At 34.7% G+C, this 144,179-nt stretch overlaps 1 protein-coding gene, 1 non-coding gene and 2 pseudogenes across 2 annotated transcripts; 2 read left to right on the forward strand and 2 right to left on the reverse strand.

The window, feature by feature from the left end:
* Positions 1 to 10,331: 10,331 nt before the first annotated feature.
* On the forward strand, positions 10,332 to 89,563 carry LOC145284462 (diphosphomevalonate decarboxylase-like). The gene is made up of 11 exons (XM_080133289.1): positions 10,332 to 10,532; positions 42,110 to 42,180; positions 50,751 to 50,818; positions 52,900 to 52,946; positions 53,720 to 53,869; positions 66,139 to 66,193; positions 68,114 to 68,429; positions 74,354 to 74,476; positions 77,405 to 77,566; positions 83,967 to 84,032; positions 88,759 to 89,563. Exons 1-11 carry the CDS (start codon positions 10,475 to 10,477, stop codon positions 88,837 to 88,839), a joined length of 1,197 nt encoding a protein of 398 aa, XP_079989415.1. The 5' UTR covers positions 10,332 to 10,474; the 3' UTR covers positions 88,840 to 89,563.
* On the reverse strand, positions 44,485 to 44,640 carry LOC145285420 (U2 spliceosomal RNA; annotated as a pseudogene).
* On the reverse strand, positions 65,165 to 65,364 carry LOC145285289 (U2 spliceosomal RNA). Its single transcript, XR_013869049.1, has one exon. It is a non-coding gene; the product is annotated as a U2 spliceosomal RNA (small nuclear RNA).
* Positions 79,205 to 79,330, forward strand: LOC145285365 (U2 spliceosomal RNA; annotated as a pseudogene).
* Positions 89,564 to 144,179: the final 54,616 nt, after the last annotated feature.

Below are 144,179 nucleotides of genomic sequence, written 5' to 3' on the forward strand. Positions count from 1 at the left end.
TTTTAAAAAGATTTTTGACTATCTGAACAGCACGTTCTGCTTCGCCATTGCCTTGAGGATGGTGTGGGCTGCTGGTAAGGTGAATAAAACCATAGATTTTTGCAAACTCCAGGAAATCTTTAGATATAAATTGAGGGCCATTGTCACTTATCACCATTTCAGGTATACCATACTTAGCAAATATTTATTTGCAGTGGTTTACGATACAACTTGCATTGGTATTTTCAAGATGTGATATTTCTATCCATCTTGAATAATAGTCTATAACTATGAGGTATTTGTGGCCATTCAATTTAAATAAATCCATCGCAACTTTTTGCCAAGGGTAGTCTGGCAACTTGGTTGGTTGTAGGGGTTCTGGTGGATATCTTTTTTCTCTTTCACAAATACTACATTTTTCTATTTTCTCCCTTATTTACTTTGAAAGTCCTGGCCACCAAACGTTACTCCGTGCCAATGCTCTACATTTCACTATACCTTGGTGTCCCTCATGAAGACGATCCAAGATGGCTTTTTGAAGATCTGCAGGGATGATTAGTCGGTTCTGATACAGTAAAAGTCCTTGGCAGACTGTAAGGTCCTGCCTTATAAACCAGTAGGGCCTTAGCTGAGGGTCTTGTGTAGCGGTTTCAGGCCAATGGTCCATTTTATAATAGTTCATGACTTGACTGCAGATTTTGTCAGAGTGTTGTTTCACCCTCATTTCTTCCAATCTCCTGTCGGTAACAGAGATGTTTTGTATAATTGAATGGATGAACATGTCTGTCTATGTCTCCTGCTCAAATTCATGTTTGGTTGGTAGGCTGTTTGGAGCTCTAGATAGAGTGTCTGCTGTAATGAAATTTTTCCCAGCGGTATGCATAATTTCATCGGTGAATCTCATTAAGTTAATACGGAAACGCTGTATTCTTGGGGTTATTTCATCAAGCCGTTTTGTTTTTAATAATGCCAATAATGGCTTGTGATCCATTTCAATTATGAACTTATGCAGCCCAATCAAAAAGTCGGCAAATTTTTGCGCAACACCAAGTGACTGCAAGGGCTTCTTTCTCAACCTGAGCATATCTCTGTTCCGTTTCAGTAAGTGCTCTCAATGCGTAAAATACAGGTCTCCAGTCATTCCCTTGTTTCTGGAGCAGTACTCCTCCCAAGCCATAGGAAGATGCATCAGCTGAAATTTTTGTTGGCTTATCAGCACTATAATGGAGCAGTACCGGTGCAGAACTCAGATTTTTCTTTAGTGTTTTAAATGCAGTTTCCTGAGGCTCATCCCAAATCCATGCATTGTCTTTCCTCAGGAGATCTCTGAGTGGTTTTGTGGTCTCTGCTAAATTTTCAGCAAATTTACCAACATGATTTACAATCCCTAGCAGTTATCGCAGTTCAGACACGTTTTGTGGTCTAGTCATGTTCATGATTGCGTTAATCTTCTCTGGGTCTATTTGGATACCTTCTTCGGAAATGAGTTGCCCAATAAATTTAATTTTGCTAACAGAGAATACACATTTATCATTTTATTCCTCCTCCATTCTCGGCCCTGTCGGTGGGGCATTAGAATAAGCCGACTGCCCTCCTACAGAGGATAAAAGTCCCTCAATGGGGGTCCTGGATATGACCTTAAACTATATCCAGTGGTGAGGCCCCAGCTTGTGGGCTTTGAGGAGTGTGGAGCCACCCTTTAATTACCATTGCTCCCAGGTCCACTCTGACCCGGAGTGGTAGTACCTGTTAGGGTCCCAACTATGGGTTAAATAGAAACAGATGTGAAAACAACAAATATATTCTATTAAAAAATTTTTTTTTCAAAATCTTTGGATTCGGCATTAAATAACCCGAAAAGGGTTGATATGCCGTAAAACAAAAACAACCAACCAACCAACCAGCCTCCATTCTCTCTAGCACTATTTTTAAACGCTGGTCATGTTCCTGTTGGCTTCTCCCATTGACAAGAACATCATCTATGTCCCAGATACAAAATGTGTGTCATTTTACGGTGAAAAATTTCAGGGCCTGAACTTATTCCAAATGGTAGGCGCTTATAGCAATATCTTCCAAATGGCGTAATAAAAGTGGTAAGCTTCTGAGAATCTTCATGCAACATAATTTGATGGAATCCGCTGTTGCAATCCAGTTTACTAAATATCTTGGCTCCATCAAGTTGAGCTAATAACTGGTCTGAAGAAGGTAGTGGGAAATGTTCACGCTTCACACTTTCATTAAGTTTAGTGAAGTCAACACAAAGCCTGATTTTACCATCCTTCTTTGGAACTGCTACAATAGGAGCACACCAATCAATAGGCATTTCGATTGGGCGGATGATATCTTCACTTTCTAATCTTTTAAGCTCATCCTGGACTTTTTGTTTCATAGGAAGTGCTAGTCGTCTGGGAGTTGTAATTGAAAAAGGTTGAGCATTCTTATCCAAATGTATTTTATAAACATGCTTCAGTTTTTCTAGTCCTGTAAATACTTTTGAAAATTTTTTTTTGTATTGGTGATCTCTGCCTTCTATAGAGTTGATTTTGCTCAACAAGTTTAAAGCTTTAATTGCTGGTCCACCCAACAATGGTTCCATCAAGTCCTTAATGATGTACAACTCGTGCAGTGAATTTTTTTCTCTATACCAAAGTGTAGCATCTACTTTTCCAATCACCTTTATCTTGTTCTGACCTGGTCCATATAGTCTTTTATCCGTCTGCTTTATTATAGGAGAATTTTTCCTAAAGAACCGGTCTGGCACTACAGTAACATCAGCGCCTGTGTCCAACCTGAAGTTGACTAATCTGCTGCTCTTTCCGGTGGTGACCTTTGTATTGGCTCGCCAGTCAATTTTTCCTTCCTCTTCACCGTTTTTAATGTTTCCCAATGAGATCGACCCTAGGAAGTCATTTTCTTCTTTTGCAACTCCCCTTACCGATTTTGTTCTACATTCCGATGCATAATGTCCTAGATTTTTTTACATTTATTGCACGTTGCATGCATCGCTGGGCAGTCATCTCTGCCGTGTGAGGTAAAATATCCACATCGTATGCACTCTTGTTTAGTCATTTTATTATTGTACTGAAAATTCTTTTTTCTAAATACACGGTTTATTTGTGTATTTGGTTCTGCTGAGGATATAGCTTGTGACTGTTGCTTTGAGGTTTCATGTGCTCTACCCATTTGCAGGCATTTATCTAGAGTTAAGGTTTTATCGGCTAAAAATTTTTCCCTTAAAATGTCACCCTTCACCCCAACAACACCTTGATCCCTAATTAATCTATTTGTTAATTGTCCAAAATTGCAACTTTTTGCAAGCTGGCGTAGAACCGCTATATAGGTTTCTATATTTTCTTCCGGTTTCTGCTTTCGAAGGTGAAATTTGTATTACTCGTACGCTTCATGTGTTTCTCCAACAAAGAAGTCCTCAATTTTTTGCAAGACTTTTTGAAGATTATTTCGATCCTCCTCTGAATTAAAATGTAACGCTTCAAAAATATCGAAACATTCTTCACCGATTATAGAAAGAAAAACAGAAGTCTGATATATTGAATCAACCTCGTTTGACAATCGACTGGCCACAGAATAATTCAAAAAATTTTGTTTAAATTTCCTCCAATTGTTTGCAACATTTCCTAACACAGACATTTTTGCTGGGGGCGGTATATTGGCGTTGAAATTTCTTTGAGCCATAATTTTATTTATTTATTTATTTTTTTTATTATTTTTTTTTTTTGTAAAAATAAAACAAACTTACTATTTTTCTGACGAAACTCTTATTTTTTTTTTTTAGTAACTTACTTCGGTTGTCCGGGTTTGTTTGCTGTTTTGATGTCTTTATTTTTTTTCTTTTATATATGAAATTCTTTTTTTTTCCCGATCTCACTTCTGACTCCATGTAAGGTTTTGAAGGGTTTAGTATAAGAACAGAACAAAAAGAGAAATATGAAATCCGACAGGATTTATTGACTCACTCTTACAGCCCGTGTGGGGGCTCGGTTACATTACATTTTTTTTGTCTCTCGTTCCAAAAGAGTTCAATAAGAGGAAAGAGGGTTAACAGTCCAAGGGAGGTAATTCCGATTATTCCACACTTATCTTGGTTGTTTTTTTCCACAACGTTTCGGCCGATGTAACCTCCGACCGTCTTCAGGTGCATTCACATTGGATGTTATTGGTGAATGGTGAAAAATAGCGCCAAGTCTATTTCTTTTTTAAGACGAGAACAATAGTTCAAATAATACAAAAAACAATTATCAAGCTTTATTTAAAAAATATACAAACATCATATAAAAAAATAATAATAAATAAATACAAAAAAAGGAATGGATCCGAGTTTATCAAAAAAAAAAAAGTAAAAAAGAAAAAAGAATAAAAAGAGCAGGGGAGGGTTACTGCCTTATTTAGTACATGGTATATATGCTCAGAGATTACAGTTAGGATATCTGTAGTAAAACGGGCTTGCCTAAACCCATACTGTTGAGCGGACAGAAGTTAGGCAGCTGTGAGGTGGTACACTAGAGCTTGATTAATTATGGACTCAAATATTTTGGTGAAGAGAGGAAAAAGGCTAATGGGGCGATAGTTTAATGGGTCAGTTCTTTAGCCAGAATTCTCGTAAACTAGTACCACAGAAGTAGTTTTCCAGCAGTCTCCTGGTAAGATTCATTAAGGCATTTGTTGAAAAGTTTGGAAAGTACTGGAGCAACCTCAGCAGAGCATGTTTTTAATAGTACAGCTGGGATAAAATCAGGTTCACATGCTTTTGAGATGTCTAGGTTTTTTATGATATCATACACTTGAGAAGGGGTGATTTTCAGATCATCTAGTGTGGCTTCTGTTCACAGAGGAAAATCTTTGCTGGGTTCAAAGTTGAGTTGGAGGCAAACTGATGGGCAAGCAGGTTAGCCTTCTCGGTTGCCATGCAAACAAGTTCATTGTTGGATAGTGGGGGAATTGTTGATTGCCCATTATTTACTACACTGTTATAGATTTTCCAGAAATCACAACTTCCTAATTTTTGTGCTTCAATGCATTTTCTTGTGGTTTCAGTATATTCTCTCTTGGCTGTTGCTATTTCCTTCTTACAATTACTTCTAGCTTCTTTAAACACTTGATCGTCGTTTGTTAACAAATAATAATAGTTATAAATTGGTACAAACCTTTGATTTTGTGCAACATATAGGACCCAATCACAGACAAAAAATAAAAGAGAAAGGAAAAAAGAAACAATGGCTGCTGCACTTAATTATCGTGAAGAACCGAGATTTCTCATTATCCCAGATGCAAATGAAATGCTGCCAACCTGAATAAAAAGCCTAATTTTCAGAGATGGCTGCAAGTTTTAAGTCATGAGCTTGAACAGCAGTGTGATGACTTTAAGCACAAAAATTGTTAGGTGAAAGTACAGAATAGTTAACAATTTATTATTTAACCACAGGAAAGAGTAAGCTAAATGAATGGAGAAAGAAAGAGAGTAGCTAACACTATTTAGTAAGATTTTAGATTCATTTGCATCACTGACAAACAGGATATTCATCCTACTCTGCATACATGAACTTTTCCCCTTCTCCCTACGAATGAGGCATTTATTTAATATGATGTGAACCTTCTAACCTCTTGTTTTTGTCAATATTTTTGTACTAAAATATTTGTAGCAGCAGCAGTAACACTTTGCAGTTTGCTATGTGAAAAAAAAGGGGGGTATTTCAGTTTACTACACTTTCTCCCATAAAATAATTCTCCTCTTTCCCACCCCTACTATTCTAAAGAAAGGCCTGTCTGATTGGTCAAGGCGATTCTCCTTAACCAATCAGCAGACACCCTATTTGTCAGGCTGAATGCAAAAGCCCCTTACTTTCTCTCTTTTTCTGAATGCGAAATCATCAAGTCAACAAGTAAGAAACCTTTACTCCTTAATTTGAATACAACTATCTTACTTTGAACATTCTGAGGGCCGTCTGTTTCTTGGACGTAAAAGAACTGCATAGTCAGATTTCTAAAGTCGCAAACATAATCAGTTTTGCAAGGACTTTTCTTTATTATTAATTTAATAGTTCGATACATATATTATCCTTATTTCAGCTTTGTGTTGTCTTCTGTACTTCTTTCGTTCAGTATTTAACAACTTCGGCAAATGAGAATTGAAATACTCCCTTGCCAAAACATTTTAGCTTGTTTTAATTTTTGGTTTATAAGCTTAGTGCTGATTAGTCCAAGCATTCAACTTCCCTTCTGACTCGACCAATCAGAGGCCATCTTTCAGGCGAGCTGAACACATGACAGAGTTTTTAAAAAGGTTAAACGCATGGCAACTCTCCCTTTTCTTTTCCAGATTTTGGTATTGATAAAACATTTCACTGGGTTTGAACAAATCCTGAATCTTCTTTCTTGCAACACGACAGCATACACCTGGGCCTCTGACTCTGGGTTCAACTTTGTCAAGGAGAATCTATCATGGCTACCGCCGGACTCTAACTTAAACACACGTACATGAAATCTTTCTCTTTCGACAGGACTGCTTAACCCAACGGTCTCCATCCATACACACGTACTCATGCTACTATTCTGCATTCTTACTAATGAAGACCTCTACTTATATATAAAAGGCACTGTGTGTGTGTGTGTGTGTGTGTGTTTGTGTGTGTGTATGTTTGTGTGTGTGTGTGTGTGTGTGTTTGTGCTTGTGTGTGTGTGTGTATCTTTGTGTGTGTGTGTGTGTGTTTGTGCGTGTGTGTGTTTGTTTGTGCTTGTGTGTGTGTGTATCTTTGTGTGTGTGTGTGTGTGTGTTTGTGTGTGTGTATGTTTGTGTTTGTTTGTGTGTGTGTGTGTGTTTGTGCTTGTGTTTGTTTGTATCTTTGTGTGTGTGTGTGTGTGTGTTTGTGTGTGTGTTTGTGTGTGTGTGCTTGTGTGTGTGTATGTTTGTGTGTGTGTGTGTGTGTTTGTGCTTGTGTGTGTGTATCTTTGTGTGTATGTGTGTGTGTGTTTGTGTGTGTGTGTTTGTTTGTGCTTGTGTGTGTGTATGTTTGTGTGTGTGTGTGTGTGTTTGTGCTTGTGTGTGTGTATCTTTGTGTGTGTGTGTGTGTTTGTGCTTGTGTGTGTGTATCTTTGTGTGTGTGTGTGTGTGTGTGTGTGTGTGTGTGTGTGTGTGTGTGTGTGTGTGTGTGTGAGTTCGTTCCCTATGGACTTCAAAAACGACTGGGCCGATTGTCTTTGAAAATTTCACACGCATATATCTTATGCGCCTTAGATAGGTCTTGTGTCGGAATACCTCTGATAAGTATCAAAAATCGATAATTGAAGAAATCCCATTAAAGAAGGAAGAGTCCAATTTTAACCAAAGTTGACACACTAATACAGCCTAAAATCATAAGTACATTTGAGAAGGTTTTATCACCACACAAGTAGAATGGCCTGGTGTATAAAAATCAACATTAAGGCGCTTTCAAATGTTTCTGTTTAGAGCACAATTGAGCTATTGTACTTGACATTTGCATTTTGAATTTTGATAAAAAAAATAATTTCATAACAGTGAATTTTGATAAAAAATAATTTCATAACAGTGAATTTTGATAAAAAAATAATTTCATAACAGTGAATTTTGATAAAAAAATAATTTCATAACAGTGAATTTTGATAAAAAAATAATTTCATAACAGTAGTTTCTCTAAAGTGCAATGTAGACTGCAATGAATTGGGAACTAAGTCACTGTGTGGAGACATGTTAAGCTTCCTCCCAGTGCATCGCAATGGGTTCCTGACTAGAACGGACAATTCATTGATTTGATTGATTAATAGGCGATTTCAATGACAATAAAAGTATTGGAAGTGTAGGACGTTCGTTTATCCTCATTCAATCCCGAGCAACGGTGGTTCACCCTGTGAGTAATCATTAAAATTGTTTTTAAATATTAGAATGAAAGTTTGTCTTACTATTCTATAAACGTATCAATCATTTCACATCTAAGGATAAACTTGCTCCAAAAATAATAGTTTGCAAACATATCACTGTCACAAGCAGGATGAATAAAAGTGGAGAAAAATAAAATAAAAATTGGTGCAAGTACACTATAATAGCGAAATTCGAAAGTTTTAATTTTGAATTTCACGGCAAACTAATGGTCTCTACTTAATTGTCATGTTACAATAATGAACATATCCAAAAATTATGAAAAACGATAGGATAAAAAAAAAATTATTAAAGAGAACATTTTTGACGAAAACTAGCAAAAATACAATGTTTGGCTTAAAAACACTGGAGAGTTTAAAGGGGAGATCATTAGCGTGTAACTCTTGCCAATTTTTTAATAAATTGTGCGTTAACAAATCATAAATATGAACCACTTGCCTAGTTTTTAGCATAACTGAGTTATTTCCCTTGTTATGATGTCACATGTTCCCAAAGAAATATGGCGAGGGTTTTTTACAATAAAGATTGAAAAGTTGTATTTTTAAATGCAGTAATATTTAAATATTTCTGACATGCCAATTAAGTAGATATCATTGTTTTTAGTTAAAATTGACACAAAAAGTTAGCAGACACCATTGTTGTTTTTTAAATCGATTTTTTTGCTTTCTGAATTTTGCTATTATAGTTAAGTTGCACCGTGGGTTTTTAATAAATTAATCAAATTGAAAATTATTCTCAGATTCTCTTTCTTTTTACTTGTATGTGTGTGGGTGTGTGTGGGTGTGTGTGGGGGGTAGTCACCGTTTATGAAGGCCTGGAGGCCTCTCGAGGATAAGGGTTAAGTTTTTAATATGACTCATTTACTTTTTACCATTATTGTCAGATATCGCTTTCGGCAGGTTATCCAGATGGCATTCAGAATCTTATTGGGCATAATCACGTTGACACATCGATTCTCGTTTGATCATCATAGTTAAGCAATGTTGAGTCAGTATCAGATGGGTGACTATTTAGGAATACCAGGTGCTGGTATCGTTATTTTCATTGCAGGTACTCGACTGAACTCCAATCGATGGTTCCCCTTAGTCAAACTTTCACAAAAACACTCGACTATGACTTCCCCTACTCTTTGTTTGTGCCTAAATTTAAACAGATTCCATGAACAAAGATTCTTTCCCAGAACTGCCCGGCTGCGGAACACTGTTCCGTTGTCTTACTTCCCGGTTGAATACAACATGATAGCCTTCAAATCCAATGTAAACAAGTTCTTGTTCGGCCATTCACATAAATAATCAAATTCTACGCAATTTACAATTACTTTACTACCACCTTACACTTATTAACACTTATCCTTGAGTGGGCTTCGGGCCTTGATAAGTGGTGACACCCAAGTAAAACAAGTGAAGCATGCATGGTCCCCCGTGAGTGCAATTCAATTCGTTTCATTATTTTTTCTTGTAGCGAGTTAGGGTATTTATATCCTGGTCCGCAACATAACCTATCATACTTTCATAAATCAGAGTCTCTTTCTACAGGCCGGCTTGCCACTTCGCGTTTCTCTATTGCATTCCCCTTTCCTTCCACGTGTGTAGCCGTCAACGGCCGAATGAACATGTGTACACTCAAGACTTTCATTTCTCAACAGAAAATAAACGACATGTTTGTTTCATTCCAGCATTTGAGTTCTTTGTTTCCTTCATTCAATTCGTTTCATTATTTTTGCTTGTAGCGAGTTAGGGTATTTATATCCTGGTCCGCAACATAACCTATCATACTTTCATAAATCAGAGTCCATTTTCTGTAGGCTGTTTTTGAACCCAGTCAACGACGGGTACTTTTGCTAGTATATATATATATATATATATATATATATATATATATATATATGAAATACTGACTTATTTATATAATATAAATTCTAGTGTAAAATGTACTATATTCAATTTATATTGTATATTGGCAAGACTGCTTCTTTTGTTTATGTCAACTAACTAGTTTAAGCTTTAGGATGTTTTATGATGATAGTGTTGGATATGTTGTTGTAAGTTGAATGGTATTACTGTTGTTATTTATTGATATAGTTTTTTCTAATGTGATGTAATTGAGTATTTATTGGTGATTTGGCAATGTATCTAACATTTCTTTATTGTTTCTATTCCATAGATGGGTGTGGAGGTAATTTAGCTCATTAAAGTTTAACCATAGATTATAGTTGCTTTCTTAACACATAAATTAACAATAAGAAATACTGATTTATTTATAAAGTTAAAAACTAAAAAAAATGAATGTATTTATGCAATTTAAAAAGTAAAAATAAAACGATGAATGTATGCAGGTTGTAAATGAAATAAATAATTTTCTCTGTGTGTTCTTATTGTAGAGATTCGTTTGAGATACTTGACCAAGATGAAAATGAGGTCTCGGGTGAAATCTTATTTTAAATACGAATCTGATTGGTTAAACGTTTAGAGCGCACATTGTTGCGAAAACCGGCGAAAATTGTGAGAAAATATTTTTTTTAGAACACATCTACCGCCAATTTGCCCCCAAATTTCTTTTTAATTTCTTCCTTTTTTGACCCCCAAAATGAAGATGCATATAGTGACATGTGCTGCACCGGTGAATATTGCCCTAGTAAAATACTGTAAGCATTTCTTTTTGTCATTTTTTTTTTTTTTAAATGAAATCATTTCTTATGTTGAATCCCTTTTCAATGTGTGTGTCTTTTCGTTGCTAAAACTGAAAGTGTACCTCCTTCTTCGCATTAAAAACTGTTTCATCTTTTATAGTCTAATTTCCCGAAACTTTATCTCTGATTGTATAAATAGTTGAGTTAATATAAGTCAATATACATGTATCTATATAAATATACTTACTATCATATACTATCATCGTGTTAATCTCTCTCTCCACTAATAAAATTGTGACCACTTCTCGCATGTGCCAGTTTTTCGCTCTTATCTTTTTTATTTCCTATTATTGAAATTAAAAAAATGCGACAGTGTAAGATAAAATAAACCCTATTAAAAAATTACGAGATTAAATCTACCGGAATGCATTTCCGTTTTTATTTTTTATTTTTTGCTATGAAACAAGTCAGCTATTTTAATCATTTCAGTATTTATGTAGAATACAGACCATGCTAGTTTTTTTTTTTTTTTTTTTTTTTTTTAAATAGGATTCTTAAGTTAAATTTAATTGTTACGGCATCTTTTGTTTATTGAATTATTAGGTGAAATACAGAATAATTATGGTATTAGTGCACTTATTGATCCGTGCTGAAATAATAACGTTATTTAAAAAAAGCCGTTCTTAACATGGGGAGGGGAGGGTTTTTTGTAACTATTCTATACTTTAACCTTACAATTGAATAATAAAAAAAACATATAAAACTTTAGTTAAACTTGTAAATATGTTTTAAAATATAGCGAGGATCAGTAAGTGCACTAGCACCATAATTATAAAACGCCCTTCTCTCCACATGTTAAGAATGGATTTCTAAATAACGTCATTTTTGCACGGTCCATATACTGCATCATCAGCACCATATATATATATATATATTTTTTTTTTAAATAGTTGAACAAAAGAATGAATTTAAAAAGAATTTGGAAACCTTTAAACTGTCGAATTCAGAAAAGAAAGTCATTTAAAAGGCTTTAAAATTTTTAGCAAACCTCTTCATGTATAAAGTTAATTTGTAGAAGTTTTTTACACCTAATATTTTTATAAGTAGCGATCAGAAACAGATTTAGTTATAAGTTTATAAATTTAGTTGGATTACTAATTTAATGACCAAATAGTACAGTCATCATTTTGCAATCCTATTTAAAGCAAAAGACTAATATCCCTGCCTTTGTCTTCTTATAGTAAGTAATAAAAAAAAAAAAAACGAAATTGATCACGATTTTCAGTTTTTTAATGTTTATTTCGCCTTTCTTTGCTATTAAATACCATCTACTGTATGTATTTAAATGCATACAGTACAGAACTCCGCCGGGATACGGTGGCCCTAGGTTTTTTCAGGTTATGATGTGGAATAACGATGTTTTTCCGGCCCCTGGGTACAATATTTGCCCCGCCTTACGGTGTTATTTATAATGTTATTTGATTATATACATGTGCATTCACTGCATTATATACTGTATTGTATTTTATTACTAATTTTTGGTACTCCTGCACTTACTGATCTGTGCTGAAATACCGTTATTTAAAAAGCCATTCTTAACATGGGGAGGGTGTTTTGTACCTATTCTGTACTTTAACCTTACAATTGAATAAAAAAACAAAACTTTAATTAAACTTGGAAACACGATTTAAAAAATCGCGCGGATCAGTAAGTGCATTAGCACCCTAATTTTTAATGCTGTATCCCGGGGTTCTATTGCACTTATGTTACCGTGCTGGAATAATAACGTTATTTTGAAAGCTATTCTTAACATGGAGTGGAAGGTGTTTTTATAAACTTGAAAAACTGAAACAAATAGCACGCAAGCGGCAAGCGCCACTTCACTCACCTATATATTTTTTGAAAAACATTTTAAAGAAAGGTTAATTTTATTTGGTCCATAAGATTTTTGTTTCATGTACAATACATAACACAACTTTTTATATCTTGATAACTACTTATTTCTGCAAATTTTCAATGCGATTTCCATATTCAGCATAGTTGAAAACCTATAAAAGTCGTCATTTGAAAGAAAATTGTGGAGGTGGGGTGGACCTAATCTAAAAAAAATACCATAATATAATTTCACGTGGATATATAATACAGAACTTGAAGTTTAAATATTTTCTTAAAAAATAAAACAAAAATAAATGACTTTATAAAATATATTGGTACTTTTACAGTATTTGAACCAAACTATTTTTTTTTTAATTAAATTTAGTTCGGTTCAAATTCTGTAGAAGCAGTAATATAACTTATTTTCATTAAGTTTACGTCGTTCCTGCTTGACCTTTGTACGTTTTCGGCATCCTAAGTATTATATTTAAATTAAAGAGATATAAATTAATAAAAATATTCGTAAAGATTTAATTTACTGTCGATTTTTAATTAAAAAAAATCTCATTAAGAGAGAGAAGAAATCTAAAATTCGGGAAGAAATTCGAAATTTAAACCGTAAAAAAAAAAAAAAAAATAAATAAATAAATAATCTTTATAAATATTTTATTTTGCAAATTAACTATCTGATTTAAAAACACGTCAAGTCTAAAAAAGAATGACGTCTTGAAAAGAATTTTAGACTCTAAAAACGTACACAAAACGATAAAATCACTTACGTCTAAAATGTTTAAATATAAATGAATTATTCCCATAAATTCTCTTTATTTTAATTCATACTGTTTACTTTTTAATTGGTTTTTATTTTAAAATTTTCATGGGCGGCGGATCTGTGCGAGAGTGTCCCCCCCCCCAAACATGTGTTTTACACCTTTTATTTAATTTCGACAATTATCATAAATTACATACCCTAGTATCATAATAGCAGAAAAGATTTTTTTTGGGGAAAAAAAGACTTAAGAAGGGGGTTCACTATGTTGTTATAACTTTTTCGTTTTTACTTCACTGACTTTCCATTTCTTTACCAATGTGTCACGTAATTAGAACCCCCTTAACTCATTAATTTTTTTTTTCTAAATTATTTCTCCTAATATGCTTAAGTTTGTAATCTATGATAATCGTTGAAAAAAAAAAAAAAAAAAAAAAAAAAAACTTAAATAAAAAAAAAAGGTAAAAAAAAACACGCATTTTTAGGGGGTGAGCACTCTGGTACACTACACTGGTACAACGATTTGACCTTTGAGAACTCTACTAAACTCCTCTGCCAATTTTGGGTCTAAACACTTGAAATTTTAGATATAGGTTCCTTGGACATGGATCTAACTTAATAACTTTATTTGAGCCCAAAACAAATGTTATAAGGGGTCATAATAGAGGTCATAGTTAAAAAAAATTTTGACCGCCGCGCGCATAGGTTTTAATTAAGGCTAGACAATCGAAAGGAGAGGATGACTTTCGAAAATATCGGCGAAAAATGTGACCCCCCCCCCCACCTGTAGAAAAGTGCCCAGTTAAAAGTGAAGATATTAATGTTTTTAACCAATTTTTTTATATTTGTCGTCTGAAAGGTCAAGCTTAAAATCTGCGCTGCGGTCTCTACCAAATTACTCAATTTCTGGTCTAAACATTTGAAATTTTACATAAAGGTTTGGGTCGAAAATTTGAGCTACCAATATATAAAGATACGCGTGTATGTTTGCATGTCTGCCTAAAACTTTCAACAGAGGCGACGGATTTTCACAAGATCAGTATCGTTTTTAAGCTTGACCTTTCAGACGACAAATATAAAAAAATTGATTAAAAACATTAATATCTTCACTTTTAACTGGGCACTTTTCTACAGGTGGGGGGGGTCACATTTTTCGCCGATATTTTCGAAAGTCATCCTCTCCTTTCGATTGTCTAGCCTTAATTAGAACCTATGTCACTTCCGGTTTGGCGGTGATCGTAACAGCAAAGACGTCAGATTTTTCTCCCATTCTTTTCCTCCTTTGCAGTACGGGTTCAAGCCTGCTTTCCTACTACCACTTTTTTTTTTTTTCCTCAACATACACCTCCAAACACCCGGGCAACGCCGGGCACCCATGCTAGTTTTAAATATAATATAATTAAATGATGTTTTAAGCACTTCTGCATATTCGAGCGAGCTCCATTGTTAGGAAGCGATAACTCCAATTTCTTCTTGGTCAAATAAATAACAAACAAGATTTTTTTTTCTGAACAGAAAAATATTTGAAAACCAAAATATCTATTGTATAAAAATGTATCAAAATATAATTGTAAAGACAATTATTGAAAAATTTGCTCAAGAAAATAAAATTTTGATAAAATAATTTTGTAATTAAAGCAACATTTGATTTTTATAAAGTTTTTTTCTTTTTCTCAAACAAATAATTTTAATGAAACATTTTTTTTTTAATTAAAGCAACATTGAAGGGTCAACAGCAAATTAATAATTTAAATGAAACCGAAAAGCACCACCTGGTGACAGTGCAGTGAAACACATGAAAAAAAACATGGCGCTTGCCTGAATACTGCAGAAGTTTTATTTTACATTTATATTAAAACTAGTAGTTCAGCCCAGCTTTGCTCGATCCCTATCTACTGTTCATAACTTTATGTGCATATATATATATATATATATATATATATATATATATATATATATATATATATATATATATATATTAAAAAGTTTGACTCGTGTCCAGGTAACCTACATTTAAAATTCAAGTATTTAGACTCAAAATTGGCTGAATAGTTTGTTAGAGACCGCAAAGGCCAAATCTTTTGAACTTTAACCCGTTAGTAGCCAAATTTTCAGCCAAAACCCAATTTAAAAGATTGCCCTATGTCTGAATACACTTTATGTAAAATTTACAATGTTTAGACCAAAAATTGGCTGAGATATCAAATTTTTTAAACTTTGACCCCAATTTTGACCCCTTAACATTTGTTTTGGGCTCAAATCAAGTTACAAAGTTTGATCTATGTCCAATGAACCTACATCTAAAATTTTAAAGTATTTAGACCCCAAATTGGCAGAGTTTGGTAGAGTTTTCAAAGATCAAATCATTGAACTTTGACCCCTTGCCAGCCAAATCTCTGGCCAAAAACGATTAAAAAGATTTTCCCAAATCTCAATACCCCTAATGTCAAATCACGAGTCTGTAGACTAAAAATTGACAGAGTAATTTAGTAGGGAAATGTACACACACAGACAATTTGACTTTTATAGATATATTAGCATTTGAGCCCAGCGTTGCCTGGGTGTTTGGAGGTGTGTGTTGAGCAAAAAAAAAAAAAAAGTGGTAATAGGAAGGCAGGCTTGAACCCGTACCGCGAAGGAGGAAAAGAACAGGAAAAAAACGTGACATCTTTGCTGTTATGACCACCGGTGACATAGGTTTAAACTAAGGCTAGATAACCAAAAAGAGGGGATGACTTTCGAAAATATCGGCGAAAAAAGTGACCTCTCCCTGTTGAAAAGTGCCCAGTTGAGGGTGAAGAAATTAATGTTTTTAGCCAATTTTTCGGTATTCGTCATCTAAAGGGTCGAGCTTCAAAACGATACTGATCTTGTGAAAATCCGTCGCCTGTTGAAAGTTTTAGGCAGACATGCAAACATACATACATACATTTATATATTGATAGCTCAAATTTTTGACCCAAACTGATTAAAAAGCTTGCCCTATCTCTGAATATCCTTTATGTAAAATTTCAAATGTTTAGACCAGAAATTGTCTGAGATCACAGGGGTCAAAATTTTTTTAACTATGACCCCATAACATTTGTTTTAGGCTCGAATCAAGTTATTAAGTTAGATCCATGTCCAAGGAACCTATATCTAAAATTTCAATTCTTTATACCCAAAATTGGCAGAGGAATTTGGTAGAGTTCTCAAAGGTCAAATCATTGAATTTTGACCTTTTAACAGCCAAATTTCTGGCCGAAAAAAGATTATAAAGATTTTCCCAAATCTCAGTACCCTGTATATCAAATTTGGAGTCTGTAGACTGAAAATTGACAGAGTTATTGCATAGGGAAATGTACACAGACAGACACTTTCACTTTTAAAGATATATACATAGATTGTTTTTAACTAGCAGTTTAGCCCAGCTTTGCTTGGGCCCTATGTACTGTTCATAACTTTGTGCATATGTGCGGTAATGCCTTTCTTTATAATAGACTTCCTTAAGTACGATAGAGAAAAGTCAGTAGACACTGCAGAGGTAAAAAGTTTTAAACTTTGACCCCTTAACATTATTTTGGGCTCAAATCAAATTAAAATGTTTGACCTATGTTCACGTAACCTACATCTAAAATTTCAAATGTTTAGACCCAAAATTGGCATAGGAGTTTGGTAGAGTTTGCGAAGGTCAACTATTTCAACCTTGACCTCTTGGCAGCAAAACTTTCAGTCAAAAAATTATTAAAAAGCTTGCTGCATGTCTGAATACCCTTCATGTAAAATTAAAAATGTTTAGACCCAAAATTGGCTTAATAGTTTGCTAGAGACTGCAAAGGTCAAATCTTTTGAACTTTGACCCCTTAGTAGCCAAATTTTTGGCCAAAAATCGATTAAAAAGCTTGCCCTATGTCTGAATACACTTTATGTATAAATTTCAAACTGAAAATTGATAGAGTAATTTGGTAGGAAAATGTACGCACACACAGACAATTTCACTTTTATAGATAGACTAGGTTAAATGTTGGATTTGGACCAAAAATATTACCATACACTGAAAAATGCTCAAGCCTGGAATTAGCGACCATCTCTAATAAAAATAATAATAAATAAAATTTAGCAATTTTTACACTATTGATGTCAACCAATGAGTTTTGAGTCATTCACTAAAACATCTGATGATTGCAGATTTCTCTGGACTGCAATGAATAGTTGGATTTCATAAATAAAACTACTCAATCATTGTCCATAATTTTTGGTGTATAATATTTTTTCGTATTAGGTGAATTTTGATTTACTATATTTCACGGGTGTCTTTTATGCATCATGTTTTTTAAAATGTCATTTCATCATAGACGCAAAATGCTGGAATAAAGTTGCCATCTTACAAACCAGTCAAAGAGTGATAACTTGAGTTCATAGTTTCTTAAGACAGCAATAAGAAGATTTTTTTTTTTAATCATTTCCTTGTCTAAAGAAATCAAGACATGAAAAACATTAGGCTTTACTGCATATTAACTTTTCCGATCCATTATAAGAAGTCGAAAGTGTGAATTAATTTGTTCATCCTGTTCAATTACGTTCCACACTTTGCTGGTTTCATTTCATTTTCTGAACATTTTTTTGAAAAAAAAAATTGAATTTTTTTCACACTATTCCAAAAATTTAGGACAAAAGTAAGATAGTTTTTAAATATTTGCAAACTGAGTCTTTTCAAATGTATGTTTAAAGAAACATTTTCAGAGAGATAATGAATTTTGAATTTAATGTGCATTTCTTGCATTTAATAACTAAAATATGAAAAATAAGACGCATATTAACTTGGCGGGTTTCAGATTGATTAACGGAACATAATTTGGTGGATGTTACCAAAGTAACACCATCGACTTCCTAGGATGTTCAAAACAAGAAATTTGTTGAGAAAATTAATATAGAGTAAAAGCAAATATTTTGATATGGAGTGAAAGCAAATATTTTGATATGGAGTGAAAGCAGATATTTTGATATGGAGTGAAAGCAGATATTTTATCATTTTTGTTGAAAACTTTCAAGCAAACCAGAAGGTAAAATATTGATTTCTTTAAAAAACAAAAAATGTTTGCTGCCGTTTAACTAGAAATTGATGAATTTGTGTTATCATCCTTGGACAAGTTTGTTTTGTCATTTTTATGTGTGTGATGGCAATTGCAATAATTACATTTTATTTTCTTTTCTTTTACTAAAACATGATGTAAGTAAAAACAAGTTGTTTGGTAGTCAGACCAAAATCTATTTCATTCTAAATTGCATAAGTGAAATACAAATTAAACTGATCTTTTTCTAGGGAATAAAATTAAAAAGAAAAAGTGTTAAATTTATTTATTTATTTTTTGATTACAATAATTAAAATGCAACAAGTTCAACTAATGGTAAATTCGATTGCAGAAATAAAGCAACACTTTTTATCACAACATGATGGAAATTTTTTATTTCCTCTCCTCCAATCATGATTAAACTTGTTCTAACACAGATTTATTAATTTAATGTTTTGTTTTATTCTTATATTTCATTTAAATATTGTTATAAAATCCATTTAATAGATTTGAAGTGCTTTTCCTTTCAGGCGGGTACAAATTCAATGTTTGACAGTATAGTCAGCAACTGGGAAAACAAAATATGCAACAAATAACGTTTACCAAATGCATTAAAGAATTTTTCTATGGACCTAGATAGTTTTAATGTGTGGAAAATGTTAGATTTATTATCTTTGAATTTATCTTTACTTTGATTCACTCAGATTCAAAGACGCCAAAGATGATGGTTGATTTTGTTTAAAGATGGCCACTAAATCCAGGATTAACTGATTGATTAGCAGTGAAACACTAACATCAGCCACCAGATTGGATTCTCAATATCTTAAATACATTGACAAAATCTTAAATTGAAATTTAAAAAAACAAGCTTAAAAACAATTTCAGAAATTTAAAACTATACAGATCAATCGGAAATTAAATTTTAATGCATCATTATTAATTTTCATTTTATTTATTTTTTTTTTGTGAACACTTTTTTATAGTTTTCTTTTGCCTGTGCATGAATTTGGATGAAATATTAAAAAAAACAAGCTTTATTGGAATACTTATTTCTGGAAATAATAAAACTATAGCACAATATCCTTTGTGTTCCTTGCCCGTACGTAACTTTGATAAATACACATCGAGCTATTTTTATCAATTTGCTATTAATCAAACGTTTCTTGAAATCTATATCAATAAAATGTGTGTGCATGTGAATATTTAACCAATAAACCCTTTAGCTACTCGTCACATAACACTGAAATTAACTGGAAATAGTAATCATACACCAAGGATTGTTTATAATGAGTAAAATCTTTGTTTGGACGGATGAATAATGCATATAGAAATGTCAAGTTGAAATGCGAAATGCTCATTTCAACTTGTCTATATATTTCTACTAGCGGGGGGTACCCGGCGTTGCCCGGGTGTTTGAAGGTGTGTGGGGTTTTGGGTAAATCCAAACATCCGAGTGTTTGTGCTGGGGAGGGGGGATAAAATAAAAAAAAAAGTTTTGGTAGGTAAGTATGAGGATCGAACCTGAATCCTTGAGGCGGAGTTGGAAATTAAAGTGTGAAAAAAAAAAAAGTGCGACGTTAACCATTGGGCCACCGCGAAATACTAACGGAAACATGTTTGAATTTATTTAACTATTTAGAATTGGCAGGTGCACGTTTTAATGACTTAATGAGGTCAACTTTGACTGCGGGACAGTATTTTATTTACTGCGGGAACGCTTTTTTATTTTTATTTTCCAAGATATTCGGGCGAAACCAGCTCCCCATAACAAGGGATTGTCCAAATTGAATAGCAATTGTCTGATATAAGGAAAATTTCCACATTGATCAAAGCTGATTGCTTTCGAACATTTCCGGCGATCGCGACCGGATAAAAATACTGTCAGAATTAGTGTTGCTTTTATTATATGAAAAAGCCTAATCCACATGTGACGAGCGAAAAATCTTGAATATTTATCTTTTCAAAGTTGAGCAAATTAGATAGACAGGTGATCTCCGTTAACTCGTAGATATTATGATTTACATGTGATATAAAAACTTTTAAGAAAGTTGTTAGCCGACCGACCGCTTCTCAGAAAAAAGCCTTTCTTGGACATACACAAAAAGCGAACATACACACACACATTTTCCCTTTTATATATATAGATTACTTTTGTGTATGCACAAATTCATTCATAACTTGAAGTGGATTAACTTTAAATCTTATCTGTCGATAACTTAAATGGTATGGAACGTGGCTGGAATACTAAATGTTTTGGTATTGATTTTTAGCTGATGAACCCAAGACATTTTATTTTTTTCAATCTTTTGAAATCAGTACTACATAAAATATGCACGAATTGAAATGTATTTAAGCATATTTTACGACTGGATGAGGCTTGGCATATCTCCCCACTGCTAGTCAAAAATAAAGCTAAACAAAAAAAAATGTAATCATGACTAGGGCAGTGACAACAGCATATTCGTTTGACTCTTGAGTATATATCTGTTAAGATCTTATATTTTTATATAGATTGATGTGGTTTTCTGTTGATTGACTGTGTCGGATATATACTTGAGTCAAAAGAATGAAAAGAATATTCTGTTGTTACAGCTCTAATCATGACTAGCTTATGTAATATTGACCACGATTTGTATTCCTTGTATGACATTGGATTCTGCTTTACAATAAATCGTTCATCTGTATAATTTACAGGGTATTCAGGATAAATTTGATAATTTTTCATATTGTTTCAAACATTTAAAATATTTAATTGCGAATATGTAAAACGGATATCTGTTCCTGTATGTTATTGGCTAGTGTGAGGTGAGTGGAAAACCCTGGAATATTAATGATTTGCATTATGATTCATGATGGATTAAAAAATTGGGAAATCTTGACTGCAGTATCAAAACCTTGAAGCATGTGAGCTGGAGAATTACTGTGAAATAGGGAAGCAGTGATTAGCAGGAATAGGATGACAGCAGGCATTCTGTCTCTGCACAATGCAATTTGTCAAAGTTTCCAAACAAGGTATGGCATTGATTGAGATTGTCGGACTGACTTCCTCATCTTGGTTGTAATCGTCACAATGTTTCGGCCGTTTTGCCCTCTGGTCTTCATCAGGTGTTTTGTATCGAACTGGGGAACCGTTTGTTAGGAGTCTCGAACCCAACCCTTTATTATTATTACGGGGTACCGTGTTCGGACTCCAGCTAGGCTCTGGGACATAGTTGCTGATTCTCTGTTTTGAATGTTACTAATACTGAATAGTGACATATGGCCGAGTGGTCTTAGACGTTGTATCAAAGTTTACAGTTACCCAAAGGTGCTGAGTTCAATCCTGAACGAAGGCAGTGAAAAGTAACGTTCAAAACAGAGAATCAGCAACTATGTCCCAGAGCCTAGCTGGAGTCCGAACATGGTACCCCCCGTAATAATAATAAAGGGTTGGGTTCGAGACTCCTAACAAACGGTTCCCCAGTTCGATACAAAACACCTGATGAAGGCCGGAGAGCAAAACGGCCAAAACGTTGACGATTACAACCAAGATGAGGAAGTCAGTCCGACAATCTCAATCAATGAAAACACCTCATCTCAAAAATACAATTACTAAGGTATGGCATGTTTCTGGTTTTTTGAGATGAGGATTGATAATTTGTATTATTTGGACTACTGTTCTCATCTTGAGTGTTATTTGCACAAAGTTGTCATGTTTGAAATGCCATGCAAATTTTGGAATTCGACAGGATATACTTGAAGAAGGTCAGAGGTTACATTGGAACATTGTGTGAATAACACTCAAGATGAGAACAATAATTGAAATAATCTGAAGATGTGGCAGAATCCAAACAAGGTGATGTAGACTTTGACAAACGATATGGACATTTGAGTAACGATCATGAAAAGAGTGCCAAATGATGATCTTTGTTATCCTTCGTAGAAGAGTTGCCAAGGTCCAAAAAAAAAAAAACCCTCAAAGATCAAACATCCAGTCAAACTGGAGATACTCTTATTCTTTTTGAGATGAGTTGCACAACATACAAACCAACATGTGGCAAGCGTATAGTCAGTACTGCGTGTCATAAAGCTCAAGCTTTCTAAAACTTTAATGGTCTTTGAGTGTATTTTCAGTGTCAGCAATGTTATACCGCACCTCATCGTTGAAGAGGGATTCTGGCTCAATTCAGGCGATTATATTAAGTTTCTGTCCATTGTTGTCAAGTGCTAGGTGGAGAAAGTGGCTGCAAGGAAAGCTGTATGCATGTTAACGGAATTCTGTTCAGTGTCTCACAACAAGGAAAATCCAAACGTAGTTGTATGAGAATTTCCACACTTTCACCAGTAGCAACATGTTTGACCCCAATTTACATGATCGTAACCCTATAGACTGTTATGTGTGGGATGCAGTTGAGACAATGACCAACCGTACGTGCCCCAACATCAAGGATGAGCTGATAGGACAAAACTGGTGATCAGGTATCTTTCGAAGGATGCCGTGAAGGCTGTATGATAGCTTCTTTAAACTGTATTTTGTAAAAGATCTTTTAACTTGAATTTTGAAAAAACATCAATTATTGGCAAAAAATAACTTTTTTTTCCTTTCTAAAAAGTGTCAAATTTATCCTGACCCCCTTCTACACAAGTGTCTACTTTGTATATACTCTCATCAATAACAGACGATTTCCAGACTTGGTATCTTAATTCTCCAATTTTATTTGTGGAAATATTTCCATTTGATTTTTCTCAAATAGAATCGTTTCCCAACTCTGAATTATTTTACAATCGTGACACTTTTCAATAATGACAAACAAACCAATAAAAGCAGCAGCATTTTTATATTTATTAATGATAAGATGCAGCAGAAATCCGTTATTTTTGGAGATTCTATCTGTCTGTCATAATTTTTGAGAATGTAATAAATGTTTGCTGAAATTTTCATTTTGAAATATAAATCTTTTCTTTTAGAAATGAAAAATATTGCATTAATAATAAATTTCCAACAAATAAAGCAGATACCATAAATCTAAATTAAAATCTTTAGATTGTCAGGTTTGGTTTCTGCCAACTTATGTAACTATTCTTTTAAATAAAGCTTAAAAGATTACCTTTACTAAATATCTTTAACATGACATCATGGATTTGATTTGCGTCATGTAATAAAACCTGAATTAAAACAAAGTATCATTTTTATAAAGAGAATAATTTAAAACATTTTTAGGGATTAATGGGATTTCATAAGCATTACAACATATTTATTCAGTATGAATTATCTTTTTTTTTTTTTTTTTTTTTTTTCTCCAAAAAAGGTGAGTGAAATAGTTGCTCTATAAATACTCCATAAAATTTTATTTTTAACGAGCATGGGTACCCGGTGTTGCCCAAATGTTGAGAGGTGGTAAGGTGGTATAGTAAGGATATTGAGCAATCAATTTCCAGCCTTTATTTTTTAATTTTTAAATCAAAATAGCGAGTATCCGTGTGAGTGCAAAAAAAAAAAAAAAAATTAGCCGTAGTAAGCAGGTGAGGCTCAAACCTGTAACACAAAATGAAAAAAAGCTAATGTATTAGTCGTCTCGCCCACAACGACTTTGACTTTCTTTGACTGATGGGCTTTCGAAATAACATCTTTTAAATGTACGTTGGGATCGCTAGGCATATGATGACTAGGCAAAAATGTAGATGCAAAAACTGACCCCTCCTTGCAAAAAACAGCCCAGTTGACCAACACAGAATTAATCATTTGGGCCAATTTTTAGATTTTTGTTATCCGAGAGATCAATCTTTCTAATGATGCCAATTTTGTCAGTGTTCGTTGCATGTGTCGAAAGTTTTTGGGAGGCATACCAACACACACACACACACACACACACACTAACACATTTTGCCTTTTCTATAATAGAAGACTAGCGAGGGTAGAGAGGTGGTTATAGTAAGCTATTGAGCAACCAAGCCCTACTTCAATTGAATGAGTACCCGTGTGAGTGCAAAACAAATAAACAAAAAAAATAACCAACCCCCTAAAACATGAAAATAGCAGCGAGTGGACACGATTGCTAACTCGAAAATGAAAGAACAGATAAAAACAGTAAAATGTAATCAGGCAGAAAAAAAGCACATTTGTTTTAAGCAAAATAACTGTTATTAAAAAAAAAGAAAAAAAGCACATCTGTTTTAAGCAAAATAACTGTTATTAAAAAAAAGAAAAAAAGCACATTTGTTTTAAGCAAAATAACTGTTATTAAAAAAAAGAAAAAAAGCACATTTGTTTTAAGCAAAATAACTTAAAAAAAAAAAGAAAAAAAGCACATTTGTTTTAAGCAAAATAACTGTTATTAAAAAAAAGGAAAAAAAGCACATTTGTTTTAAGCAAAATAACTGTTATTAAAAAAAAGAAAAAAAGCACATTACATAACCCAAATGTTTAAACTTTTATTGTTTTTAAAATCACAAACAACCTTGTTTTAAGAAAAGAATGTTACGAAAACTAAATGAAAATAAATCAGTTATAAAAAAAAATAAGCAAAATAACTTTTATAAAAATGATTAGATAAAAGAAAAAAAATCACATTACGTAAGCCATGTGGGCTTGAACGTAAAAACTAGAAGCTTAGGACCCAACCTCGTTAACCACTGCCCCACGACATTGTCGGTGAAATAACGTCGCTTTTGTTTTTATTTAAACCAATTCAAGAAAGAGTGCCTGTCCTACATGCATACTTGTTGAAGTTGTTTAAAAATGAATGATTTTCGACCAGGGTTGTGAAATCGGATGGTAAAAGTCCGACTCCTAGGATGTCGACTCCGACTCCTTTGATATCTCTGACTGCAACTCCTTGACCCCTATGTGGAAATCTATTCTGCAGATCCATATACGAACCTCCCACACCTATTCAGCATTTTATAATTACTTTTCGTGTATATTATTTTTGATGTTTAACATTCACTTGTATGATAAGTATACTCACATATACACTCTACCAGCTCTATTTATTTATTTAATGTTAACCCCTAACAAGGCATATCACGACTTGGACGAAAAAGGCTCCTATTTGGGACCATATCTAGGAAAGATTAACAAGATGTTGGTTTATGTAATATTTTAACTTCTGCATATCAGTACGATCAGGGAAACAGGTAGCATGAAGAGAATTACAAAGTCTAGCTGTTCAAGGGAAGAAACTATTAGAATAGAAAGTTTTCTAGTATCTCGGGACCTTTGAGATGGAACACATACATTAAATCTGTTGCCAAGATTGCTGGAAAAATGGTAGATATCTCACTACTGATGCAATTCTCTACCCATATAAGAGCCAGGTACATCCAAAGATGGAGTACTGTTGCCACATCTGGGCAGGAGCTGCTAGAAAAGACTTGTCTTGCCTTGACAGAATTCAAAATAGACTTCATAGCCTAGTGGGGATGCCCTTTTCTCTTCCCTGCAACCTCTTTCCTACAGAAGACACTGTGAGCCTGTCTCTGCTTCATCGCTATTTTCATGGCAGATGCCCGTCTGGGCTCTAATCTATGGCCCCCTCTCGCTAAACTTTCACAAAAAACACTCGTCTAGCTGAAAACACTATCAATAATTCCCCCCACTCTGTGCCTAAACCTAAATGTAGATTCCATGAACAAAGCTTCTTTCTTAGAACTGCACGCTTGTGGAACTCTCTTCCATTTGCTTGCTTTCCAGCTGACTACAATTTGGTCATATTCAAGTCCAATAAACAAATTCTTGATGAGTCTTTCCCCTTAATAATACAATTTACCAAATTTCCACTACTAACGATTACTACAATATTGTCTCATTGACTTCTGTTCACTCATTAACCTTTATCCTCGAGTGGCCTCTGGGCTTTGATGTGGTGACTTCTATGTAAAAAAAAAAAAAAAAAAAAAAAGGAAGGAAAAGCTATAAAGGGCTATAGTTCTATGGGTTGCTTTTTATTGATTTATTGCCCGTTTTTTTAAGATTCTAATTCCAGATTGATCTCGGACTAATCCAATTGCCAAATTCTAGTAGATTCAGGAACTGGATAACTATCAGATTACAATTCGATTGTTTCTCAATGTAATCCAGTGATCCTACCTAAAGACAGAATTTTCATTGATCCTGTGTAACAACACAAGCAAAACGAAAACAACTGTCCAGAGAAGATTTGCAGTGATCCAATAGACCGAAATATCTTGAAGTAGAAGCATTACAGTAAAGTACAAAATATATCTCGTAAAATAAAAGCAAAAACTGCTGAATTGTGCAAACCACTGCTTAGGAAGCAATTAAGTTATTGCTTATTCACCAAACCTGTTTTCCTGCTCTTATTTACTTATACTGCTTCCCTCTTTTTGGAAATCATAATTTATCATTGTATGACTAAGTGTAATGTTTAAATATAAGGCCTATACTGGCCACATGTATATTGTTACTGATGTATGTTACTAAAATAACTGGCACAACTGTTATTTCTAAATGTCTGCTTTGAAGGGATAATACTTTGCCTCCAAGACACCTGCCTGTCTGTTTTGCATGATAAACATTTAAAATCCTTATACTTTTAAATCCTCCCCAAATCACTGTATATCTATATTGTATATTAATGCTGTATTTTTGTAAGTATATCATCTCTCCTGTTTCAACTGGACAAAAAACCAATTGATCTTCTCCCCAAGCTGATATAAAATCACATACTTTGCACATACCTTGGGAGGGGGGTTTAGCTTCCTAAACTTTAGTAGGCTGACCCTTTAAAAATTGATAAATACTAAACATCTATAGATTTTTATTGCTAAAACCTGCATTAGCTGAACCTATATCTATACTCTAAAGAATATCCATAAAATATATACTTATTAGCCACATTTTGTGCCCAGATTGTAAGTGATCTATATTAACTAGCAACTATATCTTTAGATGGGATAAAGTACTGGTGATTATCTTTACATGAAAACTAACACTAAGCACATTTCGAAACGCACCCTTACCTATATACTATAATTTCCAATTAGTCACTAATCCACAAACCAAATTTGATCTTTTTTTAACCCTAGTAGATATTAACCTTAAATCTATACCCCATACTCATAGATACCTCCTTTCAAAACGTAACCACATCTTCCAATTTTAATCCTATTCTAAGGAGTGTAATATCAAAGCAGATACTAACTCTATCAATCCAAGCTATCACTTCGGGGACATAGAAATACCTGGCTTGAAACCAGGCGTGGGGAAAATCCTTTTGGTATTGATGGACCTGTAGATCTGGTCAGGGCATCCATCTAAAAGGAAAACTCCGATTTGTAAACCTGTGCCACTGACCTCATACGTCTTGGCATCAATCGGGAGAGGGAGGCCTCCGCAGTCCTTGACGACAACCTCCCTAGAGCTGGTGACTTGATCAAATCACTGCTTTGCAAACCTAAACTGCTTATCGCTCTGCCTATCCCCCAGCTTCCATACTCCTTCTTCGTCTATTTGCCAGGCGCAAAGGTGTGGTCGCAGAGGCTCATTAGAGACGCCCAGTGCTTAGTCTTGTTTCCTGATTAGGGCAATGAATGCCGTCCCCCACATTTGCTTCATTCCCTTCCAGTATAGCTGGGCATCTTGGGACTGCTTGTTTACCATATATGCTAACATGATTGAACTGCTGTTTGACAGGTTTGAGGGTACGAGTTTGACAGTTGCTGGTGACTGTTTCCAACTGACAGTACAGGAGCCCTAACACTTTGGTAGTACTTAGAGCGGCTGCTCTATCATCAGTTGTATAATATCGGGATGTTTGTAGTGCAATGTTACGCATGAAAAGGGGCTCTGCACTCATCTCTGGTGGGTATTCCTGAGGCCACATTCTTGTAGATGAGGAGCTGGCTGATGGTCTAGTTGTGTTGCATGGTGGTGGCTATGCACATCCGTTTTGCCTACAACTTCACCCTAGATCTGAAACTATGAAATAAAATGAAATGACAGCTCAATCAAAAAAAAAACAAAACGTTCAAACCAGACAGACACTCAAAGAATTCGCCTCCTCCCTTGAGGCTTGCATTTACAAATATCTTACTGGACTTAGAGCTAACTTAGATGATGTCGAATCATTTCTCCTAGCAAACTTCCTGGATATCTTAGAACTAAGTGAAACTCACTTGCACTCCTCCATCCCATCTAACCACTTTAACATGTTTGCTTATCTTCCACTTTGTAGTAAGGACTCTGACAGACACATGTACGGACATGGAGTCTATATTCGTAACACCCTCCTCATGCCTAGGGAATGTAAACTAGAATCAGGTAACCAGGCCTTCATGTGCTTTAAACAAACTTTACACCATGGCGTTAGCTACCTGTATTTTCTTTATCGCTCTCCATCAACCCAGGATTGTACTGTAAGTGTAATCAATCCTGTCTCTGACAGCATAGTTGTAGCACTCTTCCTTGACACTAGAGCCTAAATACATGTATTTGGTGAGTTTACCGCCCACCTTCTTTTGGCTTCACTAACTACATTGACACAGCTGGTTGCATCATCCATAACTTTGCTATATCCCATTCCTTGAGACAGACAGTAACATTCCCCGATCTGTCTCCCAGATCGTCAGAACCAGCAAGCCTCACTTCTGGATCTATTTCTGACAACAGTTCCTAAGGATTGTGTAGCAAATGCTCATTGCCCACTCAGAAATGCTGATCACTCTAAACTCTCGACCCCAAAGTTGAAGAGTCATTGCTCCAAATGACAAAGTACTACAATAAGGCTGACCGGGATGCTATTAGAGATTACATCAGAGACGCCCCATAGGGAAATATCTTTCCTCTTCCTGCAAATCAGTAAATGAGACTATGTAATAGTTCAAAGCAACAATTGAAGCACATGTTCCTACATGGAATTTCTATAGTAAACCCCACCCTCCCCAATGGTTTACTTCTACTTGCACAGCTGTCATTGCTCAGAGGCAACATGCATACCGTAGATTTATCCGGAATAAATCCTGTACAAACAGACAAAAGTTTATAGAAGCTAGAAGTAATTGTAAGAAAGCAGTAGTGACAGTTAAGAGTGAATATACTGAAACCACCAAGAAACGCATTGAAGTACAGAAATTAGGAACTCGTGATTTCTGGAAAATCTATAATAGTGGAGTAAATAATGGGCAATCAACAATACCCCCCCCCCACTATCCAACAATCACGAGGTTGTTTGCACAGCAACTGAGAAATCTAACATGCTTGCCCGTCAGTTTGCCTCAAGCCTCTACCTTGGATCCAGCAAACCATTTCTTCCCTGATTTTCCTCGGTGGATAGAAACCACACAAGATGATCTGAAAATAACCCCTTCTCAAGTACATGATATCATAAAAAACCTAGACACCTCAAAAACATGTGGACCTGATCTCCTCCCAGCTGTGCTATTAAGAAAATGCTCTGCTGCGGTTGGTCCAGTTCTCTCTAAACTACAACAAATGCCTTAATGAATCCTGTTTTCCTGACTGCTAGAAACCTGCTTCTGTGGTACCAGTTTACAAAAACTCTGGCGAAAGAACTGACCCATTAAATTCTTGCCCAATTAGCCTTCTCTCTTCTTTCGCCAAAATATTTGAATCGTTAATTAATCAAGTTCTAGTCCACCACCTTACAGCTGCTAAACTTCTGTCTGACAGTCAATATGGATTTAGACACGCCAATTCTACTGCAGGTACTCTAACTGTAATCTCTGGACGTATATACCAACCACTGGATAAGACAGAGGGAGGGAGGGCAGTAGCCCTAGATATAGCTAAGGCTTTTGACAGAGTATGGCATGATAGTCTTCTCATGAAAATAGAATTCTATGGTATTACTGGACGAATACTTAACATAATTAAATCCTTCTTAAATGAGAAGAATCCAGGTTTTCCTCGATGGGCATACGTCCAAACAATATGATATAAATGCAGGTGTACCTCAGGGATTGATCCTTGGTCCTTTATTTCTGATATTCATAAATGACTTACCTGATAAAATTGTTTCTATGAGTATATTTGCCGCGGACACCACACTCTATAGCAGGCACGTGGAGGAAAACTAATGAGCACATGCCTAAGATAATGGCAGAAACCCTAGAAGAAAACCTTCAGTCTGTAGTGGACTGGGGTGAAAAATGGATGGTAACGTTCAATGCTGCCAAGACAAAGCTTGTTTCCTTTAATAATTACATAAAACCTTACCAACCGTCAATAGCTATGGCTAAAGATACATTACTTGAAAGTACTTCATGCAAACTCCTCGGCTTAACGTTTAAAGGGAACATGAGTCGGAATAGATATATTGAGATTATTGCCAAGGCTGCTGCCAAGAAGGTGATCTCTCTCTACTGTGCTAGAAAGTTACTTATACCTGAAAATATCCTGTACCTCTACAAAGCCATCATTCGCCCATGTATGGAGTACTGCTGTCACATTTGGGCTGGTGTATCTGTAACTATCTCTCGCTTCTGGACAGGGTTCAAAAGAGAGTCGTCAACCTGATAGGTTCTGAACTTTCATCCAAGTTTCAGCCCCTGTCCCATCAATGAAATGTTGCATTCCTCTGCCTGTTGTACAATTTTAGTGGTGGATGCTCTGACGAACTCCAGGCCCTTGTACCCCCTCCAAACCCAACAAGCAGCGAAGTCCCATCTTTACACAGTAGAATTCCCTAGATGTAAAAAAACCTACTTTAATAGTTTCTTCTCCAGAACTGCTAGACTTTAGAATTCTCTTCCGGGTTCCTGCTGCCTCAACTGTACTGACATGCAGAAGTTCAAGTGTAATTGTGAACAGACAGCTTGCTGCTAAACTCTCTACATAGTACCCCTGCAACTTGGGTCCTTGATAGTAGCTCAGTACATCAAAGTGGCACTGTGCCTTATTTGGGGTGAAAATGTAATAAAACAAAAAGAAAGACTGGTAAAACCAAACAGAAAAACTATGTGGAAAAAAAAAATTATTGTACTTAAGGAGTCGGATAAAAAATTCCGACTCCGACTCCGACTACTTTTAGAAATCTGACTCCGACTAAAACCTCCGACTCCGCAACCCTGTTTTCGACCTCTCCCTTGTTTCAAGCATCTATTTCTATAGGAAATAATTGACCGTTTTTTTTTTTCTATTTTTCACATATTATTTGACTGAGACATCTCTCTTTCAGATGGTACCTGTCTGTGTGTCAAGTTTTTAGTGGACATACACACAAACGTTTGCTCTTTATATAATAGACTTGCCTGGGTGTTTGCGGGTGTGTATTGAGCAAAAAAAGAAAAGGTTGCAGGTAGACTTGTGGACAAAAAAGTGACGTCTTTGCCGTTGAGTCCATCACCAAACTGGAAGTGGTGAAGGTTTAAATTAGTCTATTGAAAAGAGGGGGATGTTACATAAGGGCTGTCCCCTTTTCATGTAAGTATAAAAATAGAGAGATTTAGTTAAAATGAAAATGAAATAGCATAGACGAAATTCGAACCTCGTAATTTAGGTTTAGAAATAGATTACGTGTGAGAATTAGAGAATGGAATGTGAAACTAACGATTTGTTTAGAATAGAGATAAAATAGTTTCAAGAAAAGAATGTGCACTGTCAATTTTGTTATGAAAATTCAATTGAAAGAATGCAGCTACAAGATAATTTAATAAACAAGTTTTTAACATATTGGAAATATAGGTTACTGAGTATAGGTTAAAATTCCTTTTGTAAAAAAAGGAAAAGTTTTGGACACGCATGTCCAGAACACGTGAAAAGAAGACACATGTTTTAACATGTGTATGACATCATGGAAAATGGGAAGTTCTAGATATAGATAGAAAAACTTTAGAGTTAAGCAGACAGGAGCAGGGGGAGAGACGGAGAGAGAGTTTGAGAACGACAGACGATAGTCTGCAGTTTGGAATTCAAACGTGTAGAAGCGAGACGGTCACTTTGAAACTTAAAATGTGAAGCTTTGAATTCTTGATGATGAAAACCATGGCCGGTCGTGAGAAGAAATAAACCCATCATGTGTTTTTGTAAACGTCGTCGTTGTGTTGTGATTCTACCAGAAGGTAAAGTGAAAATTGTATTATAAGTCTATATATCTGTGTTATAAAATGTCTTAACATACCCATCTTACATACACGTCTCGACATCTCATATCGACAATGTGAACTCTACATCTCATATCTACACTGAAGACAGTCTTCAGTCATTGTGTAGACAGTCTCCTCACTAAGAGCTTCCTTCTATCTACACATCTAAGTATGAACATTATTTAATATATATGAATCGTCATAAAACGAACAATCTCTCTCACATCATCCCTCTTAATAAAAGACTCTCTCTCCAAGATACGACAAACTTTCTCTAAGACTCTCTATTAATGAAACCCCTATATAACATGGATGACTTTTGAAAATATCGGCAAAAAAAGCGACCCCCCCTCCCTGTAGAAAAGTGCCTAATTGAAGGTGAAGGAATTAATGTTTTTAGCCAATTTTTTCGATATCTGAAAGAGTAGCGCTTCAAAACGATACCGATCTTGTGAAAATCCGTGTCCATTGTCAAAAGTTTTAGGGAGACATGCATGCATACATACATTTAAACAGACAGGTGAGATTTATATAATAGACCAGCGGAGGTGTTTGTAGGTGTGTCTTGAGCAAAAAAAAAAGTGGTAGTAGGCAAGCAGGCTTGAACCCGTGACACGAAGGTGGAAAAGAAAGTGAAAGAAAACCTGACTTCTTACCACTATGCCATGATGCGACTGGAAGAGTAAAGCATTCAAATTTAGCAATGTCAATCAAAAAGATGATTTGCAGAAATGGCGTTGCTTTTAAGCCTAACCCGACAAAGAAAGCTTTCGCGAACATACATAAACGCGTGCGCCCATTTTGTCTTTATATAATAGACTAGTCTGGGTGTTCGGAGGTGTGTGTTGAGCAACAAAAAGGTTGTAGTAGGCAGGCAGGCTCGAACCCATGACGCAAAGGCAGACAAGAAAATGGTGTGTGTAAGGGTGTTGGTTGAGCAAAAAACAAAAATGTGATAGTAGGCAGGCAGGCTCGAACACGTGCCACGAAGGAGGAAAAGAAAGTGAAAAAAAAAAAAAAGTGACACGTTAGCTGTTGCACCCATCGCCAAACTGGAAGTGACATAGGTTTAAATTAAGGCTAGACAATCGAAAAGAGATAATGACTTTCGAAAATATCGGCGAAAAGTGCCCAGTTGAGTTGAAGGAATTAATGTTTTCGGACAATTTTTAATATCTGTCGTCCGAAGGGTCGAGCTTCAAAATGATACCGATCTTGTGAAAATCTGTCGCCTGTCGAAAGTTTTGCAAGACATACAAATATACATTTAAACAAGCAGGTGAGATTTATATTATAGAAGACTAGCATGGATACCTGACGTTGCCTGGATGTGGAGAGGTGGTGTATTGAGGAATCCCAGGGAGTGGGGAATTAAAACAACACTAGGTAGCCCGAGCGGAGAGAGATGTTTTAAAAAGAAAATAAGTGGTAGTAAGCAGGCAGGGTCAAACCCGTAACGCACAGGAGGAAAAATGGTGAAAAAAAAACTAACGTCTTAGCTGATGCGTCCATCGTGAAACCGCAAGTCACAAACGTTTGAAATAAGGGTAGTCCGTCCAACAGAGATGATGACTTGTGAAAATGTCGAAGCAAAAGCCGATCCCTGAGGGTAAAGGAATTAATGTTTTTGGCCAATGTTTTTATATTTGTCGTCCGTGAGACAGAGCTTTAAAATAATACTGATTTTCATGTTCCGACGCATTTGTTGGAAGTTTTTGCAAGACATACAAACGCACACACACGTGCGCACATTTTGCCTTTTATATATTAGACTAGCCTGTGTTGAGGTGTGGGTAGGGGGGTTGATTGAGCAACCAAAGCCCTTAAAAACAAAACACAATGAATTAAAACTCAAAATAGCATCGAGTGCACGTACAATAATAAAAAAGAAAAAAAATAGGAGTAGGCAGGCTCGAAAAAAAAAAGCAAGCGATCATATCGATGTGCCCATCACGTATTCAAAATAGTCTGTTTCATGCGACGTCATTCACTTGTAAAAATGTTGACAGTAAAAATTGACCCCCTCCTTGCAGATAACGGTCCAGTTGACGGTGAAAGAATTAATCTTTTAGGTCAATTTTTCGATATTGTTGTCTGAGACCTCAATCTTTGAAACGGTACCAATTTTGTCACGTTCTGACGCATCCGTCGGACGTTTTTGCGAGACATACAAACACACACACATTTTGCCTTTTATTTATATACTAGCGGGGGGGGGGGTACCCGACGTTGTCCGGGTATTTGTAGGTGTGTGTATGGGGGGGGTAATTAATAATCCTGCTTAAATATTATAAAAAAGACGATGTAAAAAAAACAAAACCAAAACGAAAAAAAAAATGGCATAAATAAACCTGCGTATGGGGGGGGGTAAACTAAAGAATAAGCGAAGTAATAAAAAAAAACGTTTGGTCGGGAGGAGGGATTGAACCCGGAAGTGGAAAACAATACCAACGACTTAACGATTTTTAACACTTTACTATTTTCCAACTGCGCGTCGTGAAGGCTTTGTTTTTTTTTTTTCACATTTTCAGGTTTTTTTCACATACCCCGAAAAACACCCGGGCAACGCCGGGTACCCCTCACTAGTATATATATAAAAGCGAAAATGTGTGTGTTTTTTTGTATGTCCGGCAAAGGCTTTTCCTGGGGGCGGGGTGGGGTGGGTCACTAATTCTTACAACTTTTTATATACTCCCTAGATTATAATATCTACAATTTACAAAAAGAGGTCATCTCTATCTTTTATTTGAGCAATTTTTACTCGCTATTTTCGCGCTATTTCTTACTCTCCGCACATTTGTTTTGTTACGTTGTATCATAAAGGGGATCGTGTGTGATCGTCTAATCAGAATTAATGTCGTGTGATCATCTAGTGGTCCAGTCTATTAAATGATATGTTCATATGCCGTTGTGTGTGTGTGTGTGTGTGTGGTACATGTATTTTTCAACATACCTTCTGCATCTTGGATGTTGGTCCATCTGGAACATCTCGTGTCTTTGAGGGGAGACGGTACCTGTTTTGGATAAAGGTTCATTGACTCCAACACGATGAATTTGTTTTGTAGTTTTTATTTCACTTTCCAGATGTCTCGCAGAAGATGGAAAGTGAATCTCTGGGTGGCGTGGTACTCTTGGTCTTGTTTCTACACACGTCAGCGTCCCCCAGTGAAGGGGAGGAGACGTCTGAAGCCGTCCGTCGCCTTCTAAGCCCAAACCAAATCTCTACGATTCTGCTAACCTGATCACGTGACTCACATGCAATCCGATCAGCTGTTCTTGACTGCCGGTCAACGTGTTCTCGATATAATTTACACCCCCCCCTCTCTCTCGATCCATTCTCTAACAGTTTGGCTTTTCCGTATAAATAAAATCTGTTAGCTGGCCTTCGTGGCCAGCAGGTGTTGAAGGCAGTCAGTTTTGATCACTATGGGGGATACCCTTCATATCAGACAATTGCTATTCATTAAGTCACTGCCAGAACTTCCCCCTCTTGAACGCTTTTCAATCCCTTCCTTTCCTGGCCGAGCGGTAAGATGTCATTTTTTTCCAATTTCACCTTTGCGTCAAGGCTTCGGGTTCGAGCCTACCTTCCTACTAAAACTTTTTTTTTTTTTTTCAACGTACACCTACAAACACTGGGACAATGCCAAGCACCCCCACTAGTATTATAGAAGAAGATTTAAAAATAAAAGTACTTGATCAATTTATATGATTTTTGGAATATGATATTTTTGTTTCATCACGGTTATGTACATAATACAGATTTTTTTTTATTTTTGTTTTATTTAGATGTAATTCTGGGTAAGAACAAAAAATATAATTATCAAAGTTATATTGACATGAGAAAACCCAAAAGTCTATTAATTTTGTTGATATAGCGAAGTGGATAGGTTTTCAGTCACACCCATCCTAAACAAGAATTCTTATTGTGCATTGCTCCGACAAATCCCTCGTTATTTTCATACTCTATATTGTCTGGCTTTATAAATTGTCATCAAACCATTAACAAAATTAGTCACTCCCAAAATATTTTTACTAAAATTAAAGTACAAAAAAAGGTGTTTTATATAAGAACTGCAATTTATAAATAAACAACCAATCACAATAGACGAGGGATTCAAATAAAATGATTTTTATTAAAATAAAGTTGTTTAACAGGTTGATTTTAAAAATTTCCTTTTCTTTGCGCAGGTATTTATTGTTATTAAGTCACGTCTTCCCCTATAAATGGAATTAATACAAAATCTCCAGCTATGCGTAATATTATCTTACATAATGTCTTCTGAAATTGATAAAAACAATCTTTATTCATTCATACACACACACACACACACACACACACACACACATATATATATATATATATATATATATATATATATATATAAACGATTTTTTATACTTACTGACACAAGTGTTTCATGCTAATGCAATCATCTGTGTAGGAAGTGGTAATTATTGGTTGGGAGATTCAAATCCAATCAACAAAGGCAATTTTAGCTAGCGCCCTTTCTCCAGGCCACCAGCAATTAACTTAAATACACACAAACATATATCAGTTAATTTTGTTTTTTATTAATGATAGTAGCAGCATTGTAATACTACTGCTGTATTCAAATTTACTGATTTTGCTCCCTTGCATATAAATGCATGCATTAAGTTCCCTTTTTAATAACATATTTTTTTTATTTATACATATTTTAATTTTTTTTTTTTTTATGTAAAAAAAAAATTATTAAAAATATGTACACATATATTTATCTACTATTATATAAAAGAAACTTTGTGTATGTAAGTTTGTTTCCTATAGACTCTGAAACGACTGGGTCGATTATGTGTTTGGGAGTGTTCTTAAGGTTTTGTATCGGAATGCATCTGTATCAAAAATCGATAATCGAAAAAGTCTGATTACTGAAGGAAGTCTGATTTTGACCAAAGTTAACACTTTTATACAACCTAACGTCACAAATGTATTTGAAAAGTTTTATCACTGTACAAGCAGAAAGGCTCAGTCTATAAAATCAAATGTAGATTTTTTTATAAGATGGGGCACATTCAAAATGAATGTTTCCATTGAACCATGATACTCGACTTTCATACGTTTAACTTTAATGCAAGTGATTATGTAAAAATAATTCCATAAAATCAACAGGTTTTTGATAAGACAAGGGACATCAATCCTGGTGAAAATGAACAAACGGTGCAGTATTAGGCCTTAACATATGTAAATTTGAGTTGTGCACCATGCAAAAAAAGAAATGATTAAGTCCATCATTTACCCCTCCCCCCCTACACACACATACACACACACCACATCTCCCATTTGTCCCCAAGGCCTTAACATATTTAAATTTGAGTTCAGCACCATCCAATAGAGAAGTAGTCAACCACCTCAGCACAAATAACCTTCTTAGTGACATGTAATATGGTTTCCGTTCTGTCAGATCTACAGCAGATGTGCTGTTATATCTCATAGGATTAGCGAATCTCTTGACAAAGGCTTCCTCTCTAGGGCAATTGCTCTTGACATTTCAAAGGCCTTCGATAAGGTATGGCATAAGGGCCTACTTCACAAGATTTCCAGCTACAGTATAACTGGAAATATTTTCTCGATCATTAAATCATTTCTCTCCGATAAGCTCATAAGAGTAGTGGTTGATGGGCAGAAATCAGAGGCCCTCAATATTAATGCTGGAGTCCCTAAGGAGTCCATCCTGGTACCATGAGGGAGGAGGTGGCTGGTTACTTTTAATGCATCTAAAACGAAGCTCCTATCTTTGCATCGTCAACGCTCTGATCTCCATCTGGCATCAATTGAAATGGGTGGCTCTCGTCTAGGGGAAGCTCCATGTTTTGATAAGCTACTGAGCTTGACCTTTACTCCTGACCTGAAATGGAACACGTACATCAAGTCAGTTGCCAAGGTCGCTGGAGAAATGGTAGGATCTTTTCCCGGAAAATCTGTTACTTTTTTACTCGTATCATTTTTAATATTTGTGCAGCATTTCAAAAAATTCCAAAGCGTAGTTATTGAGAAAAGTGCGGACAGACAAATGGACAATGAATTTACAGGTTCACCTTCTTTTTTGTCGGGGGACCAAAAATTAGATTGCGTCCTCAAATGAGAATTGAACTCTGAATCGCATCTTAACAGGTTAGTGTCTTACCTGTATAAGTTTATCACATATTGGTTGTATGAGACGACTACTAAATCGCGAAACCATGTTTGTTTAGCCTAGGCTAGGGATTTCAACACCCGGTATCTTATGAAATATTGGTTTTTAAAGATGATTTTTTTAACGTTAAAAGTCTTCTTATACGCTGAAATATACGGTATTCCCAAAATTGTTCTTACTCTATGGTACATACCATTATGTGGAGTATGTATATCTGTCCTTAAGTGTTTTCAGTAGCACTTACATACATTTGTTCTTTCTTGTGATGATTTTATATACATCATTGGTGTTCAGATTAATTTACCAGTGATGTTATACAAGTTTTTCCCCAGGATATTGAAACCAGTAATTTCAATTACAAGTAATCAATAGTAAACAAGAACACGCTTGACCGGTGGTCAGTAGTAGTTTTAATCTTTGACCGTTTACTGCCGTCCTCCTCATCTTGTAGGTTTATAGAGACAAGACTGCACTTATATTATTAAAGAATGCCTAACAGTTTCTAATGTTACCAGATGAGGCTGTCAGAAGATATTGGATTCCTGAACTCTAAAATGCACCAAACATTGATGTTACTTTTTTCCTTTCCCTTTGCGAAACTCAATCATGTTTTGTGAAGCAAAAAAAAAAAAAAAAAAAAATCTGTGCAAAACAAATAAACAAAGCACCATGAATAAATATTTGAAAATATAAAGAACTTGAAGTATAAAGGTTTTTCCAAAATTACCAGATTTGTCGTTAAATAACCCGAAAAGAGTTGATATGCAATAAAACCAAGCAAGGTAACAGTTTATTGTTGTTACTTTTGTAAATGTCTGAAGTTTATCAGATTCTTTAATAGTGAGCCCCCCCCCCCCTTCCCCGCCCGATTTTTAAGTGATGTCACAAATTCATGCGTGGAATTAAAGGTTTATTATAAAAGTGACATGGAAATTTGGATGCTGTTTAACACTTAATGTGTGTTAAAAGATTTGCTGCAAGTTCACCTCCTGATTAAAATAAAACTACTAAAAATAGAATAAAAAAAAACTTTATGGTGTATGTGCCTGTAATGGAAACAAAATATTGTACACCAAAAATTATGTAAATTGATCAAGTAGTTTTTTTACAAAAATAAAATAAAATTTTATCGCTAAACAAACCTCTCAATGCTATTTTATAAGACAAGGGAGATAATTTTAAGAAATCCAAATTGTTGCAATATTTTGAAGAAGTGGGGACATTGGAAAAACTCAAATTCCCTTAATGATTTTCTTTATAAAAATAAAAATGCTTGATTAATTTATACAAGTTTTGGTATACAATGTTTTCTTTCAGTCATGGAGAGGTACACCACACCATAAAGATTTTGGAGAAGGGGGGGTCATTGGAAAAAATTGGTCTAAAATGCTACCAAAGGCAAAATAAGTTGCTCTTTTGTAATCAAGCACTTAAAAAAAAAAAAAGATAGTACAAACTTGTTTGTGTGCAGTCTGTAGGGTTCTGTGTGGACAAAAAGAATGAAGAAAAAATTAAAAAAAAAACAAATGGCCGCTTTTTCTCTTTATATGCTTGTGATGTTGTCACCTAATATGCAAATGAGATGCTTCCAGTTAGATATAAAAAGCCTGATATTTCAGAGATAGGATGGATTTTGAATTTGGATGTCAGAGTAGCAAGTGTTATCAGCAGTGCTTCATGTTATAAAGTTGAGATTTGACAGCAGAGCGTCAAGATTTGGAGTAGCAGAGTTTTTAGCAGCAGTGTCGAATTTGACTATTTTAAACACAAATTAATGATAGTTTTATTTTTATAAAAAAAAAATTACTTGATCAATTTGCATAAGTTTTAGTGTACAATATTTTCTTTCAGTCACGGATATGTACACCACACAAAATTTATTTTTTATGGCGGATGGTGTAATAAACAAGTTTTTTTTTTTTTTTGTCTCTCGGTGTTAATCAGAAAAGACTTGTTTTTAGTTAGATTTTCTGATTTTCTCAAAATTCGTTCATTACTTTTTGTAAACAGCTAACTTAGAATCTTAGAAGCGGGTGGGGATGTGGTTGTCACTAAATGCCCCTAAAATAACAATTATTTACAAATAGTGGAGATTTCTCTTTATTTTTTTGCTCTAAATCTACTGAAATTTAGAATTAATGGTTTATCATCAGTTTGATGTCCTTTTTACATGCTGGCATGTGTTGGATGAAATGGCTACTCATATTAGTCAAGTACAGGTGACCTTAAGAAAATTATAGTTGACCTTGTAGATGGCCTGAAATTGGCAAAAATTACTACCACATCAAATCTGTCAAAAGATAACACCAAAAAAGTGTATATATCTATAAAAGTGTGTGTGTGTGTGTGTGTGTCTACATATCCCTACACAATAACTGTCAATTTTCAGTCTACAGACTCCAAATTTTATATACAGGGTATTGAGATTTGAGAAAATCTTTGTAATCCGTTTTCGGCCAGAAATTTCAATGATTTGACCTTTCAGAACTCTACCAAACTCCTCTGCCAATTTTGGGTCTAAACACTTGAAATTTTAGATATAAGTTCCTTGGACATGAATGGATCTAACTTAATAACTTGATTTGAGCCCAAAACAATAAATGTTAAGGGGTCATAATAGGGGTCAAAGTTAAAAAAAAATTTGAACGCTTCGGTCTCTACCAAATTACTCAGACAATTTCTGGTCTAAACATTCGAAATTTGACATAAAGGGTATTCAGAGATAGGGCAAGCTTTTGAATCAGTTTGTGTCGAAAACTTGAGTTACCAATGTATGTATGTATGTATGTATGTATGTTTGCATGTCTACCCAAAACTTTCAACAGAGGCGACGGATTTTTACAAGATCAGTATCGTTTTGAAGTTCGACATTTCAGACGACAAATATTGGAAAATTGGCTAAAACATTAATCTTCACCTTCAACTAGGCCCTTTTTTACAGGGAGGGGGTTGCTTTTTTTGCCAATATTTTCAAAAGTCATCCCCTCTTTTCAATTGTTAGACTTAATTTAAACCTATGTCACTTCTGGTTTTACAGTGGTTGTAACAGCAAAGATGTCACGTTTTTTTCACGTTCTTTTCCTCCTTTGCGGTACGGGTTCGAGCCTGCTGTTTTTTTTTTTTATTTTTTTTTTTTTTTTATTTTTGCTCAACATACACCTCCAAACACCCGGGTACCCAAGCTAGTTATATATATTATATATATAAAAGATTATTTTTATATAAGGTCACTTTTATAAAGATATTTTCATGCGCTAGAAATTTTTCATTCTAACTGTTATGCCATTATGCACAAGAAAAATATGTATAAATAGAACGGAGCACAATAGTTAAATGAAACCATTCATCTAATAAGAAACCATAAAAAACTTAATTTATGAAAGTTCGTTTTTCAAAGGAATATGCAAATTAGTTAACCTTTATGAAATTGCTTTTTCTATCCATGATTGTGTAAGAGACTACTTTTTAAATAGAAAAAGTAGGTTTTTAATATCCATCTCAGTGCGACAAAAGTTCAAATATTTATAGATATAAATTACTTTGCTGAAAACTGGATTACTGTTGCTTTATGAATTCAGGCTGGTACAAAAAGAACCTGGTTTATTTATTTTCTTTTTTTTATATAAAGATTGTTTTCTATTGTTTACTGAATATATTGTATTTTACTTTCTTTTCCAGGGGGCAAAAGGGATGAGACATTAATGCTTCCACTGAATTCCTCTCTCAGTGTAACACTTAATCCAGTTCAGGTAAATATTGGCATTATAATACTATCTTTAGAAATATTTTTGTTTTATATAAAGTTGGTAATATATTTTTTTTTTTTTTAATCTTTTATCTTTTTTTTTTAAATATCCTGTTTTTTTTATATATACCTTTTTATTCATATATATATATGTATGTATATATATGTACACACACGCATACCTTCTTTATGCCAACACTTCAAAGGCAGGCAATGACAAAGTTCTTTCTGATTCTCTCTTCTGACCTTGAGCATGTGGTGCAATGGGGAAAAAGGTGCCTGGTTAATTTTAATGCATCTAAAACCAAGCTTCTCTTTTTCCATCAACTCTCTGGCCCAATTGAAATGAATGGCTATCATCTTGGGGAAAGCATGTTTTGGCAATCTTCTAGGACTGACCTTCACTCCTGATTTGAAATGGAACACATACATCGCATCCGTTGCCAAGGTCACTGGAAAAATAGTTGGATCATTCTACCGCTCCAGTAGATATCTCACAGCTGATGCAATCCTCTACCTGTATAAGAGCAAAGTACGCCTTAGGATGGAGCACTGTTGCCACATCTGGGAAGGAGCTGCTCAGAGCATCCTTTCCTGCCTCAGCAGTAGTAGTGGCAGTGTAGAATGGCTATAGCTGTCAATAATAGACAGCTATAGGTCTACCTATCCCCATAGTCTGGTTGACTGTAGGGGGCACCTCTACAGAAACTTTCACCAGTTTTTTCCACTCTGGTATGTCCTGTACTATTTGTGATGGTGCTGCTGAGCCCCAGGCCTGTCCATTCCTGATGTTATCCTTGCATCTCTTCTTCTTCCTCCTCTTACTGTGCCTGCATTATTGTTTTAGCAACTCCTATTGATCTTGTTACATGGCGATACTGTCGATCACGGAAGAATGGAAAGTAAGTATCTTTGCTTGCTGTTAATTCTAATATCCGATTTGGAGACACGTCATCTCCCTCCCAAGGGGGGGGGGCAACCGTTAACCTGCCTGCTCTTCTTTAAGTCCAAATTCCAACTCGACTCTATGTCCAACCAACCTGAACACGTAACAAACACGTCTTTCCGGTCAGCTATTTTTAGAACTTCCAGTGCCATTTGTCCATTTTGCACCACAATATGTTTTGACAACTTTTATCAAAACAGCTTTACATCTCATCCCTTGTTTACCTCGCCAGTTAGATAGCTAGATCGATATCTACACATAGATATATAAAGACAGATAAATAAGATAATTTCTAGTGTTCCACAACTATATAACAATACCACTGTAATTTATGCCGTTTTACAGTGGCTAAAAGATTTCCATAGGGCCCACTAGCTTGCTTTGTGCAGTTGCTTACTTCCTCATTTGTAATATGGTCTTTGTAGGAAATATCAAGTATTTCTGCTTGTATCCTCTGTTCAGTCTCTGTTATTTGAGTTCATGAGTCACAAGCATCCAGCAATATTGATGTTTTGATGTTACTAATGAGCGCACGAGTCTGATCTTTGATTTGAATGATATATTAGTTTTGCAAGGGCTATGGTGGTTTGGCCAATTCTGAATAATATCCATACTATATCCATATATCATCCAGTTATAGTTATAACAATTAAAAACGATTGCGCCATTATTTTGCTCTGTGCCTTTCATGTTCTCTGTACAGAGTAGATTTCTAGTCTGGTTTTCCGCTTTTACTTAAGTTACTTTCACATGGAAAATTTTAACACTATCAAATGTTGCTACTGATCTGCATAGTGAGTGATGAAAACAATATTTTAAAACTCTTAAACTTTTAAAATGATTAACAATCTCTTATGAAAATGTGTGTGTGTATTTAAAAAAAAAAAAAAAAATTTTAATCAAAGTTCTAGAAATAACACTCATGTTACATGATAGAGGTGGGTTTCAGTTTTTCTGAATTATCAATCTCATTTAGGATGTAAAGGCGATATTCATACTTTTGTTCTTGTCACTTGTAAAGTTCTTTCCCTGGCGCATTTATTTTTCCTTATTTCACGCAAGAATAATAAGCAGTAACTAAATCCTTTATGGAATCTTTGACTTGTGTATATTTGCATCTGTCAGACTTCCTCTATCCTTGACCTTAACAAGGGAGTCGCCACTTATCAAGGTCTCGAGGATAAGGGTTAATGAGTGTAAGTTGGTCACTGAGACAACAGCTCAGTGATCGTTTTTGATGGGAATTGGGTAAAGTTGGACTACTTAAGGGGACGGAAAAAACAAGAACTTGTTCACATTAGACTTGAATATGACCATGTTGTATTCAGCTGGGAAGCAGGCCAATGGAACAATACCACAGACGGGCAGTTCTAGGCAAGAAGCTTTACAGAATTTGTATTTAGATTAAGGTACTGATAGAGAGTACCTATTTACTATGAAAATTTACAAGAAAATGAAGTGCAGCATCTGAAGAACAGATACTACACTTTGATCTTGACCAAAAGGCCAAAAAGGTACTGATAGAGAGTAGGGCAACTTGTTGGTCGTAATTGTAACTTGACTGGGGCTTTTTGTGAAAGTTTTTTTTTGGGGGGGCAACCATTGTATGAAGCTCAGACGAGCACTTGTCATGAAAATAACGACAGAGCAGAGACAGGCTCTCAACGTATTTTCTGTGGGGAAAGTGGTTGCAGGGAAGAGAAAAGAGCATCTCCTAGATTTTGAAGACCATTTGGAATTCTGTCAAGGCATGTATACTCTAGGCAGCTCCTCACCAAATGTGGCAACAGTACCCCTTTTCAGGGCGCATTTGGCTCTTATACAGATAGACGATTTCTTTGGGAGTGTGAGATGTTCTGAAGCGGTGGAATGATGTGACCATTTTTCCAACGACGTTGGCAACAAATTTTGATTTGTCTGCAGTTGTTTAACCCTCTCCTTCATATAATACTTGTTCTACGTCATATCTTGTGAGGTCTTCTGGTTCACTCTTCCCCATATATTAGTGGTCCTATCGTCGGTCCAGTTTTGTCAAAATTTTAAATTACATTTTTTATTAAATATTTAAATCCCTTTATCCTTTGTCTATTGTTAGTCTCATTGATGTTAAACGTTAAAGCTTCTCAAGACTGGAAGAAATATTGTGATGGTCAACTCAGAATCTGGTTCAAGATGATGAAGCAGGATGCTGAACAGATTCTGGGCCCTCACTTTTATACGATCTGCCGCTGGGACCGCAAATAGCTTACACTTATAAGAGTAGCAGCCTTAAATTGCTGTGGCCGGTTAGCCAGTGTTTGGGATGTTGTGAATTTGTTGGGAAGAGTGGCCCAACCAACCCAGGTGAATGCAGCAACCATGACATGTTTCTCTGTATGTTACCGTCATGTAGTGTAGAAGGAGAAACCTCAAACATCTGTTGGTAGCTGTGTAGTCATGTCAAACCCCAGTGACTTTTTTTCTAGACCCGATCTACTCCAATCTTTTTTTGGGGACCTCAGAACTGCCAACTGTCGCAAAATCCAGATTGGTCATAATTGTGAATAACTAAAAAAAATTCTATTACCAACCTTGAACAATCCGTTGCAAACACAAACCCTACAATGTTAAAAACAAATCACCAGAAATTTCTGTTATTGCTTGTCAATGTTAGTAATAGTAGTTAAAGAATTAAAAAAAAAAAAAAAAAAGCAGATAGTTTGATTTGTTTTAGTAAGGAAACTTTTGCTGACAAAGGTTTTATGTGGATGTTGTGGTTTATTAAATAAGTTCTTAGTTAACTATTCTATACTATAAATCTATATATCTGTAAAAGTGAATGCGTGTGTCTGTACATTTCCCTACCCAATAACTTTGTCAATTTTAAGTCTACAGACTCGAAATTTGATAGGGTACTGAGATTTGGGAAAATCTTTGATCGGTTTTCGGACAGAAATTTAGCTGTTAGGGGGGGGGTCAAAGTTCAACGATTTGACCTTTGAGGACTCTACCAAACTCCTCCGACAATTTTGGGTCTAAACACTTGAAATTTTAGATATAGGTTCCTTGGACATGGATCTAACTTAATAACTTGATTTGAGCCCAAAACAAATGTTAAGGGGTCAAAGTTAAAAAAAAATTGATAGTTTTTTTTTCCTTTTTCTCAACATACACCTCCAAACACCCGGGCAATGCCGGTCTGAAATGCTAGTAGAAAATACACTCAAAATTTAATTTAACTTTAAAATCCTAAAAAGTAGCACAGTCTGTGATAGTTTGTGTTAGTGAAAAAAAAATCTTAATACTTTGTTATTTTTAAAAATCAATCTATTCTTTTGTTCATATAATTTGGATTTTTTGGACTACTGTTCTTATGATTGTCATTTTCACATTTTGGTCGATGTAACCTCCGACCTTGGGTGTGTATTGATGAACTTGGGAATCTTTTTGTCAAACTCGGGAATCTGCACAGAATTTTAAATAGAACCCTTTATTTACTCGTGCGGATAGCATGCTCTTGTTCAATCAGCCATAATCTGATAGAAGTCGAAAGTATTGTATTTTTCGGTTGTCCACAATGACGACTGAACCTTCAACTTTCAGGAGAATATCATTTTACAATCAAATTTTTACTTTTCTTTAGAACTTTTTATATACTCCCTAGATCATAATATTTATGATTTGCGAATGCACGTCGTATCTACATTTATTTACATTAACTTTTATAAAATTTGCGCTATTCTTTCCTCTCGCCTGTTTGTTTGGCTTTTTCGTATAAAAGCGAAACTAAATCGAAAACGAAGGCAGCTACCCGGCCTTTTGTGCCGGGACGTCCAGAAAGCAATTAGCTTCGACCAATGTCAGGGAAAACCCTCATATCAGACAATTGCTATTCATTTGGACACTCCCTTTTTGTGGTGAGCTGGTTTTCCCCCAACATCGTGGGAAAATAAAATGGCGGAAATCTTAACTGGCCTCCAGCCAACGTTTGTTTCTGCAAGTCAACTTTTTGATTGACATAGATAAATTTCAACACTTTTCACTTCCTATATCTCCCTAGCGTAGCGGTAAAATGTCATGTGTCTTTCACTTTCTTTTTCGCCTTTGGGGTTTTTTGTTTTTTTTTACAAACACTCGGGCTACGCCAGGTACCCTCGCTAGTTATAATATAAAAGATAAAATTTGAAATAATAAAATCTGAAACAATAGGTTAAGAATATAAGGGGAAATGTTACCTATGTAGTGATGTACTTTTCTTTGGTTGCATACATGCACATAATCTCCATTATAATAAGATGTTTTATGTTTTTTAATTTTTTTTATACTATTAAACATTCATTCCTTTTGACAAATTTATTAATCAAATTTTATTTCTTCCATTCATTATTTTCAATCCTATCATATTCTTCGTAATTCAGATTACAATCTATTCATCATAAAGCTTTATCCTTGAGTAGCTTCTGGCCTTGATAAATGTACCCCCGCTAGTCTATAATATAAATCTTACCTGCCTGTTTAAATGTATGTATGTATGTATATATATATGTATGTATGTATGTATGTTTGTATGTCTGCCTAAAACTTTCAACAGAGGCGACAGATTTTCATGAGATTGGTATCCTTTGGAAAACGACATCTCGTACAACAAATATCGACAAATTAGCCAAAAACATTAATTCCTTCATCTTCAACTGGACAGTTTTCGACAGGGAGGGGTTGATTTTTTATTTTTTTTATTTTTTTGTGAGCCATCGTATCAATTGGATTGACTTTGCCTAATTTTAACGTTCCGAATTTCCGGTCGCGTCATGGAGTAGGGGTAAGACATATTTTCTTTCACTTTCTTTTCCGCCTTCGCGTCATAGGTTCGAGCCTGCCTGCCTAACACACACCTTCAAACACCCGGGCAACGCTGGGCACCCAGGCTAGTCTTTCATATAAAGGGCAAACGTCTGTGTTCGTATGTTCGCTAAGAACTTTTGTCATTCGCATCGTACAGGCACGAATGTGGTATTGTAAAAAACTTAAAAACACTTGTGGAGGAGTGATCTATAGATTTTAGCTTTACTGGTAGTTTAAAATTATGAAATATTTTTTTTTTTTTTTTTTCTTATTACTACGAGCAGTGGAAGGCTTCTTTTTTTTTTTTTTTTTTTTTTTTTTTTTTAATAAAAGATAGTTAAAGGAATCGTTTTTGGCATCGGAAAATATGCACAAATTTTCCCAAGTCCAATATCAATTCTGATACCCACAAAAGTTCCGATTTTCCTGATTCCGATTAATCGTCTCAACACTACTGTCCATCCATCCATCTTATTAACCATTATCTCAAAGCTCTGAGCTTTGAGATGTCATGACTTATTAGAGAGAAAAAGATATATGCACTTTAAAAGCATATATATATATATATATATTAATAATATATATATATATATATTAATATATATATATATATATATATATATATTAATAATATGTACCAGTTCTAATTGTTTTTGTTTATGGGAATACATTTATTAAGAGTACCTATTTACTATGCCTCCCCACGGGACAGAGTTAGACACCAGGGTCGTTTTTTTAATGTGGAGAAAAGGTACAAAAATAAAAATTGTCTCAGTCGTGAAGGATTTCTCCTCCACCGAAAGAGAACAAGAAATAGAAGTGCAGCATCTGAAGAACAGATACTACACTTTGATCTTGACCAAAAACTGTTAGTTGGAGTACTTGTCTATTTTTAAGATGAGGATATCCTATTCTCCAAAAGAGACCACTCTGAATGGGACAAAAATAAAGAGTTTCAGTTGAGAAGAATTTTTCATTCTGACCAAGGACGGAACAAATGCTACATTTGGAAATATCTATTTTATTAAAAAAAACAAAAAACTCTCAAAAAATAAAATACAAATTTTAGAAATTAGGCATAAGGCTCTCAAAAATGTGCGATGTGAAGGAGGCGGCGGCAGTTGTTGGGCATCCTGTGTCAATGCATTTTGACCCAGCAAGTAATCTACCATTCGTTCTTTTAGCATACATCTATCACTCACTTTTAGTAACCACCATAATACCACATTTACTCTAGAGTACCCTACTTAAAATATTTTCAATTGTCTAAAATTAATTTTATAAATCAAATATATTTGCAACTAGCATTTCAGCCCGGCGTTGCCCGGGTGTTTGTATGTTTGTTAAGTAAAAAAAAAAAAAAAGTGGCAGTAGGAAGGCAGGATCGAACCTGTACTGCGAAAGAGGAAAAGAATGAGGAGGGGGGGGGGAAACCTGACCACCGCCAAACCGGAAGTGACTTATGTTTAAATTAAGGCTAGACAATCGAAAGGAGAGGATGACTTTAAAAAATATCGGTGAAAAAAAGCGCCCCCCCCCCTCCTGTAGAAAAGGTGAAGGTATTGTTTTTAGCCAATTTTTTAATATTTGTCGCCTGAAAAGTTGAACTTCAAAATGATACTGATCTTGGTAAAATCCGTCACCTCTGTCGAAAGTTTTAGGCAGACATGCATACATTTATATATTGGTAACTAAAAATTTTCAACCCAAACCGATTAAAAAGCTTGCCCTATCTCTGAATACCCTTTATGTAAAATTTCAAATGTTTAGACCAGAAATTGTCGGAGGACTTTGGTAGAGTTCTCAAAGGTCAAATCGTTGAACTTTGACCCCTTAACAGCCAAATTTCTGGCCGAAAATCGCTCAAAAAGATTTTCCCAAATCTAAGTACCCTGCACATCAAATTTTGAGTCAGTAAACTAAAAATTAACAGAGATATTGCATAGGGAAATGTACACACACAGACATGTTCACTTTTATAGATATATAGATTTCATTGGAAAAAGATAGGGAGCAGGACGACTGAAAACACTAAAATAAAAAAAAAAAAGACTGCTCATTGTTTCCAAGTTTGATTAGAATCAAAAATAAGTAGGCTAATCTCTAAGTGGGAGTGACATTTAAGTAGAAGTAAAATAGGAATGTAGTTAGGGAGTGGGTGGTATCTTTCAAAGATAAAACAACAAAGACCTTAAATCTCAATCAGAAGAGTTATTGAATTTGAAACGACTAAGTCGAATATAATATTTAAAAATCTTCACTGGACAATGATAGTACCTATTTACTATGCCTCCCCACGGGACAGAGTTAGACACCAGGGTCGTTTTTTTAACGTGGAGAAAAGGTACAAAAATAAAAAATTGTCTCAGTCGTGAAGGACTGATCCTCCACCAAAAGAGAACAAGAAATGGAAGTGCAGCATCTGAAGAACAGATACTGCACTTTGATCTTGACCAAAAGGCCAAATGAATGGACAATGATAGTAATTGATGACATTACATGGCTAAGTAAACTGAAAAATAGTTTTTTCATTTTTTTTTTTTCAGGTTTTATCTTTCTAGAAAAACTTTTTCAGCAAAAAAAAAATGTTGGTGGTGTAAATTATTTAACTATTGTTATTTTTATATAATTCAAGTTATTTAAAATCGACTTGAATGACCTTATAGTTGAAAGGTCATTAAACACCAACAAATGACTTATTTCAAAATGTTTATATTTATTTTAAAATTGAATGCAATGCTCTTGAATATGAAATTTGTTCAAAGCAAGTATTTGAAATAGGTTTAACTTTTTTTAATTCTTTTCAGTTGCGTGCGAAGACCACAGTTGCCATCAGCAGAGAATTTGAAAAAACTCGCATGTGGTTGAATTCAGCGTATGTATTTCAATTTATTCATTTTTTTTTTTCACTTTTTTCTTTTTTTTACACAGTGATCACCACTTATCAAGGCCCGGAAGCCACTCAGGGATAAGGGTTATTGCAAGTACATTACGTTAGTGAGGAGATATGCTGAAGTGTTTACTTAAGGGGGCGGTTCATTAGGACTTTGTTAACATTAGACTTGAAGACATCCAAGTTGTAGTCTGGAGGGAAGCAGGCAGACGGAACAGAGTTCCACAGGCGTGCAGTTCTCAGAAAGAAGCTTTGTTCATGGAATCCGCGTTTTGATTTAGACACAGATATAGAGTGGGGGAAATTTTTCACAGTGGATTACATTAAAAAAAATTAGTTTTATTTTTTTTTGATTTATAATTTACATCTTATTCTTATTTTTTTATATTTACATCTTATTCTTATTTTTTTATATTTACATCTTATTCGTGTAAATATTAAATTGTTTTAACAGCGATATTTAATAATATTAAATTGCGATATTTAGCAAAATAAATTGTTGGACTATTAAAATTTCCAATGCTATTGATATTTACCTATTCATTTATTTTTTATTAACGCTTACGCTTGAATTTGTTTTGAAATATGGCATAAATCGTAAATGTTACGCTACAGCTATAATTATTTTTAAGGTAATGTTTTAAGCTCTATATAAGAAAGTGCAAATATCTTGTTTGATATCAAACTGGAGATATCAAGATTATGACTTTGATTTCCGGTCATGGCGTCCACTTTATTTGTTGTGAATTTAATATTAATGTAATATTTTTCATTTCTAATAATAGTTAACATTTCTGATATTTCGAAATTAGATAAATTCTCCAATGTATTTATGTTTTAAAAAAATTTTGACTGTCTGATCAGATTTTTATTTATGAAATAAAAAAGAATATATACTTTAAACAATTTTTAGTGTCTTGAATTTTTGTTAGAGCACTTTTTCTTGATTTTTTTTTTTTGTAACCTCAACATCATCTAAGAAAATCTAAACATGTTACATTAAATAAAAACATGCTTTGCATAACATTTGTTTGTTATAATTTTATTTTTTTTATTTTTTGGACAACATTTTTAAATGGTCCTATGTTTAGATTCAAGTTTTCTGTACATAAAATGCATTACAATTCAACTTTGAGTTTTCCAACTTCTTTTCTGTTTATGGATACATGGCATTTTTAAGGAATTGCAGCATATTTATGCACATTTACTGCAGATTATTTAGAAACCATGAACTTTTGGGTATTTTCAGTCACATATTCTGATTCCTTGAACACTTATATGGTAAATTTCATTGTTTAATCTTGCGTTTTAACAAAGATATGACATTTTTATTGAAAAAGTAGTGTAAAAAATGTGACGAAACGCATATGGTCTAAAAGAGGGGAAAATATCCAAGCGTGTGAGGCACAAAAATAGTCATAACTTCCTTAATTTTAATCAGATTTTTAAAAATTTAAAAAGATTCTTTCTTAGCTCATCCAGCTCTTTCTATGTGTACCAATATTGAAATATTTTAAGCTATTTCAATTTTTTCATGTGTATTGCTAGTTTAAGTTCTTGCATTAATTAAAAATTAATAAAAAAAAACTAAGATGGCTACCTAAATTAACACGTGATGTGAATTATTATTTTTTTTTTTTCGACATATGGTCATACCTATTTCTTTCTGAGAAATCTGAAATTCTTTTTCTTTGCGTAATGAAAATTTAATATTGATACATAAATATTGTGTCTACGTAATGAAACCTATCTGTAAAATGTACCAAAGTTTTGATATGTTGGAAGAACTAATTGATAAGATAAATAAAACTTTATAACTTAGAATGTGGCTATATTGTTTTGATATATATTCTTTTCTACTTTTGAGTTTGGCATTTTTTTTTATTGATTCCAACTTCCGAAAACTAGTTTGATTTGTTTGTGCCCTCCTCCTTTTTGTCTCTAGTTTGAAAAAACTAAACTTTTTCTTTCCTGATTTTTTTTTTTTTTTTTTTTCTTGCAAATTGAATTTTATTATGAAAATTATTTTTACATGATAAACATTTTTTTTTTTTCTATTTCAGTGAACTAAATATTGATAATCCAAGACTTCAAAATGTTCTTCGAGAGAGTAAGTACTATTCATTTATATGTCATGTTTTTATTACAATCTTTCTGGTTGGATGAGAAATAAGGGTTTACCTTTTTATTTTTAAATTAAAACAAATATTTTGTACTTGACTAAAAGTATTTCTAGATGAGCAAAATGTGATCATCACCAGTTTGGTCACATGACTCTCCCCCCTCTCTATGGGATCTGTTGGACTCTCTTTAACCTTTTTTGTTATATGGCATCAATTTTATTGTCTTCTGAACCAATTTCTAATCTCACCTTTCTCTGAAGATTCCATTTATTTGTCAATCGTGCTTTGGCCTATTGATATCATGGACAAATTTATGTTTGGCCTATTGACATCATGGACAAATTTGTTTGGCCTATTGACATCATGGACAAATTTATGTTTGGCCTATGGACATCATGGACAAATTTATGTTTGGCCTATGGACATCATGGACAAATTTATGTTTGGCCTATTGACATCATGGACAAATTTATGTTTGGCCTATTGACATCATGGACAAAGCAATGTTTTGCTTCATTTTTTTTCAAAAATAATTAAAAAAAAGTCTTTTTTTTAATTATGTATAATATAATTTTAACCTCAAATCTGTCTGTAGATGTTCCGAGTTTCAACCTGCATTTTACTTATTACAATATCCGACTGTTATTTGTGAGAACTTTGGGAGAAAAATGTAGATTATTTAGACAATCCATAAGTAAAACTTTTTCATAAATGGTTGCATGGTTTGATGATGACATGACTTTTATTTTCCGTTTTTCAGTTAAACAGCGAGCTTATCGATGTCATACTGAAAAGAACAATTGCGGTAATCGAGAGGATATGTTGAATTGGAACGTTCACATTTGTTCAGAAAACAACTTTCCTACCTCAGCAGGACTTGCGTCGTCGGCAGCAGGTTTTTCGTGTTTGGGTAAGTTAAAAGCTTCTAGCAGAATCCAACTTTCTGTAACCCTGAAAAAAAGCGGATTTATTTAATATTTGTATTTTTTAAGCAAATACTGATTTCTGATTTTTTTTTTTTTTTTGTTATTTGATTAGATTTCTATTTCACTTTCAGTTTTTTTAGCTTTTTTTCTCTATTTTTCTCTCTCCTTGTTTTTCTGCTTTCTCTTCACCCCCCCCCCCCCCCCCAAAAAAAAAGATTAAAAAAAAAACCCAGGCCCACAGGGTTTATGTTTCATAGCAAAAATTGGTTTTGGTTAATTGCTCTAAAAAAAAAAAACATGGTTCAGCAATGGGAATTATGTTATGTTATAGAAATTTTGTGTGGTAGTTAGCATTATTAAAGAGCAAAAAGTTGAAATTCATTCAGAAATTCAGCCATGACAGAATCAAAGTTATCAACAAATTTATGAATTTCATTTTTTTCTGTGACCTTAACATCTCTAAATTAAAATCAGTTCTAAGCTAAATCATAATCAATATTTGACTGAGTTTTGGTCAAGCAATGTAGATGCGTAAGCTGTACTTAAAAAAATAGTTAAAAACTGAATAAGCCGAATAAATGACCCCCTTCCTGGATTAAAAACTAAAAAAAAAAAAAAAAAAAAAAGGAAAAAGTTGGTTTTATTTTTTCTTGCACATAAAAATGTTTTGTGTGTATCACAATCCTGCTAACATAATGAAAAAAAATTTCATGCAGACTTTCTGTTGTGTTGACAATTTTAAGTTTTAGTGAAAATAATTTGTTTTAAGATTTAACAATCTTATGAATTTAGTTATTTGGTTTAATGTCCATTTTTTTATGCTAACATGTGTTGGACGTTTTTAATAAATTAACTTCCACACTAACCTATCTCTGGCCAGGTCTTTATTTATCCCTCTCTTCTCTTATCCATTTTATCACTTCCTCCTATGTTTTCTTTGACTTTCTGGTGTAGGCTGACCTGGCTAACTCAGTTGTTGTACATTAACTAGCCAAAGAACTCTCATCCATTCTTTCAACATAGCCGTACCGTCAAAGTCTACTGATCTGCATGCATCATCGTATATGATCTAAATGTACTTTTCTTTAAAAGTCATCAGATCTAATCCTATTTTTAACTCAACATGACACATTCGTCATATTCTTGTATCATTTCTCTTGTGTATGTTCTAGTTGGGTTACACTATGAGTTGTGATTTTTTTTTTTAATGACTACTATGACGGTTTGAGCACCCAATAAAATTTACATCTTAAATGTAAAAAAAAAAAAACAAGGAATTTTTAAAAGAATTTTTTAATTGAAGTTGATATCTTTTGCACAATCTAAATGTGCTGGAAAAGAAAGTAGACAGTGTTTACAAAGTTGACCGACTGTAGTTCAGGCTGACTCAAAGGCTCCCTTTTCACGTAGGTAGGGGAGAAGGCCATTCCTTTCTCATGAATAAAGTCGAGCATATAACCTCCCATAAAAACAATGGCTTTATTTTATTTGTTTTCTTCAAATAGAAATCATAATGGCCATTTTTGTTTCTTTGTATTAAGTTGTGATACAATGAAATAAAGGTTCCACGTATGTTAATGACAAAGTGTATAATACAGAATATGTTTGCACCTATGCAAATATGTGCAGCACTACGTTTTGGTGGTGCATGTGGATGGTAGATATAGCAGGTGATAGACACTTGACCAAAGGAAGATTTAAAAATATCTGGTTGGAGTCTGGCCACTCAAGAGATGTTTTCTTTGTTTGAAGTGAAGCATCTTATCAAATGTGGAAATCATGTTGGGACTTGTGTTTGCGAGAAAAGCAGTATCCAAGATTACCTGCATTTAAATCCTTCTGAATAGAGGCAGTCTGGCTTTTATCTCTGGTGGATATATCTAGTAGTCGATTTCTGGGTGGTCGAATGGTGACCACTAACAGAAGCCAGAATAAGTCGGGAGTAAAAGCATTCCAAGGGATGGGAATGGTAGGTGGTCAAAGGCAGCCTTTCAAAAGTGAGGTAGAGAGGTTTAGTTACATGTTTGAGGCAGGCAGTTGTTTTTAAAACTTATGTAAAAGACTGTGTTAATGGAACTTTTGATTTAGTCGAGCAAAACTCCTTCTACAAGTCTTTCATTCAACCTAAGTAAATGGGTGCCACTTGTAATATCAAAAGCACTTAAACGTTATTTGTTTATACACTGGATTTGGCAGCTGGTATAGCAAGATGCTGAATTTTGCTGTCGCACGTATGGCCTATCTACAGCTCTATTTGGTCGATCCATGATTTTACTACCTCTCTGACTGCAGTTTATTGGTTCGTGTTCAGCCTGATACCCTGAAAGAGGAATAGGCGTGTCGTGATATTAGCTTTAGCAACAAACTCCAGTGTTTTGACAGCGTTAGATTATCAGTTATACAGTTTCCTATCTGATGAAGTCATAATTATTTTTCAGTTCCTTTCAGACCTTTTCTATCATCATCCTACTGATGCTGAGAAAGTCAAAAATGTTATTTGTCCTTTTGGAACAGATTCTAACAAGAATTCCATCTTTCTTACACAAACACTGTCTATAATCAATCCTGGAAAATCAAGGCCGATAGCCATTAGTCGCGTGCTCTTGTGTAATGAATGAATGCGTGAATGTAAGATTGACATGAAATTCTTAAAGATACACTAAAATGACCGAAAAATGGGCTGAAATGACTTAAATAAATAAAGTAAATGACTTAGAATGACTTTAATGAACTTAAGGATGAATTGAATGACCTTAAGAATGACTTGAATGCTTAAAAAATAACAGGAATCCTTCAAAAACAACTTGAATGATCTGGAGAATGACTTGAATGGCTTTGAGACTGACTGGTTGTAAAGTGGGTGATCATTTTACATTAAATTAATAGAGGAAAGTGATCCCCCACTTTATATCACAATAAGTACAGCATGTAGTAAGAACAGATACTACACTTTGATCTTGTTTATATATTTTATTGAGAAAGAAAAAATTGAACATAAAAAACGTACAAAAAATTCAATTCAACAAAATTAGGCACAAGGCCCTACAAGAAATTGGGAGGGGGAGGGTACAGGGTCTTTTTGACTATGTAACAGATGAGACTTTGAAGTCTTACTCTTGACTGGCAACATTTACCAAAATACCTCAATCACTCTGTGGATCCTAATCTAACTAATAACCCCAGCGTTCAATGTAAAATTTAACTATGTACAATTTGTATATTCATTTCTGTATGTTGTGTGTGCATTTTTTTTTTTTTTTTTTTTTTTTTTTTTTTTTTTTTTTTTGTGTGTGTGTGTGTATGTGTGAGAAAATAAAGTTCGATTTCATTAGAAAGAGTTCTTGAATTAATTGGCATAAAATGTTCGTGGAGTGGGAAAAAACTAATGAAAATGTTCATTTCAAAAATAAGGAAAAAACTACTAATGTGTTGTTAGTAAGACCCCCCTGAACTATTCTATGTGGCTAGATCCCCCACTGTTTTCCGGGGAACCGAAAACAAGCAAAGCATCCCTAATGGGGTTTGGGGAAGTGGCCTTAATGGAGGTGGGAGAAAATAAAGCAACGGATGGAGGGGGTAGGAAGGTGACCTCTGAGTAGGGGGATGACCGGGGGCATCAGAGAATAAAGATGAGGAGCAGGGGGGTTGGGCAGAATCAGAGGTTCTCTAATACCAAAAAATAAAATCAGGAACAGGATCTCATTTGTACCACCAGTCAAGAGTTACTTTACTGAACTTATAATGCTAACCTAGGCGGGATGGGTTCCGTAGCACCCAGCACCGCCCATGCCATGCCTAAGGAGGGAACACGTATTGAAACTTGGCTCCTCGACGGATGCACAAACTAGTGCTGTGCACCCACCTCTTGTCAAATTCCACTCTAGGCAACCTCTTCCAATCGCATCTGATCTTTACTTTAAGCAAATGTTTAAAGTAAACGATCAGATCCCGATCAGGAACAGATGTCCCTTCGTGGACCAACTTGAGGCGCGCGATCCAAATGGTCATGCGCGCTACTGCTAGGATCGCCAGGAAAACCAAACTTTCCTCCCTGGGGAACGGCGGCTCCATGTTGTACACAAAAGTTCCTACGTCGAGATCGAGCAGACACTCGGCATCGATGCGAGCTGTTACCCCCTCGACGTACCTTAATAGGGGCTGTATCCGGCTGCAACTAAAAAACGCGTGCTCGATTGTTTCGGGCTCGCGTTCGTCACAGCACGGACAGAAGCGACTGGTATGTTCTTTATATCGGAAAAGTACGTCGAAGAGGGGCAGCGCATTTCGGACCAGTCGCCAAGTCAGGGAGAATTCCGAGTTATTCAGAACCTCCCGTCCCGGCGCCCAACGCCATTGAGAACGGACAACCTCCATCGACCATCCCATCCGCCTACAAAGTGGATCCTTCGCGGTCCCCTCCACTAAATCCCGATACAGTTTCTTCCTTGGCTGATCGAGGACATTGGTCCCCGGCAAAGCTCTAAGAGCGGTTCGGCATTCGGAGAAGAACTTGGACTCCCCCTTCGGTCTACGACGACCTTCTACCGAAGGGTTGGGTTTGAGATTGGGAAACGAGTTCTCAACCACAGGGACCCAAGGAGCGTCTCCTTCAAGCGAACGACCCAGGAAAGCCAATCTCTCAGCGTTTCTATGACACAAGAGACTGGGCTGACCCAGGCCTCCCTCGCTCGGACTTTGAACACAGACCTCTCTGCAGACATAATGCTTACCCTCGTTCCACAAAAGTGAATCGAGGCGCCCTTGTAAGCGGGTTAGTCGTTCTGCAGGGAGAGGAAGTACAGACAAACGGTAAAGGATGAGTGGAAAGACGTATGTAGCACACGCCTCCGCCCGACCCTTCAAGGACAATTTCCTTCCAATCCAAGTCTTTACTGACGATTTGACCTTAGACTGTACTTCCGACCAATTCTTTTCCAGCTGAAGTCCCGGTCCAAACCAGACACCGAGAATGCGGACCGGTCCATCGGTCCAGCTGAAAATACCTGGAAGCGAGTTTACCCCGGTCCAGGCCCCCAACCGCAGGCCAACAGACTTGCTACGGTTGAAGATGGCCCCTGTTACTTCTTCGTATCGAGCGAGCGCCTCGACCACCGCTTGAACGTCCGTGAGGCAAGACACGAACACGGTGACGTCATCGGCGAACGCGGAAACCCTGGCTCGTGTGCCTCCAGGGAGAGCTATTCCGCGCAGGACTGGTGTAGCCGCCTCGTCCCTTAACTTGCGAAGGAGGGGTTCCAACGCCAGGACATACAACAGAGGCGACAGCGGACAACCCTGTCGCACCGACCGAGAGACAGCGAATGACTCCGACAGCTTACCGTTGATCTGCACCGCTACCGTCGGCCTGTCATACAGAACAAAGATCCACTTGCGGAAGCCCGGATTAAATCCGGCGGCCTCTAGCACAGATCCTAGGAACCGATGGTCGACCCTATCGAATGCCTTGGACTGATCCAAACTGATCAGCGCGGCTTCGGCGTCGTCTTCTGTCCCCTCTATGATCGAGCGTATCAAGTGCAAATTGTCTTGAATCGATCTCCCCTTCACAGCATAAGTCTGGTCCGGTTCGATCAAGTCAGTGATGACAACCTGCAAGCGATTCGCAAGAATCTTTGCCAAAATCTTTAACTCTGTGTTTAGCAGAGTCAAGGGCCTAAAATCATCAAAGTTTTCCCTCCCACCATGCCGTTGACCTTTCCTCAGCAATGTGATCACACCCTTGGTCACCTGTCCAGGGATGGAACCCTGGGCAAACCAATGGTTGAACATATCCTTCAGAATAGGGACCAACATGGGCGACAGCCTCAAGTAAAACTCGTAGGGTAGACCATCAAGCCCCGGGGATTTGTTATAGCCGACCTGCTTCAACGCAGTAATGACCTCATGTTCAGTAATAAGACCATCACAGCTAGCCGCCCGAGCCACCGTGAGGCGGGGCGAGTCAGCCAAATAGCTGCCAAACTCATCAACCCTGAGTCCGGGTAGTTGGGTGAAGCGCACCGATAGATGCTCCCGAAACCCCTCGCAGATCTCCCGAGTCGATACTAAGGGGTGTCCTTCCAGGTTATGTACTTTACGAATGTACCCATCCGAACCGCGCCTTAAAGCAGCCTTACGCTCAACAGCGTCAACATTCACAGCCTCGTTAGAAACTTTGTTTAACCTAGCCCTAACTACTTGACCTTCATACCGCTCGCTAGCCAAGCGGTTGAGATCTTGTTTAGCTAGTGCTAACTCTAGGGGGTCTCCCCCCTCCACCGCCCGGGTCAGCTTATCCTCTAAACGCTTCTTTGCCTTAGCCTTATCTATCGCGAGGCGTTGGCTATACTGGACAGAGAAGCGCCTAATTTTGGCCTTGAGACTAACCCACCACTTACTCCCTGTAACCGCCCCCACTAAAGCCCGCTGAATTAGCTCAGTGACCTTCAACCGGTAGTCCTCCAGCTCCAACAAGGTGCTGTTGAACTTCCAGTATCCGGCCAGTTTAGGCCTAGCGCTTAAGCTCAAACGGGCCATAACAAGTTTATGGTCCGAGTGTCCTAGCAAGTGGAACGTGGGGCAAGATAGGAAGTCTACATCGCCTCTTCTAACTAACATCCGATCCAAGTAAGTGCTTGGATGGGAAGGCACTACAGGATGCCACGTCCACATCTCCCGCCCCGGATGATCCAGACGAAATCTGTCGACGAGATCGCACGAGGCCATCAGGTCAGACAGACTGCTGTCACACCACGCCGACCCGCTAGTCCCCCCGACCTTATCTATTTTGGGATCAAGGATTGCATTCCAATCCCCCATTAAAACTAATCGTTCCGGATCCACTAAGAAGCCCTCCAACCGTCGAAAAAAGGTTGCCCTCTCTACAGCAGCATTGGGAGCATAAACAGCAACAATCCGAAAAACACTACAATTAACAGCAACATCAACAACAAGCGCCCGCCCGTCCTCGCCTGCGTGAACAACATTCACCGACGCTGACAGGGTGCGACTCACTAGCAAGGAGATTCCACGACTATAGGTATTGCCATATGCTGAGTAGACATCGTAATCGTTTACCAGCACCTGACAATCCGCGTCACAAACAAAGTGGGTCTCCTGGATAGCGGCAATATCTACCTTGAGGGACACCAAGTCTCTCACAACGCGCGAGGCCTTGCTTCGACACCTGATGCCCCTCACATTCAATGTAGCCAAGTTCAAAGACATGATCACTTACCTCAAGCACTGTCACAGACGGGTCTGAAATCCTGGGCAGTGAGGACATGGCAGGCCTGGCCAAGGCTGCCGGTAAGTAAATCCGATGAAGGTGATCCATCCTTGGCCACGCCCCCCACGTCCAGGGGGAAGGTTAGTTTGAGTGCCCTGTATAGCGATGGGTGTACATACATGGGGATTCTACCCTCACATTTAAAGAAAATGTTGGTCAGCGAAGGATGGTCCCTATCCACCAGCTGCTGGCCTGGGATCGCATTCTTCGCTGCCTTAATCATTGCCCACATTCCTCCAGTCCTAGCGTCCTTGTCGACCCTAACGAAAGTGGTCAACAAGGGAGCGTCCTTGAATTTAGTGGGGTCTGTTACTAGGTCTCCACCGACTTTTTCAAAGTTTTTGAGTTTATTGTACCGGACCTTCTGTTGTCCTTTAAGGTCCGGAGCCGGTTGGAGAGGGTCTGTTTCACAAATCCTGCTTCCTGGCAGGAAGGGGAGCTTTTTGGTCCGTTCAGTGCGGACTTTGGGAGTGGGGGAGGGGACCTCTTTTGGTTGATGGGGAGGCTGAGCGCTTGGGGAGGGGGTAGCCTGCTCGTTTTCTTCTTTTTGGCTCCTGTCACGGGATGAGGGGCGGGAAGAGTTTCTTGGGGCCTTTATAGGAGAGGGGGAAGGTTGTTCGGGTTGCTGGGGTGTTGGGATCACAGGGGGCTCATCCTGTGTTGTTGTTGCGAGGGAGTCCTTCTCAGTCTCAGTGGGGGTAGGAGGGTTTGCGCGTGTCTTGCGGCTTTTCCTCCTCCTGGCCCTCCTGATCTCTGTTGCGCTCAGGGCCATAGAGACTGTTGTTGTCTCTTCCTCTGCCTCTGACGCGGCCTCCTCCTCAGATTCTGGTAGTTTCCTCTTGTTTGAGGAGGAGGGTGTCTGTGTGTCCATTTTCTCCGTCTCGCTCTTCGGTTGTTCTTGGTCTTGGGTGACTGTCTGCAAGGATGGCTGTTTGTTGATCTTGCCTTTCTTTACGACCGTCACCCAGCCTGTCAGTGCCTCTGGAGGATTTGCGGCCGGCGCGGGAGCAGCGGCTTGATTTGTTGTCACGCTTGTTCCCGCCGCTTTTGTGGGCTTCTTCCCTCCGTTCCTCTTTGGACAGTCCTTCGCCATATGCCCTTGTTGTGTGCACAGCCAGCAATGAGGCCTCCTTCCTTCCACTATAAGGGAGAGTGTCCACTCTCCGAACTTGAGTGTGGCTGGGATGGCGTAGAATCCAGCCTTGTCCAGGACCATCTGTACTTTGTAGTCCCCGGTCATGATGTTTCTTAATCCGCGGACCGGGGTGACTTCCTCTACGTCTCCATACTGGCTTAGGATAGCCCCCAGTTGTTTGGCCTCCATATAGCAGGGGACGTTTAGAGCAGAAACATTTGCTCTCCTCTTGTTCATATAGATGGGTTGGAGCTTTATGTTCCTGCTCTGATGGCAGGTCCTGGACAGCCTGACTGCGTCTTCGGAGGTGGGGAGCAGAACATCCCACTGTGCGTAACTCCTTCTACAGATGTAGTTGGCGGAAATGTTCTGCTCCAGCAACACGTTCATCATGGTGTCCTTGTTGACGCCCGTCAGACCCCTTGTCTTTTTTTTTTTTTTTTTTTTTTTTTTTTTTTTTTTTTTTTTTTTTTTTTTACAAAGGCATCACCACATTATCAAGGCCCAGAGGCCACTCAAGGATAAGGGTTAAAGAGTGTACAGTAGAAGTTGGTCAATATAGTAATCATTAGTAATGAAAATTTGGTAAATTTAATAACTTATATGGAACGGCTCATCAAGAACTTATTTACTTTAGACTTGAACAAAACCATATTGTAGTCAGCCGGAAAGCAGGAAAACGGAAGACAATTCCACAGGCGTGCAGTTCTAAGAAAGAAGCTTTGTTCATGGAATCTACGTTTAGGTTTAGGCACAGATAAAGAGTGGGGGAAATTATTGATAGTGTTTACAGCTAGACGAGTGTTTCTTGTGAAAGTTTGGCGAGGGGGGACCATAGATTGAAGCTCAGTTGAACACTTTCCATGAAAATAACGATACATCAGAGACAAACTCGCAACATCTCTTCTGTGAGATAGAGGTTGCAAGGAGGAGAAAAGGACATCTCCTACGAGGCTACGAAGTCTATTTTGAACTCTATCAAGGCAGGACAAGTTCTTTCTAGCAGCTCCTGCCCAGATGTGGCAACAGTATTCCATCCTTGGACGTACCTGGCTCTTATATAGATAGAGAATAGCATCAGCAGTGAGATATCTACTGGATCGATAGAAAGATCCCACCATTTTTCCAGCGGCCTTGGCAACAGATTTGATATACGTGTTCCATTTAAGATCAGGAGTAATGGTCAAGCCCAGAAGCTTGTCAAAACTTGAGGCCTCCTGAAGACGAGAGCCATTCATTTCAATTGATGACAAATGTGGATTAGAATGTTGATGATGTAAAGAGAGAAGCTTGGTGTCTGAAGTTATCAGCGAGAGCACTCTTTTCTCCAGAACTTCCACTTGACCCGGGAGGGGTTGGATGTTGTTCCCCTGGGTATACTCCTTGTAAGTGGAGTCGAAGAGTGCTCTGTAGTCTTCGGGCGTCAACTTCCCTTGCTGCTCTTTGGGGCCCCATGCCGGTCCTCCATCCTGGTGGGTGTCAGCTGGACTCGGGTTGGGGGGCGTAGCTGGTGTTGTGGGTCTCTCTCTTGTTATGGGCATTTTTGGCTTCGGAACTGGGCCGTTACCAGGCAAAGTAGGCCATTGTGTCCTTGGCGTTGTTTCGTCCTGGCTTGGTTTGCTCTCTGGGCCGCTCCCCTTTCTTATTTTCTTCCTTTGCTGGGTGGCTGTCCCCTTGGGGGATGGAGGTGTCTCCCCTTCTGGTGCCGTGTTCCCAGCTGGAGCCTTGGTGGGTACTGTCAAGGGTGTCTCTCCTTCCAGCTTGCTTTTGTTGCCACTGGCCGGAGAGTCACCCCTTTTCCGTATTTGGTCCTCTTGGGGAGTGTTGGGGGGCCAATCACTGTCTTCCCCGCCGAATAGTGAGCAGATGGAGGCTATTACATCTTCGTCCAGCGCCTCGGTTTGGTCCGCGGTGCTGTTTTCCTCCTTTTCTGTTGGGGAGTCGCCCTTTGGGGGAGCGGGGGATGGGTTCCCCGGTCTTCCTCCCTTGGTTCTGCCGTCCTGGGGTGCAGCTGGTTGGCTGGGTTCTGCACTTTCCCCAGCTAGTGAGTTAACGGCAGCTTTTTCCGCTGGGTTGCCCTCGTGGGGAGCGGTTGCAGGTGCTTTTTGGGGGGTCGCCGCGGGCTGCGGCCCTACCCTCCCGCTTTCTTCCAAGGTCGCCGCGCGCCGGGGCCCTACCTTGTTTCCTGGCGCCGTCTCGCCGGGAGATGCATCAGCTCCCTCACATAGGGAGTCGTTAGCAGTTGAGATGCTGCGCATTTGGGGTGACGTACCCCTCCTGCCTGGCATCGTGGCGGTTGCACTGGCCGCTGGCGCGGACCAAAGTGTAGTGGGGGAAAAGAAAACCCAGGGGAATGGAGGGGGAGGAGCGGACTTTGAAGAAATTAGAGTTTTTGACTTCCCCTCACGGGGATGTCGGGTTAGCAGCTCAGATCCCCCCGCGAGGGGGGAGAGCAGAGAAGAAAGACGCAGTGGGTGCTAGCGGGTCAGAGTGCCGCGTCGCAATTAAGAGAGAGAGGGGATAGGCATCCCTGCCCACAGAGGGGAGCAGAAACGAAGCACCCGCCCTACCCCACGTCACCCTACCCACTAACTTACCCCAACGGAAGCGAGAAAGAGAACCCTGTCTGCTCGATCCACTGGGAGAGCAGCGAAGATAGACAAAGTTTGGGCCTGGCAGGTCAGAGTGCTGCTCAGGCAATTAAGTGTTGAGAAATTAGACCATCCCAGTCTCGAGAAGTGAGACCGAAACGAAGAAAAAACAACATGCAAAAACAACAAATGAAAAAAGAAGGTCTCAACTACCAGCGATAGTGGTGTTGGTCCCGAGATTCCAGTCTCCCAAAAGAGGGGATCGGTTTCCGGGTCCAAGCTCCCACAAATGTGGAGTCGGTCCTCTAGGTCCTGACTCCCCAAAGGAGGGGGTCGGTCCTAACTAACAAAGGTTAGTAAGAAAAAACACCTTAACCTAGCCCGAAAGCCCGGTGGTGGGTCAAGTTTAGTAACTGAGAGAACAGATACTACACTTTGATCTTGACCAAAAGGCCAAGAAAGGGTATTTATTTCTCCCCCACCGAGGAAATTAGTCACAAGGACGATTTTTAATGTGCGGAGCGAAGGGAAAATGGGGACCAACTCCCCGGGGAGTAGGGGGAGCCGGACAGTGACAACTGGCATGAAGAGCCGCCCCCACATTGACCAAGGTCCCATACTTGGGGATGCCCCCACACATGGTCCCCACCTGCAGCATCTGCCGGAACAGACACCACACCTTGATCCTGGCCAAAAGGCAAGAAAAGCTAAAAAAGCTAAGAACAGCATCTATTAACAACCAAAAAGGCCAAGCACAAAAGTGTTACAGACGGATGGACGGACCGACCGACGGAATGACTTATAGTCGTTTGCACGCGATTAAAAAAAAAAAAAAAGAATATAATCAGTTTTTGAAGTCGACTGAAATGAAAATAAAAAACAAATGATATATAAAACTATCAGTTGAAAATTGCAAACAATGTACCTAGTGTACATGCAGATAACGGTAATTGTGGTGGCCATCTTGGGTAAAATCTCACCAAGATTTATAAATCTGCTTAGAGCTGATAAAGATTTGTGTCGTATAACATTTTTGTAACAGAGTTTTTTGTTTTTTTTAAGATTGATTATATTTCAGATTATGTGTAATCTACAATTTATCATTGCAGATCATAATACATAAAAAACAAAAAAAGATTCATTTTTAAAAAAATTTTTTTTTTTTTAGTTTTAAAAATTTGTAAAATAAAATTAAATTTAGTTTCAATCATTACATTTTATTTATTTTTTTTTTTTTAGTTTCAGCTTTGGCTTTTTTGTATGGAGTTGAAGGAGAAATTTCAGACATTGCAAGGTAAAAAAAACAAACTGTTTTAATATTTTTACCTAAAAAAAAAAAAAAGATTCTAATTTATAAGGATAAATCAAAAAAATTTCCAAACATTTACATTAAAATCCAAATCCCTATGAACATTCAAAAATTCCGAAAACAATCTATATAACTAAAGTATCCTTTAAATACTATTGTTTCACCGCAAACTCAATATTAATGTGGTAAAGGTTGTGCAATCTCTAACCCTATCGCTCCTGAGTTGGCACTGTTTTATTCTAGTGGCAAGTAGAAATTTAGGACAGCCAGAAACAATGTCAATAAGTGGAGAGCACATACAGTGCCTGCTATTGCCAAGTGGTCACCCATCTGGTACTGGCCAAGCTCGACATTTCTTAATTTTAGTGATTTGATAAGAACTGTTGAATTCATGAATTGAGCATCAGCTTTTGAGTGGCATAAAAGATTCAAGGAAAGCAAGGAGTCTGTAAAGGATGAGAGATGTGGGAGGAGTTAGGAAGTCAGCACACCAGAGTTGATTGGTCAAATAAAGAATTTCATGGATAAGGGCCATTATGTGTCTATAGAGACAATAAGTGCACAGTTTGATGTCAGTGTGGGAACTGTACGTACAATTATTCGTAAGGAACTGAAGATGCGGAAGATTTGTGCTAAGTTTGTCTAAAGGATGCTCAGAGAAGATCACAGATTATTTGACCAAGGTGAGCATCAAGACATTTCCTCACCTTCCCAATAGTCCAGATCTTGCTTGCTGTGACTTTTGGTTATTCCCTAAGCTCAAGGAAAATCTTAGAAATTGTATTTGAGACAATCGAGTTGATGAAAGAGGTTGTGACGAGGATTCTTAACATGCTCACACAAGTCGACTTCAATGGGGCCTTCCAGAAGTTGTTGGAATGGGGCAACAAGTGCATTGCAGCTAGAGGAGATTACTTTGAAAGGAACTAGAGTTTCATGCGTGTGCTATCAATAAAAGTGCGCATATGAGAAAAGTCTGGAAACTTATTGAAGGTACCACTTACCATTTTATAAACAATGAGATTATACTAAGAATGATGACATCTTTCCGTAATTTTCTAGTTAGACATGCTAGTAACATTGAGTTATCGTTCTTTCTTAGCTAGCCTCTTTCTCAACTTTCTTGAATGGCGACTATTTTTTCCAACCTAACTTTCATTTCAACATTTCATGTATATGATGGAACTTGACATAATTTGAAGATAAAAATTTTTCAGTAAAACAAAATAAATATGATAAGCAAAAGTTTGGCTAGAATTCGTCACTGTCAATTTTCTCAACTTCCAGCACGTGTTCGCCCTTTGCCAACAGGTATTTTATTAGAAAACTGACCCTATTCCATTTGCATACGTGTGCAATGGAAAATGAGATCTCGTGAGATTCCACGAGACTACACCTTATAAATCCATGGCTGCCATCTTTAATTTCTCTTTCTCTCAGATCCCATCCGAAGGTAAGTTGTATAGCCGCATAATACACACACACATGGGCGCTTTCTTCTTTTCTATTACATTGAACTCTTAAAAAAAAAAAAAAAAAAAAGCAAGGGAGATAACTAAACAATTACTGAAACATGAGATTCATGTTATGCCTATGAATTCCCATTAATCGCTTAATGATTTTCTTTATAAAAATAAAACTACTTGATGAATTTAAGTGATTTTTAGAATATTTGTTTTGTCATTGATACGTACATCATATAGATGTTTATTTTTGTTAATATGAGGGAATTCTGGGCAAGAACCGAAATTGTTTTACTAGAAATTAAAGACAAAGTAAAGATTTTTAGGCAGTAAGAAAAGCTAGCATAAAAAAAAAACTCGAGTAGTTTCCCTTGTTTTTATTTCTTTTATGAATTATCTCCCTTTAATAATTTTTTTTTAATCTCTTATTCCTTTTTTATAGGCTTGGTTCTGGCAGTGCCTGTCGTAGTATGTACGGTGGGTTTGTTGAATGGGACATGGGATGCTGTAATGATGGTTCCGATTGTGTTGCTCGGCCTGTAGCATCGACTGAGCATTGGCCGGAGTTACGAGCCTTGATTTTAGTTGTTACGGATGACACTAAGAAAACAAAAAGTACTGACGGAATGCAGAAAAGTGTCCATACGAGTGAATTGCTCAAAGCGAGAGTTGAACGGATTGTGCCGCATAGAATGAACGAGATCAAGGAAGCCATTAGGGACAAGAATTTCGAGAGATTTGCAGAGATTACAATTAAGGTAAAACATTTGTATTTTTTATTATCCTTTTTTATCTTTTTTTTTTTTTTTTTTTTTTCCTTTGTTTCATATCAAATTGGGAAATATTATTTATGCATCTGTTACCGTTCTAAAATAATATAATGAAACCCGATCTTAACATGAGGAGGGGTGTTTTGAAACTATTCTGTAATTTCACCTAACAATTTAATAAACAAATATTTTGTGAAAATTGAATTTAACTTGAAAATACTATTTAAAAAAAAAATAGTCACGGTAACATAGATCCATAAGCACCATATTTCTTTATGGTTGAATAATAAATGTTTTGACTATGTGGCACAACACTTAAAGGTGTGTATTAACAAACAGTTCTGTGTGTTATATCGTAGATTATTATGAATAACAAGTCATTACTGGGGTTGTACAGAAAGGGTTTATTTAGGTAAAAAGGTACACACATTTCTAAGCGTCCATTGACAGCTTAGTACTTAATTCTGTCTCCCACGTGAGGAGAGTTTGCTCGTCTTTTTATAGACGTAACAGTCCATTCATTTGAGGGGTGTTGGATCAGTCCATTATATCACCTTCCTCCCAAGCTAAATTCTTCCCTAGAATTTCGCTTCACCATTTTTTTCTTTTTTTGACTTTGTCCAAAAAATTCAGTTTTTTCTTTTTCTTTCACTTCTCCTTAAAATTTGCGTTTGCGAATTTTTGGATTTTGGCGAGTGACTTGTATTTTCAGTTACTGGTGCTTCCTTTTTTGGAGGCTCTATGTGAAAAATGTCATACAGTACTTCCATCGGTACTTCATTGTTTTTAACTATTTCAATATATCGGGGTCTGAGTTGGTTTATATGTTTTTTGTGGGAAAATGTCTGACCTTTTATAATGTAGACCATTCTTCCAATTCTTTTTGAGATTATGCCTTCTTCCCAAAAACTCTTCCCTGCCCGATAATTGTTGAAAAAAACTTTATCCCCGTCCTTGTATATCTTGTATCGTCCATTATCTTTTACACTTTTTTTACTTTTTTACTCAGAATTAACCGGTCGAACACAGAGCGCACTTTTCTGGCAAACATTATTTCTGCTGGGGATAAATTTGCATTTCTATTCGGATTAGGCGTTATCCTGTATACTGCTAAAAATTTCTGAAGACTTTTTTCTTCCGTGTCGATGTTATCGTTCTTTTTTAACGCTCATTTAAAAGTATCGACAAATCCTTCAGCTTGTCCGTTAGATCGAGGGCTATAAGTTGGTGTTGTGACATGCTCTATGGCCATTGACTCACAGTAGATCTTAAATTCTTGACCTTTGAACATGGTGCCATTATCACTAACAATTGTTTTTGGTACGCCAAAACGCCCAAATACCTCGTCCAACGCCTTTATTGTGTTTGCCGCTGTAGGATGTTTGAATTTAAAAATTTCTGGCCATTTCGACATGCTATCTACTATTACCAGGTAATAATATCCTTTTAGAGGTCCTGTGTAATCTATATGGATCCGCGTCCATGGTATATCTGTTTTAGGCCAAGGTTGCGTCTTAATGGGCGGCGCTTTTGCTGCTAGTTGGCAACCCTTACATAATTTTATCATTTTTTCTATGTCCTGATCCATTCCAGGCCAGTACGTATATGCTCTCATTAGTGCTTTCATTCTGGAGATTCCAGGATGTCCCATGTGGAATTCTTTTAAAATTCTCTTCTGTAATACTTGAGGTATTACCACTCTATCTGCGTACATTAGAGTTTCATCGCACTTTGAAAATGGAAAAATGGTTAATCCTTTCCTCTTCTTTTCTTTTTGTCCCACTTGTTTTTTTATCTTGTTAATGTATTCATCTGTTCTTGCTGCTTTCTTTATTTCCTCAAGTGTTACTGGAAGTTCCCTAACAGTATTTATTAATATATCTGTTAGTTCATTTTCTTCTTTTATAGTGCAGCTATAACAGTTTCTTCAAGTAATTCAGTTTTATTTGGGATCAACCTGGACAAACCATCTGCATGTGCAATTTTGCTGGATGCTAGGTGTTTCATTTTAAAATTGTAGTTTAACAGAATCATGCTCCATCTTTGTAACCTATTAGCTGTATGAGTAGGAACTCCTTTTTTGGAACCAAAAATAGATAACAAAGGTTTGTGGTCCGTTTCCAATATAAAAAATCTTCCATGGATGAACCTATGAAATTTCCTCATGGCGTATACAATTGCCAGACCTTCTTTTTCTATCTGACTATAATTTTTTTCTGCGGGTAGCAAAACCCTTGAGGCATGAATGATTGGTTTAATCGATCCATCTTTGAGTCTGTGTAGTAGCACAGCACCTAAACCGTATTCGCTCGCATCTGCTGCTACAATTAATTCTTTTTTCGGATCGTAGTGAGCTAGTGCTAAATCCGATAACAGACATTTTTTAATCTTTAGGAATGCTTCATCACATTCTTTGTCCAGAGCCATTTTTTATTCTTTTTCAATAATTCATTTAAAGGTGCTCTTAGTTCATGCATCTTTGGGATATAAGAATTATAATAATTTGCTAGTCCCAAAAATGACTGTAGCTGCACTATATTTTCTGGTCTAGGCATGTTTTTGATTGCTTCAGTCCTATTAGGATTAGGTTTTCTACCATTTCGATCAATCACTTGTCCCAAATATTCAATTTTGTTCATCCCAAAATTACATTTTTCGAGAGCCACTTTCAATCCATAGTTTGATATTCTCTCGAATACTTTGCCAATGTGGATTTTATGCTCTTCCACATTTTTACTTCTTATAAGGATGTCATCTAGATAAGCCATAGCAAAATCCAAACCTGCTAGCATTGTATCCATAATTTGCTGGAACAAATTTGGGGCTACTTTTAAACCAAAAGGCAAACGTTTTAGTGAAAATAGTCCTTTATGGGTATTTAATGTCAGGTACTTAGCACAATCTTCCTGGACTTTTACTTGCCAATACGCTTCAGACAAATCAATTTTTGTAAAAATTTTTCCTCCGCTTAACTTTGAAAAAATTTCCTCTGGGTTAGGAAGCGGGTAGTTATGCTCCTTGAGACAATCGTTTAGACCTGTTGAAAAGTCCGCACATACCCTGATTTTATTATTTTTCTTCTTAACGTAAACCGTGGGTGAAGCCCATTCAGAGTAATCCACTTTTTCTATTACTCCAATATCTTGAAGTCTCTTTAATTCTTTCTCTATAGTTTCTAATGCTGAATATGGAACCTTTCTTTTGGGTTTGAAAACTGGTTTAGCTTCGTCCTTTAGTTCAAATTTCACCTCCGTTTTCGTGCAGCAACCCAAACCTTCAGAGAATACCTCTTTAAAGTCTTTTTTTAATTCGTCAATAAACTTTCCTGGTAGTTTAGACTTTTCTAAACCCGCCAGACTTGCTTTATTGCAAAATGAGCTTATGGGTTTTCCCCATAAATTAAAAAGAATCATTAAGTCTATACCGAACAAATTAGAATTTTTCCCCGGTACGACATATAACTTGGTTTTCACAGCATTCTCCTTTAGAGACACATTGGTAAAAAATTCACCCTTAAATTTTAGTTTATTTCCAGACACACTTCTGGCAATTTTTTTTATATTTTGTAACTTTGGAAACCCAATTTTCTTCCAAGTTACTTCGTCAATTATACTTATGTCGCTTCCCGTATCTAGAAGACAGTTCACATTACAGCCATTAATTTTGATTTTAATATATTTTCTTTTATCACACCTCGACTCATTTTTAGAACCAATGGTCTTTATTTCTGCTTTTCGGTATTTTCCTTTTCTGCATACCGTTGATTTATGGCCTTTTTTATTACATTTGTTACATATTTTGTATTTAAAGTAACAATCTTTAGTGAAGTGGTTTTTTCCCCCACATGTCTTACAGGATTTTTCGTGTGCACATTTCATCACCCTTTCCATTTTTTTTTCTTCAAAATTTTTTCCTTCGATGATTGTATTGTCCTGCTTTAAATTTAACAGTTTCTGACACTCTTCCGTAACTTTTTGTAACGTTATTTCTGTGTCTTGGTTCATAATGGATAATATCCTTGAACGAATATCCTTATCTTTAGAAGCTGTTAAACCTTGCACAAAGATTAGACTTTTAAACATATCCTCTTTGAGGTCTTTTAATTTAAAGGATTCACACTGAGCATTCACTTTCCCTGCATAAGTAATAAAATCTTCGTCCTCCTGCTTCGTGATATTTAAACATTTATAACGTGTATAGAATAGACTATCTCGTTCACTGAAAATGTTTGACAATATTTTTATTGTTTCACTAAAAGAAATCTCTTCAGGTTTCTTTGGCAGGATAAAATTCGTATACTTTGTATTTTCCTGAGATCCAAGTTTTTGAAGAAGAAGGATAATCTTCTCTTCGTCTGTCCAAGACTGACATCTCTTAGCAAAAATATTTTCGTATCTCCGAAAATATGCCGGAAAAGTTAACCCATTTGTCGGCTCGTATACAAATTCGGATAAAGAATTTGCTATTCCTTCAGGAGTGAAACGACAGTCTTTCTGCTGCGTTAAAATACTCTGTAGTATTTCGCTTTGCTTCAACTGCTGCTTCTGAAGTAATTCCATTTGTTTTTGTTGAGCAAACAATGCCGATTGCATAGTTCTAGTGAATTCCGCTAATTGCTCCATGTTAAAAAAAAATTTTTTTTTTTTTTTTTTTTTCACAAAACCACACAATTAAACAAAAGATTAACTCCTATGTCCTATAAATTAAATGAATTAAAAGCACAATGTCCTTCCGAAGAGAAGAAGAAAAAAAAAACCAAACACTTCCAGCCGAATAAAACTTGAAATGGACACTCCTTTTTTTTTTTTTAAATATTCTTTTAAAAAAAAATGTTCGTTTCAAAATGTCAATTTCTTTTTTTTTTTTTTTTTTAGGAACGTAACCGACTGAAACACTTACTTTTTAAATGTTGGCTCTGTCGAAGTTTTTCTTTTTTCTTCTTTGGATTTCTTTTGTTTTATGCTCGTTAATCTTCTTGTGTGCTTATTCCTTCGCTTTGTTTTTTAGTGAGTTTCGTTCAAATTCTTCGTCGCCAGTTGTTATATCGTAGATTATTATGAATAACAAGTCATTACTGGGGTTGTACAGAAAGGGTTTATTTAGGTAAAAAGGTACACACATTTCTAAGCGTCCATTGACAGCTTAGTACTTAATTCTGTCTCCCACGTGAGGAGAGTTTGCTTGTCTTTTTATAGACGTAACAGTCCATTCATTTGAGGGGTGTTGGATCAGTCCATTATATCACTGTGTGACGGTCTTCTTGAGGTTGAAAATTCTTCAACACTAGTAGTAATCACTAAGAACAACTCTGGTCCCCCCTTGCCACCAATCTTTTATGAAAAACACTCGTCTAGCTGAATCCACTGTCAAAAACTTTCCCCACTCTTTATCTATGCCTAAATCAAGATGTAGATTCCATGAACAAAGCTTCTTTCTTAGAACTGTACGCCTGTGGAACTCTGTTCCGTCTGCCTGCTTCCTACCTGATTACAACCTGGATGTCTTCAAGTCCAACGTAAACAAATTTCTGATGAACCGCCCCCTAAAGTAGACACTTTATTAAATCTCCACACTAACGTACTGTACTTACAGTAACCCTTATCCCTGAGTGGCTTCCGGGCCTTGATAAGTGGTGACCACCTTGTTAAAAAAAAAAAAGCAACTTAAAACTTCAAACTTGTTAATTTTTATTCTAGATTTTTTTTCTGCCATTGGCCACTCATCTCTGAAACCATTTTCTGAAAAAATGCTGAAGAATGAGGAACTATCCATTTTATTTTGGATTGATGATTTAAGTTATACGAATGAACATGAAATTTGATGCATGCAATAAATGGACTTTTATTTTATTTTTTTTTCTGTTTGTAATTTGCTATTCAATCTAAATATTTTTAAAAAATTCTTTTTTTCAGGAGAGTAATCAGTTACATGCTATTTGTATGGATACGTATCCTCCTATTGAATATCTGACGGAAGTTTCTCGCAGAATTATGACTTTGGTACATCGTTTCAATAAGTTGTGTGGCCGGACTAAAGTAAGTTGAAAAAAAAATGTTTTTTTTTGTTAATCAAAGATCGAACATTCAACAACTTTTTGGTCCCCTTATAAAGGAGGGATTGGACCTAGTAATTCACTCCTGTTCGTCCGTTTGCACTTTTCTTAATAACCACTCCTTGAATTTTTTTTAACTTTTGCACAAACATTAGTCATGATGAAAGTAAATTTTTCACTCGTTGATGGGGACGCCGTATGCTTGGCTTGTTTTTTCCCTTTTCAATCTCTTAATCTTGTTACCACTGGCAATGTGTATGTAGAGTAATGCTGAAAGTGTTCTGTGTTTTCAGATTTTAGCCTGTGGGAGATATAATCAAAAGCTATAATTGAAAGAGAAAGGAAGCAGAAGGCTTTGAAATTGGAAAGACTGCCATATATGTAATTAAAATAACAATTCAGTTAGCATTAAATATGAAGAAAAAAAAGGAAGCAGCCAAAACGAAAATTATCAGAAATATACTAGCTGAAAAGTTTTAAAAGTATAGAAAAAAAAAGAAAAAAAGTTGCATTTTGTTTTTTTCCAAAATGTAATTCATTAAAGGTTTTTATATAGTTTACTTGAATCGTTTTAAAGGTATGCTCCCTGACCCTCTTAGTAAGGATTCACATAATCATCACTCAATTATCAGTTCCAAATATTTTCAGTTTTTTTTTTCTTTTTTCTGTTTTTGGAAACCAGCCTCCACATTGAAAGTAGCTTGTTATGTAATTGATATGCGACTAAGTGGTGCTTTGGATTTTTGTTTTTTGAGACTTGTAATACTGAAGCATGAAGGGATAAACATTTTGGGATGACTTAATTCCTAGCACCTCCATTTATGTATTGCTCCTAATCTCCTCGTTCTAGACATTGTATCTGATTCTCATGTTTTGCATGGGGTTTTCTGGATGTCTACTGCCTTAATATTTCATACACCTCATTGACAAAGTTTTACCATTTCTTTTTGTTGGCAACTGAACTCCACATTTGTCTCCAAAATTGGGAGGCAATAATGTTATTGGGTGAATGTAATTAACCCTTTATGACCTGCATTATGATGAAGATGATTAAAAAAGTATTAATTTTAGATGGTGGTATACTGAATGTAAGCAATGGACACTTGCAATCTGGAGATATTGGCATCTAACCAAATACTAAACTAATACGTACAAGGCGTGTTTGAATCAATTCCCACTTTATTTTTATGCCGTTATATTTATTTATTTACAACTAAACGAATTAGTTCAACCAGTTCATAAAAGGGTTAAAAAAAAAAACCAAAGAATTATTTTTGCCATTGGAAAATACAAATTTTTCCAATATCAATTCTGATAACTTAAAATTTTTATTTTTTTTATTTTTTTTTGTTTCAATGCCAAATTATGAAAATATATAAAGCAATTAAGTTTTCAGAATTTTCTATGTTTTACCCTTGTAAGAACTCGTTGAGCTCTCTCTCTCTCTCTCTCTCTCTCTATATATATATATATATATATATATATATATATATATTAGCGAAAGTACCCGTCGTTGACTGGGTTCAAAAACAGCCTACAGAAAATTGACTCTGATTTATGAAAGTATGATAGGAAGGGTTGTTAATTTGGGTTGAATTTGGGGGTATCAAAACCAAAGCAAAATATGATGAAATTAAAAAAATAGATAAACCCCATAATTTATTATACCATACCTGTTTACACTGAAACACTTATCACAATATTCTGTGGATCTATATTTAAAAAACCTTGTAAAACTTTGTGACATATTTTCATTCTATGGAGATCATGTGTGAACGAACACCCCATAATTTTATTATACCATATTTCTTCAAACTGAAATATAATTATCAAAGTATACTTATGCAGATAGATATGAAAAGTCTTTTATTAAAGTTTGTGCCTATTTCCATTCTATGGAGGCCAGGCGCGAACGCAGACCTCACAATTTTATTATACCATCCCTATTGAAGTTAAAACATACTTTTCAAAGTATTCTTATGTACATCTATATCAAAAACACTTGTAAACGTTTTTTTTTAAATATTTAAATTTTTTATTTCCATACTTTGTGGACCAGGCGTGAACGCAGACCCCACAATTTTAATGAACCACCGTTCTGCCAGATCAAACATACCCATTCCTGTGTCTCGATAGATCTATCATTATATGTAATCAGTTTTTTAAAATAGTCAACCATATAGGAGCCTATTCGTTGACCACACACACAGACATTCAGCTTTATATCTATAATATAAAGCTGAATGTCTGTGTGTCTGGTCACGAATAGGCTCCTATATGGTTGACTATTTTAAAAAACTGATTACATATAATGATAGATGTATCGAGACACAGGAATGGGTATGTTTGATCCTGCAGAACGGTGGTTCGTTAAAATTGTGGGGTCTGCGTTCGCGCCTGGTCCACAAAGTATGGAAATAAAAAATTAAAAAAGAAACGTTTACAAGTTTTTTTTTTTATACAGATGTACATAATACATTGATAATTCACTTATCCCCCGTCCTCCCCAGATATACACCTCCAAACACCTGGACAATGCCGTCCTTTTTTTGGGGGGGGGGGGGGGTTGTTTTTCTGATTTAAAAAAAAAAAAAAAAAAGTTTTACGTTCGTTGGCTGTTTTTTGTGTGTTTTTCCGATTTTTTTAAAGTTCTTTAACCTTCTCCACCCACACACCTCCAAACACCCGGGCAACGCCAGGTACCTCCGCTAGTTAGGTGTGTGTGTGTACATATTCCACCTATAAGATCCTATCTGAGAATTTTTGTTGGTTTTAAATATACCCCATTGCTTTGGTATGTTACAAACAACTAACGAACGAATTAAATGCAAAATCATGCAACTACAAAATGTAGATTGAAACCGTCACAGCCCAACAATTGATCACACATTTAAAAATGTTTTTATTTCAGGTTGCCTATACATTTGATGCGGGTCCAAATGCTTGCCTTTTCTTACTGGAGGATGATGTTCCCCGTTTTCTTTCCTTGATACGTCATTTCTTCCGTCCTGTCAACACTTGCTTTGATTCCTTCATTCATGGTATACCAATTGAAGTTCCACGAGTAACTACGGTCAGCATAATTCTTTATCTAATTTATTTCAGCACTTATGTTACCACACTAAAATATTTAGAAAACCATTCTTAACATAGGGAGGGAGTTTTGTAATTATTCTGGTAATTATTCTGTACTTTCACCTGACAATTAATAAGATATCATAAAACTCAAATTAACTTGAAAATATTTTTTAATATAGCACGGTAACGTAAGTGCATGAGCATTTTTATTTCTTTACAAATCGAATCGCCCATCTATGCCCACTAATATATAAAACTAGCTTTATCCTTTATTGGTTGTATATTATGTTAAAAAAAATATTTCATTCTATGGATGTCTAGCACAGACTCGGACACCACGATAATATTGTACCACTTTTTGTTTAAACTTATTTGAGTACTCTGGTGTATTTTCAGAATTGATCTAATTATGGAGGGGGTTTTTCTAGCAGAAAAATTTGGGTTCTTGTCCAGAATGCTCCCTATATTAAAAAATAAAAATCTATGATGTACATACCTGTGATGAGGCAAAAATATCAGGTTTCAAAAATCACCTAAATCGGTCAAGTAGTTTTATTTTTATAAAGAAAATCAAATTTTATGAGTAACTGAAGAATGGTTGTCTTGTTTGCCATTTTGAAAACGATTTAAAAAAACAAAAGGAGATAACTCAGTTCAAACTTGTTATGAATTCTCTTAAAATAAGTTTCTTTATAAAAATAAAACTACTTGATCAATTCATGTGACTTTTGGAGTATGATATTTTCGTTTTGTCATGGGTATGTACATCATACAGATTTTTCTTTTTAGTTTTTGATATGGAGGAATTTTATACCATTCAAAATCAGTTTAAAAAATCTGAGTATGATGAAGATAGCTGTTTTAAACAAAATTCCCTTATAGATCTGCCCCGTAATCCTCTTGTGTATCTGTGACAATGTGCTTTGTTTCAACCGAAAATAAAAAGGTGCTTATTAAGATAGTCAACAGATGGAGTTTTTAAATATGTTCGTGTAACCAAAACTATTACTTACTAAATTGTTGTCAAAAATAGTAATATATTACAAAATCTTATTGAGTAGAAAAACTGCTATTGTGTTTTTAATAAAAGTTTATCGCTATAAGCTAAAATATTGGTTGTCATTCAAAGATGGCCAACATTTTAGCCTGAGTTATGTCCCTTATATTTGAAATCTTACCGTCTGTTAAAACATCTACAAAAAATGCAATATAAATAACTTTCTGCTCAATGAATTTTTGTAATATTTGGATATATTACTATTTTTAGTCGCGTGCAAGTGACTCTATAAGTTAGTTGGTCGGTCGGTCTGTTCGTAACACTTTTGTGCTTGGCCTTTTTGGTTAAGATCAAAGGTCTGTTGTTAATAGATGCTGTTCTTAGCTTTTTAAGCTTTTCTTGGCCTTTTGGCCAGGATCAAGGTGTGGTGTCTGTTCCGGCAGATGCTGCAGGTGGGGATCATGTGTGGGGGCATCCCCAAGTATGGGACCTTGGTCAATGTGGAGGCGGCTCTTCATGCCAGTTGTCACTGTCCGGCTCCCCTACTCCCCGGGGAGTTGGTCCCCATTTTCCCTTCGCTCCGCACATTAAAAATCGTCCTTGTGACTAATTTGCTCGGTGGGGGAGCAAATAAATACCCTTTCTTGGCCTTTTGACCAAGATCAAAGTGTAGTATCTGTTCTTACTACATGGTGTACTTATTGTGATATAAAGTGGGGGATCACTTTTCTCAATCAATTTAATGTAAAATGATCACCCACTTTACAACCAGTCAGTCTCGAAGCCATTCAAGTTATTCTCCAGATCAGTCAAGTTGTTTTTGAAGGATTCCAGTTATTTTTTAAGCATTCATGTCATTCTTGAGGTCATTCAATTCATCCTTGAGTTCATTAAAGTCATTCTAAGTCATTTACTTTTTATTTATGTAAGTCATTTCAGCCCATTTTTCAGTCATTTTAGTTTATTTTTAAGAATTTCATGTCAATCCTACATTCGCACATCATTCATTACATGAGAGCACGCGACTAATGACTATCGGCCTTGTTTACATGACAATTAAGTATTATCATTTTTGCTTACAAGTACATAATTGAAAAATCGATCTGTCTTAAGCACCAAAAGCAAAAAAAAAAAAAGATTCATTTTGTCAAAAGATTAAAATAAAACAAAAAAAAAAAAATTCACATATTATATAATTTAAATTTCAACATTTCTTGATCTCTATTTTTTTAATGGCATGTATTCCTTCGTTGAATTATTTTTCAAAGTGCAAATAAGTGAAATAAAGTAAAGATTTGAACAGACACAACTAGTAGAACATAAACTGTAATAGTTTATATAAAGTGTTACTCTAATATTGACTATCGAAAGTAAATAATGTCTCATTGTTTTTTTTTATATTGAGTATTTGTTTAGTTTAATGAAGACATTAAAAAATGAAAATATTAAAAAAGAAAAAGTATATTGTTCGTACCTGTTATGAAATTAAGTTCTCAAAAACAAAAAATTTCACTTAATTTGATCAAGTAGTTGTTTTGACGGAGGAAAATCAAATTTTAACGAGATTGATCATGTCTCAACCCATCTTGCCTATATTGCGGACAAGGAGGGGAGCGCTAAGGGAGATAACTCCATCACAGCCTAAAATTTGTCAAAATTTGGCTATATTTTTTTGAATAATGGGCAGAAAAAATACCTAAATATTTTATGTTTTTCTTCACTTATTTTACCAACTATGAACAAAGAAACAAAATGAAAAAGGGACTAAAAATTTTTTTTTATTTCTTTTCATTTTGTTTCTTTGTTTATACCTTCTTTGTTTCTTTGTTTATACCTTCTTTGTCTGCGAAATAAGCCAGATGGCCGCAAGACAATTGATCTCGATAAAATTTGATTTTCTTCTGTAAAAAATCACTTGATTAAATTAAGTGAAATTTTTTGAAGAACTTAATTCCATTTTTTTTTTTTTTTTTTTTTTTTTCCTAATTTGAATATACAGATTTCAAAATCTGTATATTAAACTTTGAAAATAGTCGAGTAATGTCATGTGAAAAGAGTTATGTTTTGAAGCCTATGACAATGCAGTTTTGTGTAGGAACACTGTGGATAAGAGCCAGTGTATTGAAAGAATGACAATACTGAAGGAATTTATATAATTTTCAATTATAATATATTTATTTACCAACATGTGTCGCACAGGAAGATAGGTGTTGTGAATTTCTCAAATTGTCAAGATAAATTCTTTTACTTCATTAGCAGTTCCGCCCGGCTTTGCTCGAGCCCTATCTACTGTTCATAACTTTATGTGCATGTGTGTATGTATGTATGTATGTATGTAGGGCGAATGAACTCTTTTTCTGGGTCAACGGCCAACTAGCACCATGTATATTTGTGTGTATGTATATGTGTATTGGGGTGGAGAGGGCTCCCGTAAGCCGTGGTGAAGGATACCTTTCTAGGAGAAGCAAATCTCTGATTTAAAAAACCATAAAGCGGAAGACCATTACCCGCATTAAGCTGGTCTGCAGTTTAATTTGTTGCTGGCTATCTTGCTCTTGCTTGTTGCTGGATCTCAACATTTTGAACCGAGAGAGAGAGAGACTTAGCTGTCGTACAAAGCTAAGACTCTGTAACATCTTTGTATAGATACTCCCTCAGGTATTTGGGCTCATGGATTTTAAATGTCTGAGGGAGTGGCACTCGTCTGACAAGATGTTGCAATCATCATGTATATATATATATATATATATATATATATATATATATAATGTTTGACTCATGTCCAGTTAACCATCATCTAAAATTTCTAGTGTTTAGACCCAAAATTTGCGGAGGAGTTTGGTAGTCTGCTATGGTCAAATGTTTTGAACTTTGACCCCTTGGTAGCCAAATCTTCGGCCAAAAACCGACTAAAAAGTTTGCCCTGCATCTGAATACACTTCATGTAAAATTTCAAATATTTAAACCAAAAATTGGCTGAGAGGTAAAATTTTTAAAGCTTTGACCCCAATTTTGACCCCTTACCATTTATTGTTTTGGGCTCAAATTAAGTTAAAAAGTTTGAACCCTATCCAAGTAACATACATCTAAAATTTCAAGTGTTTAGATTCAAAATTGGCAGAAGAGTTTGGTAGAGTTTTCAAAGGTCAAATTGTTGAACTTTGACCCCTTGACAGCCAAATTTCTGGCCAAAAACCGATTAAAGTTTTTTCCATTGGTAGGGAAATGTACACACACACAGACAATTTCACTTTTATAGATATATAGATTATGTCCATGGTGTTCCCTTACAAGATTGCACTGTTATAGCTTTCAAACATAACTGCTTTCACACACTATACACAATGCTTCAAGCAAACTAAAGCATCTTAAATAGATTGTTTTTAAACTTACAATATCCAACATATTAAGTCAAACCTAAATAGCATTTAAGCTGACAAATCACACTTTACTCATGAGTAGCCAATTTTCATTTGTTAGTATTGTATTATGTTATTGGCAATATTTTTTTTTTTTATTTGGATTATTCATACGACCGTTCTCATCTTAAATGTTATTCTCACAATGTTTCAGCTGACATAACCTTTGACCTTCTTCAGGTGTATCTTGTCGAACTTGGGAATGTTTCTGTCGAACTTGGGAATCTGTATGGAATTTCAAATAAAACTGTTTATTTAATTCATGGGGGTTGCTTGTTCTTGTTCTGTTATCCATAACCGTGTAGAAATCTCGAGTAATTCGTAATAGTATTCTGAGTATCGCCTGCACTTAACAACAGTACATTTTTAATCGCTTTTGCATTTTGTCTCTTGAGTGTAGAAATATAGTCTTAAATTGATTTTGAAAGAAGTTATGTGTGAACACAAATCAATAATGAAAATATTGAAGGAATTTTTAATTATAATATTCATTTACCAAAGTAACGTGTTGCACAGGAAGCTAAGTGTTGTAAATTAAAAAAAATTTTTTTTTTTTTATTCAATTTTCACCCCAAACAATGCCACTTTGAAGTAGGGGGCTACTATCGGGGACATAAGTGGCAGGGACATTATGAAGGGAGATGAGCAGCAAGATGTCTGTTCACATTACACTTGAACTTCTGCATGTCAGTACAGTTGGGAAAGCAGAATCCTGGAAGGGGGTTCCAAAGTCTGGCAGTTCTGGGGAAGTAACTATTGGAGTAGAAAGGCTTTCTTACATCTAGGGATCTCTACTGTGTAGGGGTGAGATTTACCTGATTGTCGGGTTTGTCGGAAGTATTTATGTCGGGGGGGGGGGGTACAAGTGCTTGTAGTTCGTCAAAGCATTCACCATTAAAATACTTGTAGAACAGGAGGAGGGATGCAACGTTTCATCGATGGGACAGAGGTTGAAGCTTAGATGACAATTCAAATTGTCAAGATGTATTCTTTTACTTCATTGACTCGGGACCACAGTGTTCCCCTACAAGACTGCACTGTCATAGCTTTCAAACACATCTCCTTTCACACACTACACACAATGCTTTAAGCAAACTAAAACATCCTTGTTATTATATCTCTACAAGAGTTCCTCATTAAAAAGGTGATCTTCCTTTGATTGTCATAGTTATCCCCCTTAGATTATTTTCTGCAGTTACTTCCCCCAGATAATTTTCATAAATTGTCAGATTTAGTTCAAGTGAACTTTTTTTTTTTTTACACAGTGATCACCACTTATCAAGGCCCGGAAGCCACTCAGGGATAAGGGTTATTGCAAGTACATTACGTTAATGTGGAGATTTGATGAAGTGTTTAATTAGGGGGGGGGGCAGTTCATTAGGAATTTGTTAACATTGGACTTGAAGACATCCAAGTTGTAGTCCGGAGGGAAGCAGGCAGACGGAACAGAGTTCCACAGGCGTGCAGTTCTAAGAAAGAAGCTTTGTTCATGGAATCCGCGTTTTGATTTAGGCACAGATATAGAGTGGGGGAAATTTTTCACAGTGGATTAAGCTAGACGGGTGTTTTTCGTGAAAGATTGGCGAGGGGGGACCAGGGATTGGAGTTCAGACGAGCACCTGCCATGAAAATAACGATAAAGCAAGGATAGGCTCGCAACGTCTCTTCTGTGGGAGAGAGGTTGCAGGGTAGAGAAAAGGGCATCCTCCACTAAACCACGAAGTCTATTTTGTACTCTGTTTGGCAGCTCCGGCTCAGATATGGCAACAGTATTCCATCTTTAACTTTGTTACTGCGGTTCACTTGAGAAACTAAGGATTGTCGTTTGATTTGATATTTATTTTAAATTCTAAATATATACGATGCTTCTGAAGATGTGTATTTTCTTTATAGAAATTTGACTACAGTAATTGTAGATGTTTGGAACTTGAATAATTCATGTAAATAGTTTTATTTTTGATAAAATATTTTTATTGCAGGATGATGTTCTTACAATTCAAATGGGAATCATGCCAGATACAATTCAATATGTAATCTATACTAATGTAAGTATTTACAGGAAATTATTTTTTTGCTATGATATAGCAGGTCATGAAAGTAATTTTTGTAACCAAAAAATTAATGGATGTTAATATTTATAAAATTTTAAAGACCTTTTTTTTAAAGGTCATAAATGACTTTCCCATTTTTCATTTCAAGGAAAAAATGTCTTTTACCCATAGTCAAAACTCGGTAACCACTTTTACAAAGAGAAAAAACCCTGAAGATAATAAGGGTGGGTTTTACAAAATAAATCTAAAATTTTATCTACAATATAAATCTCACCTGTCTGCTTAAATGTATGTTTCGCAAAAAAACTTTCGAGAGAGGCAATGGATTTTTACGTGATCTGTATTATTTTGAAGCTCGATCCTTCGGACGACAAATATCAAAAGATTGGCTCAAAACATTAATTCTTTCACCCTCAACGGGGCACTTTTTTACAGGGAAGGGTCGCTTTTTTCACCAATATTTTCAAAAGTTATTGTCTTTTCTTTCCGATTGTCTAGCCTTAATTTGAACCTACGTCACTTCTGGTTTGATGATGGACGCAACAGCTAACACGTCGCATTTAAAAAAATGTTCTTTTTTACTTTCTTTTCCTCCTTTGCGGTATGGGTTTGAGCCTGCCTGCTACAACTTTTTTTTTTTTTTTTTTGCTCAACACACACCTCTGAACACCCGGGCAACGCCGGGCACCCAGGCTAGTATATATATAAAAAAAGGAAAAATATTAAATCTCTTAAAAGCTGCCTTTCAATAGTGATTTTTGTAAAGGTGATCACTGAGTTTAATTTATAGGCATGACATTGTCCGTGGAAAAATAATTTAAATAACCTAAAAAAAAAAAAAATGTACAAATATTTTTTTGTTTTTAATAAAATTAATATTTTATATTGACATCCATTTGTTAATAAGTACTCTGACTTTAAGAATTTTTTTTTTTTATTCCCAGTATTCACTTTTTGGTTAAAACCACTTTGACTTTTATTGCCTTTCCCAATATGATAATACTAGACCTTTTTAGTCCATTAAAAATGGGCAAAAGTTATATCCTGTTGATTTAGTGTGTGTGTGTGTGTGTGTGTGTGTGTGTTATGCCAAATTGATGTTTGAAAATAGTTATATTTGGGCTCAATTTTGCGTAAAATACTACTCCCTATTAAAACCCTAACTGTGCACTGAACATGTACCAAAATACTTAGTTTGCTTCCCCTTATCATGACGGTCCATACAAAATTTCAGCCAGATTGGCCCAGTAGTTTCCATGAAAAAATGAGACATAGACAGAAGGAAATATAATATAAATATTTATAGCAAATAAGCTACATTGATACTATTGTTTATAGTTCTAGGGAGTTCATTGGACTAACTACTCATGAGATCTACTGAATAAAATACCAAAACACACATACACACACACACACACACACATATATATATATATATATATATATATATATGTGTATGATGCCAAACTTAACATAACATTTAAGTATAAATCTCCATTTTTAGAATCTGGTGCTACCAGATCAGGCTGTTTGAACAGACCAGCTTCCTGACTAAAATGTGCCAGATATTGATGTTTTTTTTTTTTCCTTTTCCTTTGCAAAACTCGATTTATGCAAATCCAAAACCAACATTTTTTTTTTTCTACAAAACTAAACACCATTAAAGATGTAAAGAACTCGGAGAATAAAAAGATTTTTCCAAAATTACTGCATTTGTCATTAAATAACCTGCAAAGGGTTGATCTTCCTTGAAACAAAGCAACTAAAACAAACATAAGTAAATACATGGAGATATATGCAACTTGAGGCGTAAACCTTTTCAAAATTACAAAAATCATTAAATTAGCTGAAAACTGTTGATATGCCACCAAAAAAAAAAAAAAAATCAAAACCATTTACATTTTAAACTTAACAAATAATATTAGAAAATTATACAAAAAATATTCCATACACTCATCTGTCCTCATCACATTGGCCTCTCTAATATTGTTGAAAAACTTGACAGAATTGAACGTACCATTTTCTTCACCCTCGAACTAAAATCTAATTACGTTTTTAATTTCCTTGATCTTATTTTTTTTATTTTTATTTATTTTTTATTTTTTTATTACATTTTCACCCCAAACAAGGCAAATTGCCACTTTGGTGTAGGGGGCTACTATCAGGGGCAATAATTACTGGGGTACTATGTAGGGATTTGGGCAGCAAGGTTACACTTGAACTTCTGCACGTTAGTACTGTTGGGGAAGCAGGGACCTGGAATGGAATTCCAGAGTCTAGCGGTTCTGGGGAAGAAACTATTGGAGTAAAAAGATCTTTTACATCTATGGATCTCTACAGTGTGGGGGTGGGATTTAGCAGCCTGTCGGGTTTATCGAGGGTGCTCACGTCGTGGGGGCACAAGTGATTGCAGTTCGTCAGAGCATTCACCACTAAAATACTTGTAGAAAAGGCAGAGGGATGCAACATTTCGTCGATGGGACAGAGGCTGAAGCTTAGATGCCAGTTCAGGGCCTATCAGGTTTGCGACTCTCTTTTGAACCTTGTCAAGGAATACAATACACTAAATGGTTTTGCAAATCTATAGTAAACCAATAAAAATGACCATATATACTACTGCTCCCGGTCCTGGATATGACCTTAAACTATATCCGATGGTGAGGCCCCAGCTTGCAGGCACCTTAGGGAGTGTGGAGCCACCATTTAATTGCCATTGCTCCCAGGTCCACTCTGACCTGGAGTGGTAGCACCTGTTAGGGTCCCAACTATGGGTTAAATAGAATACGACTTAAAAAACAAATATACTATATTAAAAAATCGTTCTTCAAAATCACCAGATTCGGCATTAAATAACTTGAAAAGGGTTGATATGCTGTAAAACAACCAAGCAACCAACCAACTACTGCTCCCACCACCACAACGAAATTATGATCAACTTGTTCCTCAGAATTCTCAAAAATTGAAGCCTCATCTACCGCCATATGGAAAAAATGAAAAACAGAACATACAGTTCCTTAAAATATCTTTTTTTCATCCACAAACTTTCAGTATTCCCACCAAGCTATTACTACTATTTTCTTCATAACAACACCGACAAAAATTTAAAAATTAAATTAGCAATGTTAATAAAAAATAAATCTTATATAGTTCTCCCTTGAGAAAGCCTGCATAAAACAGGCAAAACGTTGAGCCTCTAAGTCTCTCCACCTCCATTTTAATTTTCATATTGTCGGATTTTATCCATTTTAATAATAGTTCTCCCAATAAACTCCATTTCTACCATATTACAGCACAAATATTCTAACTTGGTGTGAGAATAGTAAAGTAAACTTCTATGATGATTAAAGATCACCTCAACACGAAACCTCATTCATCCCCACTCCACAGCTAAGGGCACATTTTATCAAGTTGGCAACCATAAAATTTCCCTTGTGTTCTATATATTAAGATGGCCAGAAATGTAAAATTCCAAATTTATGAGCACAGGAGACTATTCATGCACAGGTTTACTTTTAACTACTATTTTGATTTCACAAACTGTACTCTTCTCAAGGCTGAATCCTTTCCTTCGCCACGAGTGTTTCGAAAATGTCTCATCCGTCATGTTTAGCACTTACTTTAAAACCAAGCATTTTGCAAAAATTACTCTCAAGCAATGTAATATATCTAATCTCGCTATCCAAATAAACTCTGTTAATGCAGCTAATTTTCATTGTTATTTTATTTTTTAATATTTTCTGTTGAATTTGTTTATTCCATTTTTAAATTAGTTATTCACATATTGAAATCCATTTTGCCAATCCTTACCTAGAAAAGTCAATGACTTACCATTGATTTATATCTGCCTGGTATGAGAAAATAGTACGTTCTCAGAATTTCTTGAAAGAAAAATACTTTCATTCTCATTCTATAATCCAGTGTATAATTGTAAAATAGATAGGGAATTCGTTTTTATGCTGGGGATGAAGAGGGTGTCTTAGGTGATATCTAAAGATAATATATCATCCATTAATGACCAAATAATTCATTGTAGGGTAATTGAGAACAGATTAATCAAAGGTCGGTCACCAATTTTACTTTTTCAATCTCAGTTCTTTCCCCTTAGTAAGTTTTTTGTGTATATAATCAATTGCGTTTCAAATAATTTTTCGACTTTTTATTTTTAGTACTTATGCAGAATACGAACCGTGCTAAAATAATTACATTATTAAGAAATCCGATCTTAGCATAAGAAGGGGGGGGGCTTTTGTTTGTTTTAACTATGCTGTACTTTCACCTAACAATGCAATAAAAGATACAGTAAAATTGAATAAAAAAAAAAAATGGCACGGTCTGTATTTTTGCATAAATACATTTTTTTTCCTCATTAAATAGTTTCAAGTTGATGTCTTCATCTGTGTTTTCATTCTAAGCTCTCCTTCCGATCTTCATTTTATTTCTATGATTCAATTTTTTAAATAATTATTCTATGACTTACAAAAGTAATAAGGGGACAGTTAGAGTTGTTGCCCTTGAGTAATTTTTTTTTTTCTCGTTTCAAATAATATTTTGACTTTTTCACTTTGTTCCCCTTACATAGTTTCGTTTGAGATGACTTTATCTTTTTATTCTAAGCTCTCGCCTCCCTGTCCTCATCTCATTACGTCATTTCTATCATTCAACTTTTTAAATATTCATTCTACGAAAGCAATAAAGAAACTTTTTGTTGTTTCTGTTTCAGGTTGGTAATGGTCCGCAGAGATTGGATGATTGTGATCATTGCCTTCTTGATGAGAAAGGTTTACCCAAGCGTTCCAGATGAATTTCAATGGGTAATCAAGTTGGGAGAAAAAGAAGGAAAAATATACAAGACGAAAAAGTGAAAAAAATGAAACGTTAAAAACCAATCTGACTGAAGAGGAGGAGGTTTTTATTGGATCAACCATTTTCGATGAAAAATAAAAGCAAGAACAGAGTCTCCATTCTTTGCGTTCTCTATGCACATGATTAATGCACTTGCGCATAGATGTCTGCATCACTTGGGATAGTTCTTTTGTTTAACTTATGTCAGCCATTTTTATTTTCAATGTCATACATTGGTACAGTCATTACTACTGACCAATTGGATTTATTTGCATTTTTTTTTTTTATTCAAGATAAAAAAGACTTTCCATTCAGGACTTGAATGTAACTGACCAACTGTACCTATGGTGGCATCTTTATTGAAAATATGAAAACTTTTTGGCTGATGGTTGAGCTGACATGAATTGCTTTTATTTTTACCTTTTTTTCCTCCGTTTTTTTAAGACCTTCATGATTACCCCCACTTCCAATATTTTTTTAAGAAAAAAGAAAAAGCAGGAAAGAAAGACATTTAGAAGATGAATGTTCATTAATCTTGAGTTTTAACTGGAGAGAAGACAAAAATCGTAAATGAAACTAATGATTAGTATGTTTTCATTTTTTTATGCTTCCTGACTTACAGTAAATTTGATTTTAATTTTATGCAGACTTGTTAGTAAACAGATAATAAATTTCATTTTTTTTATTTTTTTTTTATGTAGTTTGTGAATTGAAGAGGCAGGCAGCCATTTTGAATTTTTAATCAGTTTTTTTTCTTGGCAATTACAACTTAAATCTTCTTCAAAAAAGATCAGAATTTAATCTAAAAAAAAACAAAAAAACTCAAACCTTTTTGTTTACACTAGAATTTGAAAAAGTATTATCTTTCTAAACAATAACAAATCTGCATAATTTTTTGTAGTTTTCTTATTTTTTGTTATAAACAATTTTATTACTTTTCCGAAGATTCTTTGATCAGTAAAAACAAAAGAATAGGACAGGGCAAGAATAAATCTATCCAGATGCAGTTAAAGGTTATTTTGATCTCAACTTCATAAGAATATGGATGAGATAATGATTACAACGCCATTTCTTTATAATTCTGAATACTATTAATTATCATGAGAAGATTAATCAACTTACATTCATGTGAAATTATATAGATCTATATAATACAGATTGTATTGACACCTTAAATATTACATTATAACATTTAAAATGCTCTACACAAATTGTGTTCTGATGTGGCTGTATAGTTCGACGGGACTACATTTCATATCATCTCAGTTGTTGTGCATGGCAGCACTGGAACATCGAGTTGTAGACAATTTTAAATGTTTATGTAAAGTATATTTATAAAACTTTCTTTTATATTGAACACTTTTGAAAAAAAAAAAATGGATTTGTAAGTTTGCTGTATCAATACATTAGAGGTTATTCAATTATATATATATATATATAACGGTTGAAAGACCAAACGAGTGCAAAATTCGTTTTAATAAGCATTTCTATTTATTATAATAAAATTAAAATTTTTTTTTTTTTTTTTAAATTTAAAAAAAAAAATTTTTTTTAATGACTAGAAATGTTTATTAAAATCAGTTTTGCACTCATTTGGTCTTTCAACAGTTAAATGTTAAATTCTTAATATGAAGTGCTTTTCAAACAGTGAATTTCCTTTTTTATATATATATATATATATATATATATATATATATATATATAGTCAAATTGTTTTATATTGCATTCTTCACAAGTACTTTCGATTGATTCATTCAATCGTCTTCATATGGGCTATTAAATGAACATACCAGTTTAATACTCCGCCTGAAGACAATTTATTGGATCAATTGAAAGTACTTATGACAAATGGAACAGAAAAGCCATAGATTCTACATACAATTTGACAGAAATACTTGGTGGACCATTTGAAAAAAAAAAAAAAAAAAAAAAAGAAAGACTTATTAAACTGAAAAATGTGAGTGAAAACATTACCTATACACCCTCACATAGGGCCTCTAAAAAAAAATGTAAACATACTCGTGCTTCAAATGATAATTAAACTTTCATTTACGAACATAGTGAAACGCAATAGTTTCAAATACAGAAGGCAAATGTAACTGATAAATCCTGTTCGCAAATGTTTAAATTGGCCTTCAGGACAAGATCAGTGTGATCTAATTTGTTTTAATGCTGCACTTCACCTTTTCTGTCCTTGGTTAGTGGAAGAGAAATCTTTCATGACCGAGACCATTTTTATTTTTGTTCATATCCAGAGTGCCCCTTTTTGGGCAGCTGGATTTTCCCCACATAAAAAAATGACCTTGTGTTTAACAATGCCCTCGTTAGGAGTCAAGTGAATAGGAACAGTTGAAGTGTGAGTACATTTAAAAAAAAAATTTTTTTTTTTGACATGCTCTGTATTTTAAAATTATTATCAGTACACTGTCTATAAATAATATTCACACGCACTGCATGCATGCATGCGCGTGTGTATGTAATTTAAGTGATATAAAGATTAACTCATAAAATTTCATATTTACTGTATTTAAATGTTTGAAAAATTAAGGCTCATTTTTTTTTTACTTAGCAAAATTTAAACTGGGATGCCTTTTACATTCTGAAGATAGAGGAATACCTATTACTATTTTTAAAATTATTGCAAACAGAAACCATCTGTCAAAGTTTAAAAAAAAAAAAAAAAAAAAAACGGTATTTTTATTAAATCCTTTTTTCTTTATGGCTTCAAAAAGTTTTTCTGATAAGAACTTAAATCGTTTAAAATCCAGATCACGATTTCTTGTAGACGGCTCTGAAAGCTGATTCTACAAAACCTTTTTCAACTTTGATGATTTTAACCAGAATTTGTAAATAATGGAGATAGAAACGATGATTAGAAATAATTATATTTTAAAGCATTTCTTTGATTTCCTCAGGATGTCTGCTATTTTTAATTAAAATAGAAACAACCACAGCCTCCTGCCCATGAAAAACAAAAATGAATACACATTAACATTTATTAAAGAAAACTTTAAATTTCATATTCCAGCATTTTACTTTTTTTCTTTGTTTTTCTTTAAATTGCTGTAATCATTAAAAAAAAAAAGGTAAAAAAAAAAAAAAATTCTAATTGCAGTTCAAAAAAAAAGTTTTTCTTTTTCAGTTGATTGATTTTCACATTTTTTTAGTCTTGAATATTAATTCTTCATCTAAGATTACATTAACTCCTTGTGATGGAAAGACAATTTGCATTTCTTTATAAGTGACGTCTACTTTTTTATTCTGTTTATGGCTTTAAAAATATCTAAGCAAAACAACAAAAGTTGTATTAATTTTCAATTTCCTTCTCATACATTACTGTAGCTGTAATTCCATTGCTTGCTGAAAAAAATTGATATTTAGTGATTTTGTTTTCTTTATTGGAAGTTCTTAAAATACACTTCCATTTTTTTTTTTTAAATTTAATATTTTTTATTTTCCATTGAAAATTTTTTTTTCATATTTTTATTTCAACATTTTTTTCAATTAAATTTTTTTAACCTTTTCATTTTTTTTCTTATATTTATCTTTTTTTTTACATTTTTCATTTTTTTCTTTTTTACGTTTTTTTTACATATACTTTTTTTCTTGTTTTAATTTTTTTTCTTACATTTTTTCAATTTTCTTTTATCTTATTTTTTATTTTACATTTTTGTTTTTTTTCTTTTTGTTTTCATTTTTTTTTCTTTTGACTTTTTACATTAAAATAATTCTTTTATTAAAATTTTTTTTAAACTTATTATTTTAATACTTAAATATTTCATATTGATCAACGTACTTAATGCAAATTTAAATCGTTTTTCCTTATTTATGAGCCTGTTCAAAAAAATATTTCCAAAGAGATGACATAATAGATATCAAAAATCTGATGCGAGTAAAAAAAAGTGACCTCAAAGCAACCAAACCTCCATCCCCTCATAGGGTAATTGACATAAATGGTTACTTTGTAGAAATTTCAACTGGAACCATTTTAACATTTTTCATCTAACATAAATCCTGGAACATGTGTCTTCCAACTTCTTTTCATTAACTCTTTGCTATAAAAATTGCATTGAATCACTGGATATATACGCTCCTCCATATTCCAAATCTATGGTTAAAATGAATTTTTTTATTTTTGTTACAAAGGAGTCGCCACTTATCAAGGCCTGGAGGTCACTTGAGGATAAGAGGTAATGAGTATGCAGTAGTCAATGGGACAATATAGTAATCGTTAGTAGTGTAAATTTGGTAAATTCGGTTACTTAAGGGTACGGCTCATCAAGAATTTGTTTACGTTGGACTTGAAGACAACCATATTATAATCATTTGAAATAAGTACCATATTTTGGAATTAAATAACAAAAAAAAAAAAAAAAAAAAGGTGGGGTGGATAAGATGTTAAGCAGGCAAACCAAATTCTACACTCTTTCGTTTTTGTTCATGATAAACCTACATTGCTGATAAATCCTTTAAAAGTTTCCAAACTCTTGATCAGATTTCGGTTAAATGTAACACAAAGCAGCCTTGACATGCCAGATATCTTAGAAAAATATCAAAATTCTAATGTTATCAAACCAATTTGACTTCTACAAAAAAATTGTGTGCTCTGTATATTAAGTCTTGCAAGATTGTAGGTTTTTTACTCCTGACCCCCAAAGCAGCAAAGACCAGCAGTTGATTACAAAGTCTGGAAGAACGCATAAAGGAATAATGGTTTCACATGTGCAGAGGCAGCATTATTATCCTTGTTCTAATGCATTTTGCGATTCCATGTCGGACATATCATTGCTTGCCATACTCGGAGGAAGAAATAATCAGAAGATGAAGGACTTGATGTTGATCCCTTCTGGATTCTCACCAGAATTTTGTTAGCCATATTAACGCTGACATGATCTAACGCTGCTGCTGTTGATAATAAAATCAAAGACTTATCGGATAAAAACTATTCTAGAAAATCCCATCAAGTTTGCTGCCAAGATACTGCTTAACATAACAATTTGTTCGGAAAATAACAATTCTGTCAATTTTACAAATGAACATTTATATGTTAACAACTATTGCATGAAATTCCACCAAATTTAGCAATCTGACTATCACATTTTCATTGCCCTAATCATGACGAAAGGTTAGACTTTAGAGGATTGCTGCTGCTGCTGTTATTGAGTAAATTAATTAAACTTTTGTACAGAGCTCAGAGATTATGCCTCAGTTTTCTGGTTTGTATGAAATCCTACTCATTGAACATAGATCTTGCAGGTATAATGGGTAGCTATTGGGTTTTATCCTCAACATCCAGAACCGCAAGACCTAGCGGTTGTATACAGGATTGGAAGTTTGGTACAAATTGTAATCTTTTTATAGAAAGCACAAAGATTTTTTTTTTAATTGGAGAAATACATGCTAAAATCTTCCTCAGTGTTAGAATTGAATTCCATTTTAATTATTTTAATTATTTATCTGAAACAACAAGAAATGCAGAATGAGTCAAATTGATTTGAGTGGAATAAACATTTTTTTCTAAAACACAATGTGCCAGCTTATTACTTCATTGCCCGTGTCTTACGGAGCATCAGGTGTACTCAAATTTGCAATTTGTGAACATTGTTCACGATTTCATTGTTCACAATATGTCGAACATGAGAATCGTTTGTGTTGCTTACCTCTACAAACAGCAACATGGCGACATCAGTGACCTGTACTTAAACAAGGTTCGCACAGATTTGAAAAGTTATTGAATTTTAGCTTTTGCCTTGAAAAATCCTTGAAGATATGGAAAATTTCTTGAAAATGACATTTCTTAATGCCCAATTAAAATGTGTCGAAATATTAAAAATCAAATCGAAATACTATGAAATTATTTTTAAAGTATTAATAAAGATACCATTAAAATATTTTTGAAATATTGAAAATAAAATACAAATACATTGGTCCGAAATTGCATAGTAATATTGTGAATACAAAAGTTATGCCTCTTTATCAGAAAACTACCTGGGGGGGGGGAGAGTAGTGATTTTCGTAAAAACTTTCCTTGTGCGAACGGGGCTCTCCAATCCCCCCCCCCCATAATGTGATAACTGAAAATGAGGCCGGCCAGGCCAAAAAAAAAAAAAAAAATGGACAAGACAGCAGCAATCTTGGTTTGAAATTTAAAAACTGTAAAGAGAGTTAATGAAATCCAAAGCATTTAAACGTACTTATAAACACGCACAAAAAAAAAAAAAAGAAATGCAGGTAATTTTTATTGCCTATGATAACAGTTTTTTGTATATTTGATTTTTTTTACCACTTTTTCAAATTGCTGTGGATTGTAAAACAATTCCAAATTTTGTTTTGAAAACTGGAATTTTGTCTAAAGAAAACTTTGAAAAACTTTAAAAAAACGGACATTAAAAATCTGTATGGACCCTTAAAAAAAAAAAGGTGTTAAGGTGGTGTTGATGTATCCAAAAGAGTAACTCTTTACTCTTTAAATATTCATGAAACCATGCGTGATGCAACTAGTGCAGGAACATGAACTCCTCATTCACTTGTTGAACCATGATTGGCTAACAAGCCATAAGAGTAAGAAATATATTTTTTTGAAAAGAGGTTTGAAGAACCCCTCATCTGAAACTATTGCTCGAAGGTATCTGAAATTTTTCATGGTTTCAAGCTTTTCTCCATTAACAGTAGGATAGAGCAAACTTTTCCATGCAAGTTGATGTCGAAACGGAATACTCTGTGTGTACTTTCTTCTTCGCTACAACTTCTCTCACAGACGTGATGTTACTAGTTTTACTCTTTTCTCTAAATACTATCATGGCGTTTTCCAGAATTGTCTGATCTATTCCCTGCTTCCTTTGTTCCAGCTCGTTTGACTTGTTGGTTTAGAGGTCTCCATCAATTCGCTGTTTTAATGCCTCATTGTAATGCTGTTTCCTATTCTAGTGACTTTATTCCAAGGACTTCAAGGTTGTGGAACTCTCTCCTGCTCACTCCTCCATATTCCAAATCTATGGTTAAAATGAATTTTTTTATTTTTGTTACAAAGGAGTCGCCACTTATCAAGGCCTGGAGGCCACTTGAGGATAAGAGGTAATGAGTGCCCAGTAGTCAATGGGGCAATATAGTAATCGTTAGTATTGGAAATTTGGTAAATTTTTTCTTTCGACCTACAGTCTGGTGGTTCTTTCCAAGGCTAAGGTTAATAGGCATCTCCTAGATTTATAATAATCAGCTTTCGTTCTTGTTAAATTTGTACAAATTGGCGGCAAAGGGTTAATGAAACAAAAGGTCTCGAGTGTTAGAGAAATTATTGATGCTGAATGGATTAATGAAAGATTATGCTAATGAAAGATAGAAATGGCTTTACATCATTTTAATGGGGAAATCCTTAAAATGAAGTTTCTAACCAAATATAACTTCATAATTAGTATCTGCATTTAATAATCTGGTTATTTAGAATAGTTTCGCCTTTCATTATTTGAATAATTATAATTTAGTTTTTCCTTAAGCAAATTTTGTGATTCATCAGCCTTAAAAAAAAAATAGCACTTACAACTGAATCTTACTTGGTACTTTATCCGATACACCACGACTCCTTGAAGATGAAAGGTTCAACCCTCAGCGCAGGCAATACTAAGGATACAGTTGTGAATTACTTAGGACTTCTACTTGGTTTGGCTGACAGCAAAAGAGCATATTACTTCTGAATTAAATAAAGTTTTCAAAATACTGTGCAGGTTTCCAAGCTTGACAAAGATTCTTGAGTTTGATAACATAGAGTTGGAGAAGGTTGGAAGTTATATCTGCTGGAAAGTAAGTGACACTCAAGATGAGATCAGTAACTCAAATAATCTGTATATTAATACCATAACGTACGTATGTGTGTGTTAAAGGTTTCCAGATCATGAATTATTTAATCGGGAGATCCTATTTATTAAAAAGGTGAATAGATGATAACATACTACGAACATTAAATTATTATACAGATATGTTAATTTAACGTTCGTAGTATGTTATCACCTATCCTCCTTTTTAATAAACAGGATCTCCCGATCGAATAATTTTTACGTACGTGTGTGTTAAAGGTTTCCAGGATCTGATTTAAAAAAAAAAAGTTGCTTTTGGACTGTACATAAAACTAAAATATAAAATATACCTTCTTGGTCTTCTGGCTAGGATTCAAGATAGTATCTGTTCTGTCTTAAGATGGTATAATGATATCGTGGGGTTTCCTTTTAGGCTGGGCATCCATACAATGGAAACATGTCGGACTTCTATAAGGATATTAGAGATAAACCGTAATAATCAAATATATTCTAACACGACATTAACCAGATTACTTAGATAAATACTTCTGCAGTTTAAAAAAAAAACATAATAATACCGTGGAGTCTCCATTTAAGCTGAACGTCCACAGAATACCCTGCAGCACTATATTACATATGAAAGGTGCTGCTGTGGAATTTCCACAGGTCCCACTAGCTGAAATTATTAAAAAAAAAACCCTCAGAAACCTAACAATGACTAAGCTTTAGATTCTTTGTGATTGATTGGAATACGTGCTTATGTTTTGCCCAGATATAGTTTTGTACTATTTTCAAAAATTAAATTTAACGCTGTAACTGCAATATGGTTTTAGTCTGACACACAAATTATTTGGAGATATGTTAGCAATAATTAAAACAATTTTTTTTTAGCTTTTCTGTAATTGGCTCATTTCCACCATGATTTTGAAACAAAAACACAGTTGAAGTATCGCTGCTATCAATAACCAAAGTTTATAGTAAAGTAGTAACGGTTTATAGCTTTCACTTGAGTATTTTATAGTTTTACTATTTGAATACAGTTTGATTGCAGGTGGAAGCAAATAACAAAAACAATAATGCAATTTGAACTTTGTGGATTTCGTTTAAAATGATAAAATATTGAGTTTCTATGTAACTGCAGGTTTCTGTTTGAGCAAACATTTGCTGGAAGTTAAACAAAAGCTTTTAAATAATATAAATATATTCTGTCCTCTTCAGCATAAATAAAATATATAAATAAGATACATAAATAAAATATATAAATAAAATATATTCTGCCTTCTTTAGCCACCTTACAAGATCATCGATGGCGACATCACTGCAACTTTCTCCAAAACAAACCTTACCTGCTACCACACTTTGATCACAAGTTCTAAGAGTAATAGAGCATGTATGCGTGCATGGGAAATATCAGCAGGATGTGAAGGATGGATGGAAAACGAATGTGCAGCGTTTGAACGCGTATGTAACTTGGCAAGTGTATACAAGCTGGTGAAAAAAGGTATAAAAAGCGCATCATGTGGTGTTTGGAAAAAAAAAGAAAGAAAAGAAAAGGCAACATTGAAGGAGGCAGACGTGTAAAATGAAGAGAGAAGAAAGAATGTGGTTGAAAAAGATGGACGTATAAGAAATGACTCTATGGCCGACATGTTGTGGAGCAGAAGGAGAGACTTTTAAATTTGTATCGAGACGGAAAGAAAAAAAACAAACTAATAGATGCTTTTGTTAAAAAAAGAGAAAAATGCTGATCCGGATTTTATTTATTTTGGACGATGCTGGGCAGTGTTCGGGACAGAGAGAAGTTTGAACTGTAACGAATGCGGTTTGAGTGTAACGGCCGTGTTACACAAGGTGAGTATCCATAGCTGGGAAGGTTCTTCATGATTGTTGAAGGAAAGAAGCTTTGTCTTAGTAGCATTAAATGTTACCCTCCATGTACATATCAATTCCACTATAATCTGGAAGTAATTGTCCCAGGTTTCAGACATTGCTTTTGGTGTGTGTGTGTATTATAAAATAATTTTTTTATTTTTTCATCATCTAATATTGTCTTTCCAAATCATAACCACTTCTGTTCAAGTCTGACGAAGTTGCTGAATCGCAAATACGATCCGATAACAGAAACGTGTAACTAAAAAAGATAAAACGGTAATAAAAAATGTATGTGTATTTTTATTTATTTATTTTTTTTAATTCAATTTTCACCCCAAACAAGGCACAGTGCCACTTTGAAGCGGGAGGCTACTATTAGGGACTTAATTTGCAGGGTCATTAAGAAGGGAGAAGAGTAGAAAGATGTTTGTTAACATTACACTTGAACTTCTGCATATCATTGCAGTTGGGAAAGCAGAATCCCGGAAGGGAGTTCCAAAGACCCGCAGTTCTGGGGAAGAAACTATTGGAGTAAAAGGCTTTCTTGCACCTAGGGATCTCCACTGTAAAGGGATGAGACTTAGTAGCTTGTCGGGTTAGTCGGGGGTAGTTACGTCGGGGAGGTACAAGTGTTTACAGTTCTTCAGAGCATTCACCATTAAAGTATTTGTAGAATAGGCAGAGGGATGCAACATCTCGTCGATGGGACAGAGGCTGGAGCCTAGATGACATTTCAGGACCTATCAGGTTAGCGACTCTCTTTTGAACCCTGTCCAGGAGCGAAAGACAAGCAGCAGATGCACCAGCCCAGATGTGACAACAGTACTCCATACATGGGCGAATGGTGGCCTTATAGAGGTATAGGATACTGGCAGGCGTAAGTAGTTTTCTAGCACGGTAGAGGGAGCCAACCTTCCTTGCAGCAGCCTTGGCAATGCTCTCAATGTATCTATTCCAGTTCATATTCCCTGTAAACGTTAGGCCGAGGAGTTTAAAAGAAGTACTTTCAGGCAATGTGTTCTTGGCCATTGCTATTGGTGGTAGAGAAGGTTTCTTGTAGTTATTGAAGGAAACAAGCTTAGTCTTAGCAGCATTGAATGTGACCAACCATTTTTGTCCCCATTCCACTACGGATTGGAGGTCATCCTCTAGTGTTTCTGCCATTTCCTTGGATATGTGTTCATTTGTTTTCCCCTCATATCTGTTATAGAGAGTGGTGTCATCGGTAAATATACCCATCTCTGAAACAATTTTATCAGGGAGGTCATTTATGAATATCAGGAATAATAGAAGTCCAAGGATAGACCCCTGAGGTACTCCCGCATTTATGTCATATTGTTTGGATGTACGAGCGTCGAGGACAACTTTGATTTTTCTATTACTTAAGAAGGATTTAATTACATTGTGAATTCTTCCAGTGATTCCATATGATCTAATTTTCCTTAGAAGACCATCGTGCCATACCCTGTCAAAAGCCTTAGATATATCAAGGGCCACTACGCTACCCTCCCCTGTTTTATCCAACGAACGGTATATACGTTCAGAAACTACAGTTAAGATATCTGCTGTTGAACGGGCTTGCCTGAATCCATATTGTTTGTCAGTCAGGAGTTTAGCAGCTGTTAGGTGCTGGACTAGGGCTTGATTAACTAAGGACTCAAATATTTTGGCAAAAAGCAGGAGGAGGCTAATGGGGCGATAATTTAGTGGGTCAGTTCTTTCACCAGAATTGAAGACTTGAAGACTGGTACCACAGAGGCGGTTTTCCAGCAGTCGGGAAAACAATATTCGTTAAGGCATTTATTGTAAAGTTTGGACAGAACTGGAGCAACCTCGGCAGAGCATTTTTTTAATAGCACAGCCGGGATGAGATCTGGTCCACATGCTTTTGAGGTGTCTAGGTTTTTTATAATAGCATGTACCTGAGAAGGGGTGTATATATGTATATATTTGCTCTAAATAGTATTGAGCACCTTTTAGGTTTTTACTAATTACCAGTTTTGCTATATATATATATATATTAATGTATAAATGTGTATTTACATGTGCATGGAAGTAACACGTTTAGTCGACTTATTCATACCAAGTTCATTTTTAAAAATATTTTAACCTTTTAGCAGTTTCTTCCAAATCCTTATATGTCAATTTTTAAGCATGTAGATCAAATATTGGTAGGAGTTCAGAGACCGTTTCTAACACGGACAGACAATGTCACATATATGATAAGGACGAGCACATTCTCGTTATTAACAGGAAAACTAACTCTAAGTTTTGGTTAGTGCAAGAGATCTTACATTCGACTTTGCTTCATAATTCTGGCGACGATCGAGACTAATGGTTTTATCATGCACAAATTCTTAAAAGTAGTTCATATAGTGGCCAGTTACGAACTTATTTTCAAAAAATATAAGAAAATAAATTAAATTAATTCGAGACATTTGTTTTTTTTTTCAGCCTATGTAGCAATCACTTCACGATTAAATCGCCACAATACTTATTTCCATAATAATGAGATGCTTCTCAAGTTTCATTCCAATATTTAAAACTACTTGTAAAAACAAAATAAACTAAATAGCAGAAAATGTTTATAATATACTAACGCATTAGGTAAAAAAAAAAAAAAAAAAAAAAAAAAAATTACACAAGTTATCCAGAGTATATATTTTAAAACGGATTTTATTGTGAAATCGATCGGCGACCATTTTCGGCCTTTATTACGATCGTTGGCCAAGGAACAAAACTCAAATTTAGTTCATTCAAAGAGTCAAGAACCCCTCTCATCCCATGTTAAGAATGGCTTTATGCATTTTCACTTGTTTACAAATAATACTTGATGAATTAGCGTAAGTTTTGAGGTAGGTCTCTTTTTTTTTCTTTTTTTTTTTTACCCAACGGGTAAGTACATGATAAGGTTTTTGTGCAAGTTTTGTTTTTACATGTAGGAGTTAATCTGGAGACACACAACGAATCCGCATAAAATTTAAACCATAATTTTTTTTAGCGGGAATTTGAGAAAGAAGTACGCACCATTGTATATAAGGTTTAGATTTAATTACAAAATTTTCTTAAAATTAAAATGTATATGAGTGAAAGCTAACATGTCACCTTACAGGAGTTTTAATAAAACAATTAAAATATTACATTATTCGTGTGAAAATTATCTCCCTTAGATAAGTCAAGGGAAATAACTCAAAGAACTGAGTTCAGTATTTCAACAAATGAACATCAGATTTAATTCCCTTGAACTCGTGTTTCTGAGCCAATAAGATTTTTTTTTTTGACCTATAACGAAGCCGACGTGTTTTGGGAATAATGAGAATCACTGTATACTTCTATTCCCACGTCATTTAATTTTTTATTTTATTTAAAGTTTTTTTTAACTTCTTTAATGTTTGATTTTTTTTTTAATTCACAAATAAAATACATTAAAGTGTCGTCGTCTTTGCTAGTTATATCCGGAGAAGGTGCAAATCAATATATATACAGTACAGTAGTACCTATTTACTATGCCTCCCCATGGGACAGAGTTAGACACCAGGGTCGTTTACAGTAGAACACTAGGTGTATCAGAATTTTTGGGGAATTTTTGACACCCCTAACACGAAACTGCGAATAAAATATAAAAAACTCGTAATTTCTCTTATTAAAGTGGGTTGCTTATTTTCTTTATGGAATATACTTCCAAAACAAACTAATAAAGTTGTTTAAAAAATAATAGAAATATTATTTTTTATTATTTATAAAACAGTGTTTACGAAGTACAGGCGCGGGCGACGCGCGCCTTCAATGACGCAATTTTTTTACGTAATGAAATCAATTTACAAGTTAAATTTTTCTCAATTTTTAAACTTTAAAAATCTATCAATTTTTCTAATGGTTCAATTTTTACGATATTTTCAGGGTCAATGTAAAATTTTATGCTCTTTCCAATAAACCAAATTTAATATTTTAGACAAACGTTTTTTGTGAAATTCACCCCCCCCATTTTGAAATGTCTATTAAAATTCATATAATTCATTGACTCACCAAAGTTTTATCCATCACAAATTGAAGATAAAAGATCAATAAATAAAATATTCAAATTTAAAAAAAAAGTGTTTTTTAGAAATTTACCTGTAAAGTTCAAATTTTAAAACTTTATTTCAAAAACCACGTTGATTTTCTCGTTTTTTTTTGTGTGTGGAAGCTTATTTTATGTTTACATAATTCACTTAATATTGGCCGATGACAACATTTTTTCCTATTTTATCCAATGTTTGTTTTTTTTTTTCGATATTAAAAAAAAAAAAAAATTCCAGTCGCTAAATAAGAATTTCAATATATTAAATCAAGAATTCATGTATTTATTTAAGAGATTAAAAAAAAAAATGGAAAAGTTGTTGATCCATAGAGCTGTGAGTGGTCAAAATCCATGAATGAAATGTGTGTATCTTGTATGTTTTTTTTTTTTATTTTTTATTTTTTACAAAGGCATCACCACATTATCAAGGCCCAGAGGCCACTCAAGGATAAGGGTTAAAGAGTGTACAGTAGAAATTGGTCAATATAGTAATCATTAGTAATGAAAATTTGGCAAATTTAATAACCTATATGGAACGGCCCATCAAGAACTTATTTACTTTAGACTTGAACACAACCATATTGTAGTCAGCCGGAAAGCAGGAAAACGGAAGACAATTCCACAGGCGTGCAGTTCTAAGAAAGAAGCTTTGTTCATGGAATCTACGTTTAGGTTTAGGCACAGATAAAGAGTGGGGGAAATTATTGATAGTGTTTACAGCTAGACGAGTGTTTCTTGTGAAAGTTTGGCGAGGGGGGACCATAGATTGAAGCTCAGTTGAACACTTTCCATGAAAATAACGATACATCAGAGACAAACTCGCAACATCTCTTCTGTGAGATAGAGGTTGCAAGGAGGAGAAAAGGACATCTCCTACGAGGCTACAAAGTCTATTTTGAACTCTATCAAGGCAAGACAAGTCCTTTCTAGCAGCTCCTGCCCAGATGTGGCAACAGTATTCCATCCTTGGACGTACCTGGCTCTTATATAGATAGAGAATAGCATCAGCAGTGAGATATCTACTGGATCGATAGAAAGATCCCACCATTTTTCCAGCGGTCTTGGCAACGGATTTGATGTACGTGTTCCATTTAAGATCAGGAGTAATGGTCAAGCCCAGAAGCTTGTCAAAACTTGAGGCCTCCTGAAGACGAGAGCCATTCATTTCAATTGATGACAAATGTGGATTAGAATGTTGATGATGTAAAGAGAGAAGCTTGGTTTTAGATGCATTAAAAGTAACCAGCCACTCCTTTCCCCATTGTACTACGTGCTCAAGATCAGAGGAGAGAGAATTGGAGAGAACTTGGTCGTTTACTGTCTTAGATGTGCTACCATAAATGGTAGTGTCGTCAGCATAAATGTCTACAAATGATGTAAGGATATGATTTGGAAGATCATTAATGTAGATCAGGAAAAGAGTTGGGCCCAGGATGGATCCCTGAGGGACACCGGCATTAATATTGTGAGCTTCTGATTTTTGCCCCTCAACTACTACTCTTATGAACCTATCAGAAAGAAATGATTTAATAATTGAAAAGACTTTTCCAGCTATACCATAGCTAGCGATCTTATGAAGTAAACCTTTATGCCATACCCTATCAAAGGCCTTAGATATGTCAAGAGCAATTGCCCTAGAAAGATTGCCACCGTCGAGAGATTTGCTAATCCTATGCGATATAACTGTAAGGACATCTGCTGTAGATCTAGCAGAACGGAAACCATATTGAGTGTCACTAAGAAGGTTATTTTTGTTGAGATGTTTGATTACTTCTGTATTTAACACAGATTCTAGCAACTTACTCATGACGCACAGGAGACTTATTGGCCTGTACTGAGAGGGGGATGAGCGATCACCTGAATTCTTAAATACAGGGCATACTGATGAGATTTTCCAGGGAGATGGGAAACTATTCTCCTTAAGACAACGTTTAAACAGTTTTGTAAGTATGGGCGCTAGTTCAGGTTGAAGTTTTTTGAGTACTATAATTGGAATACCATCAGGGCCAGTTGCTTTACTGGAATCAAGGTTTTTGATTAGCTTGGCAACATCACGTACAGATATACGTATATCACATAGCGTGTTTTCTGATACAGGAGGAAATATTGGGGGTTGGCGGTCTTGGTCGCAAAGGGTAGAATTAGCTGCAAAGTTCTTGACAAAGAGTTTGGCTTTGTCTGATGCTGACGAGATTACCTCAGGTCCATTGATAATAGTTGGGATGGAGCACACGCTTCTGTTCAGGATTCTGTTTGCTATTTGCCAAAACTGGTGGGAACCAAGCCGCTGCTCAGCTACTTTGGACTTAACAGATTGAGCATACAACTCTCTTGCGTTCCTTATTACTTTCTTACAATGGTTGCTGGCAGTCCTGAAAACGGCTTTAGTTTCCATACATCTATTACGTTTGAAGGAGTGGAAAAAGTGATTTCTGTGCGCAATGGCAGCAGCACATTCTGGAGAGAACCATGGCTGGCTGTTAGGTTTTTGCTGAAACTTTTTAGAGGGTATGAAATGGTCAATACCTACAATTAACCATTCAGTTAGGTCTAATACTATAGAGGACACATCCTTTTTAAACATGGAATGCAGAGGTAGATCAGATATAAATGTACGGAAGCTATCCCAGTCAGCCTTAGTGTATCGATATACTGTACGATGAAGAGGTACGTCTGGGGACTTATTACATTTCATTTTTATCTTAATTGATACAACAGAGTGGTCGGAAGATCCAAGAGGCGACAGAACAGAAACTGAACATAGTTCAGGGCAAGTTGTGAGAAAAAGGTCTAGTAGGCTCGCATACTGGCCGTCATTATCGGGCACACGGGTAGGTTCCTGAACAATCTGAGTGAGGTCATAGGCAATGGAGAAATCATGACAGAACCTCCCCTCATCATCGGTCTTGTTTGAGTGGGTCAACCATTCGACGTTGTGAACATTGAAGTCTCCACATACGTGAATGTTAGCTGAAGGATAAGTAGAAAGGACTTGGTCAATTTTCTCAGATATGCTTTGAAAGATAGTAACTCCGCTGTTGTGGGGACGATAGAGAGTAAATATAAATGCAGTAGTGTGAGCTAAAGCAACCCGGAAGCACATATAGGGTAAGTTAGGATCTTCCCTGGAGATGTCCCTCCCACATGGAAAGCTATCTTTAATATAGGCACATATTCCATGCCCATGGCGATCTTGGGGGTCAGATTTAGAAGTTAAGTTAGAGTATCCTGTAATTGCAAACTCATCTAGGGAAATAGCCTGTCCAATGCCAGTTTCACTTAAAAATAAAAGGTCTGGTTTAGTCTCCTGTAATTGGGTTTCAACCTCTGGAAGGTTAGAACGAAGACCCCTGATGTTGGAGAAGGAGACATGGTAGTAGGGGTCTACGTTGGAAGTTGGAGAACCGGGTTTAATCGTGTATTTTTTCTTGAAACTTGTCATGATGAAATTTTGGAATTTGTGGACTAGGTCGACAGATTTACTTAGAGCAGGACAGAGAAGGGAAACTAAGAGAGAAAAAGAAACGAAGAATTTTTTTTTTTTTGTAGCACATGATAAGGTAAAGCCGTAACAATTACCCACTAGTATGGCATCGAGAGGCCCCACCAGAAGCTACTGCATGGTCCAGATTCCATTCACCAAATGGCAATACAGCAGCCCCAGTACTTTGCACCTGCTGATAGGACAGCCTCCTTAGTGGTTAATCCAAGGTTCGGGTCCCTGACTATCAGGCGGATAACGTCAGCCCAGACAAAACGTTTACCTCCAGCACCCTTACTAGTGACATGGCTACAAGGATAGACATAGAAACAGAAAATATCCACCAACTCTGCCAACTGTTCGCGCAAAAATACTGCCAACCTAGAAAACAGCTTTTTCTTCTCCCTTTGTCAGAAAAATCACTCATTTAAAAAATGAGGACTGAGGGACAAATAAGAAGAAGCGAGAGTAACAGGAGCTGCCGATAACGCATCCACAATGCGTTTTCTACTCTCCATTAAAAAAACAAAACAAAAAATTATTAAGTATTGTACTTAAAAGTCCAACGGACGTGTTTAAGGGAAAGTATGGTGATAGATTCCCCTCTCACGAACTAAAAATGAGTACAATAAGGTAATCTATTTTTGCAATCAACTCAGTAGATAAATAAACATTTATGGACGAGAGAAAAAAAAAAGCTAGCATTTAATACAACAGAAATACATAAATTAAATACTGAAATAAAATGTAGTTATTAATATTTGAATCTAAAAATAAAAAGTGCGAATTAGTAGAGAAAATCACTTATCACAACAACGCTTCCGTCTCCAAACTGCAAACTAGTGAAGAATTTAACTTTTAATAGCGTTCAGAAGATTTTTTTTTTTTTTTAAATTAACCGTTAAGAGAAAGCGTGATTTTATTCTGAACTTTAACTAATCACGTTTTAGGCAACTTATGATACAAAAGAAAATCAGATGGGGGGGGGGTTCTTCCGAAGTTAGTTGGTGACGTTATAAGTAATTGCGAGATAAGATGGGAGCCAGAAATTAGGGGTGGGGGACTGAAAATGATAATATAATGGATTGATTATACAATATTTAAGATCAACTTGGTAGATAAACATTTATGGACGAGAGAAAAAAAAAAGCTAGCATTTAATACAACAGAAATACATAAATTAAATACTGAAATAAAATGTAGTTATTAATATTTGAATCTAAAAATAAAAAGTGCGAATTAGTAGAGAAAATCACTTATCACAACAACGCTTCCATCTCCAAGCACCTTATCGTCGATAGCTTGTTAAGAGAACATTCTAACCAGTTAAAGTGGAAATGAAATACTGCACAAAAAAGGGGGGGGGAATTAAATGTTGAATGTAATGTATAAAGGGAAAGAATCGAAGCTTACCCAAAGTACGAGCGCATGCGAGTCAAGTCACGACGTTACGTTCACGCAAACAAAACCTGTCGTTGAAATAAGATCATTTGATATATATATATATATATATATATATATATATATATATATATATATATATATATATATATATATATATATATATTTGTAGGAATTTTTGACATCCCTAACACGAAACTGCGAATAAAATATGAAAAACTCGTAATTTCTCTTTTAAAAGTGGGTTCTTTATTTTCTTTACGGATTATATTTCCAAAATAAACTATTAAAGTTGTATAAAAAGTAATAGAAATATTTTTTTTATTTAAAAAAACAAACAAACTAATGAAATTAATTGAATTTTACGAGTTCAGTATTTTTCAATTTTTAAACTTTAAAAATCTATCAAAATTTTTCTACTGATTCTATTTTTACGATATTTTCAGGGTCAATCTGAAATTTTATGTTATTTTCAATAAACCGAATATAATATTTTAGACAAACGTTTTTTTTTAATTCACCCCCCATTTTTAAATGTCTATTAAAAAGTAAATAATTAATTTTCTCACCAAAGTTTTATATATCACAAATTGCAAATAAAAGATCAATAAATAAAATATTTAAATTTAAAACAAAAGTAGGTTTCTTTTAGAAATTTACCTGTAAAGAACGAAGTTTAAAGCCTTTTTTTTTAAAAATCACGTTGTTTTTTTTTTTTTTAAAAAATAAAACCTTGGTCCTTGCTCCTTTAATTGAAAAAAAAAAGGTTTGAATTACATGATCTAGTTAGGTAGAATAGTAACTTATCTTTCCTTTAATAACATTTATTTGTTATATATTTGTTTTTGACAACTTCTTCGAATCTGTGTGTACTAATACAAATCCTAAAATGTAATAATTTTAATAACTATAATTTGTTGGTAGTATTTGCTTTTTGGGATTATTGAAATTGTTTCGGTTTTCATAAATTTTATCCAATCTGAAAAATTAGGTTCCAAGTTTGAAAATAATTTTTTTCTATTATTTTCAGTCTAAAAAAAACCTACACTTTTGGCCTCGATTATAAACAATTTTGAAAACGTTGAAGGCAATGATCCAGTTTTGATTGGCCACATATTTTATATGTTACTTCAACATAAGTCATTTTGGAAGATATCAGAGTGGGCAACTGGAAAAAATGTAGCAAATGGTTTTCCTATAGTTACATTTTCTAATGTCTCCAATGTTACCAAAAGATTGAAGAACCACAGGAAATGTTTATTCCGTTCAAAGTCTGCAGAGTTCATTACTTTATGCAAGAAACCTGTGCATAAACTGTTTCACCACACGTCCTCTTCCTCCAGCACCACGACTACCAGTAACCCAAGCACCACGACTACCAGTAACCCGAGCACCACGACTACCAGTAACCCGAGCACCACGACTACCAGTAACCCGAGCATCGCGACTACCAGTAACCCGAGCACCAGCACTACCAGTAACCTAAGTTAAAGATTTTAGTTGAAGATTTCATAAAAGTGTTCGAAAGCACTTTTGATTTTTTTGGAATCCAATTAAGGACTTAGGTAAATTGATGAGGCGTCCTCCTTCCCAATATTGTGACTTGTTTACGTCGATGATGAAAAAGTCTTTAGAAGCTATCATCGTTGTCATCCAAAGGCAGTATACAGTTAATTTTTCTAGGTTAGATAAATTAAGAACGGATGCTCTGACCTCAGCTAGGTTACACACTATGGAAGCAGAAAGTGTCTTTTGTGAGTATAGTGGTAGGAAACAGTCGTCATCTACTTCAGATACTTTTACAATAAGCAATCTCATCAAAGCAAATAGAAATAAGGTTTTAGATGTCCTCCATGGTGGAAAGTAGATGTAGAATTTCGGGATAAGTTAATAAGTTTAGCAATTAAACAGAGCACAGAAGACCATAAAGTAAATACGCAATATAAAAAAACAAATACGCAATATAAAAAAACAAATACGCAATATAAAAAAACAAATACGCAATATAAAAAAACAAATACACAATATAAAAAAACATTAAATAAAACTGTTAGGAAAAGAATTTCAGATAAACATAGAAAACAATTAGAATAAAAAAAAACTAGAAAGAAATCATCCATCTCTTCCAAATAACCTATTGATAGAGAAGTTCCCAGATCATGTAGAAATTAGGGATATTTTGTTAGGCAGTATCATAGGTAGGAGTATTTTACATATCTAGAGGATAATAATGTAGATCAAGAATTCAACGGTCTAGTAATTAGTTTTGAAAATAACAAGTATGCTGTAGAATATGATAAGGAAGATGAAGTAATTGAAGAGGTGGTATTTACTAAATATGAATTAGCAGCAGACTATACAAATAACGAATTAATTTTTATCTAATTTTTTTTTACATCCTTGCCATTTGTTTTATACTATATTTACAAAAGAAATTTACTTATAGTCTTAGTTGTAGTAAAAAATCTTAGTCTTAGTAAAATTTAAAGTAATTGCTTTTTCCATTGTTTAATTCACATATATAATTGTTAATGTTAATTGTACTTATTTTCTTGTTTTAAAGTTATTATACTTTCATCCAGAATTTAAACATGTCTGCTGTAAAAATCTATTTAGTTTATTGTTAAAAAAAATTATTGAAAACTTTCTATCATGGTTTAAAATCTGTCCAAGAAAATTTATATTTTATTTTCTTGTTTAAAAAAATTTAATCCAAACCTTTTATTCCGAATTCAAAATATCTGCTGGAAAAATTTATTTATTTTCTTGTTAAACAAAAATACTGAAAACATTATTTTTGAATTTTAATCTGTCCAAGAAAATTTATATTTTCTTATTTTCTTGTTTAAATAAAAAGATTTATACTTTTATTCTGAATTCAAACTGCACGCTGGAATATTTTATTTATTTTCATTTTTTAAAGACATTTTCAAAAGTATTTGAGTAAAATCTTACTTACATCGAAAAATATAAAATAGAAATCCTAAAGTTTTTTTTTAATATTTTGGATATATATATATATATATATATATATATATATATATATATATATATATATATATATATATATATATATATATATATATATATATATATATATATATATATATATATATATGTAACTCTTGGTTCGTTCGCAATTAATTGTCTAAAAAACCACTGGACGGATGGCTTCCACGTTTTGGTATAACATGTGTGTTTTTATATATTTCTTTTTAATTATAACATTATACTTAATTTTTCTATGATAAATAGATGTTTTTCTTTGTACCGAGAGGCCATTTTTTTTATTTAGGGACAATTATTTATTACCGCTTCCTGTCACGTGACCAGTGTTACAATTTAGCGGTTTTCCTGCTAGATCTGGAGATTTCGTTTGCAATCTAGCGGGGAATTCTAGAAAATCTGGAGATATTTGGCACCCACACACTCGCATTAGATTATTAAAAAATAAAGAAAAGCGCTTGAAAATACTTTAAAACATAAAATAAACTCATTCATGTAAGTAAAAAAAAGTAGCATTTATTGCCTTTGGTAACAATTATTTATTTATTATTTGTTTTGTTTTTCACCTTTTTTCGACTAACCATTCTTAAACCTCACTATAAAAATCGATTTTTCCAAGTACGTTTTAGGTGGGGGGGGGGCATTTCAACCTCCGAAGTTTAGTTTAAAATATGATCTAAAATTGTAAAAAGCAAGAAACAACAACAACAACAATAACAAAAAAACCCCAACAAACTTATACCAATACAGTAGAATTTAATTATCTACCAACCTAAATACTTTTAATATGCTAAACAAAGTTTTTTTTTTATTTTTTTATTTTTCTAATTTCAAAATATGTTGCACCATTATTGTGAGGTTTAATTTGCAGTATATTTCAATTTAACTTTTATTATAAAAAGTTTGAGTTTATGATTTGTTTCCTGCAAAAACAAAAATACCCTCTCTGAAAAAAACAGGCAAAACTAGCTGATAAAATATGTAAGCCTTCTGGGGAGCTAACCGCTTCAATATAATTCCAGAAACATATAGTGAGAAAACACGGAACATTTTATATATTTAATATACTATATTTATAATTTTTTTTATTGGAGAAAGTTAAAATATGGAGTTTTTTTTTTTGGAGGGGGGATTAAGGACTTTGGAAAATTTCAGACGATAAAAATTAAAAATCTAGCGATTCTTTCTCCTGATCTCGCGGTTTTTTTAAAAAATCTCAGTTGACAACATTGCATCACTAAAACACTACAGGCTTAATGTAAACAGAATGTGTTTACAATATCGGTAAATTTTCAATGGGTTTAATTACATGATTATTGATAATGTAACCATGTGATTGAAATTTAATTTGAATTAACCAGACGTGGTCGCTTGGTAGGTACTAGACAAAATTAATGCGGACGCTCAAAGTGTATACACATTTTGACTCCTCCCTTTACTTAAAAATTCACCAAAAATCAGGAAATTAACGAATTTTAATGAAAATTGCACTATTTTTCAAATAATGATAGCAGAATATAATGAACTAATTATTTTTTACTTAACTCTTAGTGAAAATGTTTTATTTTGTTTAAACAAAAAATACCTTTACTAAAGTTATGATTTTCAGTAGTAAATAAAAAACGCAAGAATTTATTTTTGCTTTTTTAAAGCATCGTAATTTTTAACAATAAAAAATAATTTTTACAGTAACATTACGAAAAAAGCCCCTAAAGTCCGTATTAATGAATTCGCTATAACTCGAAGAAAAATAAATTCTCGCATACTATTCAGGAAATTAAAGATTCAATTAGATTCCTATTTCAGTCACCTAAATTATTTAGGGTGAAATGAGTTTAGGAATTTATGGCCAAACCTAAATATTTTTTTTGGTAAATATCCAGATACGCTACTACAGAACACCGACCACTCTAATTTGTTTGCGCGCGCGCCCCAACATCACATCCCCCCCGCTCGCGCACCCCAATGTACAAAGTAAAATCTTCGGAAAATGTTAAATGGTGTTCTAATTGGTAAATGTCGGTGCGTTACTTACGGAAAATTTGAAAATTCTATGTTCCAGGTAAAAAAAAAAAACCCAGATAAATTACCCCCTCCTACTCCAACTTGGTGTGCTTTCCTTTTCTTATTTTATTTCCTTTTCAGCTAATTTTAAATTTTCCACCCAAAAAGCGCTATAATGTATTTTTAAAAATTAGAAAATTCTATGTCCTGGAAAAAAAAATCCCCTCCCCCCAACACACCTAGAAACACACTTCATCCTCAAATTCACACATGAACCAAACATAAATAACAAAATACCATTTCTCGATGTATTAGTAGATTTAAGCAACCGATTAAATACACAACCTCCACATACACAAAAAAAATACTAACAGAAATACAATACTCTTAATTTACGTTAGCGAAGGCCCAGAAAAATATAAAACAGCCCTTATAAAAATTTGATTCACCGCTCATATACAATATAGCATCAACCCGACAAATATTTTACAAAGAACTAACAAACATACCCTAATAAACAATACGTTTCCCAATAAAATCGTTGATAAGTCCAGAAAACTCTATTTAAGCTCACTCCGCAATAAAAAACATAAACCCTAACTCTACCAAAACGACACAATCAAAGTATACTATAAAAACCAACTACACACTAACTACAAAACAGATGAAAAATAATAACAAACCTAATTAAGATACACCAGACCCACCGACCAGAACAAAAAGATCGAACTAATAACATATTATACTAAATTTAAAACCTCCAATCTAATAATTAAAAACAATAACAATACTAGCACCACACTAAACCAAACTAATGTAGTGTATGATGAATTTATTTCCCTCTTCGAAGAATGTCTCCGAACCACTCTAAAAACTCATACAGCACATACATAGGCCTCACCATAACAACACTCTTCCGACGACTAACCTATCATTTAGCTGACAATAATGCCATAAGACAACACCTTACATCCCATAATAAAAACCTACAGTCGTTCGACAGTATAAATATCTTAACAAAAAATACTAAAACTCGGTACCTTAACAATTGCACACGACGACTAAAATTGCTAGAAGCCATACTTATCAAAAAACTACAGCCACTTTTTAAACCGGATCTCATTTAATATCGGAACAAATATATTAACAGTATTTAATAACTAACAAGAAACTAAATAAACTATAATATAGGAAAATCGAAATTAAAAATAAAAATAATTCGCCCCTAACCTTCCTGCATCCATAAATAACAAATATATATATAACAAATAATAAATGATTAAATAAATAAATAATAAATAAATAAATAAATAAATAAATTAAATAATTAAATAAATAAATTAACACGAATAACATATATATATATATATATATATATATATATATATATATATATATATATATATATATATATATATATACACCAACACCCAAAGGAAACGAAAACGATAACAACAACAATCGCTCCTTATGATAACCGGATGCACCGATAAAAAGCGCTTGAGTAGAATATGGCTGAACAACAACTTTTGGGCGCCATTTTATACAACATGCAAGCTGAAATTAAAAAGACCGCTCAGCGAATGGAAAAGATATTGAGAAAAATCGGCAAATAGAATAACTCCGTTGTGTTTAATCAGACATGCTTGAATATATATATATATATATATATATATATTCGTATATATGTACACGTATATATTCGTATATATATACACGTATTTATACACGAATATATATATATCTATCTATCTATATATCTATAAATTCGTTTTTCTTTTGGGTGTATTGATATTCATATTAAAAAAACCCTTTTCTACTTATTTTAAAAGAAAATACAATTTTCTTATATATGGGTTGTGGAATTGCATCCATCTGCAAAAGATCTAGCTAATTTGCATATTCTTTTAAACATTCATTTTAATTAATTTCCTATTAGTTTTTTTCGGTTTTCTTATGGGGTGATCATCTTTATTTAACTATTACGTGTAATTATATTCATGCAGATATTCTACATGATTTATACTTGCGTAATATTTGCGTAAAACGTTTACAGGAAACACAAAATTGTTTCCATATATATTTATATATACGTATATATTTATGTTGCATAGATTTTTCCTACCAAACTCCTCCTAGAGTTTTTGGTCTACGGACATAAAATTTCATATATAAGATGTTTGAATCCATGCAAAACTTTATATTTGGGTTTTAGCCTGGAAAAATCCGTGCAAAAGTGTGAAAATTAAAAAAAAAAAATGAAATTTGCCAGGTGAAGGTCGAATGCCGCCATTACGAATGCATAATGTAGTTAATATTGGTTTATGTTTTAATTTTAAGCCTTGCAGTAAACATGTTTTCATAGCCCAGTCATTTATGGCAGAGGCAAAATAAATCGTGAGCTGAACGTTTTGGTTTCGATTCTCAATGGTGGCGCATGAGTCTTTTTTTTTTTTTAATCATTATTATATATTGCATCCAATCTATCTATCTATCTATCTACATCTATAAAAGTGGAAATGTCTGTCTGTCTTTTCTCTATGGTAATTAAGGAAGACTATTATACAGAAATACATTACTTTACATATTCACACTTTTTAATATATACATATGCACATAACCTTATGGACAGTATATAGGGCCCGAGCAAAGCCGGGCGGAACTGCTAGTATATATATATATATATATATATATATATATATATATATATATATATATATATATATATATATATATATATATGCGTGTGTGTGTGTATTACACGTGCACACATATACCCTGTTTAAACTCTGGGGTAATTCCAACTATTTCCGGAGGAGACGGCTTACTTTTCTTTCCCATGTCTCCACGGTCGAAATGGGGACGCTATATGTTTGAAGGAGCCATAATATCCGCGGAAGCACGTCATGGTAATATAGCCAAGCTTTAAAGCGTCCTGGCAATGCTGACTTGTCTATTTTTGCAAGCCATGTGTAAAAATTGGCTGGTGTGATTTTTGAAATAATGTAGAAGAACTTTCTTAAGTTTTTTTTTTTTACTGGATCATCATCCAAAATTGAGACAGTTCGGCCTTCTATTGTAAAGACATGTTTTCTTCTTTTTTTTTATCACCACGGATCTACATTTACTGGGCTTGAAGTTCATTCTTGTCCAGTTTATTTGTCTCTCTCAACCCCGCAATATCCATTTGCATCCTCTTTCAGAATGCATAGCGACTGTAAAATCGTCCAGGCCCGAATAAGTGGGTGTCGAACTCTGGTAGTGGAAACAGGGCCGCGACATTCTACTTCAGCGGACTTTACGAGCATTTTCATTTCGAGAGCAAACAATCTAACTGAAAAGGTACAACTGATAATAATAACTGTTTCGAGTCTGTGCCAGTCTGATGTTACAAGCTCTGATGTAATCATTAAGTGAAATTGATTATAATAATCCATAACGGGGTCCCGTATTCTGCTCGGTATAAAAATGCCTGATTAGGGTTTCTTCGACGAGTTTATGTGGGAATGATCCGTAGACGTTGGCCATGTCCATCAAACGACTGCTAGATCTTCATTAATCCTTCTAGCATCCCTTACAAGTTCGGATAAGACCCTAATGTCCTTAACACAACCTCGGGATCCCACCTTTCTGGACCAAAGTATCATTACACTTATTTTGTAGTAGGAAGGACGAAAGCCTTCGAGATATTATATTAAAAAGCTTTTCTCTGTATTTTCTTTGCTGATGACTGTGCCCTCAATGCCAACACAGAGCTCAACATGCAATTGGTCAGATTATTAATCTAAGACCGAAATAATGTACCAGCCTGCTTCTGGAAAAAAGGTATGTTGAATCTCAGATCTTAATTCATGGAACCAACATAAAAGCTGAGGAGTATTCTGTCAAAGGCAGTACACATAGACGATGAAGTCGATTGAAGGATAGCCAAGGCTAGTGGTGCCTTTAGACGTCTCGGAACCACTGAGTGAGAGCGTAGAGAAATTCGGCTGCAGACCAAACTTCATGTAAACCAAGCTCTGATTCTTACCATCCTCACATATCCTTGTGAAACTTGAACTGTATATGCTAGTCATGCCAAAAAACTGAACCATTTCCATATGGCCTGACCCCATAGATTATTGAAAACGCAGAGGTTTTAGCCCAGTCAAAGCTTCCATCAGTATATACCATGTTACAACAATGCCAGCTTCGTTGAGCAGGTCATATATGCTGCATGCCTGATTCAAAGCTCTTTTAGAATGAACTATATAAAGGAAAAAGACCCAGAGGAAGACAGCAGAAACAGTTTAAAGACAATCTGGAAGTCTCCCTCAAACAGTTTGTTTTGTATTCTAACTCGTGGCAAAAACTAATCTGAGATAGATGTTCCTAGCGTGCCGCAACTCACAAAAGGGCTACAATTGCGGAACCCGAACACAATGAAGAACGCAAGAGAAAATGTGACATTAGAAAAGACAGAGTAGTCAACACCTCTGATACAGAATTATCCAACAAATGTACAACATGCGGGAAATACTTCAGTGCTTGCATCTGTCTAACAAGCCATCTTCGAACCAACAGAACAATTGCATTATCACGGCGATTATTATTAATGACGATAAATTATAGAAACCTCCATGTTGTTTAATTGTGCTAGAATTTGCGATAAGCGCTGATCCCAGAAGTCTCCATCGCGGTTTATTTTAAATAAATTTAACTATGCTTGTTTGATTATGCTGCAATGAATGAGAGAATAATGCATTCAGAGAATTGCTATTTCTTATATCTCCTTATGTCTATTGAGCCTTTTCTCTAATCTACGTTGGGTTTCACCTATGTACATATGATGGCAATTTTGTAAAGGAACAGTGTATATGCCTGCATCGGAAATCGTTTTGTGTTGATGTTTTATTGTTTTTAATGTTTGTTTTATAGTTTGTGATGTGGTTTGTACGATTTGAATTCCTAGTTTGTTTAGTGTGTTGCAAATTATTGTATTATTGGTATGTATAGGTAAAAGAAGATGTCTGTTTATGAGAGAAATGTCTGGTGTATATAATTTTTGCTTATTTATCCTAGAAATTGTGGCTTTTTCTTTGCATTTAATATAAAATATGTGGGATATTGAAAGTTTTTCAAAGTATTTGTGAGATAGTGAAATTTTTCGTTCCAAAAAGAATATTAATTGCATCACATCTTTTTAAATATATTAACGGCTATATGACGTCATAAAAAGTACTCTCTTTCACAACGTTGTGCGCCCCTCCCTTTTTTGAATTTCCAACGACTTTTTGCTTTTCCGAAATGGAACAGTCATACATTTCATTACATCAAAAATATATTTTCAAATATTTGTATGGTGTTTTGTTTTCTTAATTTCATTTATCCAGAGAAAGTCTCGCAATAAAGACGAAACATTGATGAACACATAACTTGGTTTGTTCTACCCCTCTCTCCCCCCTCTCTCTCTCTCTCTCTCTATATATATATATATATATATATATATTTACATCTGGCAGTCTTTAAGAAATTATCGTTGAGCACTTTCAGTTGAATTAAGTCGATCAATTTAGCTCTTATGCATAGATCATCGTATAACGACTAGATTACTGTCTGACTGACGTAAAGAACATTTAAAATTAAAATGTTTAAATTCAACGTTATTTCACGCGGTTAATGGTAGCCGAATGGAGACGGTCTTTGCTAATCGAGCCATTTTTGGCTCGTGTTGCCGAGTTCGAATCTGTCGACTGGTGTTAATCGTGACACCCTGCACTGAAAATTCCCGAAAGGATGAAACACTAGTGTCTGTAGGTATTTAATTATATATATATATATATATATATATATATATATATATATATATATATATTATATAAACAGCCTTTGAAACTTTACACGACCGGTCACCACGGTTGATTGAAAATTTCTTGGGGCGACTAAAAGTCGTAAATCACTCGCCCGCCAGTCAATAAAATTTCTTTGAATACAGAAACGGGGAAAACACATTTATTTTACGACCCTCAAATATGCGGTGACTTAGAATGACCTATGTCTCATCATTTATGAATTCTTTCATCTCTAGCTGTGAGACTTTTGGAATATCGCATTGAAAAAAGAGTGGTCACGCTAAAGGTCAACATGAGGTCAATTTTACACATTCGGCGTGTAGTCAAAATGTCGCCTTCATTTAGCTTTCTGATTTTGAAATTCATTTGGAAAAAAATTCTTCGACGCTACAACTACATACACTTCAGGCTTACAAAAGTAAACAAGAACATTTGAAAGAGGAAAACACGCATCGTTCCGTCAAGCATCCAAAGAAATGATTCTTATTTCTATGGAACAATAATATTAATAATGCTATATAAAGAAAATGGTGTTGTATTTTAACGTTTTGTTGAATATTTACTGAAATGTTTGTAGTAATAAAATAGTTAATTTACAAGAGTTAAACAAAGATTTTCTTGTTAGATTATACAGACGGTAATTTCTTGAATTGATGTAAAAATTATTTACTATTATTGACTAAAACAAAGGCATAAAGTCGGACAAGTAAAAATATTTTGGGGTGAGTAAATTTTCCCTCACACTCGACCGGTGGTCGAGTGATTTTTTTTTTCAAATCTCAAAGGCTATATATATATATATATATATATATATATATATATATATATATATATATATATATATATATATCAGGTGGCAAGAAAATTCTTGCGGTTATTAGCTTTTACATTCAAATGAACATATCTTAGCTCAACCAAACATTTATTGATCGAAATAATCACCATCAGAATCAACCAATGCAAACAAGTGTGTTTATGCCAGTAACGATCAAATCGCTGAAGATGTTTACGATATTTCTTAGGTTTTTGAAGCATTTTTCACGCAGAAAAATATATGCTTGAAAAAGTGTTACATGGAAAAGGTCTGTCCCCTTTCCATGTAAATAAGAAGAATATTAGATAAGTGAAAATGAGGTTAGGATAAGCCTAGAATCGAAACCTGTAAGCAAAGTTAAGAAATTGAATGTTAGAAATAAAGTCTATTGTTAATTCTTTTAGAAATCTTAATATTAAATATGTCGGTAAAAGAATTAATAATGCAAATTAAATTATATTGTTTTAAAATAGGTTAGATTAGAATTGAGGATTCTTTTTTCGCTAGGGGTGTGTTTGAACAAACATATGTAAAGCCACGTGAAATTAGTCACGTTTAAAAGACACGCAGCAGTGAGATATTGTTACATGGAAAAGGGATGTTCCCTTTCCATGTAAATAAGAAGAATATTAGATAAGTGAAAATGAGATTAGGATAAGCCTAGAATCGAACCTTGTAGGGAAGGTTAAGAAATGGAATGTTAGAAATTTAGTCTATTAGAATATTTAAATATTGTTTATATCGGAAAAAAAGAGTTGATTGTCCATTCATTTAGAAATCTGAATATTAAAAATGTCAGCTAAAAGAATGAACAATGCAAATTAAAAATATATTGTTAAAAATAGGTTAGAGTATAATTGAGGATTCTTTTGTTTGGCAAAAGTGTGTTTTGGACAAACAGATGTGGCCACGTGAAAATTAGTCACGTTTGTAAACACACTTCTGACGTCATAGACGGAGGAGATTCTCAATATAGGAATCTAAGAGTCAGAGAGTTGAGAGTCAGAGTGTTGGTCAGTTGATGAGTTGGAGTCAGAGCCCCATGGAGGCGAGGAAAGAAGAGTAAACCAATGTAGCCGTACCAGTTGAATTCCTGACGTCATCGACCGGCCGATCAGATGAATAAAGAAGTCATCATTATGCTGTAACTGTTGTCTTGTGTCACATCTTTCATCACGAACGAAAGGTAATTGTGTTTTATCATCAATTATAACGAACATTGTGTAAACCCTTTCAAGTATTATGTGTCCCCACCATCATCATCATCATCATACGTGAAGTCTTCTCTCCCTCATCATCACTATCGTTATGTCTGTATTACATGAACCGGTTATAAGTCCCCAATATGAACTACCCATCATCTTTAATATATACCCCTGCTATTCAACAGTATGCCTTTGATGACCTTTAAGTATTTTTCTGTCTGGTTTTTTACATTTATTAAAGTTTTGAAACGTATCTCGTCACTCTCATGCTAGTTTCTAATAATCCCATTAAACAAGAGGCGTAGTATTAACTTTGACCTTGAATGGACTGGGTAGAGAACCTAGGGTCATTCAGGTTGTCCCCATCCCTAAAAATAGAATTAGGAATGGTTAGGAAGAAGAAGAAAAGAAAGGAAAGAAAAAGAGGTCTAAGAAATATACACTCCTTTATGAATATAAAAGGCTGGGAGTAACAGCCTAACGGGAGTGAGAGAGAGAGAGAGAGAGAGAGAGAGAGAGAGAGAGAGAGAGAGAGAGAGAGAGAGAGAGAGAGAGAGAGTGAGAGTGAGCTAGTAGCTTCCACAGGCAGCCTCTCTCCCCGGCGGATTTGTTCAAAGGGCGTCGTAAGAACTTTAACCTCAAACCAGTTATCACCAGAATCAACCTACTACCCAACTTGGTCATCACTACTACTACTACGACGAATGTCATGCTTGTTTCTAATAATCCAATTAAACAACAACACAGAATCGCACAATAAAAAATATTATTTTTATTTCATTATTTTAACTGTTGTCTTGTGTCATCCTTCATCACGAACGAAAAGTAATTGTGTTTATCATCTTATAATGAATATTGTGTAACCTTTCGAAGATTATGTATCTCCCCTCCTCTGTATTAAGAACTGTGAATCATATCACCCTATCCTCTAATATGTGTTTAAATAACTGTAACATATATAAATGTCTTCTCTCCCTCATCATCACTATTGTTATTACACCAGTCCCGTTATATATGTGCCCCAATATGAACCCCATCGTCATCTTTTAAATATGGAGCCCCTGCTATTCAACAAAAGTGGTAGACGGTAGGTGAGAGGTTTGGAGAGTATGTCGGATGCTTTTACGGTGATCAAAATTCTCAACTGCACTTATGATGTTAGCTTGTATAAAAGTGTTAACTTTGGTCAAAATCGGACAAGCCAGACTCCAAGGAAGACTGCCGATTGTTGGCAGAGAGAAAATTTTGATGATGACCTGTATAAAAACTCCTAGTGAGTATAAATACTATATGAACAGACTAATTATTTTTAGGTATACTCTTACAAAAATGTCTTAAAAGATATATCATTGTTTATGAGTTTTCGAATGAAATAAAAGTGGTTGTGATTGTGACCCAACGGGTCACAGGTACGGCAAGTTCATATAATTCAAAAATCTGCATATGCGATTTTATTGGAATTTTCATTTTATTATTTGCACTCAAATACTTGATACGCCTTTCTATCGGATTTGTTAAGTGCGTAATTTTTATGTTCTTGTCATACGCGAAATGTCGCATTATTGCTTCGATAATGTAATAATTTTATAAAATGCCAAGACAAGTCTGTCTGGGCAACTGAGGCATAACGACGTGTCACAACTTTACCTTATGATGGCTGGTTAAAGAAAAAGCCCCCCCCAAACAAAACAAAGCAAAAAAAAAAAAAAAAAAGAACAAAAAAAAAAAAACAACAACAAAAAAACCAAAACAAACAGGAATAACCCCTTCTTCCGGTACAAATTTTACATTTGTTAATTCCGCAATAACGAAACAGACGAATGATCATAAATAGATGATTACCGAGATAATTTCAGAAACGCGAAACATTCTTTGAGTACACTGTAAACGGTGATTATTACAGTCGGGGTAATAGGTATGCACCAGGCCACGACCTTCTGTTATGTAGCGGTGGGTATGTGTGTGTGTGTGTGTTTTACTGGTTTTAATCGTCTAGTGGTGTATATTACAATGTCTTTGATATCTAATGAATGTGTATATATAAGATTATATTTTGTGGCAATATTTTATGCGTAAAATAAAATTCTACAACGGCTCAAATATATTTGGTGCTAGAAAAAAAGACAACTTTTAAAACATTAAACTCATATTCAGAAAACTTTAAAAAGAATTTTATTTCAGGACAATATAATTTAAACCGAGCGAAAAAGGACAATGAACTGATTTTGTATATTTATTTGCGAATATTTTTCTACTTTTATAACTGTTGTGGGGAAACCACCCTCTGAATGGTCTCAACCACCGTCCATATATACCGGAACTCTTAACGATCCCAGGAAGGGCTCTAGTTCCAAAGTTAACTTCGCTTACTCTTTTCATTCTGCAATCTTTTGTTTGTCTTTTATTAATACACGTCTTGACTTACACCGTTGTTCTGTTTTTTTTTTGTGGATAATTCAGAACCATAACACTGGCGATAGAAGGATTTGAGAAACGCACTTATGCGGAAACCCTAATGCCTTACTAATCCAACACCAATAAACCAGTGTTCTCATAACACTGGCGACGGAAGGATTCGAAAACTCAGGAAGGAAAAAAAAATCAATAAACCGGTGTTTCCATAACATTGGCTACAGACGATTCGAAATTAGCATTATGAGAATTCGAGGAAGATTTTTTAAATTGACTTAAAAAAAAATCGGGTAAATCCCGATTCCCTGAAAAAACAAATCATAACCAGATAAGCACGAGACGAAAAACTGGAAGTAAAATCTTTTTACAAAAAACAAATGATGTCGGTCCATTCTACCGGCCAAGTTTTTTTTTTTTTTTTTTTTTTACACAGAGATCACAACTTATCAAGGCCCGGAAGCCACTCAGGGATAATGGTTATTGCAAGTACATTACGTTAGGAGATTTGATGAAGTGTTTACTTAAGGGGGCGGTTCATTAGGAATTTGTTAACATTAGACTTGAAGAGATCCAAGTTGTAGTCCGGAGGAAAGCAGGCAGACGGAACAGAGTTCCACAGGCGTGCAGTTCTAAGAAAGAAGTTTTGTTCATGAAATCCACGTTTTGATTTAGGCACATATATAGAGTGGGGGAAATTTTTCACAGTGGATTTGGCTAGACGGGTGTTTTTCGTGAAAGATTGGCGAGGGGGGACCAGGGATTGGAGTTCAGACGAGCACCTGCCATGAAAATAACGATAAAACAAGGATAGGCTCGCAACGTCTCTTCTGTGGGAGAGGGGTTGCAGGGTAGAGAAAAGGGCATCCCCCACTAAACCACGAAGTCTATTTTGTACTCTGTCAAGGCATGATAGGCTGTTTTTGGCAGCTCCTGCCCAGATATGGCAACAGTATTCCATCCTTGGCCGTACTTGGCTTTTATATAGATAGAGAATTGCATCAGTAGTGAGATATCTTCTGGAGCGGTAGAAGGATCCCACCATCTTTCCAGCGACCTTGGCAACAGACTTGATGTACGTGTTCCATTTCAGATCAGGAGTAAAGGTCAAACCCAGAAGCTTGTCAAAACACGGGGCCTCACCCAGACGAGAGCCATCCATCACAATTGATGCCAGCTGGGGATCAGAGCGTTGATGATGTAAGGATAGGAGTTTGGTTTTGGAAGTACATTTCAAAATCTCTAAAAGAACAAAAATAAGATTAAATTCTTAATCTTATACAAAATAATTTTGTATTGAGTGTTTTTTTTAATTCGTCGCTGTTGTTCTCTCTACATGACTAAAAAGAAAAAAAATCTTTACTCTATTGTCCCCCCCCCCTCTGAAAAAAAATGATATAATTTTTTTGCGGGGAGAGGGGGACTGTAAACTGTTCTCTTTGTTTGACTTTTTACGCTAAAAGAATCGAATAGCTCTGTTTCAAAGAAAGAAAACTCAAACATCTCAAAATTGTTAAGTGCAATGAACATTTTATTTTGAAACGTTTTTTTTTCTAACTGTTTCAGATAATTTTTTTCTATCTGAACTAACGAACCAGATAAGATGGAGGAGCTAAGATCAGCTTTGGCTCAGTTAATGAAACTGCAAATCGAAACAAAAAGATGAAAAAAGACTTATGGAACATCAAAAACAATAATCCGAGCAACTAATGAAGCATCCAAAAACAATCGTCCGAACGCCAACAACGGACAGGGGATCTACTGACACAAATTTTGAAGGGTAACGCGCACGAGGTAAATGATTCAGTTCTTTTCCAAAATACGATATGATCCGCAATAGATAATTTCAAGTATGAAGAAGATGAAAAATCATTCGCATTTTATTTCAAGAGATATGAATATTTTTTCAATATCGACTATGGTAACTGGTCTGACCAGAAGAAGACCCGACTGCTACTACGTATGCTTGAAACGACTGAACTCGAAAAATTCGTGGACATCATCTTGTCACGGAAAACAGCGGAGTTATCGTTCAACGAGACGGTAAATCTGCTAAAAGTGTTATTCTCCCCCAGAACGTCTCTTTTCCAAAAGAAATGGAAATGCTTAAACGTGACGAAGACGATAATGACGACTTTGCCACGTACGCAACGGCAATCAACAAATATTGCGATGACTCCAAGTTGTCGGAATTAACAGCAGACAATTTTAAATGCCTTATTTTTGCACAAGGTTTAACCCCAGGAAAAGATGCGGAAATCAGGCGCAGAGTTCTAACGAAGGTAAAAAACGAACCGAACTTGACACTGCAAAAATTGCCTGAGGATTGTCAAAAAGTGGAAATAAAAAAAAATGCGAGAAATATCGAAGCGGCATCGCAAATATAAAAAAAAACACTGAGAAAAAACCACCGACCTACGGTCGCTACACACAAAATTACTCCCAAAGTCTGAAAAAACAAAAGCACCAAGCCCTTATTTCAAATGTGGTGATAAACACTGGACACGATTGCCCATACTTAACAAGAAAATATCTAATATGTAATAAAATGGGACATAAAAGCTTTCACTGCAGGAAAAATCAGAACAAAAGCTATCAAAGTTGTATAAAAAGTAATAGAAATATTTTTTTATTTAAAAAAAAAAACAGTAATGAAATTAATTGAATTTTACGAGTTCAGTATTTTTCAATTTTTAAACTTTAAAAATCTATCAAAATTTTTCTACTGATTCTATTTTTACGATATTTTCAGGGTCAATCTGAAATTTTATGTTATTTTCAATAAACCGAATATAATATTTTAGACAAACGTTTTTTTTAATTCACCCCCCATTTTTAAATGTCTATTAAAAAGTAAATAATTAATTTTCTCACCAAAGTTTTATATATCACAAATTGCAAATAAAAGATCAATAAATAAAATATTTAAATTTAAAACAAAAGTAGGTTTCTTTTAGAAATTTACCTGTAAAGAACGAAGTTTAAAGCCTTTTTTTTTAAATCACGTTGTTTTTTTTTTTTTTAAATGAAACCTTGGTCCTTGCTCCTTTAATTGAAAAAAAAAAGGTTTGAATTACATGATCTAGTTAGGTAGAATAGTAACTTATCTTTCCTTTAATAACATTTATTTGTTATATATTTGTTTTTGACAACTTCTTCGAATCTGTGTGTACTAATACAAATCCTAAAATGTAATAATTTTAATAACTATAATTTGTTGGTAGCATTTGCTTTTTGGGATTATTGAAATTGTTTCGGTTTTCATAAATTTTATCCAATCTGAAAAATTAGGTTCCAAGTTTGAAAAGATTTTTTTTTCTATTATTTTCAGTCTAAAAAACCCTACACTTTTGGCCTCGATTATAAACAATTTTGAAAACGTTGAAGGCAATGATCCAGTTTTGATTGGCCACATATTTTATATGTTACTTCAACATAAGTCATTTTGGAAGATATCATAGTGGGCAACTGGAAAAAATGTAGCAAATGGTTTTCCTGTAGTTACATTTTCTAATGTCTCCAATGTTACCAAAAGATTGAAGAACCACAGGAAATGTTTCTTCCGTTCAAAGTCTGCAGAGTTCATTACTTTATGCAAGAAACCTGTGCATAAACTGTTTCACCACACGTCCTCTTCCTCCAGCACCACGACTACCAGTAACCCAAGCACCACGACTACCAGTAACCCGAGCACCACGACTACCAGTAACCCGAGCACCACGACTACCAGTAACCCGAGCACCGCGACTACCAGTAACCCGAGCACCAGCACTACCAGTAACCTAAGTTAAAGATTTTAGTTGAAGATTTCATAAAAGTGTTCGAAAGCACTTTTGATTTTTTTGGGAATCCAATTAAGGACTTAGGTAAATTGATGAGGCGTCCCCCTTCCCAATATTGTGACTTGTTTACGTCGATGATGAAAAAGTCTTTAGAAGCTATCATCGTTGTCATCCAAAGGCAGTATACAGTTAGTTTTTCTAGGTTAGATAAATTAAGAACGGATGCTCTGACCTCAGCTAGGTTACACACTATGGAAGCAGAAAGTGTCTTTTGTGAGTATAGTGGTAGGAAACAGTCGTCATCTACTTCAGATACTTTTACAGTAAGCAATCTCATCAAAGCAAATAGAAATAAGGTTTTAGATGCCCTCCATGGTGGAAAGTAGATGTAGAATTTCGGGATAAGTTAATAAGTTTAGCAATTAAACAGAGCACAGAAGACCATAAAATAAATACGCAATATAAAAAAACAAATACGCAATATAAAAAAAAAAATAAATAAAACTGTTAGGAAAAGAATTTCAGATAAACATAGAAAACAATTAGAATAAAAAAAAACTAGAAAGAAATCATCCATCTCTTCCAAATAACCTATTGATAGAGAAGTTCCCAGATCATGTAGAAATTAGGGATATTTTGTTAGGCAGTATCATAGGTAGGAGTATTTTACATATCTAGAGGATAATAATGTAGATCAAGAATTCAACGGTCTAGTAATTAGTTTTGAAAATAACAAGTATGCTGTAGAATATGATAAGGAAGATGAAGTAATTGAAGAGGTGGTATTTACTAAATATGAATTAGCAGCAGACTATACAAATAACGAATTAATTTTTATCTAATTTTTTTTTACATCCTTGCCATTTGTTTTATACTATATTTACAAAAAAAATTTACTTATAGTCTTAGTTGTAGTAAAAAATCTTAGTCTTAGTAAAATTTAAAGTAATTGCCTTTTCCATTGTTTAATTCACATATATAATTGTTAATGTTAATTGTACTTATTTTCTTGTTTTAAAGTTATTATACTTTCATCCAGAATTTAAACATGTCTGCTGTAAAAATCTATTTAGTTTATTGTTAAAAAAAAATTATTGAAAACTTTCTATCATGGTTTAAAATCTGTCCAAGAAAATTTATATTTTATTTTCTTGTTTAAAAAAATTTAATCCAAACCTTTTATTCCGAATTCAAAATATCTGCTGGAAAAATTTATTTATTTTCTTGTTAAACAAAAATACTGAAAACATTATTTTTGAATTTTAATCTGTCCAAGAAAATTTATATTTTCTTATTTTCTTGTTTAAATAAAAAGATTTATACTTTTATTCTGAATTCAAACTGCACGCTGGAATATTTTATTTATTTTCATTTTTTAAAGACATTTTCAAAAGTATTTGAGTAAAATCTTACTTACATCGAAAAATATAAAATAGAAATCCTAAAGTTTTTTTTTAATATTTTGGATATATATATATATATATATATATATATATATATATATATATATATATATATATATATATATATATATATATATATATATATATATATATATATATATATATATATATATATGTAACTCTTGGTTCGTTCGCAATTAATTGTCTAAAAAACCACTGGACGGATGGCTTCCACGTTTTGGTATAACATGTGTGTTTTTATATATTTCTTTTTAATTATAACATTATACTTAATTTTTCTATGATAAATAGATGTTTTTCTTTGTACCGAGAGGCCATTTTTTTTATTTAGGGACAATTATTTATTACCGCTTCCTGTCACGTGACCAGTGTTACAATTTAGCGGTTTTCCTGCTAGATCTGGAGATTTCGTTTGCAATCTAGCGGGGAATTCTAGAAAATCTGGAGATATTTGGCACCCACACACTCGCATTAGATTATTAAAAAATAAAGAAAAGCGCTTGAAAATACTTTAAAACATAAAATAAACTCATTCATGTAAGTAAAAAAAAGTAGCATTTATTGCCTTTGGTAACAATTATTTATTTATTATTTGTTTTGTTTTTCACCTTTTTTCGACTAACCATTCTTAAACCTCACTATAAAAATCGATTTTTCCAAGTACGTTTTAGGTGGGGGGGGGGCATTTCAACCTCCGAAGTTTAGTTTAAAATATGATCTAAAATTGTAAAAAGCAAGAAACAACAACAACAACAATAACAAAAAAACCCCAACAAACTTATACCAATACAGTAGAATTTAATTATCTACCAACCTAAATACTTTTAATATGCTAAACAAAGTTTTTTTTTTATTTTTTTATTTTTCTAATTTCAAAATATGTTGCACCATTATTGTGAGGTTTAATTTGCAGTATATTTCAATTTAACTTTTATTATAAAAAGTTTGAGTTTATGATTTGTTTCCTGCAAAAACAAAAATACCCTCTCTGAAAAAAACAGGCAAAACTAGCTGATAAAATATGTAAGCCTTCTGGGGAGCTAACCGCTTCAATATAATTCCAGAAACATATAGTGAGAAAACACGGAACATTTTATATATTTAATATACTATATTTATAATTTTTTTTATTGGAGAAAGTTAAAATATGGAGTTTTTTTTTTTGGAGGGGGGATTAAGGACTTTGGAAAATTTCAGACGATAAAAATTAAAAATCTAGCGATTCTTTCTCCTGATCTCGCGGTTTTTTTAAAAAATCTCAGTTGACAACATTGCATCACTAAAACACTACAGGCTTAATGTAAACAGAATGTGTTTACAATATCGGTAAATTTTCAATGGGTTTAATTACATGATTATTGATAATGTAACCATGTGATTGAAATTTAATTTGAATTAACCAGACGTGGTCGCTTGGTAGGTACTAGACAAAATTAATGCGGACGCTCAAAGTGTATACACATTTTGACTCCTCCCTTTACTTAAAAATTCACCAAAAATCAGGAAATTAACGAATTTTAATGAAAATTGCACTATTTTTCAAATAATGATAGCAGAATATAATGAACTAATTATTTTTTACTTAACTCTTAGTGAAAATGTTTTATTTTGTTTAAACAAAAAATACCTTTACTAAAGTTATGATTTTCAGTAGTAAATAAAAAACGCAAGAATTTATTTTTGCTTTTTTAAAGCATCGTAATTTTTAACAATAAAAAATAATTTTTACAGTAACATTACGAAAAAAGCCCCTAAAGTCCGTATTAATGAATTCGCTATAACTCGAAGAAAAATAAATTCTCGCATACTATTCAGGAAATTAAAGATTCAATTAGATTCCTATTTCAGTCACCTAAATTATTTAGGGTGAAATGAGTTTAGGAATTTATGGCCAAACCTAAATATTTTTTTTGGTAAATATCCAGATACGCTACTACAGAACACCGACCACTCTAATTTGTTTGCGCGCGCGCCCCAACATCACATCCCCCCCGCTCGCGCACCCCAATGTACAAAGTAAAATCTTCGGAAAATGTTAAATGGTGTTCTAATTGGTAAATGTCGGTGCGTTACTTACGGAAAATTTGAAAATTCTATGTTCCAGGTAAAAAAAAAAAACCCAGATAAATTACCCCCTCCTACTCCAACTTGGTGTGCTTTCCTTTTCTTATTTTATTTCCTTTTCAGCTAATTTTAAATTTTCCACCCAAAAAGCGCTATAATGTATTTTTAAAAATTAGAAAATTCTATGTCCTGGAAAAAAAAATCCCCTCCCCCCAACACACCTAGAAACACACTTCATCCTCAAATTCACACATGAACCAAACATAAATAACAAAATACCATTTCTCGATGTATTAGTAGATTTAAGCAACCGATTAAATACACAACCTCCACATACACAAAAAAAATACTAACAGAAATACAATACTCTTAATTTACGTTAGCGAAGGCCCAGAAAAATATAAAACAGCCCTTATAAAAATTTGATTCACCGCTCATATACAATATAGCATCAACCCGACAAATATTTTACAAAGAACTAACAAACATACCCTAATAAACAATACGTTTCCCAATAAAATCGTTGATAAGTCCAGAAAACTCTATTTAAGCTCACTCCGCAATAAAAAACATAAACCCTAACTCTACCAAAACGACACAATCAAAGTATACTATAAAAACCAACTACACACTAACTACAAAACAGATGAAAAATAATAACAAACCTAATTAAGATACACCAGACCCACCGACCAGAACAAAAAGATCGAACTAATAACATATTATACTAAATTTAAAACCTCCAATCTAATAATTAAAAACAATAACAATACTAGCACCACACTAAACCAAACTAATGTAGTGTATGATGAATTTATTTCCCTCTTCGAAGAATGTCTCCGAACCACTCTAAAAACTCATACAGCACATACATAGGCCTCACCATAACAACACTCTTCCGACGACTAACCTATCATTTAGCTGACAATAATGCCATAAGACAACACCTTACATCCCATAATAAAAACCTACAGTCGTTCGACAGTATAAATATCTTAACAAAAAATACTAAAACTCGGTACCTTAACAATTGCACACGACGACTAAAATTGCTAGAAGCCATACTTATCAAAAAACTACAGCCACTTTTTAAACCGGATCTCATTTAATATCGGAACAAATATATTAACAGTATTTAATAACTAACAAGAAACTAAATAAACTATAATATAGGAAAATCGAAATTAAAAATAAAAATAATTCGCCCCTAACCTTCCTGCATCCATAAATAACAAATATATATATAACAAATAATAAATGATTAAATAAATAAATAATAAATAAATAAATAAATAAATAAATTAAATAATTAAATAAATAAATTAACACGAATAACATATATATATATATATATATATATATATATATATATATATATATATATATATATATATATATATATACACCAACACCCAAAGGAAACGAAAACGATAACAACAACAATCGCTCCTTATGATAACCGGATGCACCGATAAAAAGCGCTTGAGTAGAATATGGCTGAACAACAACTTTTGGGCGCCATTTTATACAACATGCAAGCTGAAATTAAAAAGACCGCTCAGCGAATGGAAAAGATATTGAGAAAAATCGGCAAATAGAATAACTCCGTTGTGTTTAATCAGACATGCTTGAATATATATATATATATATATATATATATTCGTATATATGTACACGTATATATTCGTATATATATACACGTATTTATACACGAATATATATATATCTATCTATCTATATATCTATAAATTCGTTTTTCTTTTGGGTGTATTGATATTCATATTAAAAAAACCCTTTTCTACTTATTTTAAAAGAAAATACAATTTTCTTATATATGGGTTGTGGAATTGCATCCATCTGCAAAAGATCTAGCTAATTTGCATATTCTTTTAAACATTCATTTTAATTAATTTCCTATTAGTTTTTTTCGGTTTTCTTATGGGGTGATCATCTTTATTTAACTATTACGTGTAATTATATTCATGCAGATATTCTACATGATTTATACTTGCGTAATATTTGCGTAAAACGTTTACAGGAAACACAAAATTGTTTCCATATATATTTATATATACGTATATATTTATGTTGCATAGATTTTTCCTACCAAACTCCTCCTAGAGTTTTTGGTCTACGGACATAAAATTTCATATATAAGATGTTTGAATCCATGCAAAACTTTATATTTGGGTTTTAGCCTGGAAAAATCCGTGCAAAAGTGTGAAAATTAAAAAAAAAAAATGAAATTTGCCAGGTGAAGGTCGAATGCCGCCATTACGAATGCATAATGTAGTTAATATTGGTTTATGTTTTAATTTTAAGCCTTGCAGTAAACATGTTTTCATAGCCCAGTCATTTATGGCAGAGGCAAAATAAATCGTGAGCTGAACGTTTTGGTTTCGATTCTCAATGGTGGCGCATGAGTCTTTTTTTTTTTTTAATCATTATTATATATTGCATCCAATCTATCTATCTATCTATCTACATCTATAAAAGTGGAAATGTCTGTCTGTCTTTTCTCTATGGTAATTAAGGAAGACTATTATACAGAAATACATTACTTTACATATTCACACTTTTTAATATATACATATGCACATAACCTTATGGACAGTATATAGGGCCCGAGCAAAGCCGGGCGGAACTGCTAGTATATATATATATATATATATATATATATATATATATATATATATATATATATATATATATATATATATATATATGCGTGTGTGTGTGTATTACACGTGCACACATATACCCTGTTTAAACTCTGGGGTAATTCCAACTATTTCCGGAGGAGACGGCTTACTTTTCTTTCCCATGTCTCCACGGTCGAAATGGGGACGCTATATGTTTGAAGGAGCCATAATATCCGCGGAAGCACGTCATGGTAATATAGCCAAGCTTTAAAGCGTCCTGGCAATGCTGACTTGTCTATTTTTGCAAGCCATGTGTAAAAATTGGCTGGTGTGATTTTTGAAATAATGTAGAAGAACTTTCTTAAGTTTTTTTTTTTTACTGGATCATCATCCAAAATTGAGACAGTTCGGCCTTCTATTGTAAAGACATGTTTTCTTCTTTTTTTTTATCACCACGGATCTACATTTACTGGGCTTGAAGTTCATTCTTGTCCAGTTTATTTGTCTCTCTCAACCCCGCAATATCCATTTGCATCCTCTTTCAGAATGCATAGCGACTGTAAAATCGTCCAGGCCCGAATAAGTGGGTGTCGAACTCTGGTAGTGGAAACAGGGCCGCGACATTCTACTTCAGCGGACTTTACGAGCATTTTCATTTCGAGAGCAAACAATCTAACTGAAAAGGTACAACTGATAATAATAACTGTTTCGAGTCTGTGCCAGTCTGATGTTACAAGCTCTGATGTAATCATTAAGTGAAATTGATTATAATAATCCATAACGGGGTCCCGTATTCTGCTCGGTATAAAAATGCCTGATTAGGGTTTCTTCGACGAGTTTATGTGGGAATGATCCGTAGACGTTGGCCATGTCCATCAAACGACTGCTAGATCTTCATTAATCCTTCTAGCATCCCTTACAAGTTCGGATAAGACCCTAATGTCCTTAACACAACCTCGGGATCCCACCTTTCTGGACCAAAGTATCATTACACTTATTTTGTAGTAGGAAGGACGAAAGCCTTCGAGATATTATATTAAAAAGCTTTTCTCTGTATTTTCTTTGCTGATGACTGTGCCCTCAATGCCAACACAGAGCTCAACATGCAATTGGTCAGATTATTAATCTAAGACCGAAATAATGTACCAGCCTGCTTCTGGAAAAAAGGTATGTTGAATCTCAGATCTTAATTCATGGAACCAACATAAAAGCTGAGGAGTATTCTGTCAAAGGCAGTACACATAGACGATGAAGTCGATTGAAGGATAGCCAAGGCTAGTGGTGCCTTTAGACGTCTCGGAACCACTGAGTGAGAGCGTAGAGAAATTCGGCTGCAGACCAAACTTCATGTAAACCAAGCTCTGATTCTTACCATCCTCACATATCCTTGTGAAACTTGAACTGTATATGCTAGTCATGCCAAAAAACTGAACCATTTCCATATGGCCTGACCCCATAGATTATTGAAAACGCAGAGGTTTTAGCCCAGTCAAAGCTTCCATCAGTATATACCATGTTACAACAATGCCAGCTTCGTTGAGCAGGTCATATATGCTGCATGCCTGATTCAAAGCTCTTTTAGAATGAACTATATAAAGGAAAAAGACCCAGAGGAAGACAGCAGAAACAGTTTAAAGACAATCTGGAAGTCTCCCTCAAACAGTTTGTTTTGTATTCTAACTCGTGGCAAAAACTAATCTGAGATAGATGTTCCTAGCGTGCCGCAACTCACAAAAGGGCTACAATTGCGGAACCCGAACACAATGAAGAACGCAAGAGAAAATGTGACATTAGAAAAGACAGAGTAGTCAACACCTCTGATACAGAATTATCCAACAAATGTACAACATGCGGGAAATACTTCAGTGCTTGCATCTGTCTAACAAGCCATCTTCGAACCAACAGAACAATTGCATTATCACGGCGATTATTATTAATGACGATAAATTATAGAAACCTCCATGTTGTTTAATTGTGCTAGAATTTGCGATAAGCGCTGATCCCAGAAGTCTCCATCGCGGTTTATTTTAAATAAATTTAACTATGCTTGTTTGATTATGCTGCAATGAATGAGAGAATAATGCATTCAGAGAATTGCTATTTCTTATATCTCCTTATGTCTATTGAGCCTTTTCTCTAATCTACGTTGGGTTTCACCTATGTACATATGATGGCAATTTTGTAAAGGAACAGTGTATATGCCTGCATCGGAAATCGTTTTGTGTTGATGTTTTATTGTTTTTAATGTTTGTTTTATAGTTTGTGATGTGGTTTGTACGATTTGAATTCCTAGTTTGTTTAGTGTGTTGCAAATTATTGTATTATTGGTATGTATAGGTAAAAGAAGATGTCTGTTTATGAGAGAAATGTCTGGTGTATATAATTTTTGCTTATTTATCCTAGAAATTGTGGCTTTTTCTTTGCATTTAATATAAAATATGTGGGATATTGAAAGTTTTTCAAAGTATTTGTGAGATAGTGAAATTTTTCGTTCCAAAAAGAATATTAATTGCATCACATCTTTTTAAATATATTAACGGCTATATGACGTCATAAAAAGTACTCTCTTTCACAACGTTGTGCGCCCCTCCCTTTTTTGAATTTCCAACGACTTTTTGCTTTTCCGAAATGGAACAGTCATACATTTCATTACATCAAAAATATATTTTCAAATATTTGTATGGTGTTTTGTTTTCTTAATTTCATTTATCCAGAGAAAGTCTCGCAATAAAGACGAAACATTGATGAACACATAACTTGGTTTGTTCTACCCCTCTCTCCCCCCTCTCTCTCTCTCTCTCTATATATATATATATATATATATATATATATTTACATCTGGCAGTCTTTAAGAAATTATCGTTGAGCACTTTCAGTTGAATTAAGTCGATCAATTTAGCTCTTATGCATAGATCATCGTATAACGACTAGATTACTGTCTGACTGACGTAAAGAACATTTAAAATTAAAATGTTTAAATTCAACGTTATTTCACGCGGTTAATGGTAGCCGAATGGAGACGGTCTTTGCTAATCGAGCCATTTTTGGCTCGTGTTGCCGAGTTCGAATCTGTCGACTGGTGTTAATCGTGACACCCTGCACTGAAAATTCCCGAAAGGATGAAACACTAGTGTCTGTAGGTATTTAATTATATATATATATATATATATATATATATATATATATATATATATATATTATATAAACAGCCTTTGAAACTTTACACGACCGGTCACCACGGTTGATTGAAAATTTCTTGGGGCGACTAAAAGTCGTAAATCACTCGCCCGCCAGTCAATAAAATTTCTTTGAATACAGAAACGGGGAAAACACATTTATTTTACGACCCTCAAATATGCGGTGACTTAGAATGACCTATGTCTCATCATTTATGAATTCTTTCATCTCTAGCTGTGAGACTTTTGGAATATCGCATTGAAAAAAGAGTGGTCACGCTAAAGGTCAACATGAGGTCAATTTTACACATTCGGCGTGTAGTCAAAATGTCGCCTTCATTTAGCTTTCTGATTTTGAAATTCATTTGGAAAAAAATTCTTCGACGCTACAACTACATACACTTCAGGCTTACAAAAGTAAACAAGAACATTTGAAAGAGGAAAACACGCATCGTTCCGTCAAGCATCCAAAGAAATGATTCTTATTTCTATGGAACAATAATATTAATAATGCTATATAAAGAAAATGGTGTTGTATTTTAACGTTTTGTTGAATATTTACTGAAATGTTTGTAGTAATAAAATAGTTAATTTACAAGAGTTAAACAAAGATTTTCTTGTTAGATTATACAGACGGTAATTTCTTGAATTGATGTAAAAATTATTTACTATTATTGACTAAAACAAAGGCATAAAGTCGGACAAGTAAAAATATTTTGGGGTGAGTAAATTTTCCCTCACACTCGACCGGTGGTCGAGTGATTTTTTTTTTCAAATCTCAAAGGCTATATATATATATATATATATATATATATATATATATATATATATATATATATATATATCAGGTGGCAAGAAAATTCTTGCGGTTATTAGCTTTTACATTCAAATGAACATATCTTAGCTCAACCAAACATTTATTGATCGAAATAATCACCATCAGAATCAACCAATGCAAACAAGTGTGTTTATGCCAGTAACGATCAAATCGCTGAAGATGTTTACGATATTTCTTAGGTTTTTGAAGCATTTTTCACGCAGAAAAATATATGCTTGAAAAAGTGTTACATGGAAAAGGTCTGTCCCCTTTCCATGTAAATAAGAAGAATATTAGATAAGTGAAAATGAGGTTAGGATAAGCCTAGAATCGAAACCTGTAAGCAAAGTTAAGAAATTGAATGTTAGAAATAAAGTCTATTGTTAATTCTTTTAGAAATCTTAATATTAAATATGTCGGTAAAAGAATTAATAATGCAAATTAAATTATATTGTTTTAAAATAGGTTAGATTAGAATTGAGGATTCTTTTTTCGCTAGGGGTGTGTTTGAACAAACATATGTAAAGCCACGTGAAATTAGTCACGTTTAAAAGACACGCAGCAGTGAGATATTGTTACATGGAAAAGGGATGTTCCCTTTCCATGTAAATAAGAAGAATATTAGATAAGTGAAAATGAGATTAGGATAAGCCTAGAATCGAACCTTGTAGGGAAGGTTAAGAAATGGAATGTTAGAAATTTAGTCTATTAGAATATTTAAATATTGTTTATATCGGAAAAAAAGAGTTGATTGTCCATTCATTTAGAAATCTGAATATTAAAAATGTCAGCTAAAAGAATGAACAATGCAAATTAAAAATATATTGTTAAAAATAGGTTAGAGTATAATTGAGGATTCTTTTGTTTGGCAAAAGTGTGTTTTGGACAAACAGATGTGGCCACGTGAAAATTAGTCACGTTTGTAAACACACTTCTGACGTCATAGACGGAGGAGATTCTCAATATAGGAATCTAAGAGTCAGAGAGTTGAGAGTCAGAGTGTTGGTCAGTTGATGAGTTGGAGTCAGAGCCCCATGGAGGCGAGGAAAGAAGAGTAAACCAATGTAGCCGTACCAGTTGAATTCCTGACGTCATCGACCGGCCGATCAGATGAATAAAGAAGTCATCATTATGCTGTAACTGTTGTCTTGTGTCACATCTTTCATCACGAACGAAAGGTAATTGTGTTTTATCATCAATTATAACGAACATTGTGTAAACCCTTTCAAGTATTATGTGTCCCCACCATCATCATCATCATCATACGTGAAGTCTTCTCTCCCTCATCATCACTATCGTTATGTCTGTATTACATGAACCGGTTATAAGTCCCCAATATGAACTACCCATCATCTTTAATATATACCCCTGCTATTCAACAGTATGCCTTTGATGACCTTTAAGTATTTTTCTGTCTGGTTTTTTACATTTATTAAAGTTTTGAAACGTATCTCGTCACTCTCATGCTAGTTTCTAATAATCCCATTAAACAAGAGGCGTAGTATTAACTTTGACCTTGAATGGACTGGGTAGAGAACCTAGGGTCATTCAGGTTGTCCCCATCCCTAAAAATAGAATTAGGAATGGTTAGGAAGAAGAAGAAAAGAAAGGAAAGAAAAAGAGGTCTAAGAAATATACACTCCTTTATGAATATAAAAGGCTGGGAGTAACAGCCTAACGGGAGTGAGAGAGAGAGAGAGAGAGAGAGAGAGAGAGAGAGAGAGAGAGAGAGAGAGAGAGAGAGAGAGTGAGAGTGAGCTAGTAGCTTCCACAGGCAGCCTCTCTCCCCGGCGGATTTGTTCAAAGGGCGTCGTAAGAACTTTAACCTCAAACCAGTTATCACCAGAATCAACCTACTACCCAACTTGGTCATCACTACTACTACTACGACGAATGTCATGCTTGTTTCTAATAATCCAATTAAACAACAACACAGAATCGCACAATAAAAAATATTATTTTTATTTCATTATTTTAACTGTTGTCTTGTGTCATCCTTCATCACGAACGAAAAGTAATTGTGTTTATCATCTTATAATGAATATTGTGTAACCTTTCGAAGATTATGTATCTCCCCTCCTCTGTATTAAGAACTGTGAATCATATCAACCTATCCTCTAATATGTGTTTAAATAACTGTAACATATATAAATGTCTTCTCTCCCTCATCATCACTATTGTTATTACACCAGTCCCGTTATATATGTGCCCCAATATGAACCCCATCGTCATCTTTTAAATATGGAGCCCCTGCTATTCAACAAAAGTGGTAGACGGTAGGTGAGAGGTTTGGAGAGTATGTCGGATGCTTTTACGGTGATCAAAATTCTCAACTGCACTTATGATGTTAGCTTGTATAAAAGTGTTAACTTTGGTCAAAATCGGACAAGCCAGACTCCAAGGAAGACTGCCGATTGTTGGCAGAGAGAAAATTTTGATGATGACCTGTATAAAAACTCCTAGTGAGTATAAATACTATATGAACAGACTAATTATTTTTAGGTATACTCTTACAAAAATGTCTTAAAAGATATATCATTGTTTATGAGTTTTCGAATGAAATAAAAGTGGTTGTGATTGTGACCCAACGGGTCACAGGTACGGCAAGTTCATATTATTCAAAAATCTGCATATGCGATTTTATTGGAATTTTAATTTTATTATTTGCACTCAAATACTTGATACGCCTTTCTATCGGATTTGTTAAGTGCGTAATTTTTATGTTCTTGTCATACGCGAAATGTCGCATTATTGCTTCGATAATGTAATAATTTTATAAAATGCCAAGACAAGTCTGTCTGGGCAACTGAGGCATAACGACGTGTCACAACTTTACCTTATGATGGCTGGTTAAAGAAAAAGCCCCCCCCCCCCCAAACAAAACAAAGCAAAAAAAAAAAAAAAAAGAACAAAAAAAAAAAAAACAACAACAAAAAAAACAAAACAAACAGGAATAACCCCTTCTTCCGGTACAAATTTTACATTTGTTAATTCCGCAATAACGAAACAGACGAATGATCATAAATAGATGATTACCGAGATAATTTCAGAAACGCGAAACATTCTTTGAGTACACTGTAAACGGTGATTATTACAGTCGGGGTAATAGGTATGAACCAGGCCACGACCTTCTGTTATGTAGCGGTGGGTATGTGTGTGTGTGTGTGTGTTTTACTGGTTTTAATCGTCTAGTGGTGTATATTACAATGTCTTTGATATCTAATGAATGTGTATATATAAGATTATATTTTGTGGCAATATTTTATGCGTAAAATAAAATTCTACAACGGCTCAAATATATTTGGTGCTAGAAAAAAAGACAACTTTTAAAACATTAAACTCATATTCAGAAAACTTTAAAAAGAATTTTATTTCAGGACAATATAATTTAAACCGAGCGAAAAAGGACAATGAACTGATTTTGTATATTTATTTGCGAATATTTTTCTACTTTTATAACTGTTGTGGGGAAACCAACCTCTGAATGGTCTCAACCACCGTCCATATATACCGGAACTCTTAACGATCCCAGGAAGGGCTCTAGTTCCAAAGTTAACTTCGCTTACTCTTTTCATTCTGCAATCTTTTGTTTGTCTTTTATTAATACACGTCTTGACTTACACCGTTGTTCTGTTTTTTTTTTTTTTGTGGATAATTCAGAACCATAACACTGGCGATAGAAGGATTTGAGAAACGCACTTATGCGGAAACCCTAATGCCTTACTAATCCAACACCAATAAACCAGTGTTCTCATAACACTGGCGACGGAAGGATTCGAAAACTCAGGAAGGAAAAAAATCAATAAACCGGTGTTTCCATAACATTGGCTACAGACGATTCGAAATTAGCATTATGAGAATTCGAGGAAGATTTTTTAAATTGACTTAAAAAAAAATCGGGTAAATCCCGATTCCCTGAAAAAACAAATCATAACCAGATAAGCACGAGACGAAAAACTGGAAGTAAAATCTTTTTACAAAAAACAAATGATGTCGGTCCATTCTACCGGCCAAGTTTTTTTTTTTTTTTTTTTTTTTTACACAGAGATCACCACTTATCAAGGCCCGGAAGCCACTCAGGGATAAGGGTTATTGCAAGTACATTACGTTAGGAGATTTGATGAAGTGTTTACTTAAGGGGGCGGTTCATTAGGAATTTGTTAACATTAGACTTGAAGACATCCAAGTTGTAGTCCGGAGGAAAGCAGGCAGACGGAACAGAGTTCCACAGGCGTGCAGTTCTAAGAAAGAAGTTTTGTTCATGAAATCCGCGTTTTGATTTAGGCACATATATAGAGTGGGGGAAATTTTTCACAGTGGATTTGGCTAGACGGGTGTTTTTCGTGAAAGATTGGCGAGGGGGGACCAGGGATTGGAGTTCAGACGAGCACCTGCCATGAAAATAACGATAAAACAAGGATAGGCTCGCAACGTCTCTTCTGTGGGAGAGGGGTTGCAGGGTAGAGAAAAGGGCATCCCCCACTAAACCACGAAGTCTATTTTGTACTCTGTCAAGGCATGATAGGCTGTTTTTGGCAGCTCCTGCCCAGATATGGCAACAGTATTCCATCCTTGGCCGTACTTGGCTTTTATATAGATAGAGAATTGCATCAGTAGTGAGATATCTTCTGGAGCGGTAGAAGGATCCCACCATCTTTCCAGCGACCTTGGAAACAGACTTGATGTACGTGTTCCATTTCAGATCAGGAGTAAAGGTCAAACCCAGAAGCTTGTCAAAACACGGGGCCTCACCCAGACGAGAGCCATCCATCACAATTGATGCCAGCTGGGGATCAGAGCGTTGATGATGTAAGGATAGGAGTTTGGTTTTGGAAGTACATTTCAAAATCTCTAAAAGAACAAAAATAAGATTAAATTCTTAATCTTATTTTTGTATTGAGTGTTTTTTTTAATTCGTCGCTGTTGTTCTCTCTACATGACTAAAAAGAAAAAAATCTTTACTCTATTGTCCCCCCCCCTCTGAAAAAAAATGATATAATTTTTTTGCGGGGAGAGGGGGACTGTAAACTGTTCTCTTTGTTTGACTTTTTACGCTAAAAGAATCGAATAGCTCTGTTTCAAAGAAAGAAAACTCAAACATCTCAAAATTGTTAAGTGCAATGAACATTTTATTTTGAAACGTTTTTTTTCCTAACTGTTTCAGATAATGTGGAAATAATCATTATTTTTTGCCTCGTATTTGCAAAAAAAAAAAAAAAAAAGGAAAGAAAAGGGGCAAACTACAAAATTCTCTTTCCTGACGGACGAGAGAAAAAAAAACTAAATCTTTACTTTTTTTCTATCTGAACTAACGAACCAGATAAGATGGAGGAGCTAAGATCAGCTTTGGCTCAGTTAATGAAACTGCAAATCGAAACAAAAAGATGAAAAAAGACTTATGGAACATCAAAAACAATAATCCGAGCAACTAATGAAACATCCAAAAACAATCGTCCGAACGCCAACAACGGACAGGGGATCTACTGACACAAATTTTGAAGGGTAACGCGCACGAGGTAAATGATTCAGATCTTTTCCAAAATACGATATGATCCGCAATAAATAATTTCAAGTATGAAGAAGATGAAAAATCATTCGCATTTTATTTCAAGAGATATGAATATTTTTTCAATATCGACTGTGGTAACTGGTCTGACCAGAAGAAGACCCGACTGCTACTACGTATGCTTGAAACGACTGAACTCGAAAAATTCGTGGACATCATCTTGTCACGGAAAACAGCGGAGTTATCGTTCAACGAGACGGTAAATCTGCTAAAAGTGTTATTCTCCCCCAGAACGTCTCTTTCCCAAAAGAAATGGAAATGCTTAAACGTGACGAAGACGATAATGACGACTTTGCCACGTACGCAACGGCAATCAACAAATATTGCGATGACTCCAAGTTGTCGGAATTAACAGCAGACAATTTTAAATGCCTTATTTTTGCACAAGGTTTAACCCCAGGAAAAGATGCGGAAATCAGGCGCAGAGTTCTAACGAAGTTAAAAAACGAACCGAACTTGACACTGCAAAAATTGCCTGAGGATTGTCAAAAAGTGGAAATAAAAAAAATGCGAGAAATATCGAAGCGGCATCGCAAATATAAAAAAAAACACTGAGAAAAAACCACCGACCTACGGTCGCTACACACAAAATTACTCCCAAAGTCTGAAAAAACAAAAGCACCAAGCCCTTATTTCAAATGTGGTGATAAACACTGGACACGATTGCCCATACTTAACAAGAAAATATCTAATATGTAATAAAATGGGACAAAAACTTTCACTGCAGGAAAAATCAGAACAAAAGCTGAGTGTGCCAAACCATAACCCGAGACGCCTTAGAAGAAAACCTACATAAATACGTAACGGTCGAAATTCTAGGCATGGATATTAAATTTCAGTTAGACAGTGGATCGGATGAATACTAAATAAATAAATAAATAAATAAATAAATAAAATCATGAAGGCAGATTTCCAGATGTATTCATTCCTGGCTGCGGATTTTTAACTGAAATGGGCATACAGCCGGTTAAAAAATAAATCAATAAATGCAAAAATGAAAAGCAATATACCTTTCGCATCCATGAACAAGATAAATCAAGAACTGGACAGATTGAAAAACACCGGTATACTGTCTAAAATTGAATACATTGAACGGGCTGCTCCGACAGTCTACGTAAAAAAAGTGTTCACAAAATTAAATGGCGGCAAGTTTTTTTCTAAGATCGACCTGAGCGATGCTTATTTACAAATTCCTGTAACCGAAAAAAGCGCTAACCTTCTCCGTATTAATACCGTCGGGGGTTGTACAGGTACGAAAGGCTCGCGTTCAAGATCAAGGTAGCACCTGCTATATTCCAGCAGATCATGTATACCATGCTGGGTGACCTTGACACCGCCATCGCATATTTAGATGACATCATTATAGTGAGCAAAAGCAGGGAGGAACATACAAACCATATCAAACAAGTATATAGTCGAATACAAAATTATGGGATTAAAATTCAAGGAAGACAAGTGTGAACTCTTTTTATAAAACATCAAGTACCTTGGACATATCTTATCTATATATATAAAAGCGAAAATGTATGTTCGTTTTTTGTGTATGTCCAAGAAAGGCTTTTTTCAGAGAAGCGGTCGGTCGCCTAACAACTTTTTAAAACTTTTTATATCACATGTAAATCGTAATATCTCAACAACGGACCTCGCCTGTCTATTTAATTTGCTCTATTTCGGGAAGATAAATATTCAACAGCTTTCGCTCGCTACATGTGGGTTAGTCTTTTTCCTATAACATCTTGAGGGGAAAAAATAAATAAAAATGAAAAAAAAAGCGTTCCTGCAGTAAATGAAATAATATCCCGCAGTCAAACTTGACCTCATTAAGTCATTAAAACGTGTACCTGCCAAATCCAAATAATTAAATAAATTCAAACGTTTTTCCGTTAGCATTTCGCGGTGGCCAAATGGTTAAAACCGTTGCACTCTTTTTTTTCACACTTTAATTTACAACTTTA

The sequence above is a fragment of the Euprymna scolopes genome, chromosome 9 (assembly GCF_053919585.1).
Source record: "Euprymna scolopes isolate OS-2025 chromosome 9, ASM5391958v1, whole genome shotgun sequence".
Taxonomy (NCBI): domain Eukaryota; kingdom Metazoa; phylum Mollusca; class Cephalopoda; order Sepiida; family Sepiolidae; genus Euprymna; species Euprymna scolopes.

Excerpts from the sequence above, each read along its gene's own strand:
- LOC145284462 (XM_080133289.1), top strand. The coding sequence starts at position 10,475 with ATGAAGATGCATATAGTGACATGTGCTGCACCGGTGAATATTGCCCTA. Across the intron at positions 52,947-53,719 it reads TCAAAATGTTCTTCGAGAGA|TTAAACAGCGAGCTTATCGA; the intron begins GTAAGTACTATT and ends TCCGTTTTTCAG. Across the intron at positions 74,477-77,404 it reads AGTTGTGTGGCCGGACTAAA|GTTGCCTATACATTTGATGC; the intron begins GTAAGTTGAAAA and ends TTTTTATTTCAG.